This window comes from Zonotrichia leucophrys, chromosome 2, assembly GCF_028769735.1.
Source record: "Zonotrichia leucophrys gambelii isolate GWCS_2022_RI chromosome 2, RI_Zleu_2.0, whole genome shotgun sequence".
NCBI lineage: Eukaryota > Metazoa > Chordata > Aves > Passeriformes > Passerellidae > Zonotrichia > Zonotrichia leucophrys.
Genome location: NC_088171.1, coordinates 87,121,195 through 87,265,373, shown reverse-complemented (window position 1 = coordinate 87,265,373; position 144,179 = coordinate 87,121,195). Strand labels below are relative to the sequence as shown.

Genomic DNA, 144,179 nt, shown 5'->3' with positions numbered 1-144,179 from the left:
TTTCATACTGTAGAATTTAGAAGTCCAGATCACTTGCATTTTCTTTGAGCCTAGATCTGAGAGACCAGCAGATTGTTCAGAGGTGCTCTGTATTTAGTTACCAATAAATTGTTCTGTGAAAAGGAGAAAATTTAGGAAGGACAGAGGCTGACAGAGGCTGGCAACCCAGCAGACAAACAAAGCATTTATGAGGAACTTTTTTTTCTTTTTAGAGCAGGCAAGGTATTCTGTGTCTCTTGACCATTTCTGGTATGTTAGAAGTCCGCTGTATAAAAGTCATGAAGGTGGATTTCTGGTAAACAGTCTTGTTTTTTCTTTTCCTTTTTTTTTTTTTAGTTTTTTACATACTTTCACTGAGCACTCAGAAAGAAAGAAACTTCTGTTTTTTGTTTTGCTGGGAACTACATGTGCCCATTGATAAGTGTATCACTAAACCCAGAATGCTGTATTCAGGAAATCAGCCTTGTAAGGGAAGAAACAGCAGTGCCAGTCTGATGTTTGCTATTGTATATGTTGAAATGGAGTAGTGCTGAGAAAAATGTACCTGGAGTTTCTACCCTCTCTCTGAGAATCTGATCTTTTCAGTAAATGAACTGCATGAGAATGAACTGGGAAAGGCACAATGGGTCTCCCACAGAGGGAGAAGAAACAATTTTTTAGGATTCTTCATTGCAGGGGAACAGGAGACGGGAAACAGGAATTTGCAGTTTAATTGTCTTTTTCAGTACAACTTTTAAGCTGTGTATATTTTAAACAATAGATCAGCATGCTATTCAAATCCCAGTCTAAACCAGAACTTGTGGAGGATTTGAGGCAAAGTCCAAAGCTGTGGCAACAAAGAGTGGGGGAGGAGCCTTTACCCCCTCTGTGTCTCTGAACTATGAATTCCTGCTGTCATGCTATATGAGACAGTCATCACACATATAGGCCTATTTAGAGTAAATATAGCTAACAATCTATTGCACTGTAGTGTAATAGTGCAACATGTACTGGTGTGGTTGCCAAGCTGATAAAGTTAGGAGTGATTAGTTCCACCCCCTGAAAAGTCACATGAAAATGAGCACATAATGTCTCTGCTCAGCAGAAACAAGATGAGATGTAAATTGACTTGTCAAATTCAGAGAAGTAACCATGCTAACAAAAAAGTAACCACGCTAACACAAAGCAGAGAGTGATAGCAGGTCCACTACTTTATCACACTTCCATCTTCCTGACTCCTCAGGAGCCAGTGAATGACAAGTACAGATGATCGTGGGTTGGGGGATTGGAGCAGAAAGGAGAAGCGGAAAATGTCAAAAAGTTCTACCTCTTCATCTTTTTTTCTTTAGCTCCATAAATAATCTACTTTATGCATATGTTTTAAAAATGACCTGGTTGTTTGTTCCATTGCGTATTTAGGGTACCTTACTCTGTTTGCAAGTGGCCTGGTGCTGTTACCTGGGCTATGACACAATGCCTGTAAATGATATTATCTGACCAACATGTTTGGTGCTAAGCTGTGCACACTCTGATGTGTCAGCCTTGTTCTTTACATGGCTTTAATGCCCAAGTATAGAAGTGCCACCTTCTATGCTAAATGGAGAGAGCTGAATGTATTAACTGGCAGACAACTTATTTAAGTCACCTAGATAACTACTTAAATTATTAGTTTTTCCAAGTTTTTAATTATTTTTTAAAATTCAGTTATAACCTCAATATTTTCAACATTGCATTAGAGAGCAACCACCTAAGAACTCTTGCAATGCTATGCAGAAAAAAAATTTGTCATTAAGTATGATCAGCACCTGACTTTTTAGTTGTTAATGCCACTGATAACATTGAAGAGTTAAGCTCTTACAGAACTTGCTGGAATTTTTTAGTGTTTTCTGAAAACAGTGTGTTTATACTGTAGAAAGCAAGACAAATAGTTGTCCTCCCATGTGCATTCCAGCTTATTTTGGCATCATCTCGGCTGATTCCAGGTGATTAAGGCGGATATCCAAAAGAAGAGGAATGAGAGAACTGAAGAAAAAAGACAAGAAAAAGGAAATTGAACTTTCACCATAACTGGGGCCTGTGGAAAATTCAGGTCTTCATCTCTGTCCCGTCTCGGCTGTTTTAATGGCCTGGAAAGGCTCGGGATGGCCTTGGGGCAGCCCGTGCTCCAAAGGACGAAAGGAGTCTTCAGGTTTTTCGGTCTTCAGTGTTGTTTATTAATTCTTATCTACAATATTTTCTCCCGGCCCGACAGAGGTCCGCACAGCAAGCCAGCCATGAGCACACTGACTGCCCTTGGGGCGGTCACTTATCTTTATACCAAAAACTACGTACAAGATATTTACCTTTTCTCCCCAATACCTTTTACCCTTATTGACAAGTGCACTTGTCAACAAGGGTAAAAGGTATTGCACACAACTCTCTTTCAAGTTATATTCTGCTTTTCACTTGCAAGGAAGCTTGTCATGGGTTTGAATATTTTCCTAGCTGTCATCTCACTGTATGCACTGCCCTAAAGATTGTGTGTGGATGTGGATGTTGCTGGAAATGTACTGTGCTTTCCCCACATCCACTGCAGCGTGCAGTTTACTTGCTTGGTTTGTGTGTGTGTGATTAAGGTAGGCACTCCAAATGTTAGCAAACTAGAACCATTATGTGTCTGAAAGTTGCTCTTCCCTCTCTTCTCTTCCAGGCTTGTGACATATGGCCTTTCCCTTGCTAGAATTCTGCAATTCTTCATGGTCTTAGCTCTGAAAAGCCATTTGTTTGACATTGTTGGATGCTATTATGCAAATTAAGACCCTGGTGAAACAGTTTAGTCACAGTCTTGTCTAGCCCACAAAGAATTTTAAAATAATTAAGGCTAAATTATAAGGATTTTTATGGTTTCTTTCATATTTTATCTCCAATATGTACCTCTTAAATTTTCCATACCTTTATCCAGTCCCACTGGACCATCATTTTTTCTCTTTTGGAGTTTTTTTCCCAATACCTTGGATTTGATCCGGTCTCTCACAGCCACAAATTTAACCATAGCACCACTATGTAAGAAAACAGCCCTCTAATTTACCTTGCATTCATGAGGGTCTCTTGTCTTTGTGGTCCGGTTTAAACCTGAGATTTTTCCAACACCATATTCTTTCAAAACACAGTGAAATTTCTTTTCATGTCATATCTTGGGGGGATTATGGAGTGTGGATAAGTGAGAGTGAGGAATAAGGACAGTAATAGAAGAGATATTTTTTTCTCTAGTTTTCCTGTGTGGATTTCAAAGCAGCAAGGCTAGTTCAGGGTAGCTGGTGAATTTTTTTAATATTCTGGCTGGAAATAAAGAGAAGGAAGGTGGTGAGATTTCCCTCTCTCAGTTTTGTTTAACTCCACCTATGGTTTTGGTTGCAATAAGGTACAGGTATGTGAGTGTTCAAATAAATAATTTTTGGGCATATTACCTGACTCTGGATAGGCATGGAATTGGAAAGCAGGTAGAGCCCCCCTTTCTGTTTGTATGGTGGCCAAGATGGGTCCTGCTTGACCTCTGGAGTGCTTGAGACTGAAAGGTGCAATGGTACATGTGTCGGGCACTTTTGCTTCTGTAGTTATTGCAGTAATTGCCGATATAGCTCAATGCTCTTGCTTACTGACATGTAAATTATGAAATTCTGTTTCTGGTCCAATCTCAATTCTGTCCTCTGAAAGGATTTCCCACAGCTGTTGGGCAGGTGAACCTCTCGTGCTGACCAGAGATTTTTTTTCCTGGTCCCTAGAACAGAGGATCTGTTCAGAATATCTGGTATTCAGGCATTCCTCTGCCTGAGGAATTTATTACTTGACTGAACTCCTGGTCCACAATCGTTCAACAGCATGAATTGGAAAACAGATCTGGGTATCTCAGTTCACCTGGTCAGCAATACAAAGGAAGTTCAGACATCTAATAGGCAGGAAAAGATAAGAAGCTAGCCAAAGACAGCAGAGAATGCTGGATATATTAACTCTTCCTAGACACAGTGACTCCTGAAGCTGTGATCCATTATCTAATTTACAACAAAAGGTTGATAAGAAGTTGATGTACTGAAGTATTTTTATTACTCTTTCCTATGGAAAGAGGAAATTAGCTACAACGTCTAACAGGCTTCAGAGAGAAATAAATAAAAAGCCAGAGGGTATACCGGAAATTTTGTGGGCTTTTCACTGGAAACATTGAAAAATAGGTATATGAAGTCTTTAATGGTTAAATGTTCCTTTGGATTTGTTATGGTTTAACCCCCACCAGGCACCAAGCCCTACCCAGCCACTCACACACTCCCCCAACAGCAGGATAGTGGAGAGAATTTGAAGGATGAAAGCTAAAAAACTTGTGGATTGAGATAATGACATTTTAATAAGGAAAGCAAAAGCTGCACATGGAAGCAAAGAAAACCAAGGAATTAATTCACTGTTTCCCATGGGCAGGCAGGTGTTCAGCCACCTCCAGGAGAGCAAAGACCCATCATGCATAACAGCTTGTGGGAAGACCAGCACCATCACTCCAAATGTCACCTCCTTCCTCCTTCTTCCCTTTCACTTTATATACTGAGCATGATTTCATATGGTCTGGAATATCTCCGTGGTCACTTGGGGTCACCTGCCCTGGCTGTGTCTCCTCCCATGCATCCCCAGCCCTCTCACCAGTGTAGTAGCACAGAAAGCAGCAAATGCCTTGGCTCTGTGTGAGCCCTGCTCAGCAATAACAAAAACATCTCTGCATTATCAACCCTGTGTCCAGCACAAACACAAAACACAACACCATACCAGACACTGTGAAGAAAATTAACTGTTTCCCAGCCAAAATCAGCAGAGGATCCCAGGAGCTTTTGACTAAAACAGTTTCTTTGACAGTTTCAGTGCTGCTTTCTCTAAATCTCAGAGGCAGCATAGGACTGATACAGCTGTGATGGCAGCAATGGGACTCAGAATTATCCTGAGTTCAGACATATGGATTTTTCTTTGGAAAAAAAACCCCACCACCTTCTGTAATTACAAAAGGAAATTACTATCCTAGTGATCTTTCAGAGAATTGTTTCTTGTTCTGAGGGTTTTTTGTATTTGCCTGTTCACATTCTTCAGTAACAATTTGATTTTTATTTTCATTTAAGACTATTACAGTATGGACATTTGGTTTATGGAGTAGTTTATGAAAGCTTTGCTTTCCCTGAAGGAATGATGTGATCAGACTGGTTTATGTGAGTAGTGAAGTGCAAACAATCATGTTCAGGAGAGGCCTTACAAACCATTTTGGGAAATGTAGCTGTGTCTGAAGACTCCTCTGAGGGAGCAGAAGTGGAGGGAGTACTGTATTTACAGGCACAATTTGTTGTTGTGCAAAGAGAAGTGTCTTTACTTAATAAATACTCCGGTGAGGACAGCTGGTACTGTTTAGTTTCATTTCCAGACTGCTCTGCCTTGTGCTGGTGCAGTGGCCAGAGAATTGAGGAGTATAAGCCTGACATTCCTGAATAACTTTTTAGGAAGCTGACACGTGCTATCTACAGCAAGGTAACAGAATATTACAAGGTAGTTTTAAGGGTGGCAGCTTAGAAAATGTGAATGATATTTTAGATAGCATATAGCCTGTGACTGAGGCAACTTTGCATTAGGGGTAATTTAAAATAATTTTTAAAATATCTTGTTTCTTTGATAGTTTAATTATATTTTTACAGTTGTTTCCACCTGTAGATGTCTTAAACCTTTCTTCAGTTTTAAACTAAAAGCTTAAACTAACAGTCTCGAATTGAAGAACTTGAGATCTAAATTTAGGAAGACTTTTCCCTTAGCTACCTGCTAATACTCTTCAAATAAATGTATTTGCTTAAAAATAGAAATCCATTTTCTGCAATACATTTTTCCCCTCGTCTGAAAATCACAAATTTGTGCATTCACTGTTCCTGTGATACATTATTCTCTTGCTATTTTTTTTTATTTGCATGGTTTTACTCATTGTATTGTTCTGTGTTGTATGTTAAATTTTTAATTAACATTCTCTTTCCTCTAAAGTGAGAGGCTTTTCTCTGGGGCTGATTCCATGAACACTCTCTGCAGGTCCCTACTTGAACCTGGGCAGGGGAGAAATGATCCATAATTAACCCATGACCAAATTTATGCTCTTCTGCTCAGTTTAACTGCACATAAATTGCACTTTACTTGGTAATCTTCTACCCATCTTGTGACAGTGTATATCTTTCCAGATGAAACTAGTTATAGGTATTATGGTCTGTAGAGGGGCTAAGAAGAGAAATGTATGGTCTTACCATGCAGAAGGTTCCTGGGAAGCATACTTTCTTATCATAAGGGTTTATTTTGCCATCCTTGTGGAGTGTCTGAAGTTTGATGGTAAAGCAGTTTTTTACACAGTGACCCCAGCAGTATTGTATCAGGTGTGTGATGCCATCCGTTACATAACAGGGTGAGAGTGTCTTTCAGACCACATTTTGCTGAGCTCCTTTTTTACATCTTCAGGTAAAGAGAACTGTGTCTGCCTGGCTGCTTCTTCCCTGGCTAGACTAGTGGAAATAACCAGGCAGGGCCAGCTGGTCATCCTCGCTGACAGGCCTGTGCCTGGGGACTCCTCCTTTGCTGGGTCAGGCTGTGTAATTCCACAGCAGATCCCTCCATGCAAATGCAGCTTCCTGCTGCTCCATCTGCCATTTGTGCAGCCTTTTGTTTCTGGTTACTTAGGCAACAAGTGCTGCACTCCAGCAGGAAAGTGTTCTGTCCACCACTCACAGCAGGCACTCCGTGCATGTACTGCACTCCGAAATACCCATGTGCTGGAGTCCCTTCCGTTTCCCCAGCTGCTTGCTGAGATGTTGCTGGGTGAGCAGCTCTGCCCGTCTCTGCATTTGGCTTGCCCCAGAGCCCAAGAACCCTCTCACCTTCAAGACTGCAGCTTTCTGTGGCTCTCAGGCAGTGTGAGGGCCCCTCATCGTGGCCATCCTCTGCTCATACCACAGGATGAGATCTAGGTACCCATCACTCCCTTGCATGCCCATATCTATTTTTGAAACAAAAGAGAGCAGGAGGGGGTAGCCACAGCACACACAACCTCTGTCCTTACTGTCCTGCTTTGGCAGATTGTCAAAGCAGGCCTTCAAGGTGCACCCCAAAGCTTAGCTGCTTTCAGAGTGACCTTGTCCCTCTGTTGGACTTCCTTTTTGCACTGTGAGAGAAAGAATGCCACCCTTTCCAGATAATGTTCCTGGGACCTGCAAGGGAAAGATGCTGCAGGACACATTGTGAAGCATAATATACAAAGGAAATTAATTTGGCCTTGGAGAGACCTTGTACTAACCAAGAGATGGCAGAGATCTGCTCCTGCTCTCTACTGCTTCCATTTTCCAGTAGCTCCTTCTACTGTCCAGCTTCATTGGAAGCAATTGAGTCACTGCAAGTTGCTGCTGCTTATCACCCAGTGCTGACATAGCTGGGCTAGCTCAGCGTGGAGCTAGGGTGAGTCCAGCACAGCTTGCTAACTCTCCACCCCTGCCATGAGGAAGGTGCTGTACTGCTTCTCACCAAAGCTGGTGCCAAGGGTAATGTTGGTGAGTGAAGTCACTGGGAGGATTACAGGAACACTGTCAGTATATGCAGGGATGTGATGAGGAAGCCCAAAGGCCACTTGGAATTGAGTCTGGCAGGGGATATCTAGGACAACAAGAAAGGCTTCTACAAGTGCATCAGCAGCAAAAGGAAGCTTAGGGAAAATATGGGCTCACTGTTGAATCAGATGGATGTCCTGGTGGCAGAAGACAGAGAGAAGGAAGAATTACTGGATGCCTTCTTTGCCTCACTCTCAACTGCTGAGATCAGCCCTCAGGGAAAACCCTGCCTAGTCCAAGCCATCCATACAGCTGGCTCACTGCTGAAGAATTATTTATTCTGAGCAGGCACCTTGTCCTATCACTGTGTGTTGGGCTGAGTTCAGCCTGTCACATTGTAGATCACATCAGTTACAGTCAGTGAGAGACAGTTTTAAAGTTACTATACCACAAGGATGCCATCTGAGAGCCCAAGTGAGAGGTTTGAGCACCATAACCTGAGATAACTGTTGTACTTATTGCCTTCAGCTGCCTTTACTACCCTGGAGAAGTTCCTGCTTGCATAAGATGGTTTCTATAGTTGTGTATAAGCCCTGATAATTTTCTGTAGTTCAGGGTTCTTTGAAAATGAACTGAAACACAAGAAAAGTTACCTAAATATGCTCAGTTGTAAATTGCCGTTTAGCGACAACACAGGTAGCTTGGGGTGTTCCTTAATGGGAGATGGAAAACTAAGAGAGAGGTGAAATAGGAAGATGACAAGATCCCTTGCAGCCACACAATTGTGATTCCAACTTCCATCCTGTTCATTTCAATCTGATTTGTGAGTGTGGAGATATATTTTCCCCCAGTACTTGTTTTTCAAGGTAGTTGCAGCCCCCAGGAGGTGATTCTGACAATTCTGAGCTTAGCTGCAGTAGTGCCTATCTACACTACCTTCCCTGGAATCTGTGGCAGTCAGTTCTCCCTAATGATGAAGAGGATATCCAGTTGTATGCCACTCCTGAAAAGTTTTTAGGCAATGATAGCCTATTTCAGTTGTGAATTACAGGGATAACTTGCTGTATCCCCAGAAAGTGTCTGGGGATAGATAGAAAGTCTTTGACAGCTGTGTGCAGACACTGGAAACTTGCTACAGCACATTCAGATCTTAGTGTAAGCCTGGGACACTGATTGCTGGGACCTGTCTTGCCCTTATCCCATGGAGTCCTTTGTCTCTGGCAGGTTTCCTGCAGTCAAGGGAGCTGCTGCTTTGCCCTAGCTAAATAAAAGTCATTGCCAGCTCCAGTTGTATCAACCTAAGCAAGTTCATGGTAAAGAGTGAGAAATTGCTTACACAGCGAGCAGTTCTCTCTCAGTGTTACTGACAGCTGATTTTACTGGGACTAAGGCTGTAAGTTCTTATTACCATTGTTAAATTGCTACTTCAAAATGAAATTTGTCCCATTACGCAGATAAATAATATACTTGAGCAGAGACACATCCAGGAAAAATGTTGGTCATCTTGCCAGTTCATCCCGTTACAGTCTGTCACTTTATTTTCACTGGCTAAAGGAGATGTGTGGTGGTGGGTAATTTGTAACTTAGTTTTCAACTTTGCAAATTCCCTATGTAACTGATGTCAGTGTCAATCCTTATTACGGGCCCACCAAACAAACCCCTTAAGTTTCCTGGTATACTTAGCTTTTAAGAATATTTTACTTGCTTTTAAATGTCTATAGATAGTGAATAAATTCCTTAACTATTGTGAGTAACTAGTTCCTTTATTCATCTACAGTAAACTGTATGCTTAAATAAAGATAAGTGTAAAGAAATTTTTACAAATACAGTTTTGAAACTAATAGCAAATCCTATCACCAGTGTGAACAGAGAACATCTTGGCAGAAATTCCTTGCTAGGAGGCATTTTTGAGTTGTATGTCCTCATATAAACTGAGTATGTCATTAGATTCATGTGGTTTTGGCACTAGGGCAGGGATCCTTCGTATCTTCAGCCAGGCTTAATGAGCATTCCCTGCAACTGCTTTCAATCTTGGCCTCATCAGTTTTTTAGCTGCTTTCCCATAGTGTACTGGAGTGATAATTTTTTGCTCAGTATGCTGACAGTTATTGATGTGAAGTTCTTAGAGCCCATAAGCCCACTTATTCCAATAACTTTCTTCTTCCTTGGTCTCTCTCACTGGCCATCTTCTTTTCCGTGTCAATTTGAGCTATTAATTTTATCTTAGTTTTTTTTAAAAATTAAGTAGATATATGATGAACAGAAGCAAACAAAGGAGTGCGCAGAACATATTTGGTAAAAGTTTGGGGTTATGTTGCTTTGTTCACATAAAAGTAATTACCAATACAGCTGCTTTATTTAGCCGCTGCATCTGTTTCTGCTTGAATTGTTCTTTTACAAACTTGGCAATGCATGAGAGGGAAAAAAACCCACATATCAGCTATTTTTCACTTGTGTGGTAGGATTAATTTCTATTTGCCTAGTCATAATACCTGCTATTTGTGGGAACTCATGGGCCTTAAATTAGGTGTGATGGCTTCTTCTTGCTCCAAAGCTGTAATAGATTTTAATGTTAAACTTTGCAAAGAATGAAACAAAGACATCAAGAACAAATAAGAGTGATTTCAAGTTCATAATGCCTTCCATGTGTCTGCCAAATTGCTTGAAGATTAACTGTCAGCTCAACCTTCCTTTTCATTTTGAGACATATATAATGGAAGTGGTTGTAAATTACTGTTGCTAGTCTAACTGTGTGAAGAATTTTCATCTGGGGCCGTGTCTGACCCAAAGTTCCTGGAAAAGACAGAGTGCACTGCAGGGTGGAAGAGAACAGTCTTACTGCTACAGAAAAAAAGGGTTTACAGATTTTATGTCATTATGCTGTTTATGTTGTTTCTGATAAGAATCATCTTGATCTGTAAAAGGACCCCCAGACTGAGAAGTGACCACACTTGCCAGAAAGACACTAGAACACCTCTGGGAGTTTTTAAAAATGGTTTTTGTAATTTATCTCTTTTGTGCAGACAAATGGCAAGTATTTTTTGGTTTGTTGTTGTTGGAGTTTGGTTTGGGTTTGTCCATTTTTGGTGGTGGTGATGCTTTTAAGCAGAAGTAGGTTGTTCTGCCTTCTCAGAGCTTTTGGTAGGAGTATATGCATGCTTCTTTGGACACACATTTTTGGGCTGGAATTTGAAGGTTTAGGGAAGATGTAGTGATGGTATTTTTGGTAGCTTCTCTTTTCTATAGAAGGTTTCCATGAAACAGGAAACAAAAGCTGAACAAGCTGGTGGACTGAGATTGTGTTTTGCCTGCTTGATTTTAATGTTTGTTCTCCCTTTTTAGTTCATTCAGTTTTTATTACTCTCTACAGTATGTCCCCTGGGCTCTGGATTGTTTTAGGAACTCTTACACTGTATTTCCCAGTAGCAACCAGTGTTTTATGTAAGTTAGGATTTAGCTAAGTGCTTTGGACACTATCTCTTTCTCCTGCAAAAATGGAGGCAGTCCTGGCACACCTAAATCCCATAGGTTTACTACTGGTCCAATTTTGGGATGGCAGAATTATGCCCTTTTCTTAACTGTCTTTAAACACCAAATTTTCTGATTCTTGGGAAGAAAGTGTTGGGATGGAACCTAGTTTGCAGGTTCTCGTAAATGCTTAAACTTCTGTGGTGGTATAAAACTCTCAGCTGAGGAACCAAGTCCTCATAACCCCTAAACTTGCAATGAATCCTACCACACCTCTGATGATAGGTGGCTAAAAGTTTTTGAAGGGGTAAAAAAAGTACTTGAGCCTGCCAAGGAGAGAATAAACTGGTAATGAGTGGCAGCAGTAGGAGTTATTTCAGAAGGGGACTTGAGGTCAGGGTGACCAGAGAGCCTGGATAGAGGGTAGCAGAGATGATTTGAGGGCATGATGAAAATGGCATTTACAACCCAAAACCTACCACTGGGATCTGCTAACAGTGTGTGTGTGTTGTGGTCTACCATACAACTGTTAGATAACACTTTTTGGAGTGAATATTGCAGTTCTGGTAGATTTTTACGTGGATGATAATTTCTGCATTCTGGCCAGAGTGCAGGTACAATAGAAGGAAGTCTGTGCGCCTGGAAACTTGATTCCCATTCCAGTTTCAAAAAGCAACTAAATACGGAGAGAAAGACATGTCCAATTAATAAAAATTTCAAGGCTGTTTATAAACATTGACCTAAGCAACAACTTCTGCACAGGAAGCTGAAATTAAGTCTTATTCTGTCATGCTTGGTTTTCTTCTTTCCTTAGGGAGAAAAAAAAAAGAAAGACTTCAACTCCTCTACTGTTTCTGATAAATTCACCTAGTTATTTCAAAGTCTTAAATGAAGTTAGAAGATTGGGATTAGTTCCTTAACAGTAGGTTCTTTTGCCTTCTGAAATAAGTATGAAATCACCTAACATTTCCCAGGAACTTCATTGGCATGATAAGCCCTAGGATACTGACTATCTGGAAGGTATACGGGAAGGTAATGCCCACCATATTCTTCAGATTTTAGGTTTGGGGGGCTTCTGTCAGATACTTAGCTACTCTGCCTTATTCCTCTCAATAGGAGATCCACCTCAGGGCATTGTATTTGATCATCTACCTATTGAAGTTCATTCAGAAAATCAGCCTTGAAACTCTTTGCAACCTTTTGAGCACGTTTCTTTCTGTCTTGTTTTGCTTCTTTCCTACTTTGCTTCTTTCATACAATATACTACCTTTGTCTTTTTGATTTCCTGCTATACTCAAACTCCTATCCAACTATTTACCCTATGCAGTCCCAGTGAGAACTCTGATTGTCTGTATTATGTTCTCTTGGGTTTTTCTCCATGTTCCTGCTATTTGTGGGAAGTCTTTAAGGACTTTCATCAGATTGACTGCTTAGTCTCCTGCATACTTCCTTTGCTTGATTGTAATTTATCTTTTTCTTCACTCTAACCTAGGATTCTAGTGTGTTATCAAGATTACATTATCCCTTTGTCTTCTCTGTAGGCTTTTGTTCCTGACCCTCAACACGTATTCAAGTTAATTCTTGTGCTAACCACAGAGGAAATAGATGCAACAAATCAAAAAAAAAAAAAAAAAGGAGATTCTTGGGGGGCTAACATTTTACTGAGAAAGGAATGGGGTGAGAGTTACACAAGTACATTTCTGAAATAAGTTTCTTAAAACAGAAGGGAATTTGCCAGGGGAAGATGTATACATGTTAATGTATAATCAATCAATGAATGCAAACAGGATTTTTTGGTTTTAATTTCACATACTTGAAATGTGAGCAGTAGATTTCAGCTAGCTAAGACAGATTGCTTTGATAAATCTTTGGGAATTTTTTGGGTTTTTTTGTCTCAGTTGCATTCTCTGGCAAGCACACAAAAGAGATGTCCCCTCTAACACAGCTCTCAGTTTGCCTTTTGTATGTGGATATGAGTCTCCTTTCTGAATCTGCAAAACCTCTAAAATCTCCATTAAAATGCACTGTAAACCTCCTCTCTTTGGGAGTACCATGGATCTATGAAAAGACGACTATAAAAGCAAAGCCAGGATAAATAAACCTTATTCCAAATGAGTGTGGATTGGCAAGATTAAGAATCATTAATTTTGCCTTAGTGAAAAAAGAGGAAGATGGAAATCCACAGGAGAGAATTAGGTTGGTTCAAGCAATACACCAGTGCTGTAACCCTACTCTAGACTTGTGTGCAATACACCCACAGGGAAATAAGGCTTTACAGCATGAAGATTTTATCAGCTTGCATTTCTGTGACAGCCAGAGTGCTTGTGAGTGGATGAAGGCAGAAAGGATTACTTGTGGTGTTCCAAATGAGTGTCACTAAGATCTTTGTGCCCTATCTGTCTGGCCTCTATGTGCCACATATAACAAATGTATACCAATGAAAGAGGTATCTGTATTTTGGGTTGAAAACTTCTGCTAGCAAAGAGAGGCTCTAGGGCATCCTGGCTCCTGTCACAAGCTCCTGTGATGAGAACAAAAATTAAAAGCTAGGTTTGACCCTTTTCACCCCAGCCATAAAAAGAAAGTGAAGATCTGCTGTCTTAATGCCTTCTCATACTGTCAGTGCTGCTTGGTCTTGATGCAGGAAGGTGAGATGAGGTCAGAACTCCAGGGATTTTTATTTACGTGATTAGTTTACTTAGCATTCAACTGAAATATCTATTTGGTGGACTGGAGCAGCATTAGATGAGGATATTGTTCAGTTTGGAAAGAACTGAGAACCTTTTGGTTAATAAGCGCTACCCAAAAAAAGTCCTAAGGCCATGCCTATTGGTAGGCAAGAGATAAGTGTGTTAAGATTTACACTCCATAGCCTTTCACAAAGGACACTGCTCCTCCACACCTGCAGCAACAGCTCAGAGCTGGGCAGGACAGGTTGTGTTCCTGCAAGGCAGAAAAACCAGCTTTTCATGAGAGTATAGTCATGTTTCGTTATGTCTATCTCATAGACAAACAGGTTTATAAATTTCAAATGTGATTGCCTCTGCAACAACAAAGAGACCTTGAATTAGAGACTCTTAGGACTCTCCTTAGCTGAAACCATGTTTCGCTTGTCCTGGAGAGAGCTGAAATTTTCTGTTTCCCATTACATTGAGATTCCACTTTCACTCTTGAATTAAGTTGAAATTCAAGACTGTGGGTTGTTGCAAGTCCAGGAAACACTGTTTTCTGGTCATGGCTTCCGGCAAGGGGAGCAGTTTATTTGCTTGTTTAATCACATTGGGAGTGGATTCACTGGCAAGATTTGTATTAACTCCTAAGTTTTTGATTAATGGATCTTCTAATGTGTTCCTGGAGGACAGCAATTTATATTCAGCTGCATGAGGGACACAGATTTTCTGCTTTAGTCTCCTCTGTCTCAGGTTCACTTTTCTGTGATGTGTCTGGCACTGTTAGTTTCTCATTGTTTGCAAGAGTCAGTTTTTGACAGACCTTTATTTACCAGCCTCTAAAAACCAAATTCAGTCAACAGATCACTCTGGGATCTCATCTTGCATACAACTCGACAAATTACCCTAATGACCCTACTTGTGTGTCTGTAGAACAGGGGTTAAAGGAAGAGCCAAATTAGAAACAGGCTTGAGACTCTGGGGAAGCAGCAGAATCCTAGGATCTCTCTCCTAATGATGTTTCTTTGTTTGACTCTCACTGACTTTAATGAAACATTACTTCTTATCTTTCAGTCTGCAGTTTCTCACCTATCTATGTACTGGGGATATAGGAATTCTATTCTCATGTGAATTTAAATATATTATCTAAAAATTTTAACAGAATTTTTTTTTTCTTAATCCAGTGCAGCTGAGAAATTAAAATCCTCAAGCATTTCACTTTGCATATTTTTCTTACAATTTTTATTTTAACATACCAGCTCTAAGGACCAGGAAAAAAATATTTCTTCTCAATCTGACAACTCTTAATTCTGTTTGGTTTCTTAAAAGTTATTATTTAAAAACCTAATAGTTTGCTTTTCTGTCATTCTGTAATCAAGTGTCTGAAGTCTGACATTAATGAAAAATAATGGTTTCTTTCCTGTATTTGTGTTCAATATTTAATATTGCATTACTTCTAGTAGTAGTAGTAGTAGTAGTAGTAATAATAATTTTAGAGAGTTTAGTCTGGTTTTATCATTTATGAATTACACCAGTTGTATTTTATCACTCGTGAAAAAAGTGAGCTGTATTGGTTTCCCACACATTATTATGAAGCACATAATTTCTCTCATCTCTGATGGCAGCTGGAATGGATGTGTGCATGACCTGAATGGAACGCCACCTGGGCACAGCCCCAGGCAAGCTGCTGCCACTCTGCTAAACTCAGCCTGAAGGCACCAAAGGTGGTTTCCAGCTCTGCTGGGTGATGTCTCTGGGGGGCTGTTTGCACCATGATCTCACAGTGTTGACGTGCTGGGGTCTGTGTCATGCTTAAGAAATAGCCCTTAAACTCAGGTACCTATGGCAGGCCCTCAAGAAGAAAACTAGCTGTGTCATATAAAACACCAAGACTGGTTTTTGTAGCTGCTGATACAGGTGCAGGCTGATCTGCACCTTACCCTTACCAGGGTGATCACAGAAGCTGCCTCGAGACATCCCAGGTGCCAGGAGTACAGGGAGCATTGTGCAAGTGTGGAGTGGGCTGTCACAGCAGGCCATTAGTCACAGAATCACAGAATAAGTTGTGTGGGAAGGGACTCCTTAGGATCACTGAGCCTTATTCTTGGCCCTGCATGGCACCATCCCCAAGAATCACACCATGTGCCTGAGGGCACTGTCCAAATGCTTCTGGGACTCTGCCAGCCTTGGTGCTGTGACCACTTCCCTGTGGAGCCTGTTCCAGTGCCTATCCACTCTGTGTGAGGAATCTTTACCTGGTAATCATTCTAAACCTGCCCTGACACAGCTTCAGGCCATTCCCTCAAGTTCTGCCACTGGTCACCAGAGGAGAGATCAGTGCCTGGCCCTTTGCTTCCCCTCACAAGGCAGCTGCAGACTGCACTGAGGTCTCCTCTCCTCACTCCCCTCCAGGCTGAACATACCTCAGCTGCTCCTCACACGGTTTCCCCTCCAGCCCCTTCACCATCTTTGCTGCCTTCCTTTGGATATAGTCTAATATTTCAATGCCCTTTTTATACTGTGGCACCCAAAACTGCCCCCAGCATTGGAGGTGAGGCCACCCCAGTGCAGAGCAGAGCAGGACAATCCCCTCCCTTGCCTGGCTGGCCATGCTGTGCCTGACACACTCCAGGAAGGGTTGATGGGCTAACCAGAAGCAGGAATTGTGTTTGGCCCACTCTCACAGCAGGCTGTGGTGCCAAAAGCTACTGTTGCTGGCCAGCACTGAGGAGCACCAAGGCAGCAATTCACAAAGATAACACTCAAATATGTGCATAGGGGAAGCTGATCAACTAAGGCTCAGTCTGATGACCCTTCCTGCAGTCTTTTACCAGGTCAGCAGTTTCTAGATGTGTATTTTGTTTGAGGCCTACACCATTTGGCAGTCTTTATTTCTGCTTAATTAGCTTCATGATTTAAAACTACATGTAGCCCCCTAATGAACTGGGAAAAACCCAGCAGTTGTTAGCAGCTGGCTGGGATTTTAGCAGCAGCCATGTGCCTTTAGCAGAACAGCAATAAAATAGTGAGAAGAAAAGTCTGGCAGCACTGGCAGGGGTCAGGACTTGTGAGGGTTATCCTCAGCTCTGTTAATGATCACCATGAGCACAGAACAGAATTTCAGCTAAACAGCCTTGTTAAGTGACAGTGACAGCAAAGGCTTTGACAGAAGGCCCTGCACCCTGTGAGAGGATCTGAACTAAGATGCTGGATGTGCACAAGAGCTGCTGAGGGTGTGTTCCAGTCATATTTTCAACAATTCCCTAGCCCTGACAACATTTTTGAGGGAAAATCTGTCAAAAGCCTTAGGCATTAATTGCCCAGCAATATTATACAGCCCTGTGGAGTTCCTCTGAGAGGTGGACATGACTGCTGCTGGGAGGTAAATCTGCTTGCTCAGGTTGGGCCTGTGCCTCACAGCTCAGCCCTCTGAACATGTTTTGCTCATCACCACTTCAGTGTTTTCCCAGACAAAGTGACTGAGCCCCTATCCTGATTTCCCCTTGTTATGGAGAAGGTGTCTGCCAATCTTTATGAATATGTAGCGATACAGGTGATGATCTCCCACAGCTTTATTCTGTTCCCTTGGATATTCCTCCTTCATATAGTGGTTCTCAGTTATTTCTGTGATAAGGATTTTCACAGAATTATTTTGTCCCTTTCTGAAACACCAGACACAAGTCTGCTCCATCTCTCATGAAGTTTTTTGGCACTAGTCTTGTCAAAAGATAATATATCCTTACAATTAAGACAGGTATATTGAAATGAAGTCTATAAAACTTAATGCTCCATTTTAGCCAATCTGCAATTTAACAAAACTAAACACAGACCACAGCTTCAGCCTGCCTACTTTTTGTAGCCAACTTTCCTGTTTGGATTGTATATGCCTAAGTTTAGAGGTAATGGAAAACAGTTACAATACTGCTGAATTTGTGCTTCAGTGATGACTACTTCAGGAAAAAAAGCACCATGTAGGAAAGAAACTATATGTAGTCTAGTGAAAATGTTGTTTAGATGCATAAAAGACCTGACTAGTTGAGGTATCTGTAGGAAGGCTGATGACAGGGGCTAAGAGCATTCCTGTAGATCATTCTAGCTCTTTAGGAAGCCCACCCCATCTCTGCTCTGGAGAAAGATATTTTCCCATATCACAAACATGAATTATTTTGTGAGAGTCATACATACTTTGGATGTATGATAAAAGTAAAGAGTTGACTTACTGACTGTCAGTGCAACTTTGAGGCCAATATGAAGTACATCTGACTCTAGGTTTAGGTTTTTCAATCTATAAATGATCCTCACTTGTCCTTTTAACCCATATTTGTAGGACATTTTGGTGCCTTTGAACAAAATTGGCTCTGGAGACCTGTGCACGCTTCCTTTTTCTATCTCAGGTGCTAATTATATTATGCAGAGCCTCCTCCCAGGATGCTTTATTTTTGGGGGTAGATAGATTTCTTATGTTTTGTTTTAATCAGGTCAATATGCACATAATACAGTGACTTTTACTTTACTGTAGTTTTGTAATTTTTCATAGCATTTTTTCAAATGCTCTGAAAATTCTCTCTGCAGCCACTATATAATACCCTGGTGTGGTTTTGTTATGAAAATGGTACTTAAAGGAAACAGAAATAGCAAAGAATAACTGCATCACTGTGGGAATTTAAATGTGTCTCTTCTGAGGAGGTTTTCATAGTTCAAGCCAGGGTTTCTTAGGTCTCTTTCCTTGAATAATTTTCTGGGATTTGACAGCAGCAGAGCCCCTTGCTAAGCCAAAGAAAGCATAATAATCAATAATAAAGCAAAAATAAAGCCATGCATAGGGTTTTTAACATGCAAGCTTCTTCAAGAAAAGATTTGAAAATTTAGAACTTATCAGTCCCTTTGGGTTTCCTGCCAATGTGATTGGGGATGCACCTCTCACCCGCAGGAATGGCAGTCTCTCAGGTAAGGGAGATGTAGTGTTCTCTGCAAAACTGAGACTGCTTCTTCTGAGTGCCTTCTCTTTCCAAACACAGTTTGCTGTTCCTGCAGGATGACTGCCCCCATGATCTCCAGGTGTGACAGCAGCTGCTGCTGTTTTGGTGTGGGAATAACAGAGAATTTGCATTTTAATATCAAAATGAAGACACTAGTAACCTGCTTTGTCCTCACTGTAACCAGGAATATCCTTCCCTGATGTTGTCTGTCTGCCAGTCATCAGGGGTCTGTGAGTCTTGAGGAAAGGAAAGCTGACCTGAAACTGAAACTGCCCATTTTGTATTATAAATAACCCTGCTAGAAGGATTGACAAATTTTTCATGCATTTCAGGATTTTTCTCCTCTTCTGCTGCCACAGTTTGTATCCTTCCCCATTTATTTATCTCACTGGTTTGGTAACAGGTTTCTTTAATGAGTGGCAAACTTCACCATCAGAGGACCTCTGCTTTACTTCTCCACCTTTAACTGATTGTGGTTTTGTTTTTCCTTTTTCTGCCTTCTCCCATGCTTGGTATAAAACTTTCTGACAGTTCTTGACATGGATACCTACATTTTGAAAGTAAGTTGAACTTTAAGATTTGTCTTTTGGCTTTCAGTGAGAATACTCTAACCAACCTTGACTGCAGTTTTAGCCACTGTCCCTTCAAGTTAGTTGCGCTGTCTTTATCTTTGTGTTCATGATGCATACTTCTGGTTTTTGCAACCTGTACATCCTCTTCAGAATAGTGGCAACTGCAACCAATTTGACCAAGCTGCTTCTGGGAGAGACAGCATCAATGAAGAGGATATCTTATGGAAGCAGCTTTTCACAACCACTTCTGTTGAAGTTGGATAAACCACCTCCAGAAAAAACTTTGCTTTCTGTCATTTAAGTATCTTCTTCAGCTCTTTCTGGAGCTCTTCCTTTGGGAAATAGTTCTTTGGCCTGTCTTTGGTCAAAGGGGTACCTCAATTCTTCTCCCCCCCCCCCACCGTTTTTTTTTTCCTATTTTTCTTCTAGAGGGAACTAGTATAAAAAGGAAATCTCTGGCAGTATACAAAGTGAAAAGTTCCTCAGCTTTCTGGAATGCAACTTCTTAGTCAGTCTTTGAAGAAACCGAAAGTTTTAAAAGTCCTCCTACAAGCTGTCAAAAATTACTTTACCTTCAAGCAACATTTTGTGTGTGCTTGTATCATTCCTTACAAATCCAACATGTCTGTTTTAAATCCCTATTTCCCCACTCTGAGAGTATTTCAGCTCTGTTGGAGCTTTGAACCACTCTGGGTTTTTTAAGTTCACTTTAGTCTAACTAATTTGTGGCAGTCTGTAATCTCTCAAAGTCTAAAAGAGACCAGTTTCATTTCTGCAAAGTAGAGCAGCTCACTCCGACTGAAAATTATATCAGCCATCAAAAACACACACCCTCACAAATGTTACTTTTTGCTCTTTTATTTTTACTTGCCTGACAGGAAAGTCACAGTAGCAACTCTTCTTTCCTGAAAATTACAGACAGAAGTGGGATTTTAAAACTTGGTTAATATTTATCCTGAAAGTATCTTTCACCTATGGTTGACCCTTCATGTATTGCTGATGTACTTTCATAGCTCTCAAGTCTGGGGGACCATTATGATTCTGGAATGTGACTTAATAATTCCTATATTAGTCTCAGTAATTTATGGTGGGATGCAGAAATATTACTGTAGGTCAGCTTAAGCCTTTTTGTAACTAGTAGGTGAACTGATATCCTTTTGTGATACTCAAAATTGTAATGAATGGTGGGTCTTCCTCACTGAACAAAACTGTTGAAATTGTAACAGCTTTGATTGAAAGCTCAAGCGTGTATCTTTGCTTGCAGAAATGTTTATGTGTGTATAGACTGGGCAATGAGATGCTGGTGAGAAGTGCCATGGAAAGGGACTTGGGGATCCTGGTCTCTGTGTCAAGTTGAACATGAGTCTCCCTGGCAGCCAGGAGGGGCAGCCTGGGGAGCATCAGACGCAGCATCACCAGCCAGGCAAGGGAGGGGATTGTCCCACTCTGCTCTGCACTGGGGAGACTTCACCTCGAGTGCTGGGGGCACTTTTGGGTGCCACAATATAAAAATTAAGGTATTGGAGAGCATCCAAAGAACAGCCAGGAGGATGATGAAGTCTCTGAAGGGAAGCCATGTGAGGAGCAGCTGAGGTCTGTTTAGCCTGAAGGAAACTGAGGCAAGACTCCATCACGGTTACAAATTCCTCGTGAGGAATTTGCTTCCGCAAAGGGCCGGGCACTGATGTCTCCTCTGTGGTGACCAGTGACAGGACCAAAGGGAATGGCCTGAAGCTGTGTCTGGGGAGGTTTAGGTTGGATATTAGGAAAAGGTTCTTCAGCCCAAGGGTGGTTGGGACTACAATGGACTCCCCAGGGAAGTGGTCCCAGCTCCAGCCTGACAGAGTTTAGGAAGTGTTGGGACACTGCCCTCAGGGACATGGTGTGACTCTTGGGGTGTCCTGTGCAGGGCCAGGAGCTGGACTCAATGATCTCGATTGGTTCCTTCCAACTCAGCAGATTCTGTGATTCTATGATTATACTTTTTGTGTTGCCATGAAAAAAGCAATTATAACTGCAGACCAGTGGACAGAGGAGAAGCAAGAAGTCAAGCAAAACAAGCATTAAGTGAAAATCCTGAGGGATGAAAGGGAACTTATAAAGAGAGGGGGTTGAGTTCATTGTCAGCTAGATGGAAGCTGAGCACAGTGAGCAAATAAGCTATCTCCTACTGTGTCCAGGGAAATAGATTTTCTAGTTCTCTCTTAGTAAATAACAAGGCCATGTAAGAGATGCGCGTCCTCTATATCAACTTCTTTTTTAGAATAAAATGACATTTTGACCCTGAATTTCTGCTAACTTCTTGGATAAGAAGCGAGTAACAATATTTATGCCTAAACAATCTGGTCCTGATTTTAAATATATTTACTGCTGGAAAAACTGACACCTTGTGATAAACTGTTTAAATCATTATATGTTCCCACTGTTTAAAAATATGTACTGTAGTTAAAAGAAATTCAAAGAAAATTGAAAATGGCCTGAGGGAAGAATTGATGAGAAATCTGTATTTGCATTTAGAAACAGATGAATATTTGGAAGCCTTTTTTGGTTACTATTTGTCTTTTATGCTTGTATCTTTTTTTTTTTTTCAGGTTGTAATTTTTTTTCTTGGAAAACATCATCCCTTTATTTGACAGGCTGCCACTCACACACCTTCCTCCAAAAAATCAACCACTGACACTTTTTTCTTCATTCTTATTTCCAGCCAAAAATGTTTGGATTAAGCTTTTGACAGTAGTCAAGAAATTCTGAAGATGGTAGACACTCTCTCTGAAAGCAGTTATTTCTGTAAGCCTGTTTATTTCTGTCTGAGCCTTGCTGAATAGTATCAGAATTCATTTTCATCACTGCCAAAATCTGAATTCTGGAGGTGTCACTAAGCAGATCTCTGATTGGAGTTTTATTTCCATGCTATTTGATTTCTGAAGTAATTCCAAACACATTAAGATGGGAAAAGAACAAGTTGAAAGATATAAACAGAGTAAAGAGAGCAAAATTGACTGAGAAAGGAAAAATGGGAAAGAATGCTTCTGTAAAATAGTAGAAACAAAGTGGATCTTTTTATCTGCAGAAGATAGATGGGCTCTGGTTAGTGGTTGGTAAAAGACTGCTCCTATCTCTTTTTTCTTAATAATTTTTGTATTTTTAAGTTATTGAAATTCCCTTTATGTCCTGTTTGCTTACTTTTCAGTCCCTGTGCCTCCTTTTTTGGGCAGGTAATTTTAGACAAAACTCTTCACTGCTCATTTGTCAGACTCTTAGCCTTTTGACAAGTTTTTCAAATTTAAATATATATTTATAGTAGGCATATATATAGATTTATATATAAGTCTATATGCATATAGACATATAAAAATATATAAGTATATATTTATATATACACTAAGACAATGCTGCTTTTTAGGATGGTTATGCTGGCTTTTTTTGAGCTTGTAAATTACAGGTGCAGTTCATGCCTGTACTTTCCAGACTCACATTTGTGGTTATAAATGAGTATTAGTTGATTTGGGCTACTTATTTATCTATTCATGTTCCACTCTCTACAAAATTGAAGTTAGAAATAGCTGCCCCAAGTGTTCACCTTGGCTAGTGGAGTCTCTCATTGTCAATGAGAAGCTGAAGTGTTCCATCAGAACTTTGTTACATGTTTATGACAGGACATGCTGTTATGGTTTAACCTCAGACATCAACTAAGCCCCATGTAGCCACTAGCTCACTCTCCTCCCAGTGGGATGGTGGAGAGAATTGGAAGGGTAAAAGTGAGAAAAAACTTGTAGGTGAATGATATAGGTAAAGGAAAACAAGGTATTCCTTCACCATTACCTATGGGAAGGCCGGTGTTCGGCCATCCACAGGAAAGCAGGGCTCCCTGATTTTGGAGGACATTTGCCATTCCTCTGAATGTTTCCTCTTTCCTCCCTTCTTCCCCCAGTTCTAGAGGCTGAGCATGATGTCATAGAGGCATGGAATGTGCCTTGGGTCAGTTGGGATCAGCCATCCTGGCTGTGCCCCTCCCAACTTCTTGTGCACGTCCAGCCTCTTTGCTGGTGGGATGGGTGAGGAGCTGAAGAGCCCTTGACTCAGCCCCAACCAAATCAGCAATGTGTCATGAGCGCTATTCTCATCCTGAGTCCAAAACATAGCGCTGTACTGGGAAGTGAAATTACTCTATCCCAGCTGAAACCTGGGTATGTGCTGATGCCTTTCTGTGCAGTGGAAGTAGTTCACACATTTCCTAGGCCACACTCACATCAGTACCAGGGGTTTATTTCTTTTGTTGTTTCTCTCAGTTTACTGTCCGTTTCTCACTCATTTTGTCTTTTCCTTGGGCTGTCTGCCATCCCCCAGTTTGTTCCAGAATCTCTCTATTATCATGTCATCATGGTTGCTAATCTTTTTTTCTCAGCCATCTGGAAGATAGGAGTTCTTTTGCTGAGTATCTAAACAAAACAGTCTCCTCCTTCTGCTGTCCCATCAGTGACATCTGAAATGAAATACTTCATTGGTTTATATTGGGCCTCATCCTCCAGAGTAATTTTAGTTAAGAATTAGGCCAATGCACTGAGGTTTGTGTGATAATTTCCTTTATTAAAAGAAAACATAAAACAAAACAAAAAAGGCAGAGTAGCACAAACTCCTTCCAAGGGAGATATGATAGGAGATTACTTGCCCCTTTCCAGTGAGGTCCTGATTGTAGTACTGTGCTTAACCTTTTCCCAGCAGTATGACAAAATTTAGGGTAAATCAGAGAAGGTTCAGAATGCAACAATAGGAATGACAAGAGATTTAGAAGTGACCTATAAGTAAAACATGAGGAACTTTCCTTTTTTTTACTCCTTTCCCATCCAAAAAAGAGAAGTTGAGCATACACTTATGGCTTCCAGTATGGCAAGGTCTGTCATAAAGAGGTCAGCAGCTACTTGTTCTGCAGGTTTGTGATCACAGGGGAAATAAACTCTGAGTTTGCAACAGAGATTAGCTCCTATATTAGAAAAACTGTATTTATATATATATGTAGCAAAGTGGTGAAACAGACCGACTAGGAAGATTGTGAACTTGCCTCAGGAAGAATTGGTGTAAGGCAGTGCTGTCACAGATGCTCTAGGAAGTGTTTTGCTTGCTTTGTGTCAGGGGACCTCCTCCATCTCTGCATTTCTGTGGGGCAAGAGTGGTTATGCTGGAGGCACCACACCAATGGTTGCCATCAGCCAGTTCTTTGACCTGCAGGCAATTCCTCTCCTGGCTGAAGCTGATGGCAATTCAGACAAGTTGCCATGAGCTCAGAGTGGTCTCATTTCCCACACCAACATTAACAAGCTGCTGATCTCTCCTGCCTGGACTATTCCCTTACATTCTGTGCTCTTCAAGGGGTGCTGGGTTACTGCTAGGCAGACAAAAAAGTGCTGCTAGAGCAAAGAGCAGGCTTGATTTTGTTCCCCCATCAGTCATTAGCAGTCATCATCATTACCACAAGGCTGGGTGTCAACATGCAGCTCCAGCTAAAGAAGAGCACTGAAATATGTCCTGGCTCAGATTCAAGTGGAAGAAATCCTACCTTGGTCCCAGAGCCAGCCATTAGGACAGAAGGACAATGGTGGCATTCAGGCTGTCTGACACCGTGTTCCTGTGCCTCTGCCAAAGACATCCTGGTACCATGGCTTTAGCAAACCTTGTCAAGTCCTGGGATCACTGATTGACTAATCTTTCTCTATGAATAAAACTCCCTGTTTCTCCCCAGGATTCATCTCTTTCTTTCTAATTTTTTTTTCCTGTCTCTGGTTGAAGGATAGAAGGATGGTATTGCAGAAAGATTTTCACTGGAGGAGGGGCTAAATCGAGCACCCTTTTGTGGTGGCTGTTGTTTGTGTTTTGTTTTGGTTGTGGGTTTTTTTGTAATAAGCAGTGAGTGCTCAGGAACTCATACCCCACCGCTGTGGTAAATATTAGCTCTCCAGTATTGAACGTTGGCTCTCTACTCAGTAACACTGCTTTGCTTTGGAATGGCACTGTTTGGATCCTGCTCCCCCTTGCTTTGCTACTCTTAAAACTATGCTTCTAATGAAAGCAGGATTTTGTTATCTGCAGGCCTGAGGTGCTAATGTTTTACTTCTCTCTTTTTCTCAGGAGGGGATGAATGTGCATATTTTAGTTCCTAGCATCCATTACAAATTCTGAACCTTTACTTTTCTCTGCTTCTCTGCTACTTATTTGGGCAGGATTGCTTTCCCTCAATGGATTCCATCCTCCAGAATGGGAAAGTGTAGGAAATGATCCATCACCTTACCTAGGTGATGGATCATTTCAGATCAAGAGACAGCCTGCTGGTAACTTACTCAGTGCCTGCATTACTGTGCATGTGATGGATCATACCTTTCTGGCTGGCTTACAGATGGACTGATCCATTTACCTTGTCTGTAGGCATGAGTGAGAGCTTCCTGCCGTCGACTCTCCCAAAAATCCTCCCTGTCACATCATTCAGGGAAGCATTTTTCATTGGGGGAAGCAGTGAAATCACGTGCCCTGCGTGAAGAACCTGCTGCCTGTAGAGCGTGACTTCCATCACTGATGGCATGAGGAGACAGTCCCAGCTCTGCTTTATACGTCAAAAATACAGGCACCAGAGGGAGACAAAGTGAGGGAGAAAGTAAGGTCAACAGCCAGGACAAGCGATTTAGGAGAGTGGAAGTGTTGTAAATGTCTGTGAGAAGGGGAATGTGGCAGAGATGCTTGAAAGAGGAAGAGAACTAAGAGAAGAACATGGGTGAAAGCCAGTGAGATGAGGAGTAAAAAAGCCAAGGGACTGGCTGACACCTAGCAGCTGGATACATGGTATGCTTCCAGCTAAATTTAGATAATAACTTACTATTTAAATCCTGTGTTGCTGTTTTCCCTATCCTGATATTTTCTTGGTGTAAACTCAAATTTTAGGACTCTTCTTCAGGAAAAAGAGTAAAATATAAAACAAATAATTAAGAGATGTTATTAGAAGGAAAAAACTGTCAGAGTTTCAAAGGTTCTTTCACAGGTGAAAATGTTTAGAACGAAGTATATTTTTCATCTGTCACTTAGATGCCTTGTTCACCTTAGGCTACTTCCTTGAAAGTGGATCTCCAGCCAACCATTCATCACCTGCTTTCCTAGCATTCTTTCCAACATTTCTAAGCCTTGGCATTTTTCCATTTCTGTACTCTCATTTTAAAAATTACTTCTGTTGTTACACACCCAGAATAGTAATCTTTCTGATACCAAACAGCAATATATTTTCAGGAATGGCTGTTTAACTTCTTAAAAAGCAACAGTTCATGTTTCACTATTGCTTTAAAAAATGTTTCATTTGCTGGTCTTCAAGATTATTATTTTTGGAACACTCTAGAACATAATATTTTGGGTGTTTGTCTTTTTCTTTGATGATTCTGTGAGTAGTTATAGAGTCTGCAAAACCCACATTAAAAACCAATAATTTAATGGGGAAAAACAAGAGAGAGGGTAAAGAGCAGAGCAGGTGAGCTGAGAGGCCAAGAAACTGGGTGGTTTGGCAAAGCAGCCTTTGGCTGGAAATGTCAAGACAAATTAGGAGGAGGTCTGGGATCTAGACATGCAGTCTGCACTAAATATCTTTGTCTCCTGTTCTCCCACCCTACAGATGAGTAATCTCCAGTGATGTCAGTGGGCGTTACCCTCATGTCCTTAGGGCAATAGATTGGGCCCCCATAGTGTAAGTAATGCCTCATTTTCTCTTAAGCTGGAAAATCATCTGAGTTTCCCCTAAATGTTCCACAAGGGAGCTGAGAGGGAGGAAGAAAGGTTTAATATTCCTTTCTAGTTGCATCATTTGCGTGTTTCGTAGTTGAGCTGCAGAGTACAAACGCAGATTTGGAATTGTTCAAATGACAAGAGTGATTGCTTAGCTTCTCAAATATTTTGGCTGTTTAGATACTCAGCCAAGCCACAGTTCTTCCCCCAACAAATGCACTCATGGGAGAGCAAATGGTAAAGAACACGAACAGCCTGAAGTTGAGTGACTGCGCTTTTGGCAGCGAGGTGCCAGCTGTCAATGGAAACAAGTCCAGAATTTGTTGTGAGGATCTTCCTAAGGAAAGTGGATTGTCAAAAAAGTTATAAAAGGAATGCAGCAATTCAGCAGTGTTTGCTAATGATGTTTATGCTACTTTATATTAGAAAAATGGCTAGTTCATAAACCACTTTTGACAATGAAACTCCTTGTTCTATACAAAAACATACACACACAATATTTAGGGGGGGAAGGTGTCCTGATTCTTTAGGTTCATGAGTCTTGAGTAAATTTAATTTTGAAAAAAGGAAATAAAACCCGAAGTGTGCGCTCAGAGAACATGAAAGCCTACCCATGTGAAATTTTTATGAATTATGAAAATGAGCACTGTGCTGTAGGAAACATCCAAGGAAATTCAGTAGCTTTCTGGAGGAAGCCTAGCAAGGAGCTAGATGATTTTCAGATGTTTAAGGGTCCATCCTTCATGTAAATGCTTAGTTACACTTAACAATGAAGAAAGGGGAGGTTGGGAAAAATGGGAAGAAATTACTAGAACAAATGTTAATTTTGCAGATCCCAAGTGGAAGCAACGCAGAGTGAGAGTAATTTCAGACCTGACCCCTCCAGAAGCTGAAGGTGGCTAAACATCAGTCCTAGCCCATGGAGAGTGACATGCCACATAAAAATGAAATTAGGGAGGGCTCAGAGCAGCACATTGCTCCATTTTTTTCATTGAATGATCTTCTTAGCTGTCCCGCAGTTTTGGCTTGAGTTTACCAGAGCTCACTCAAAGTAAGAGTATTTCTCTTTGATGTGAGTAAAGCAGATCCACAGCCCATGCATACTGCAGTTTAATAAAATATATCCTTTATTCATAACTGCCTTTCCAGCATTGCTGCAGCAATTCAGATTTAATTTGTGGGTAGGAATGATTTACATGCAAAGAACAAGTACTTCAAAGTATGTGAAGATAAGAGACTTATGTAAAAATTAAGCGGTCTATGGTCTGCAGGATAACTGCAGTAGCTTTTGCATCCCAGCCAGAGACCTCAGAGAAGTACCAGACTGAGAGAGCACTCCAACTGGAACAGCACAAAACAGACCTTTAATGAAAGCAATTGAAATAACACTAAATAAACTGTTTTAATGGAGTTCCAAAAAGATGTGTAAAAGCTGCTAGTAAAGTCAATTGAAGGCCTGTCACAGTGCCTCAAAAGTCCCTTCACAGCTCTCCTGCTGGCAGCAGTTCAAGTCTCTTTACAGCACATTAGAGGTAAGTGCAGCAGTATTATACCAGGCCCTTTGAAAAACTAATAAAAATATTCTCCCTGTGAGAGAAACCCACTGCTGCTAGGAGAGGGACTGTGTGCCCTTTGGTCTGGGAGTCATTTGTTTTTTCACCTAGGATAAACAATAGTCTGTGATAATTTGCAAATCTATTGTTAATAGTTGTATTCTCTGAGCTTGCCTCTTAATAGCAAGAGACGTCCATTAAAATGTGCTGCTCCAAATCAGGCCTAAACAGTAAAGTTCAGTGGCCCAAAAGTCCTTTTTCAAATTGTAGCCTGCAATGGATAGGTTAAACTGCAGCTTATGCTGAGTAACACTAACCTGCTGTGAGACCATGCTCAGAAGTTCTCATGCAGAAACCTCCTTTGCTTGGCCAATGATTTGTGCTGTGTGAGGATGTGAACATGGGGGCAGTTTGTGAGGTGAAGTTCTGGGTTCTTTTTTTTGTCAGTACTGACCTGTGCCATAGGGAGGCTTCTGTGGAAACACAATGCAGCGAGATGCAGGGAGCAGTGCCTTTCCCCCGTGGTGATGGCTCACCTGGGAGAGCACAGTTTCTGCAGCATCTGGAATGGGTGCCCACCTTAAAAATTAACACTAGATTGCCTCTGCTATGGAAACTGCTTTTTTCCCTTGCCACGTACCTAGACCTATAAAAAAACTTATCAAATAGGATTTTTTGTCCAAGCCCATAAAACCAACATGGCAGCATTAAATCTTCTGTCTCATGGGAGTGCTGGAAGCAGGTTCTGTGACTGCTGAGAAGATGACCCCACAGTAGGCATGAATGCAAAAGCTGTTGAAGGTGCATCTGTGTTACTGATATTGCGTATGTATTGCTACATTGAATGCAGACAATGTCCATGGTGTCAAATGAAAGATTTTCAACTAACAACTGGAGTTTGAACAGAGGACCAAGAGGCCAATTTGCACAATATTTTAAACAAAAGATTCTGAAAAAGAGTGTTTGTTTTAATTTAATTTCATCATCTGTATTTTAACTTTCATTTTTAAATTTCTATTCTGATATGTGATAGCACAAATTATTTTTACCAATCATAAAACAAATGTTGAATAATTTCATTTCAAAACCAAATAAGCTCATTTTCTGCTAAATGTTTTAATTCTTATCAGGGCAATAATTCTTTTATACATGGAGTAGTTCAGATGGCAAGATTTCAGGTGGCCCTTTTGACAGTAATTTGGAACAGGTCCAAAAAGTGAAAGAGCCTTGGAAAAGCTCTTCTTAAATAAGGGCCAAAAAAATCCTTTCTGCCATAATCACTGCATTCTGTACAATTCATGTATTTTCTAAAGAAATTATTCAAATTGTAGTACAGAAGCATTTTAAAGAATGGCTTTTAAATCTCTCCTTGTGAACCTATGTTCTGCTTAGTACCATAAGCAGGGCTGCATGGCCTTAGCAGGAAGAAAGACATTAAACAATCTAATATTAAGCTTGTCAAAGTTGAACTGTTTTCAGCAGGAAAGAAATTTGAAGCCACTAGACATTAGGCCAAGCTAAAAGAAAGGATAGCTAGATATGTTATGAGATTTGGGGCATGAGAAGAGGATGCTGGTTTGTAGTTTGCACTTTTCAGATGTAACATCTGACCTGTGTCTGGTGGCAGGGGATCAGTGTTTGGGATTGGTAAAAAGGCTTATCTTTTGATGGGGAAAAGAGAGGCAATGTGGTGGCCAAAGGGATGGCAGGCATTGGGGTGTCCAGAGCCCTGCATGGCCACAGAATAACTTCCTCATGGGCACTGGCTTAGCAGGTTTGCACAGAGAAGAGTAAAATAACCAGTGGTTATAGTAAATGCATTCATCTCATGGCTGCTGCTGTTTTAGTTCCAAATTTGTATGCACACATGATTCTGTTTAGATCTAGACAGATGGAGAAAACTTTTAGCTGTCATTTTTGTTGCATTTTAGACAATCAAAGTATTTCCCTGTGGCCTCTTCTGCTGCACCCAGCCTAGGATATGGATCACTAGTGGCACATAAAGATACATGCCTATTCTGTGTGATTCTGTATCTTTGTTTTTACTATCTGCCATAACCAGTAACAAAGAGATTTGTGCAGATGACTATCAACAATCGCTGGAAAGACACTGAAGCCCCAAGGTCCTAGTAAACCTGGTATCTCCCCTAGCAGGCTGGGGGAATTTGAGCTGGTTTTCTCAACTCCAAGGGCACAACACATAAGCTGATTAATGGAGTGGATGGCATTGCCACAGCCTCCCAAGGCCTCCATGTTTTACATACACAACAGCTCCCCTCGATAGAAATAGGGGGTAAGAAAAGACCAACAGACATCTGTTGTTTGTGTTTCGCAATGCCTTAGGTGGGCAAATTGTGTTCCCTTCGCTTTTGCAGTGATGTACAATTGTCCCTTTGATTGTGTTATGATAAACTGCATCAGAGAAAAGAGGCATGAGACATCTGCACATTTGGAAAATGGGGAATTAAATCATGGGAGTAGTTTTAAAACCTCGGTGTATGTACCTGCTGATGCTGTATACTGCTTTTGGGCTGCATGTGGTGTCATCTGGATCTATCATTCATTGTGATCTTAAAAAGGGCAAGGGGATCTTAAAAACAGTATGTGTTGAAGTAAATATCCTCTAGTAGTGATGCAACAGTTCAGAAAAGGCACCAGAAGACTTTTTTGTCTGTTTATCTCCACATTCAAGATGAAAGCGAGAGAGCATTGAGCTAAAAATTGGCAAAGGGACTGGAAGAGAGCAGATTTGGGCAAGGCTTTGGATGTCCTCCTTTGGCTTTTTGCTGCTGGGGTGTAGGATGCCACCACTGTGCAGCCTGGCACCGGGGCGTGGCACGTGTGTGGCAGGTGGGAACAAGCACACTGTTCCCCTGCCCCAGTGAGTGCTCGGTGCCTCTCCCCTGCGCCACTGCAAACGCCCTGTGCTCTGGCAACCACTCTTCTGTGCAAAATGCTCCTGAGCTTCTCAGAATAATTGGATGGGAGGATTACATGTTTAGGATGAACTTGGATTTGTTACATTTGAACTGTAAATGCAGGGTTTATTTAAATGTCCTATGCTGAAAAGACCTATTACCTTGTAGCTATTGTACAAGCAAGTCCATATATTATAAAAACCAAGAAAACTGAAGGAAAGCTGAGATTATTTGTAGGCTCAGGTGATAAATAAGCTGAATAATTAAAAAAAATTTTGGAAACTCATTCTCAAATGCACCCTTTGTATGTCTGTTCCTGGCAAAGTAGGTGAGAGGGTAGTTCTTCCTTCTGTACTTCTTTCTTCCCTTTGAATTTTTTCCAGCCTCCTTTTCCTTGCAAAGTCTTTAAAGGATAAAGGCTGACGTCCTTCCTGCTTGATTCTTTTGATGTAGGTTTCCCTTACACCTTTGCTTTGGTCATTTCAAACTTGAATCGCTCCTAAAGAAATGCCAGATGCCATGGAAACAAACTCAGCCCTCATGTAATGGGCTTGACCATTAGCCTCCTGTCTTACTGGCTTCTCAGCAGAAGAAATTGAGAACTTGAGCCATGGCAAAGCTCCAAAAGCAGAAAAGGACAAATATTGAGGGCATTTTTAAATGCTATGAGGCTGACAACAAACACAGTAAGTAATAGAGGCGAAAGGTCTTCTATGACCTCAATTGAGGAGACACCGGAAATGCCAGGTTAAATGAATCCTGCCTGCTGCTTTCAAAACATTTTTTTACCCTAAGGAAAGGGTTTTTATTCCTCCACAAATGCTCTAAGCTTTTTTTTTCCTTTTTCTTTTCTGTTTACTTTTATTTTATTCTGGGCCCTCTGATATGCATGAGCAACCACAACAGTTTTCATGGAATCCCACTGACTCCTTGTCAACAACTGAGTACATGCTCATTTTGGCCCTACACCAGTACTGAATGAAATCCTCCCAAATAAAGTTTAAAAACTTATTTGTTAGCGTACTGTAGGCAAAAAAAAAATCGTCTGTATGTAGCACACATAGTTAAGCTGTAAGTGCCTGAAAGTTGATAACAAACAATCATTAAAGAATGGGGGGGGGGATGACACTGATGATCTAAGGTTTACAATCCACGATAAAGACCATAGGTGTTGAATGGGAACTTGCACTGTATTTGTATAAACATTATTCTTTTCTTAAACTTCTTGCAAGAATTTTTATCAAGTTGATCAACAAAGACTAGCACCCTTTTGGATTACAAGTTAGATCATGAATCCATCTTTCAGAGACCAAAGTTCTGTTCTTTGTCTCTGCATTGCTTCCCACCATTTGTTTCAGTCTTCACCTAATATTTCTTCCCTTTTTTATGTATTTACTTTGTGAGTGTATTCCAGATGCTCTCATTTTGAGCCCCTGTCTTGTTCTTTGTGCAGGAACATGAATTTAGTTATCTTTTCAGGAAAAAAATTATTTGAAGGCAGAAACATCTTCTGCTTCTGCAGGAGTCAGAAAAATCTTGCAGAAGATAGATTCTGTCCATCCAGTTCAGAAGTGATTTCCTGTCTAAAAACTGATTTAGAAAAAAACCCAAACCCGATGTACTGAATTTTCATTAGAAATGACACACATGTCTTTGTGTAGCTCAAATCAGTAGTGCAGTGGAGTAAGTTGTTTAAATAAACATCTCAAAGGAGAAGAAAGGCAAATGTATTGTCTGCTTTCCCAACTGCTTGAAGTCTGGGGCTTGTGCAGCTAGGTGATTGCTGGATGTGTTCTCTAACTAGACGTACATGAGAGCTTGCTCAGTAGGTCACACAAATCTCTGTGGTGCAACTCCTTTCTCTTGTTTAAAGTGGTTTGATTGGCATCATTGCATGTTTAACACTGGAGACCAGAATGCAAAAAACATCTTTTGGATCATGTTAGGAGACTTCAGCCTCTCCCAGGCTCTTATTTCATCCTACTAATGAAACTGTGAGTTTTGAGGCCACTCTTCTAAATAGCTTTTCCACTTCCCAGAGTAGTATCTGACCTAGTCTACAGCATGGGGCCCTTATCCTGTATTTTCATCAGGGCTTCATGATCACTAAACATTGACTCAACAGAGAGACTGGTAAAAAACAGTTCTTCTATCTCTCGGTTGAATATCTTGATTCAAAAATGATATAAAAGTCTATGTATTTTATTGCCTGATATGGCTTTTCTGGAAATACTTAGATTTCTAGAGAAATGTCATTCAGGGGTATAAAATCTCTAATTTTGATAATTTAGCATTTTGCTCAGTTGTGAGCCACATTTTGATGAAGTGGCTATTGTTTCCCACTGTTGCAACAGAAAGGTAGCTGAGGATTTCTACCAGGTGTCATACAATCAAAATCACTGTCTTGTCTTTTGTCAGCAAGATAAAAAGAATAAACATAGGCAATAAGTTTATTCACTTAAGTAAATCCAATATTAAGCACAAGAACAACATATCATTAAATGGTTCTACTTTATTGAAATGAATACTGGTTAAAAAATTTTTGTGATAGCAAGTACATAAATGTCGCACAAGGAATTACTATTTGGACCTTACAGAGCTTTTTGCACTGGTATCTGACTTCACACCTTCCAACAAATACTGCTTCAACATACAGGTGGGAAACAGAAAGGTAGAATTAAGGCTTATTACACATCCTTTAAAATATGTCCTGAGAAGAGATACTTCCTTAAAAAAACATGTGAACTTTCAGCTTCCTCTAGGAGCAAAAAGAGAAGCACTCTGCCACTTCACTTTGTCTAGTGTTAGATTAGTTTGATGTACACCTTGGTGCTGTCATAACTCACTCTTTCAGACCCCCATCTCATTGCTGTTCATACTGGGAAAAACCCTTGGTTGTTTTCTTGTCCTAGATCTACTCTAATGGAAATAGTGTGATGTGGGAAGATGAGAAGCAGAAGCATCCTCTGCTTTCTGTACAGCATCTTTGAGAGGAAAGAAGAACATGTCTGGAAAGGTACAGAATGAAGAAGTGCTACAAATCTGACAAATAGTGTAAAAACCCAGCATTTAAAAATGCATTTAAAGTAAGTTCTCGTTAATGTAGCATATAATCAACTTTTGGAGTTTTATGTCAGATGTTACTTAGCCAAATAGCAAGATTTTAAAAAATAATAAAATTAGGAACTTCTATAAAAAGTAGGAGCAGTTGAGACTTTATTGGGTAGATCAAAAACTTATATGGGTCCTGGCAAGTCTTTCTTTTCATGGCATAAACTGAAAAGAAAAGCTTTTCTTCAATAGGTTTTAGATTTAGTCAGAGGCTCAGGAATTTGGCCTAGTCCAGAGATCCAGACCCTAAAGCACCAGTAGAGATCACTCTCACAAACTGGTAGGGATAGTTGCTTGTTTAAACGTGTTGTTTCCTATTTTTCCCTAAGTGGTTTTGTGGCAGAGGGCCATGGGATGGATTGAAATTGTAGAAGTTGGTAGAGGATCACTGAGAATTTCTGTCATTCAATGTTTTAAAATTGACTGCAGCTTTTACTGGCTCACTTTTTGTTGGTGACCATCTTAATGCCTACCAAGCCAGCAGCAGTTACTGGGTGAATGAGCTGGGTCAAGATGATCTACTACAAACACATCATGAACTTAAACTCTGTTTTCAATGCCACTTTCTAGATTCCAGAAACTTCCAAAGCCTGATCAGGTTTTAGACAGGCTAATTTCATTCTGAAAATTTATTTTCTGATTCAGAAAATTTATTTTCTGATTTGAGCCAGAGTGTGTACCTATCAGTGGTAAAAAATCTGTGAAGTGGATCTGCTTTTACCTCTTCTCACCAAGGACCAAAAAAGTTAAGTTCATCAAGTTAATCTCACCAAGGACCAAAAACAAAAAAAAAAAAAAGAGAAACAGGCTTTTGTGAGAATGTCTGTTTCAGGAAGAACTTAAAACTTCTCAGAATTTTTCAAACTCAGAGTAACAAAGTCAGTGTAGAAATTAGAAACACAATTTCCAAAGAACATTCTTACCTACTGTGATTTTGCAGCTGGTCTCAGCTCCCAGCATTTATTTTAATCAATACAGTGACTTTTTCTAGTTGCTTCAAATTATGCCAAGATTGTTCTGATGTGTAGGAAGGTTGTACCATTGCTCCTGAGGCCTGTCTTCTTTGCCTCTCCCAGGGGTTTCGCAGTATCCTCTATAACTGCAGGCTCCCAGTTTGATGCTGCAGCTCTCTCCTTCCAAGTCCCCCTGCTATTTGCAGTCTTCTCTCCCCTTTGCACACTCAGTTACTCTCCAAGGAGCAAGTAATCCTATGTCCTTTCAGCAGTCTGCTGCTCTGAAGTGAAAAACATACTCAAAGATGAGGGAAAACCCCCAAAAATTAAGCAGACAATAACTTTCATTAATACGTAGCAGATTCTTAATTTTTTTTTGTTTTTCTCTGAATCTCACTGTAGCATTGGTGGGTTTTGAGAACACATAGGACTTCTAGGTAGTGAGATACAGAAAAGAGATGCCTCATCTGTGTGGTCTTGCCCAGGCTTGGGAGTGGAGACAGAAGAGGCATAAAGAGCTCAGGCCTTTGTCTTGTTAAGGGGCAAAGCTTAGTGCAGCACAGAAGTCATTGCAAGTCATCACAGGTAAGCCTGGGATGTGTCAGCATCACACCCAATGTTCAAACAAACTGATTCAGACAATTTTACTGAGCAGGAGGGTGTCTCTGTATCCCTGCCTTCTGTGGTCTGGATTAAAATAGGAGTGCATGAATCTTAACCCAGGTTGCATTTTCAGACATGTAAAAATAATGTGTATAGCTCATACTTATAGCATTTACAAGGAAGACATGAATTCTTTTTGGTGTAGTAAACTAGGCTAGAAGTAAAAGTAGTGGCTGGATCATGACCAATTAGAATTTTCCGTGGTGTTTCCTGTATTAGCCAACATTTCATAGCAAGATACCTTTAATTTAGACCAGTGTTCACTTATTATATTGCTGTATGTGTTGACTCTAAGATTTACAGAGAGCTTAAAGTGGTCTCTAGAAAATGTCACACATTAACTACCTGATAATAAAAATGAAGATTTTTTTCTTAAGGAGCATATTCAGGCCAGCACAGCTCCTTTTAAATGCATTAATATTGGCATTCCTTTATTTGAGAAGAACAGAAACATGCAACTGGTGAAGTAATGGAGATGAAGTGTTTGGAAACTTTGTGTGATTTGGGGCACACATGAAACAAGGATGGCATGTTGCACCTTAACATAGTCACATCCTTCTATGGCCAAATGAATGGTACCTTCAGCAGAGTCTTTTGCAAAAGATTAGTTTGGCAGTGCCATGACAAATAAATGCAAAGTAACTTTAGATTTATTAAAATAAAAACAAATAGGACAAGCTTTGTGTGCTTGCCTGTAGGACAGAAATTCTGATTTCACTCCTTCATCACCTTGTCTTCATCACTTCTTCAAAGTTAATTTGGAGTTGCTGGATAAAAGGAGGGATGATCCATTCTTTAATTACTCATTTAGTTTGCTATAAATTTGTGCTTATCGATAACTAGAGGATTATATCTAAATATGAACCTGGCTGGTGCACAGCTTTCCTTTGTTTCTCTTTGTAAGCAGAGGTGAGCTTACAGGGTGCCATAGTTGTTCTGAGATAAGGTGCTTGTCTCCTCAGTGCTCTTCCACCTACTTCTAGAAAGATTGAATTGATGAGTATTTGAAGAATTGCTTAACTGAATACTTTAATCTGAATGTCAGGGTCCTTAAGGTATGACAATCATGTCAACTATTCCTGGTAACAGAGAGCCATGATCCTGGTGGGCAGGGGAGAAAAGCTTGGAAAGGTGTCGAGGTACAGCTAAAAGTCACCTCCTCAGACTGCAGGCATAATCTGCTGCAAATGTGTGAAAAAGCAAACATAAATCATTCCTGTTGTTCTTGTCTCAGAGAAACGTGAGTGCTGTACAAAGAATAAAGCACATTCTCTTAAATGAATTCCTTATAGTGTGGATACTCTTATCTAATATACCCACAGTATTCTGTATATAACATTATACAGATGTTTATATAATTATTTGTGAGAAATCTGCATTTTTAGAGAACTGCTATGATTTTATTGTGATGTGTTGTGGTAAATTCAAAAAGAAAATATTATTTATGTCATGGTAATACTAATTTTGTTGTTGTTCATTTGCAACAACTATTCATTATATAGTTCTGTGGACATGTATAAACTGGAACAAACCCATCTGCAAATTCACAGCAAATTTGAATTAAATTAGATGAAAGATTTGCATTTTATGAAAGTTTGAAAATTACATTATTTTTTTCAATGTTTCCCTAACTTTCTATTTGGCTCATTATAACTACGGAATGGCTTGCCCTAGAAATTTTAATTTATTTAATCTGTTAGTTTTGGCAAAGACTGATGTCTTGACTAGTTGCAGAGGCCTTGTTGGCAGAATTAATTAGCACTAATAACATTAATAACATGGTTTCTTGCATGCCTCAAGGGCATCACAGTGCTGATGAATTCCACATGGTCCTAAAAAGGAATAAAGCAGTGGAGCAAATCTAAAGGGGATATACAGACTCATTCTTGCTTATCATTGACATACATTCTTGAAAGCCAAAATCATAAACTATGTATTCTGGAGCATAGCTCATTGGGAAATTTATGCTGACAAAATAGCTTTAGTGCATTCAAGGTGGCTACAGTGTATGGGCTATTTAGTTATGATGAATGGATGAACTGAGGATTAGTGTTAAAGCAGCAGAGTCAAGGATGTGGAAAAAAACTTAATCATGTCTCTTCTTGACTCATAGTATTTGAGTTCATGAGTAAGTGTGCAGATGAATGTTCATTTATAAGATTGCTTCATTTTTCTAAATATTTTTCCCTTCAACAATATTTAAATTGACTGACAATTTTAGTAGTTTTTTTTCTCTGCATTTATTCACATACAGGTGAAACAGAAATGTATTAGCTCTCAGGGTGCAATTCTGTCCCATTCTGTGACCCCGGGCATGCCCACTTGCTTTTCTGTGCATCCGTTTGTTCCTTTTCTATCTTACTTTACAATTTGGTTATGAAGATTTATTCACCCACATCTAGATACCCTGAACACCAGGGAAGTGTAGCAAAGCAGATACATGAGGCATTTTAAATATATTTTGTGAAGTGTTTCTGTGACAGGGCTTTAAGTTAATGCAATGCTATGAAGCCCTTAACAAGGATAATGAATTGGTGGTGGTGCCAGGCAAATCAGGTAGTAAGTCTGAAGTGTGACATGAGCAATTAGATGATGCAAAAACAAGTAGGGTGTCTCTGGTTTACAGAAGGATTATTAAGGGTCTGCTCAAGGTGCCAGTAGAGTTGTATAGATTTGGAACATCTAAGAGCAGTCTTGAAAGGAAAACCTGGGAACTAATTGGTATTGCTAAAGATTGTGTGCTCAGCATGTAGGTAAAGTCTCCTCTCAATTAGAAAGCTCATAGCAGAAGATAACTGCTGCGCAATGTGTGGTGTAAGTAAGCAATGAAATATTTATAAAGGATAGTCAGAGATGGAAATACTGGACTTCTAGTTACAGGACCATTAGACCCTACAGTGTGCAGTTTGGTTGTAGTCATGCATGGCTGATCCAGCGTTGACCCTAGCTGCATGTTGGGGTGAGCTGACTGAGATTGCTTCTTAAAGGCAGGAGGACTGGGAAGAGGCTCTGGAGAAGCCAGTTAGGGTGTGTGGATCAGCTGTACTCTGACATGGGTTATGGAAATCATAATCCTCATATGGGTTAGGGGAAAGGTCAAAGAAAGGCCCTGGAAGATGCAGTGAGTGATAAGGATTGGAAGAACATGTCTAATTTACATGTTTTTGCAGTATCATCCATGTTTGGGTAAGCGTGAGAGAAAGAATCGTCTCCTGATGTGCTTCAATATGTGCTTTGTATTAAAGGAAGAAGAATCACTGCTCTCCTGCAAGTGTCTGGCCAGCTCAGATGTGAACTGGCCTGTGGGCTAGAAGGGCTAACCTTTAAGTTCCAAAAAGAGAGTTCCTAGGTTTAATGAGCTCCAGAGCTTCACTTGTGCAAAATCAGATCTGAAATAAAAATTATTAAATTTCACATGCACAAATATCTTCATTTTTCTGATGCTAATTGAAGCATTTCAGACAGAAGCTTCTAAATGTATATACACAATGTATAATCTGATCTGTGTTCAAGAAAGTTTTGCAAGTGTGGGCTTTGCATCTTATTTTGAGCCCAAATGTAAAACTTAAAATGCCAAGTGTACAGTAACTCACCTTGGCAATAAGCTGTCTTTTAATTATGAGATGTAGTGCTGTCCTGATGAAGCATGGGGAAAAAAATTCATAGAAGGCCTCCAAAATATGATGATTTAGCATGTGGATCACTAAGCTAATGGCTATGCTCAGTGGGAGGAAATTAATAGTCTTCTTTATGAAAAGAACTCAAGTCTGTTTAGGCTATTTATTGGTGCTTTGTGGGGATGCATGTTTATTATCTGGCACTGGTCCTAGCTCTTGCTCAACTCACTCTGCTAATCGTGTTTTTCCTACCTGCCCGTGCGGTGAACTCAGTGCTAGACTCAGTCAGTAGAACTCTTTCTACCCCATGCATCATCCTGAGAAGCAAAGGAGAGGGCTTCTAGCAAAGCCAAGTGCCATCAGCTAGGAGAGTGATATACAAAATATCTCCGCAGTACAGAGTCTATAACTGTCTAACCATCCCTGCATGAGCATCACAGAAAGAGTATTGTGGGAAAGCAATGAGGCAGAGAGTGGCCTTCTCACTCCAGCTGAGAGCTGCGCCCACAGGCTTTCTTTGTCATAACATTGTCAGCCGCACAGTTCAGTGCCTTTCATCATGATTGATTAATCAGGTTCTAAGAAAAATTATATTAAGCCAGAAGTGGTTTTTTTGTTGTTGGTTTTGGTCTTGGCAGGGATTTTTTAATATTATTGTTTTAATCTATGTCCTCTGCAGGCTTTCATTGATGGAAACAGCCTTCATACAGTGGTGAAAATATAAGCACATCATAAGAATATTTGAAAGTATCAAATGAGCAGCACATTTCCTCTGACAGCCTCTTGAGAAGCTCTTAATCCATGCTGCCTGCTGTTCTGCATACCAGCTGTTACCTGGCAGGAGGGACCAGCCCCTGTTCCAAAGCACTGTGAGTGCTGTCCCCAGCCACAGCTGCCACTGGACAGTGCCTGGGCAGCCCTGCTGGGGTGTCAGGTGGGGCTGTATCCTTCCTGTTCAAAATTCATCCCTGCTGAGGGATGTGCCACACCTCTGGAAGGAGTAGAGTCCCCTGGCATTATCTCTGGCTTGGTTCTGTTTAGGATTTTCCCTCTTTGTATGAGCACCTTTGAATGGAATGACTTTTGGCGTATTGGATGGGCCTAGGGATCCATGATTTATGCAAGCATAGCAGACCCATGCCATTGTTCTCAGTAGGATTCTGAGGGAGCTGGTGAGGGAAGAGTCAACAGTGTTCTTTGTTATCCTTGAAATACTCTCTGCTTTTTGGCATTTTTATAAAGATGTGTTTTGCAAGGGTTAATTATCATCTTAAGTCACAGATCTGTCACTAAGGTGGGATCTTCCACTTGTAAAGAAAAGGGATGAGACTGCTGGGAATTAATAAAAAAGCAGAGAAAAATTTCAGACATCTGAATGCAGTCAGACCTCTTACATCTGGTGATGATCTTGAAAATCTTTTATTTCAACAAGATGACATATCCAAAGAAGACAAAGTTATTCTTTTTTTCTAAACAGTTATATCTGTTTTCCTAAGTTTTTTCTTTTTCACCCTATGATTCCTCTCCTTGTCCCCCACCACTGGCATGTATCATTTACCAGGAAATCAGCAAGCCAGGAAATGAGACAATGGTGTAGTTTCTGGAAATAGATTAGAAGTTGAGGATGAGGGTACAATGTTAGCAAGCTTTTGTGAAAACCTACAGCCTTCATGACTGATTTGGTGGTTTTTTTAATTTTCAGAATTATTTCTAAGGAGAAAGTCTAGTAACACTTTATTTTTAAAAAACAGGGGTTATCCTTTAAATTTTGTCTAAAGTAGGCTGACCCATCACCTGCTAGCTCTTGGTGTTTACCTGTCTGTTCCCACAAATCTGTCACCAACAACTCTGAAGGAACACTTTTCCTGCTTGAGGATTCTGGAGGTCTTCCTGCTGCACTTTGGCCTTCAACGCTCTTGCTAAATTATTCACATTGGTCTGAAGCCTACTGGTTTTGTTGTACTTCACATCAAGGGCTGCAAGAAAAATCTAGTACTAAATTTCTACATATTTTTGCTGCATTGCCAGTCTTTGGCATGCTGAGGTTTATGAAAGATTTCTTAGCAAAACCTGTGAGCCTCTCCATGTGCTGAGAGGGAGGTGCAAGTGCTATAAATCCCTTGGGGCAGCTTTGTTGTGAGATCCAGTGTGGTTCTCTTGACCTCTTTACAGATGGATGATGTTCTCTGGTACCAGAGCACAAATCATGTCACTCACAATGATGTCCTTTTGTAGGATCTCCTGCACCAACTCTTATGCTTTAAGTTAAATAGTAGCCATTTATTACTGTGTGGTGCTCTTCCAACAGTTCTGATCCATATGGATAAGAAATCCAGAAGAAAAAGTGCTTTCAGACATGCTATTAATGGCTGTAGCATTTACTCTCCATCAGACCCTTAATTTAGTTTGACAAAACTGCTCTTGGTTTATTGATGACTCAGTTCTGTGCTGGTTTTGTGGCTTCTTGTAGCAGCTGGTGTATCAACTGGTTAAGGCAGGAGAGAGACACAAACTACAAGTGCCAGGTCATGTGGGGGCAGGCTCTAAAGGTTTCCATCTATTTGACTAGGAGCCAGACACCTAAGTACTTATAAAAAAATATCTGGGCTTTGCTTCTTAGTGTACCTATCATGTATAGCAAACACTCATTTTCCCTAAATCTTGAAGGAACAAGACAAAATCTGTGAATAAACAAATACTAATGATGTGCTTGCAACAAAATTAAATTATGACTGGCAATGGTCATCTAATTTAAGGGACCTCATTTGTTACACAAGCCACACAGGAGCTCATTGCAAAAAACTGTAAACTAATTGCTACCCTTGTGTAAAAATTAGGGGAATCATTCAGGCTTTGTTTTATTTGGACAGATGTACTTTTGTGTACCAAATTTGAGAGGAACTACCATGAGAAGGTCAAAATATCAAGGGAGAAGCAGAAACTTGCATGGAGAAATCCATACTCTGAATTATGCATGTGCTGGTGTAAGAAGATCTTGCCAAAGCCTGAAATAATATAAGCAGGATTCCATGGTTGTATGGTCAGATTTTTTTTCTTTTTGTGCTGAGCACTCTCTCTGTTACCTTTAAAGTGTATTATGCCTTTAAAATAATGGTTGGGGATCCCTGCATAAAAGAAGGAAGCGTGGGTGGATGAGCCTTGCAGATTGCGTGTATGGTTAGTTTTTTTGGTTCTTGACCTAGAACTGAAATTCCCTCTCAGGAAGGAAAAGAGTCACAGCCCAAAACCACAGCAAACCAGACCAGACATATTCAAACCAGAGCACAAATAAGTACAAGGTCTCAACTCCCTCTATCTCATGACAGGTGGCTTGATGCAAGTATGTCTTCATGAAGACAGCAATTGCCCCTGCTGCCACATTCACCTGAGTCTCCTGTTTAAATACCTTCTGGACAGTTGTTTTGCCAAGAGGAAATTCTGTTCTTTATACTTGGATAAAATCTTGAAACTTTTCTTCAAGATTCATTTTTTTTACATAAATGGCATGCCTGGCCAAGACAGTTGTTTTACTGAGTAAAAGGGAGGAAGAAGACAACAAACTTGGAGGTACCAGTCACTCTCCAGGAAAAAAAGGTGATCCTGCTGCAGGCTGGATTTTTCATTCAGATTTTCTCCAGCCCCCTCAGAGCTGGAATCACCTCAATTCAGCAGTGCTGCTGTCATTTTAGTTGCTGCTGCTCAGTGCTGAGTTGCATCTCACAAATTTGTACTTTTGCCCCTTGGAAGGTCTGCAAATGCTGATCAAGGTGATGAAAGTTTATATCAAGCCTGGGACAGACCAATTAAATTTTGAAGCCTGTTTCAAATATGTGTTTCTGTTTTTCAATGGAGTTGCTTTGGTACTGAGGAACTGAACTTCCTTTCTGAGTACTTCTCATGGGCACTGCAGTGATCAAATTATATAGCTCTGTCTTTTGATCTGGAATCAAAGTGCTTCACAGCCTCTTAGTGTTCTGGATATGAGAATAGATCGAGGGAGTGTTGCTCTGGTCATTACATAACCAACAGTTGGCAAAGATGGCATTTATTTCTAGTGATTACACAGTAATTGCATTTAGCTGATTCCAAATAAAAAAAAATTTAATAGTTCTTTGCAACACTAATGAAAAAGTTAATAGTAATACTGTGTAATTTGCTTGTGATGAGAGTGTACACTGAGGGTCAGTTAGTGCTGCTGCTCACTTGGGTTTAGGCTCATAAAAATGAAATTATATGACTATATTAAGTTTCATCTGGCTTTTAGGATTCATTGAGCTGGAATCTAGTTTCGTTTCCCTTAAAATAATTACTGAGAATTGCATAGTTTTGTGACATTCGTCAGGACTGATGCTGATGTAACTGAGATCAGTTCCAACCTCAAAGGTTTGCAGTTGCAGTGGGAAAGGATGGAGGAGTATTTGTGGGTGATTACTTACTGCATGGGTTGTTACTGGTCTCTCTTTTTGAGCCGACAGTGACAGATTGCTCTGTCACACCAGCTCGAGACTGAGTAAGTCAAAGAGCCTGGGCTTGCAGTGCTGGATTTCCCAAGGAAAAGGCTGGGTGGCAAGGTTACTGCTCACTATTTCAATATCCATTCCTATCAGGGAGGGGACACAGAGATACACTGTGGTACAAGCCACACTGAACACATGAAGCTTCTTTCACCCTGACTTTGTCTAATTTTGCATACGATGGAACATTTTGAGGACACTTTTTGTTTGCTTTGCAACTAGTGAGAGCCTTGACAGGAATTATATTCTCCTTGTGTATAGTTCTAAACAAAGATGTGGCAGAATGTTAGCATCCCAACAGGATACTATCTGAGCACAACAGAAAAGCAGAGTCTGGAAGGGATTCTGAGGACAAAAAGAGAGTGAATGCAATTAAATTATAATAGGATGGTGATTAAAATTCCCCTGGGTTCTGAAATGAATATATAACGTGGTCCTAACCAAAGGCAAGTGCCCAATTTCTAAGACAATAGTTAAGACAGCTGAGTGGAAATGGGCCATTCATGTCTCTGACTAGCTGTGCAGACATGCATACCTGAGTGCTAGTGAATCTTCCATCACCTTCCATTTTGGAAAAAAAAGTAAAAACAACAAACACAGAATACTAGCCTTATTATTAGTCCAGAATTTCAGTGTTTTCTTTCTTCTTGATGTAAATCCATAAAGTAAAAGTAAGTGGAGATGTCAATGTATAACAAAAGAGAAATCTAACTCCCTGAAGAAGAATTAAACTGTAAGGTATCACAGGAATTTCTAAGTCTTTCAACACAGTAGAGCTGCATTTCTTCTCCAATTCATTATTTTATATTAGTTTTATTGGGAGAACAATTAGTTAAAAATAAGGCATTCTATTCCATGCAGTAAAGCTGGTGAGAAAAGGTTTCACAGTGCTACAGCAATTTCTGATACAAAATCCATAATGCTGTGAGACATCTGGATACTTTTTTCCCTCTAAATAGGTTGACCCTTCTGCAGTTCTCTTGAGTGAAATTCTGGCTTCATTAAAATCAAAAGCAAAATTCTTACTGACTTCTGTGGGCCAGGATTTTGTCTTGGCACACTTTCCTTAAGAACATTTCGTCTTTCAGACCATGGCTCTGTGGAGCACTTAAACATATGGTTACCTCTCAGAATGTCTATTTGTTAGCAGAAAAATGCTCTTGAAAATATGTTCATCATCAAGATAGGTAATACTAGCACCACTCAGAGACATCAGCTGGGAGAAAATACATTTTCAGGGAAATGTTCCTATTTTATTTATTTTATCCTGTGTACATTTAGTCTGCCTGTAAGAATCCAATGGGTGCACTTTTTTTTAAGATTTGCCTGGTAACTTTTCATCCCTGGCTTCCATAGAAGCAGTAGTGCTTTGATGAATATTGCTGTGGAGATAATTAATTCCAGTATTTCATCAGCTGTATATTACAAGTAGTAAAAAGAAGGGAGGCTAAAGAATCAGAAAGTTAAGTAGCCAGATTACACGAATGTGGCTTGTAAAAAGATTATGCTGCTGCTGTAGTTCTTACAAGGAAGAATCTAATTAGTTGCCTGTTCACTATATGCTTTATTATGCTGCTCAGATTTATGAGACTAAAAGGTGAAAATTTATCTATTTTCTGCTTCTTTCCACATTCTGCCAAAAAAAAAGGGAACATTTAGGTCAAAAGTTACTGTTCTGCTGAAGAAAGGGAATTGCAGATTGCTGAGGGCATCTCATTAGCATCAGTATCTGCTTCTCTGCATGAGCTGCAATAAGTGGATGTCACAGCTGAAGAACAAATGAGAACATACTGCACCAAATATCATCTTCCCTGATGCAGCTTTTTACCTCTGGTGAAAGCCCAGTGATTTGTGGAACCTCCTCTCTGGCAGGCTTTGGGCTGTTGCTCTGCAGTCCTTGCAATGGGGTGCTCAGGAGAGCTCAGTGTGACGCAGAGCCAAGGGCAGTGACAGGCCTTGCTGCAAGAGACTCAGAGTGGGACAGTGCTCAGCCTTGCAAGCAGCAGGAGCTGCTCACACAGCCAGGCACTGCAGGTCAGCAATGGTCAGTGACAAGCACTGCCTCAAGAACACAGCCAGAGCTGACCCCAAGGAGCTGCTCTGAAGAAAGCCACATAATGCCACCAAAGGTCCACCACTGGTCCCTAAATTTTTAATTTAAAAATATCTATATGTAAGTATAGCCAAACAGGCAAATTTCAAATTGTGTATCCCTTGTAAGAAATGTGAATATTTTATTTAAATCAGCAAAAACTGTAGTTCTAATTTGGAAACATAGTGCCATGTATTCCTTCTGCACACACAGGCCTTTGCATGGAGCTGTCTGTAGTAGAAGAAATGGCTGCTGTAATTTGCATTCATCTCATTAGTTTGTTTATGGAATGCCCTGAAGAGAGACTTTTTGTGGGAGTCAGTATGAGCAGATGGAAATAAGAGACCTAATAATAAAATGCATGCTTAAGAATGACATAAAATTTTACACTAAGGCAGAGAAAATTGAACATGGATCCCAACTACTTTTAAGACAGAAACAGTTGTACCAGTGTGAAGGGAAGAATTTGGCCCAGTGGATATTGCTAATTTGATTTTATGTACAAATACAGAGATGCTAGGAGCATACAGTATTGATAATTAGGGCTTCAGGGTACTGGAAATACTGCATAACTCCTCTGAGCTATGGAGTGCATACATGCTGGAGCCAAAAGTTAAAACAATACAAGCAGTGAGAGAATTTGGGCAATCTGCTTTTTCCCCAATTCCATGTGAGAACATGCCACTTAAATTCTCAGAAGACACTCCCCTGATATTTCCATTAACTGAAGCCAGTCTCCCAGGAGGAGGTGAATGGGAGGAGAAGGGTGTTCACTTTTCCTGTCTACAGTGAAGCATTTTCTCATACCTATGACTAAGGAGGGAATTTTGCAGCTGAGGCTAGTTTTCCTCTCTGTCTACTGTATTTGTTAATACAGTGGTAGGAGCAAATCCTGCTTAACTTTGGTCATTTGCCCTGGGGAGAGAAAGGGGAAGGGAAGCTGTGCATGTTGGCCCAGTGTCTGGTGCAGGTATGAAGTGGCTCTGCAAAATTTTTACAAAAAGATTCAACCTGGATTTGAGTTTTCTGTATTCACTCTGACTTTTAGCTTCCCCTCAGTTCAGTGATTGTGCAAGGGATTTGTTGTGTCTTGGTCTCCTGGTCATCTTTTTTCTTTAGTCCTGAGTTAATGCAGTCTTTGCCAAGTTGCTGTTGACTATTTCAGTGCCTCCTTGGCTCCTACACTTTTCCTGGACCCTTCCTAGGCTCTTCCCATGCCTTTCTTACTGCCTGTACTCCCTGTACCGGCATGCAGATCCCTGGAGATGGGAAAGTATGGACCCTCTAAATATTCAGAAGCTTTTGAGGCTCTTAGCATTTGTTCAGGGCATCTTTGGTCTCTTTTGATGCCAAAAGTCATGGACCTCAACTGTCTCAATCCAGTGTATAGCTCAGATAGCCTTGGTTTATCCTAACTAAGTGGTAAAGTTACACCAGTAAGCTCCAGATCAGATACAAACTGAACACAAACTTGAAGGATGTATAAGAAGGCAAACAGAAGAAAGCATGTTCTTAAAATGTGTTAAACATCACCATATAATGGCCTCTGGCCATATTTAGATCTTGAGCTTTTGAATCTGAACTGGGGCAGGGTGCCCAGCATGGTGAAGTGCCTGCCCTTTGGCATGAGCAGATTAGCTGATACACAGCCTGACAGAAAAGGGAACACGGTCTATTCTTAGGGGTGGCATTCCCCTGAAGAGTAAGAAAGATCCTTAATGGTTCATAAACAGCCAAACAAGATCTGCTCATGTGTGGCTCTCAGCACAGCTCATATCTTAACGGACAAATTGTCTCCTGGATACTTCACAACCCATTCAAGGGTATTTATATCCTCTCCCACATGAGATTACCACATTTCCCTGATGGCAATGACAGCAAGGGCCTACCTGGAACTGCAGTATGAAAGAGCCTGATCCTTCATTTCACAGGCAGAAGCCAGAGACCAGGAGCAGAGCCAGCTAGCTGGTCTGGGGGATCTGTCTCCCCTTGGTCCCCAGCGCCTGCTTTGAGTGGTTCTGTTTTTCAAAGTGGTTTTCTGACCTGCGCACACAAGCATGAGGGAGGCAAATCTGTCTGCTGCCAGTCCTTGAGAACAGGGAAATGGGAAGACTTTTAAGAAATTGTGCCTCTAATGAATTTAAGTAATATACATATTGCATAAACCTGTTGGCTACCTTAGTTATTTATGAACTCAAAGGAGTTTAATTCCTGAAGCAGGAAGACCTCAAAGCTTTCTGCTCCTGAGCCCTCTGACTCGAGGTCATTGAATAATGGCCTATCAATATTTCCTTTGGCTGCAGAATGTACATGCAAAGATCTGGAAGCCTTACCAGGGAGGACTTGTAGATATAACATATGTGACTGGGTATTAAGCACACCTTTAAGTACAGCTGCTGTCAGGCAAGCTTTATATATATGAATTGTAGTTCAATGTCAGCTACAAATTTTGTCTGAACAACTAGGAATGTCAATCAGTTTCTGACAGTACTTTCTGTAACAGCTAAACTGTAAAAGTACCCTTTAGGCCATTAAAGCTTTGTTTTGAACTTTCCACTTCCTCAGACATCTCAGAGCTGGGAATTTTACATCGTCTGCTCCAGCTATGGTTAGTCTTGAATAAAAATAAAAAGTGTTTAAGATTCTGTAACTCAGAGTCAGTAATGGTGAAGCAGGCAAAGTAAAATTATTTGAAAATCTACCAAGACCCATGTCAGGCATAAAACTGAATCTCAGATTGAAGAACCTTGTTTAACCATAAGACCAGTTCTCCCATATGTTTTAAATAATTCTGAAAGCTGCTTTTTAAAAACTAACTTCAGAGTATTCTGCTTACTCTCTGGAATTCTTTATATGAATTTTGTTTCAAAAATATTGCTGTTTACAGAGAGAACCATATGGAAAGAGTTTCACACATTTTTTTTTTCCTGCATCTTAGCTGGGATTGATTAGTGTGAATTGTGTTTTCAAAAAGAATCCAACAAAAAACAGACAAAACCCCAGCTCCTTTACATTAGTAGCTGCTTCCAAATGAATGGATCTGATTTCCTTTCTAATATTTGCAGGGAAAGAAATGACTGTTCAGTTTGTCTTTCCTTCTGTTGAAGTTTATTAAGTTTAGTCATTCCAAAAGCAGTATTTCTCATTCCTTGAGCTACAAATCCTTACTGAACTTTCCAGTAGGGGTAATAGAATTTTATTCTTCATTCCACACTCTGCTTTCATCAGCTCTCAGTTTGGAGCTGTGACTTCTGTTTGGCAAGGTCTTGCCCTTTTTTAGCCTTCAAGGAGGCACAAGGAGCAGGAGCATGACCACCTAAGCCCTCAGCTTATGTCTCCCAGCATTGTAACCCATGACTCCGTTATTCTTCCACAGCCTCTGCACAGCTGGCATCAGAGCCTGACCTCAGGTTGACTTTCAGGTTTACAATGTTTATATCTAAAGAAGCTGAATCAAAGTAAGATCACAACATAAAAGTAGACAGGCTGCCCTAACCTAGAATAACTTCTAAATATGCTGACTCACCAGGCACCCCATTAAGAACAATGACTGAATGGATTTTTCGTTTTCTTAATTCTGCCTTACAAAACCTTTTCAGAGGTTGTTTTTCTTAAATTCTGTCTTCACAGTCAAGCTCTGTACTGTACTGACTTTAAAAAAGGCCCCACCTCCAAACTTGGCCAAAAGAAAGATAAAGGTATCCTTTTTTTTTCTTTTCTTAAAATAAATACATATCTACAAAGCTTTGGAATATAACAAAGCTAACATTTTAAGCAGCAGGCAATGCCACTTGTAAAATAGTTTAGGCCTTGTTATAAATCTGTTCTTAAAAGAATATTTTTAAAAGTTTAAAAATACATAAACAAACTCAAACACCAAATCACTTTATCATTGTTCTGTGCCCTTTTCCCCCTATCCTGCTTGTCTGTGAAGTGTTTTTGTTGTGCTGTGGGAATTTGATGGGCTGGTACCTGTGCAAGACTGTGATCCTCTCCATCTTTGCTCCAGTGCCATGACTACACAGGCTCTGGTTCAGAACCCTAAGGGAGGTGCCCAGCACTGACTTGTTCACATGCACCAGTGAAGAGATTCAGTTCACTGTTTTGGGTCATTTGTTTTCAGTGCCTTGTTTTTGGGAAGCAAAGGTGTAGGAGGTGAGGCTAAGCTGACTGACAGAGACAATGGAGATCTTAACACAGCCCTGGGATATGGAAAAGGAAGGTGGTTAAACTCCTGAACTACTGCACAAAGTGTGCCTGTGCTTTGTGCCCAGCAAGGCCTGTGTCCCCTGAGATTGTTCACAAGCTTTGATCTATGGCCTAGGCTGAGCTCATCTTAAGAAGCATTTGGAAAATCAATGACTATTCTAACCAAATGATCTGTTGGAATCCACAGGGATACCAGGCTGTATCTTATGAGATCAGCACAGACTCAGAAACCTGGTAATGGCAGCCTTAGTTTAGAAAATGTAGCTATTTATTTCTTGCCACATTCCTGAGATGTCCTCTAAGGAAGAATATTTTTTGACAACAGGTATCAGAACTTCACTGTGGTCAGAGGATCAGTTAGGAATGGGGAAGTCTGAGCTTAATGTAACACTCAGCCTATCTATCTCTATTAGCTGAGCAGTTCTTAACTCATATTACACTGAGCATCTAGACAGATTTCCTGGCTCTTGATGAGATTTCATTCTTCAATTTAGGTGATGCAGGAGATGTCCGAGATGTAACTATTGAACTCATAAGAAAACAATTTTTAAAATTGAAATCATTTAAGTCAAACGGAGTTAGTGATATGAAAAATGTGATAAAAATGATATGAGAAATGAAAGGCAGTATCCTGCCAAAACCATATTGGTGACTGAGGATTTCAACCTCTGCTTAAAAATCATAGTCCTGGTGCTTAGCCTTTAAGTGTATATAGAGTGTGTGTGCATAGAGTAATATATACTTAGAAGCAGGATTTAAGTACTTCAGTAAAGCAGAGTGAAAATGTGCCATTTGAAACTGCTTCACTTGTCCTCCCTGGGTTGATCTATGCTTCTGTAATAGGAAGCACATACAAAGAGGTTCAGCATACAGCTTACCCTGTAGTCCAAGCTTGGATGCTGACTACAGATTATATTTTTCAGAAAAGTAGAAGAAAAGTTGGGGCTTAAGTACAGGAACATCAGGAAATATCTAACTCATGAGTATGACTTAAAACACTTCAGCCAGCAGCGGAGAAGGAAAACAGTTCGGAAGGAAATTCAAAATGAATGAGCTGCCAAAATGGAGAGGGAGGCTAAGGAGGGAAGCAATTTAAATAGATCAGGAGGATTATGCCAGAGTGAGGGAGGTATCTTTTAGACAGCAAAATAGGGTTTTTTCCCTCCATTAGTCTTCTGCATTACAGTATCTCTTGTCAGGTAGTGAGGGAAGGAGGAGGATGAGGAAATGAAAATAGCTATTTTAGATTTCTGTTTTCCCTTTAGGTGTTTGATTCCTGCAGCATTGCCTGGCTCATGGAAATTGGTGTTGACAGGCTGAGCAGCAATGAGAGAACAGGAGTTAATCTCTTGACTGACCTCTTAACTCAGGCGTTGCCAATATAGAAATTAATTAGAGGTCTTTCAAGTAATTGAGATCCATTACTATTACTTAACAGACCAGAGTGCATTGAAATCTTTCATTCTTTCTTGAACTAATAAGATGTGTGTTCTGATAAATCATTTAAATGGCACCATAACTATAGGCTGTGTGTGCCAAATGACGCTGGCTGAGGTGCCAGAGCTGTGCTCCCCGGGAGGCAATGGGAGCCTCCAGGGACCCAGTGTAGGCACAGGCAGCGTGGCACTGGGGCTCTGGGCAGCCTTTTCAGGGGCATGGCTTTCATTAAAGCCTGTGTAGCCATAAAAATGTGGGTTGTTGTGCCCCTGCCTTTGGCTGTGTTAGGTAGCCACCATGGCTGCCCCCATACAAATGCCCTTCAGTTTCGTGTGCTAGAAAACAGGCACTGCAAGCTGCTTCCTCTACTTGTGCTTCCCACCTTGGAGACTTTCGGAATGGTATAAATGACAACATTTAGTAGTTAGACAGCACTTTTTACATTCCAAGCTTCATGTGAACATTAAGTAGTAAACATGTTGCCGTAAATATGACAAATGAAGGTGGAAATAGCATAGCTTGGGTGAAATTCATAAGTGACTTAGCTAGAAACTTTCGTGATCAGAGAGATGATCCAAGTTCATGCTGCACTGAGTGAGAGATATGCAAAATGGAATCCATAAAAAATAGGAGACTGCTCCTCTGCAGCTGGATGGTTTCTAATTCAGTGTCAGACTTTGCTACCAAGTATGCTACTGGTAACTGGGGAGGACAGGACAGGAATTTAGATCTTTCTTGCTCATTCAGTGCTTGCACATCACTCACACTCCTTGTTATGTCAGTGTGGGACTTCCACCACTATGAACCGTGTCCCAGTAGGAAATCTGTGATTCTTTACCAGTTTTAAGCAGGAGTAAGCTGTGGGAGACAAGAGATGTATTTGCAGTCAGTAGAACCGTAGAGTGGAGCCCACAGACCTGAGGAGGTGGACCTGCAAAAACTGACTGGGAAAGCTCTATAAATAATCAAATGGTCAGCTTAGGCTGTGCCTGAATTTCTGTCAGCAGCTACTCTAGGGGGTTTAGAACTGGCTTTACTGTGTTTGCTTTGCATTGCATTTCCCTCTCAGGGAAGTGATTCACAGCAGACCTGGAGAATTTGATGAAGGTTGCAAATGCACGGTTTCCATGTGTTTCAAGTGAACTTGGTGAATATTTGGAAGAGTATTCTACCGTAAACCTTTGGGGTTTGAGAAGCTGGCAGACCACCGGAAATCTTCTGAACTAGCAAGAGCTGAAATTTGGGAAAACACCCAGGAAAATGAATGTGTATGCCTGCTCTGTTCTTTTCCTTCCCTTGATGGTCACTCATGGCCATAAGTGTCAGGGTTAGGGTGCTGATTTATACAAAACTCTTGGCCTGAACTCTTAGGGCCATTCTTTTGTTTTGGCGCCAAGGTATCCCCCTAGCAGTGAAATTACCTGTGAGAGCCTGGCTAGTGCTCAGGCGACAGCAACTGAGCTGTTGGGGGCTTCTCAGCCATTCTCACTTGCCAGAGGTGAGGAATGACCCAAACCTAGCAACTTTCATTCCCCAAGGAGTCCCCTCTGAAAGAGCATTAAAAATGTTGCTTGCAAACAATTTGTAAGGCCTTTGCCTACTGCTGGCTTCTGTACATGTCTGGTACCATTGCTTACATGGCTCTTGAACAATTAAACTGTAATCCACAAGAGTGGGATTCAAAAAGATTTTTTTTTAGAAGATGAACTGGTGCATCTGAGGGACCAGAACTGGGCTGAGTGTAAATTTCAGTTCCAGCTTTCCAGAATTTGACTGAAATATTGATTGTGTCCTTAAAATTATAGAGGGATGGGGATCCAGTAGGTGGTCTTTCTGGAAATGATTTAGTGACTGTTAACAGGTAGTATGCAGCCAGATTCAGGGTTTTGTTGGGATTTTTTTCCTACAGATAACATTCACATGTTTCTCCAGATCATTCATAAAATGTATTAAGAGCCATGCATCCAAGAGGGAAGCTGCACCCCCTCTGACACATCTCTGGCTCATGGTTGTGTTTCCAGCTGGCTCTTGAGAACTTTTCTTACTTGGGCTTTAACTAAAGTAGTGTCTTAATGGTTTTTTCTTTGTCCTTCAGAGAGCTAAGTTCAGCTGAGAAACTTAGTGAGGAAAGACCATTAGGGTTGGATTGATCGGATTTTAAGGTTTGTCACTGGGATCCCGGAGCTCAGGAAGTTTACCTGGTGAAGATAGAAATTTTTGGATCAAAGGCATATTTTGCCACAGGCAAAGTAGATTTATATTTGTCTCCTATGTCTTAATAACAAGTCCTTAATAATCAGGAAATAAGCACTTTGGGACTTCCTTCCTACAATCTCTATTGATGGAGCTGGGCTGTACTATTTTGTTTTGTATGGAATTTCTAAATAGTCATGGAGACAGAAAGCAGCTGAGCAGAGATTATTTTATAGGCTGGAGTTAAGATATTCCCCTGAGAAAGAAAGGATGTGGGTTGAAGTTCTTCACAGCAAAGGGGAATTATTCCCAAACTAGTTGGTATTTTAAAAAAGAGTTAACAACAGCTAATACATTTATATCACCAGAAAAATCTTTTCAAGATTGAAAGCATTTGGCAGTGTCAACCCAAAGACAACTTCAAAACGGCAGGATTTTTTTCCCTCAGCAAATTTTCTAGGTTTATTACTTTTTTACATAGTTCTAATGTGGAAACTGATGTAAGTGCTGAGAGAGTGGGAAATTCTTGTTACTATCCATTCGCATTTGATTTGTACATTTCTAAATAAGTCCTGTACTCTTACAAACGATTCAGACTAATTAGTAGACAGGGAGTTTGAAAAGCAGATGTTATTTACAAAAAGCAATAGACAGGAACTTATGGAGAATAGTTTGGAACCAAAGAATAGAGGCAGAGAGACCAGCAAACAATCTGGTGGGGTTTTTTTCCTCTTCTACTAAATTTAGAAGGGAAAGCTGCATTTTTTTTTCCAGTGCTGTCAAAAGTGAAGTGCCTTATAAAATGGAAGAGATTTAAAGTAACTCACAAATAAATAGCTGCTGTAGCTAGAGGGAAGGAATTGCTTAGAAAAGGAAGAAAAAGAAATCCTGCAGTCTGAAAGAGACTTAGCTGAGTCTAAATATGAACTTTAGGGTCACTGAGACTTTTTGCTGAAATTGAACATCCAAACCTGTGGAAACCAGAAGAGGGAAATATACTTCAAATCCACAATGTAGTTAAGGTGGCATTTTAATGGAGTCTTGATCACCATGAGTAGCAAATCAAAATCAATAAATCATATTTTTGCCATAAACAGAAGCATTGAGTGATAATCCTCACTCTTTCTGATTACAAATTAAAACTTTGAAAGATCTTTGCAGGACAACATGTGGATTGGATTTTGGAGTTGTTCTTTCTTTATCTGTCACAATTATACTTTATTTAGGCATTTTTAATTTTGAATTTTTACATTACAGATTTTATTTCCCACATCTTCTCAAGGTCTCAAAATTAGAAAGATGGAAGGGTAGCAGAATAGTCATTATATGGATGTATCTGTCATAATGAAGCCGCAACAGAACCAAAAATTTGTGAGTCTTTATGAGTAAGGAACTGGGCAGATTCCTGACGAGACAGAGCTTGACTAGCTTAGAATTCACTAGGTAGGAGAAAAAAAACATAGCTATTGCAGTGGACCAAAATTATGGATTTCTTTATATTATGAAAAAAACACTGCTCAAGTCTTACAGAGACATAAAAATCTCCTTGAACCATTAAATTACATTTCCTTCTGTCTTTCTCTCCACATAAGTCAAAGTTTAAACTTATCAAGGTGGAAGCCAGCCTGCATTTTTGCCTCTTGATTGAAATGGAAGCATGAGTGCACCTTCACCTTGAAATTCAGACAAGTCTCAACTAATTGAAGCTACAGACATGTATATTTATAGCAAAGGTCAGAAGCTGAATTGTTAATACTCACCCATAATTAAAGAACCTGAGTTAAATTTGGTGAGGAAATATCATCTCTTGCCTTGCTGCAGCAGCTAAGCTTTGTTGAAATGCCTAATGCATTTCACTGAAAATTGTAGCTTGAAGCTTTGATTCATGTCCCAAGCTTAGCTTGCAATTAGCAGTCGTCAGATAATGTACTGCAAATCTTTAAAAGATTAAAGCCACAGAGCTTGTTTTTTGTGGAAGGCATTGGGTTGATAGAAGGCTGTTTTCCTCACTGCTGGTGCTTTTACAAGCTGCGTATGCCGAAAACATGTTGTTAATGGGACAAAATTGTTTATTTGCTCATTAAGGAGCCTCACACTAATGACTGGGAGAAGCAGCGGTGTTACAGCTGAGTCAATAACAAGGGCTTGGGATGTGAGAGCACTCAGCTTACAGTGCATTGGCCCAGAGACTGGCCACCATGCACATCACCAGACATTGGGAAAGACTTCTTTCATGGATTCCTGTACTAAGTGGCCAGTTAGGACACAAGGAGCATGGCCAAGCACTGCAGGTGCAGGCTTGTGGGTCTATACAAAGCTACTGGAAGGAGAGGTGTCTGGTAATTTTGTGGTTCTTTTACAGGGACGTTGAAGCACAAACAAAGCTGACTTGGAAGACCCAAGATTATTTTTAGGATCTCAGATCCTTCCCTTTATGAGAAGGAAAGCTTGTTTAGGCACTGGTAGCTAACATGGTGGAGATGGCAACTTCTTTTGTCTCCTTAAGAAAACCTGTGCATCTGTCCCACATCTCTGCCTCTCTGTGGCAGGAGAGTTTGCCCTCAGATTGCAGAAGTAGCATTGTGAAATTTGGTTTGATATTAAGGTTGTGCCCTTGAAATCTCACCTCCTATTCTCAACTAAATCACTGTCTAGTAAGGTACTGACTCTCCTTGTAAACCTTCCTTCTGTGAAATCCAGGTCATAGTCATTATCCTAATAAATACTGAAGGGAGAAATGCTCCAGTGAGCAAATTATCAGAAAGATACAGAATCTGATTTGGCAAGTCTTCTTTGAATTTGTGAATTCCTTAAACTGGCCCTGGCAAGTGTATTTGAAGTAAATACTGCCCAATGGGGGGGAAAAAATTACCTCTATTTTATCATTCTGTAATAATTCCAGCCAGCTTCTGTGACAGAATAATACTGAAAGTGATTAACATTTCACAATCTACCACACAAAACCATAAATCCCTCTGTCTGGAAAGAATAGTACCAGAACAGTGGGGAAATGGTTCTGTTGCTTTTGTAGAATTTTAGGTGACCTGAAAAATGACAGTACACACAGTGTTTACTAGGGCATCAATACAAAGCTATCAGAAAAGGATCACTTTGGACAAGGCCAACTACATGAGATTCAACAAGGCCAATTGCCAGGTTCTACACTTGGGTCACAACAACCCTATGTAATGCTACAGGCTGGGGGCAAGAGAGGCTGGAAAGCAGCAGAAAAGGACCTGTGGGTGCTGGTCAAGCAGCTGAAGGTGAGCCAGTGTGTGCCCAGGTGGCCAAGAAGGACAATGGGATCCTGGCTGGTATCAAATACAGTGTGGCCAAAAGGAGTAGGAAAGTGATCATCCCCCTGTGCATGGCACTAGTGAGGGCACATCTCAAACAATGCATCCCTTCTGAGCCTCTCACTTCAAAAAGCTCCCTGAGGTTCTAGGCTGTGTCTAGAGAAGGACAATGGAGCTGGTAAAGCATTTGCAGAGTAGGTCATATGAGTAGCGGCTGAGAGAGCTGGAGTTGTTTAGCTTGAATTAAAGGAGACAGGTTGGACATCAGGAAGAATTTCTTCACTAAAAGGCACTGAAGCATTGGAGCTGACTTCCCAGGGAGGTGGTGGTGTCACTATCCCTGGAAGCGGTCAAGAAATGACTGGTTGTCAGACTCAGTGCCAGGGTCTAGTTCACAAGGGGGTGACTGGTCAAAGACTCGACTTGATTATTTTGGAGATCTTTTTCAACTTAAATCGTTCTGTGATTCTGTGATTTCCTGGGCCCTTGAAAACAAAACAATCTTTTGCAGTCACTGACATTTGGTCAAAGTGCCTCACCATTCTGCTTTCATAGTGTTTCATACTGTTTTTACACTTTTGCAAGTTCTCACTTTAAGGAAGCCCTTTTTTCCAGTGATTTGCCCTACTGATTTTCCCTCAGATCCTACCAGGAAAGAAAGTGGGAGGTTTTCACATGTCCCCCTGGCAGTAGGGGACAGTCACTAACACAATGTCAGTCCCATACAGACACCTGCTCAGGCCACAGGGACATCAGCTGAGCCAGTACTTGGCCTGTGACAGAAGTGCATAGGTTGTAATGCTACAGACAGCACAACCCAGATGTTTGGCCCCTTAACGACACTCAGCTATGCTCTCATAACAGGGGAATGTCAGACACAGCAGTAATCCCTCTTTCTGCTATCTCCACGAAGCTTGACGTCCCATAGATTTGTGTCCTAGGTAATATGTAACCCTCTGCCCTCTGGAGTAACATCTGCTCCCTCTTGGGGCCTCAAGGCCATCTCTCATTTCTAAAATTTGTAACCTTCCGCAGTCCTAAATACCACTTTCCTCAATATGTGATTTTTTTGTCTCTACCCATTAATCTCTCTTTTTCTCCAGACGTTCTGTATAGGTACATGCACAAACAATAACTCTTCCCCATGTTCCCTACATGTTTTATTGCATGTACATGTGTACACTGATTAAGTCTGTAGAGTGCTGGATTTTATCTGTCGTACTGGGGACACAAATTCATCTGGATTTCACAGAACTTGTAGAATTTTCACATCTTTAGGAGCTCACCTGTCTTCCCAATCTGATGGAGATTCACCAGTGGTATAAAAACAGTATCAGAAGCAGGGTTTTACAAACAGTGTGATTGAAGAAACCTTCTTTTTCCTCAAGAAAGCAGGCAAAAAATCAGATACGCAAAAGGCTTTGAGGTGGCTTATGAATAACAAAAACGCACACGCCATTCTGAGATAGACATCAAAAAAGCATAAGGACCATCTGATATATTTCACTATCTAAAAAAATATATTAAATAAATATGAAAAAAATTAGAAAACATTTTCCTTTTCCATTTACCTGTCAGTTTTGTAAGCAAACAGTGCTAGTAAGGCCCCACAGGCCTGAGTGCACCTGCGTGACTCAAATAGTATCAATTACACCCTGGATCTTAAAAATACAAGGTTCTGTGCATTTGTAGATTGATGGACCTGAGAGTAGGGAGTAGTGGAATGTTGGCACTGGGGATTCTTTTTCCTCTCCCATGAGCTTATGATTTGACTTTAAGCTTGAGAATGAAGAGGAAAAGAGCAAAGACAGAAAAGTCAATCCTTTCAAGGCAGTCAAGTCTCAGCTACAATCACAGAATGAATTAATAATCTGTGCTCCTGAGAGGATTTCCCACTCATGGGAATGGATGTAGGGATACCAAAAAAGCTAGGAAAATTTCTGAGACATAAGTATTCCCTGCCAGCAAGACTCCAGGGGTGGTGAGGCCCATTGATTTTGATGTCCATCACAACAAAAAAAAAAATTGTTTCATCCTTTTTGAGGAAGAAGCATAAAACTCCCAGAAAAAAAATAAAGCAACATTAATAGGACTTTATTATGCACTGGATGTGAAAATTTGGCATACCAAATAAGTAGCAAATATTAGACGAGGTAAAGAATGGAGCCACACTTCCAAGAAGTCCCAGGTTATGTGCTCTTTGAAGCTTTTAATATCAAAGAGAGAAAGAATGCTTTTTTTAAAAGTTTTACACTTTTCTGTTTTCATGAAGCCAAATTGAGATAAATCTGGAAATTTATATAACTTTTAAAAAGCACTTATTAAATGTTCCTGCCATTCACAGTAATATGGAGTAAGTCAACTTGTTCCATAAAGTGACCTTAACTTTTCCCACATTCCAGCAGATTCTGTACACTCCCAGGAGTGTAGGTACAGTCCTGTACATCACTGCTATTCTGCCCCAGCACTCTGGTTCCTGGGAAAGCATTACTTGCTGAATACTATGTCTGTTAATTCTTTGTGTAGGAGCTAGAGGCACACACTGTGTAGCCTCTTGTAAAGAACCACTGAAGTATGGGGTTTTTTTATTTGTATTTGCAGAGACAACAAAATCAAAGATAGCAACTCGGTGGCTCCAACTGAGATAGTAATTAAGATAAAATGATGATGTTACTAGCATATCTTAAGAAGCCTGAAGGAATTAGCATATCTTCCAGGAAATGCAAGTGGAAAAGAGACATCCTTTAAGAGTAAACATGAAAATATTGTATTTTTACCAAGTATGGTGGAGAACTGATACATCTCTCCTGTGTTTGGGTAGATAAGTGGGGTGAATGAGTTAAGAGGAGCTGAGAAGAGTGTTTGCAGGGCAACTGGGAAACTAATTAATTCATTTAACCCATTTTCCTAACAAGCTTTTTATAAAAATTGAGTGTTTCTGTTGTTGTCCAAAATTTTTAGTACACCTCTCCATTTTAAGCCATTCTATTTTATGGACAGGAGCTAACTACAAGAAGAAATAATTGTCTGAATTGTCCTTGGACCCAGTAACTGTACCTTTCTGTCTATTCCCTAAGAAGATGTCCTGGATTCAAAGACTATGTATTAGCACAAGTAATAGAAAAAACAGCTTATTTTCTGACACTGACAGTCCTTTCCTTCAACTCATCCAGAAGGCTGACAGCCCATCTCATTCCCATCACTGTTATCCCACCAGCTTCCCTGGGAGTTCAACACTGCATTTGGCCTGGTCTGCCTGTCTTTCTGAGCTGCAACATCACCATCCACAACAATTCAGGTAGGGATTGAAATAATTTGACACTGCTGAAGTTTCAAATTGTGACTTTTAGCCATTTGTCTTCATATGTGTTTTGCTGGATGCTGGTTTAACTTTTGGTTTTGCAACATGGTCTTTGGAGAGTTTATTTTAAGCTTTCAGTGAAATAAAAGAACAGGAGGGAGCAGACCTGCTGAGGAACAGGCACTTTGTAGCTAAGAAGCAATTTCCTTGTTATTTGAAAAAGTCTGCTTGGAATGGCTGTGGGAGAGCTTACAGACAAAATATTTGTGCCCATTTTCTATGTGATAATTGCTGGTGAGGAGGCCTTGGGGTCAGGGATCAGTTTTCCTCCTGTCTACATGGTTGTTTCACAGGTGGTCTGTGAGATGCCCACAGAAACCTGCCCCAGCAGCATTTTAGGCTTTTAGATGTGCTTAACTTTATGACACTGGAAATGCTCTGGAGAGAAGAGCCAGAGGGAACATGCTGCAGGCTCACTAGACGGGAAGAGACCAGAAAGGCACAAGACACCATCAGTGGGTTGATTCCTTTCCTTATCCTACTTCCCACCTCCTTGTCCCAGTCTGATACCAGTTTGACCCAGAGAACACTTCTGTGACTGTAAAAAGCTGACAAAAATGTTTTATTTGGAAAGATTAATATATTCTGAGACTGCGAAAGAAAAACAATACCTCATCAACAGAAGCCAAGGACATGGCATCCTTTGGTGGGTTGAACCTGACTGGATGCCAGGTGCCCATCATTCCCCCTCCAACTGGACAGGGAAGAGAAAATATGGTGAAAGGTTTATGAGTTAAGGGCAGGGAGAGATCACTCATCAAATACCATCACAAGCCAAACAGACTGAACTTAGGGATATCAAGCGAATTTATTACTACTAAAACCAGAGCAGGATAATGAGAAATAAAATAAATCCTAAGATCACCTTGCCCCCATCAGTCCCTCCCTCCTGAACTCTATTTCCTCCCCCTCAGCAGTGCAGGGAGACAGGGAATGTTGGCTGTGGCCAGTTCGTTACAGGTTGTTTTTGATGCTGTTTCCTTCTCAGGCAGAAGAGTCAGTCCCTGCTCTAGCACGGGGTCCCTCTCATGAACTTCATCAATATGAGTCCTTCCCACAGACCACTGCCCTTCACAAACTGCTGAAGCATGGGTCACTCTTCCATGGGCTGCAATCATTTAAGGACAACCTGCTTCTCCACAGGGTGACAAGTCCTACCAGGACACCTGCTCTCTCCATGGGTTTGTCGGTCCTTGACAGGAGCCTGCTCCACCATGGGCCTCCCCCTGTGCAAGAGCCTCCTCTCAGCACCCTCTTGCTCTAGTGTGGGTCTCTTCCATGGGCTGTGGGTGGATCTCTGCATCCCTCCATGGGTTACAGGGGCAGAGCTGCTTCCCCATGGTCTCCACCACGGGTTGCAGGGGCATCTCCTCTCTGGCTCTGAAGCACCTCCTCCCCCTCCTTCTCCACTGATCTTGGTGTCTGCAGAGTTGTCTCTCACATGTTCTCACCCTGCTCTTCTCTGGCTGCAATTACAACTCTGTAATAACTTTTTCCCTCTCCTTAAATATGTTATCACAGAGGTGTTACCACTACCTCTGAGTGGCACAGCCACGGCCAGTGGTGGGTCCATGTTGGAGCTACCAGGGATGGGCTCTGCTAGACATGGAGGAAGCTTTGGCAGCTTCTCACAGAAGTCACCCCTGTAGCTCCCCACTGCCAAAACCTGGCCATGCACACCCAACACACGTCCATTTCTGCTCTAGGTTTGATTCCTGAGTCTCTCACAGATGATTCATTTCCTTTTACTGGCAGTTACACTTTCCAGTCTGAATCATAGATTTGCACCTCTGAGGTCTCACTGGGCAGTCAGATTGAAAAGCACTGATGCCTTAGCAACAATAGAAGATCATGGGACTGAAAAACTCTGACCCATTTAGAGAAAATGAACTGCTTATAGCTCAAATAGGCCACCCTGAAAAAAATAAAAAGTGAAACCAAACTTCAAGAATAAGGGGTATGCTTCAAACTATTTATTCAAACACTCCCAGCAAGTTCTCCAGCTCCCATCCATGTTAACTTGCTTTTAATATGATCCTTTAGCTCTCTACACCTTCCTGAGGAGAAGTACCCTTCCCACATGACCTGTCATTGGGTACTTCTCTCCAGTACCTAATGACAAGTCATGTTGGAATGGATCAAGGCTGTGACAAGACAAGATTTAGATTGGATATTAGGAAGCATTTCTTTACTGAAAGAGTGTTCAAGCACTGGAGCAGTTTTCCAAGAGAGGTTGTCAATGTCCTAAGCCTGTGAATGTTTAAGAGACAGTGAGACTGAATGATGATCTTTAACTCTGGTCAGCCCTGAAGCTGTCAGACAGTTGAACAAGATGATAATTTGAGGTCACTTTCAACTGAAACAGTCTATTCTGGCCTAGTCTACTCTATTCCTTACCAGTTAGCCATAACACAGTTTTACGTGGAAATGGGCACAAAGCAGGAGTTTGGATGTGAGTATTGTTGGGTCATTAGATCATTCAAAAGAGATGTGGAAAACACTTTTCTGCTTGCCCCAGAAGAGAGGGCATCAAGTCCCTTTGGCTCTGAGCACTCTAATGCAAAAGTTGGTGCAGACCTTCAATCTGGACTTTGTGACCTATTCAAGAGCACTCAAGGGTGCAAGAAACTATATCACTCAGAAGAAGGGATCATCCTTTTTTCTACCTATCTAAACTGCAGACAAGAAGTACCATTTATCCACTGAGGAAAGCGTTTTCTGAGCTGATGAAAATCTTTTGCCACCCAGCTTTCCAGCTGAAAATATCCAGTTGCCAGGAAGCTTATAGTGAGGTGTTGAGAGCGTACATAAAGGAGGCAGTTTGTTACCTGTAATCTGCAATAATCCAGAGCCCTGGAACTGGACAGCAGCAATGCTGAAAGAGTTGTGGTAAAGTCTCCTAAGTACTGAGAAGAGGCTAAGTCAGCCAAAGTAACAAATCTCCATGGATTGGAGTGGAGAGGAGTGGCAACAATAAGAAGGTCATGATGACAACCCCTGAAGCATGCTGCAGCACAGAGGAGCTGTGTCAGAGAGGCTGTTGCTATGACATTTCTTTGGATAAACATCTGGAGTCCTTAGGCTCACTGACGTGGTGCTGCTCCAAGAACCAAAAACTCTCTTGCTACTTTAATTGAAACCCTATTGCTTAAAGAGCACTCAGCCTCATCTCAGCTGTGAAACCACTGCCTTGAATGAGTGTAGCATCTCTGAGAGGAGGCATCCTTCAAAGTCACACTTAAAAAAGAAAATTTGTCTTGGGGTTTAATCTGAAATGAGGATCCTTGTCCTCAGCTTCTAGAGACCATAATTTTGTCCTCTGGCAGGTCACTTTGGAACAGTCTGGTTTTGGTGACACATGAGCCAAACAACTGCCTTGGCCCCTAGACTGTGGGTGTGGGTGAGAAGCAGAACATGTTATGCAGCACACAGAGGGAAGGGCACAAGACTGGCTCCATGAACCTGCCTTTTATTTTGCTTTGCACACTAAGTTAAAAACAAAAACAAGAAAACAAGGCATCCATTGATTTCAGCTCCAACCTCCAGAAGTGTACAACCTTTTTTTCTGTGCTGTTTATCTTTTGCAACATCAGCTCTAAAATGACCTGTCCCAACTTTAGAAGTGCAAGATGACTCTGAAAACTGCCTTCTGGGGAGCAGGACTATGACCAGTTTGTTACAGGTTGTACATTACAGCTGTAATTGTTGTACAATGTTACAGTAATGCATATTTTATAGGAGGCACCTAGTCTTGATCTCACATGAGATTATGAGACCAAATTAATAGCTGCTACTTGGAGTCCATTAATGGCCTTAGTGGTGTGTGCTATACTAGTTTTAATAGGGTTTTCTGGGAAGGACATGGCTCTGTCAGTGCCACATGTGAACTGCAATTCAGAGCTGCCTGTAGCTTTGTCCCACTGGTGTTCAAGCAAGAGGGAAGCTTTTAAGTGGATTTAATTCTGGTGTATTGGAAAAAACCTGAAGAGTAGAAAAGACCATCTACCATTAGAAGAGCAGTGCTCCTAAATACTTTCTTTATTCAAAAGTACTTTCACACAGGGAGTTCTGTGTTTCCATTACACCTTTGGTATGTGTGTTTGATTTTATCAGCTTGTGTCTAATTTCTCTGTCAGAGTTTGGTAAGCTGTTGACTGTTCATTTAAGTCAACAGCTTTGAAAACAATTTTATATATTGTGTATGAGTCACTGTATTGAAGGGAAGAGGATGACAAGGAATAAGTGTGGAGAAAAAAGGAGCTGTTAAGTGTGAAAAGGGAGACAGATACACATGCAGCAACCCAGTGGCTTCTCCTGGAATAGTGCTCAGGGGTCTGCACAGACAGAGATCAGTAGAGTGTGCTTTGTCACGTCCATGTCTAACAAGACCATTTATGGGAGCATCTGGATTTGGCAGCAGTCTTCTCGTCATTAAAGAAAATTGGCCTGATGCATGATATAATTTTCAAGAAGAGGAAGAAGACAGATTAACCAATGGTCATCAAGTCTTGCTCACAAATTCTCACAACTGCAGTTTTCCAAAAACTGGGACCCCAGTAGGGCCAAGCTATGAGTATTCATATTCCTGAGAGAAGATAACCTAGAGTACTCCAAATTTCCTTTTGCTAGAGCAAAGTAAGGGTTTCCTCATCTTAGAAGAAGATGTAGTGTATTCTGTGTGAAGGTGGTTAACCACTGGTTGGTTATCTCTCATTCTGATCTATCTGGCCAAAATATGTTTCTGCCTTTCTTCCCTGCTTCACATGTCCTAAGACTAAATCCAGTTCCTAACCCTGCTTCAATTAACCTCCACCACACCAGTTCCTTTCCTTCTGGCTTGGTCACCAAGCTTTTTGTCTTTAATCTTAAGTATATTTTTACATGTATTCATTGGTCAGCCATGTTCTTCTCCTTGCAATGCTGGCTCCCTTCAGAGTCTGCCTCTCCTTCATTCCTTTTCCATTTGCTGTGCTACTAGATGTAGATGAGAAATAGTTATCTTCTGTATTACTGCTTACATTGTTGAAAGCCACCCCTTTATTCTAAGGTGTAAAGTCTGTGGGATAAAAGGGAGCAAACTCTGGGTCAGTTTCCTGGACATTGTTATCACAACAAAAGCATGGATTTAGAAACTTGGGTAGCAGAAAGCAGATCAGGCTTGTGCTGTAATTTAAATCAGCTGATCACAGTGACCCTTTTAAGTTCCTTTAGGCTCTTGGATTTTGTTTATCTGTACAAGCTGCATCAAAGTGTTTTTCCAGTTGCAAAATATCTCCTACCTCCAAACATGATGAAAAATTCCACTGTAACTTCTAAGCTCATAAGTAAAGATTTCTTCCTTAACTGCAGAAGAGGTAAAGAGATGGCTACTGCTACCAAGCAAGAAGTATCAATGTGTGTCAGAGACAGAAGGATTGCGCTGGTTTCCACGGACCTTGAGGGATCAATTGGAAAAAGAAGTTTAAAGACAGATGACAAGCCTGAAAAAAAGCTAGTTGCCTGAAGCAGTTAAACTAGGCTAAAGATGTCCACTGTTGAAATTTTCATCCCAAGGAAATTTCACCCCAGGGAAACCTTAGCCCTTAGTATGTTTTTAAGAAGGGGAGAAACCTCCAGGGAGGAATTCACGGAGCAATTTGGGAATCTTAATTCTAGTGAACTGCTAGGACCAGATGGTGACATCTCAAGCTGTGAGGGATCTCAGCTCCAAAACTGGAAATCTTCTGACAAACACATGCAATATATTCCCTAAAATAGGAGTTCTTCCTGGTTGCTGTGAAAGTGTCACCAGGGAGCATCACTTTCAAAATGCACTGAAGGGTGACCTCAGGATTTGCAGGTGAATGTGCAATAACCTACATAGAGGGGAAGCATTTCAGGTCAGACAAAACGGAAACATATGCTTAGAAAAACAGAATTACATCATCTGAATAACAATATGGTTTCTGGTGAAAGTCCTCAGCTGGTCTTTGAAGTTATTTGAAGATTTTATTTAAAATATTAGGAAGAAAAAATCTGGTGTATATCATCCAGGTTTCTAGGAGGTTTTGGTGATGTTTTTAACATAAAGTCCTTTCTTCTTGTTAGACAGATAATTTTTTTTCTGAATTAAATATTGGCTAGGCATCAAATGTTTTAAGTCCTGGCTGTTTTTTGAAAGGTAGGTCACCTAGCAGCACCATGCAAAGATCTGTGCTGGGATTACTCTTGACCAATTTTGTTGGTGATTTTAAGACTGAGTTGAAGGTGTGGTCATTACATATCACTATCCATGTTAGAAAAACTAGAGGAGCTTAAAAAATGTAGAAAACTTCATACCTGTTTCAAAACTTCATTCCTATTCCATTTTTTCACTTCAGTGAACAAAATAATAGGTAAATTTTAACTTGTACACATACAGAATTAGGTACAATAGGAAGATTTTTTTTTTACAGAAATGGCAATAAAAAACAAGGAAGCTTTTCTTCAGAAGCAGAGATTTAGGAGTGGTTATTGACAGCAGTTCAGTCTGCTACACCCAGGTAAGAAAGAGCAATGAGAAAGTCTTGCTTCAGGTCCCCAGGAAATGAAAGCTATAGTCACAAGGAGCAGCAAGTTGAATATCCTTAAAATGAATGAAAGGAAATAATTCTGCAGAATTCAGTGCTAACAGCATATAATAAAAATTAAGATCTCCAAGACCTAAACTATTAGAGCATTCTGTTACCATTAACAGTTTTGCAGCAGACAAATTATATGACCAATGTCAGATATCAGATCCTGGGTTATAAACTGCACTTCTGTGAAGTGAAATGAAGAAAACTACCTTCCATAGAATTGTACAAAAAGAGAGGCATAATTTTAGTTGGACAGAGGCTATCTTCCTCTGATACAGAAGACTGACCTGAACTGGTGAGTTAATACACAACTTTGCAGTTGAATTCTGATGACCCATCTCAGACTTTTATATTTCTGAGGAAGCAATGCCTGCCTTTGGACGTGCATTGCTTGCATGTGTTTCCTCATTAGACACTGGTATTTTATGGAGAATGGAACTTCAAATAAAGTCAAATGAAATTGATGGCAATTTGAAATGTTGCCTGCCTTCTTTGCCCTTTTTATATTATGTATAATGTAAAAAAAGTAATTGCATTTTATGTTTTATGGCAATGATTTACAAAGTAAATGTAGCCCACTCTGGTAAGTGTTTTCATTGGGATCCCAAAAGTAAGCTGTAGCTACTTCAGAGTCTGAAGGTCAATTTTAGCTTCATAATTTCAAGACATGGAATTATATTTTAATATGTAATAGAAAATGTAAAAGTAAAGAAATTGCTTTTTTAAATGAAGCTTTAAAAAAAGAATAATTTATTTCAAACACAAAAGTCACCAATGTAATTGCTGTTTGCTATTGGGAGTCTAATTGTCCTTTTACTCAGGGTAGTCCTACTTCCCACTAGACTTCAAGAAATAGATCTTTTATTGTTTTTCCTTTATTTCTTGAGAGAGAATTTTCATACCAGAATAGACCATTGATGTAGTAACACATGTAGTGCTTAGTTAACACATGATAACAGACGTGCAACAATTACTATCATTTTTCTGGTATTAAATTATAACTGCTGAGATCAGATAAAGACCTACTGAAACCAAATCTTTACACAGCAGAAATAACTGCTGAAAGCACTTAAGGGGTATGTAAACATGTGATGTATTATTATACAAACATTGTTTGATATTTAGTCTTAAAGTCCTTGAAACCTCTGAAAACTCAGCAACATCTCTGTGTGATTTTATAAACATATATATGATGGAAATAAATTTTATATACACATGTATATGACAAACACACATTGTAAATACCACCACACATGGTTTAAAGAAGGGACTAGCAGGGGGGCTGACCTTTGAGATTTTAGGACTGAAAGAGTCACACTTTGAAGGAGAAATTCAAGCAAAATTCTTTGTGTTGGTGACATGTATAGTCTGAACATATGCACACAGTCTGTTCCTTCTCTCAAGAAGTGCAATTTCTCAAAAAAAAGCAGCTGAGAATAAAAAAACCTTACAAACAATTAGTTACAAATTAGGTGCTTATATGTGAGCAGCTCCTGGATTGTTCTGTCTGGATAGGTAAGAACACAGTGGTCTGAAGCAGCAGGAGTCCCTGATGTGATTGTGCCAGTCTCTTGACATCTGGAAAGAATATCTAAGTAGTGACCAGAGACATAATTGTACCTGATATTATCTTTTTTCCCCAAAAGCTTTACCTTCTAGAAATGAAAATCGCTTTCTCTACTCTGACCTAATGCAGTAAGAAATCTTTAATATTCAGTCTAAGCAACTAACCTGTCTCAGTGGCTAAATTAGAAAGCTCTGGGAATAAATCATGCACTATGTTTAGAGCACTTCTGTCTGTCATGATCAAATGTGTTGTGATAAAGGTAATGGATTGCTCCTCTCCAGTTGCTGTAATCACTGGGAGCATCAGCAGCCACAGGACCTGATGTGACCAGTACAAATGCAAGCCCTGATGCAGTCCTGACTCCACAAGGCTGATTTTCAGGCTTTGAGAAATAATCTGTGTGGAGCAGTTGGTCTGAGGTCTTTGTTTTGTTTTGAAATCCACTCTGAAGTGCTGAGCATAGCTGACAAACAAGCTCACACAAACTGGGTGTGGTTTTCCAGTGTGTTTGGGAAGAACAACTGCAAAGTTCTCAGAGAAAAGTTTTTTGGAGTGCTGAGTATCTACGAGCCAGTAAATTATTTTGGCTAGTTCGTTGGTGCCAAGGGTGCAGTAATGTGCAGCCAGAGTCAAGAAGACCTTACTTGCTATAAATGAAAATGCCATGACAGGTTTTTTTCCCTAAGGTTTGCTCTGGAAGGCAGTGGGGGATTGTTGCTCCACTTTACCCTTTCCTCTTGATCTCAGTCATTTTGGAGGCAGAGAACAAGAAAAATAATGAGAAAGGATAAGCAGAATGCAAGGAACAAGTCAGGTATTTAACACATGGCCAGGTTTATACCAGGAAAAGGGAGAGAGTTAAGTCATACATGTATGGCTCTGGATTCCTTCCAAAGGTTTCTGAAGACCAGGAATGCTGTTGCTCACTGACACAGCTAGGCCTCTGCCAGGGAAGGGGGCAGGCAGAGGAGGGTGTGAGTGTGTTTGTCTTTCCCTCCTCAGTATGAAATATGTCTCCTTTCCTCTGCCATTGGCACTGCTTGCAACCGCGTCTGTTTGCAAAATGACCATCTCCCCTGTGGAATGATGAGGTTGTTTGAATACCAAGTTTGAAGGGATGGGCTGCTGCACAACATTTTGTTTTGCTTGGTGTTTTGATAAGGTTTGGCTTTTTGGTGCCTGTTAGTAAATGTTCTAAAATACGTCTTTTGTTCCTGTAATGACAATGACTGAAATGTTCCCTACTAATTTTCATTTGCATTTGACTGTAGACTATTTTGTACTTCCTTTATTTAGCCTTTAGAATGGTCTGATGTGATCTCAAGCTTTTCAAAAATGTTGTGTCATCCTACAAATAGTCCCTAATAACTCTAGTGACTATTTAAAACATAATAGTTTACAGTACATGTAATAACTTATGAAGAGTCACAGGTTCCTTTTGATTTGCCACTGCTGTGCCCACAGGCAGGTTTTCTAAGGTTAAACATGTGTGTATAAATATATATATAATAGCTACATACAAATACAAATTTCAGCAACAATTTTAGAAAAATGAAACATTCATAGCATTTAAGAAAAAAAAACCCAGGCTTTTTGACACATAAAGCCTTCTTCAGACAAGCTGGTATTTTTGAAAGTACTTTGTCATTGCTTCCCGGGGGTCTTTAAGTCCTCTCAGTGTTGAGGGCATGGGAGTAGGGGTGTTGAAACAGTGGGATAAGGCCAGGAAGTCTTGCATCTGTCACTGTTTCAATGAGCACTTGGGTATCACACTTTATGCCAAATCAGTTGGCAGAGGGACAATTTTTGCTTGCAGCAATTGGCTGTGTGCAGTTCAAACAGCTCATCTGCTGCTGCTGTCCTGTGCTAGATGAGCTCACATGTGCACCATGGCTCACCTTATCTCCAACCCACACATGTGCTCTTCCCAGCCTCCTATGGCCTGGATGAAGCCACTAAAGACAGGCATGGGCAGGCAGCAGTGTGCTGACTGGCTGGGCTCCAGGGGCTGTTCCCCATGGAAAGCAGTGCTTCATCAGGCTCCTCTGTGCCTTTTGGGAGCACACTCATTGTGGTGCTTGTTGAGTCAACGTGTGGCTTCATGGTGAGTCTATTCCTGTCTCCACTCCCAATCCCCTATGTGACTCTGTGGTGAGGAAGGTGACACGCCTTTCCTTCTGCCTTTGCTCAGGTAACAACCCAATGCTCAGAAAATGGGAGCAAATACTCCCATTAATGTCTCTATGGGACTGCATCTTCCCTCAGGCAGAAATGTCTTGCCTTCAGGTATGGGCTAGGACAGCCTGGAGAAATTCAAGGTTGCCTAGATATTAGTCACTTCAGGGAAATCAGAATCTATTAACTATGTTGTCCCTTTAAAATGGACAAAAATATAATTAGGGTCTGTCTGAACAGTGTCTCTTTGTAAGAAAATCAGTCTGGGTGAAGCAGCATCGTTACCCCTGCCCAGACACAATCAGGAGGGCTCAGAGAGGTTGGATTGTTGCTTTTCTATCTGCTTTTACACCCAATAAGAAAATCACTTCCTCTATTAATAGCAGTTTCCAACAAGGCTAGTGTGTACAATGTTCCTGTTCAGTAGTAATGAAGTGGAATAGGCCATATCTGGATGTTCTTAATACATACATGCACACTAAAAGCAAACCCAAACCTAATGTTAATGAGAACACTGTGTTGGAGATCTGAGCTGCTCTAGGCCCTCTGATCAAATGAAAGCTGAACTTAATGTGACGAAATCTGCCCCAAAATCTCTGCAGAAACCCTTGTAGAGTCTTTGTTTTAGCAAATGGGGGAGAGATGGCTGAGATTACTAATGCCACTGTGGCCAGAAAATTTTTTCTGTCCAGACTGCACTGCAGAAACTTTTCTCATTCCTTGCTGCCCAAGTAAGTGATTTGACATTCAACAACTCTTTGGAAGGAGGCAAGCTTAGAAATGGTGATTCCTGACATGAGCTAAGCAGGATGATGAACAGCACTAGCAGATATATGAAAAACAGCAGGAAAATGGTTTTCGTGACTGTTCAGAGTTTTGAGAAGTAATCCCATACCCACGCTCCGTTGCCTGTGTTTACCTTCCTAGATGTAATTTTGGAGGCACACCTGCTCGCATCAGCTCCATGGCATGGGTCCCGCTGTGGCATGGAAGCCGTGCTTCTCTGTGAGCAAGGACAGCTGCTCCTGCCATCAGCCACACCTAGTCATTAGTGAGCAATTTTGCAGCCGTAACCATAAGGCACAGATATTTACTCAGTGACAGCTATGTTTAATTTTAAGTAGGATTGCTTCAGAGTAGGAACTTATGCGATGCTTACTAGAACAGAGGTGATAAATTGTATTCTTATGTTTCCAGAGAGGAACACCTAGTATGACACTGGAGTGTTAAAAGGCATAGAAGAAAGGGGAATTAGGAGAAGAAAGAAGGGGAATGAAGAAAAGCAGTTTGAGTTTATTCCCTGTATTACAGGCAAAGTTCATAAAATATTCAGCACTTGAACTCTGAGTATGTGGTCAGAATTTCCTCTCACTTCTGAATGACCTGCTGCACAAACATTGGCTTGTTGACATATAATAGCTGCCTTCAAACAGGATATTATTCAGCACTCTAAAATAATCTAAAACTCATTTGAAATAGCCAGGTTAATCCCCATCACCTGCAAGCGAGGAATAAAAAATAAATTATTCACAACCCATTACTTCCCAAGTAAAGCACCACAGATTTTTTGCAACTGTTAATGTGGCTGGAATCAATTAAACTGCTGTGCACTCTTTTAGAGTTTTAAAGTATTTTTGAGTTTGGTTTTAAACATGGACAGTGGCATACTTTCCCAAATGTGAATTCACAGCATGTGTTTTAAGGTGTTTTGGACCAATTAAGACTTGTTTAGAAAATAAACCCATTAAAGGCAGAAAGGAGAAATACTTCCATTTAAAGAAGAGGGTTTGGCTACAAGGTGTTTGCTTTTAGCTTAAATCATGCCAAGTGAGCTGGTAGGAATGATGAGATGGGGATAGAATCACAAAGCTTATTGGAAAAAAAAGCAATTGCATCTGGTTAGTTTATATGAGATAAAAGCAACATGGGTCATAGCTGTAGAGTACCAAAATCTTTCTCTTGTGAAGAAATATTGATTGGACATATTTCATTTACATCCTAATTATTTATCCTTAAAGAAATGGCAAACAGAAATGTGCTATGGTACAAACAAGTTATTCCCCTGTATTTTCCCAGCATTGTCATCATGGCTGGATCACCCACAATCAATTTTTCCACCTGCCAACAATTCAGAGCCTCTTCCTGTAACCTACCTGAACCCTTTAAAAGATACGTCCTCCCAACCTGTTTTTCTGTGTTTTTACAGTCTGTTGGAGGTAGAGAGAGCACAGAAGCGTGCTGGAAAAAACATCTTCCTGAATAGGGAAGGCTGAAGGGTCAATTATTTGTGCCCTCTCCCACCCCACCCCCCTCCCAAAAAAAAAAGATGAAGAGATGGTGGTAAACAGCTTGCTTTATAGTGAGGGGCAATAGAAGTTCACATTTTTATTTACTTTGCATTTTCCCCCTATTTACAGAGGTGACCGCACAAGCTAGCTGACCTCTCTGAAGGCCTCAGTTTCAAGCCTTTTTTGGGGGCACATTCCCTAGTAAGGTGGATTTCACAGTTATTGAGGTCTCAGTGAAATCATCCTTTTGTCATGAGGGGAAAGTATTTCCTAGCAGCCCTCTGAGGCTACCAGGACTACTACTGACTTTTCTCCTCCATTCCCAACGTTTCTGCTTCCATCTGTTCTCTGAAATGTGCTTTTGAGAGGTGAAAGGAGATACTTTTGTCTGTGTATTTTGCTGACAGTGATCACAGTAACAGCTAATACCACAGCATTTAAAGCATGATGATTCCAGTTGTACATTTAACAGCCTTCAAAGACAATATTAGAATGTTTCTTTTGCCAATCAAAAGAATATAAATTCTTGTCAGCTTTGGAAGCAGGTGTGTAATATGCTGGATCTGAAAATAAAGCATTTCATTTTCAGCCCAGTCAGCCAACAAAGCTGTGCTGAGCTTTTCCAGCTTCATATCCCAAAAGGATATTACACTGAGCTAGCAATTGGCCTTGGAGAAGAAAGGACTAAAACCCAAGAGCAGACACTGACACTTTTTGCCTGACCCTGACTCAGAGGAGCAGCTAGCATTGGCTAACCAATATCTGCAAATGGGCTCCTCTGGAACCATCTTCTTGTTCCATGTATCTTGTAAGATTATAACCATACCTAACCTAAACATCAGCAACTTAGGGTTTTTGGAAACACTTTTGATCCACTTTTTTATCCTACAAAACCCTCTTGCTGTTAATACTGGAGTGATGTCAGCAGTCATCTGAGTGAGAGGTCTTGCTTATTTTCTTATTTATTCCTAATCATCTTGGCTTCCTTTGGTTTGTTTTGAGAGGGCAGAGGAAAGTAATGCTCACATGCACCAAAGCAGCTCAGTTTGTGGGAGGCCAAATTATTTCCATGACTTGGAGGAGCACAAATGAGGAGGATTGCTATGGGGAGAGAGGTTCTGGCCAGGTTGCCCATGTGCTACCAGAACAGGCTACAGATAGCTAGGAGACAGGAGAGAGCAGTGGTCAGTGCCATGAACATTGGCTTTGATGAGGGAGAGTAGTGAATGGACTGAAAGGGTAAAGCAGAATTTTTTGTGATGGTGGGAGAGGGAGAGTGCGGGTGAGCATAGAGATAGTGGCAAGATGAGACCTTGGGGTAAGGGAAAGAGATGCAAGGCAGAACTGTTTGATCAAGAATAGGTGGCTTTCATAGAAATTCATTGTCTTTTAGATCTGTTAGAGACAAGCCTCCCTAGTGGATTTTATCCTCAAAATTTCAAACCTTTTCCATTAGAATTCCCTAACTAAGCTATCTCACAGAGACACCAAGGCTTCCTGAATAGTGACACTCACCTGCCAGAGCTCCTACCTTCTGCACTTTCCCTCAGTGTGCAGGGAAGCTTATGCCATGGTCCTTACTTCAGAAAGACTTGATCCTTTTAAATGTGCCAGACAAACAATCCTAGATCTGACAATCATTGGTCAATTCAACATCCACAATGTTTTTCTGCAATACATTGTGGTGTTGACCATAATATAGAACTGAAAGTGAGTGTTGGTCTCTCAGTGTCTTGGCTCAGTCGCTTTACCCCAAATAGTCCCTCTTGCATCAGTCTGTGCTGATGGCTTCCATGCAGGTGAAGTCCCTCCAACAGATGCAGCAACTTGGGAAGCTGAGTTTCAGCTCCTGTCTCCTACTAACAGACCATGGCTAGAAGAAAGGCATGGTGTGTTGGGTCTGGGCACAGCTGGATTTAAAAGCAGCATAAATGATAAATTGTACAGATGGATTACAGTGAAGTTTGCCCTCATCTTATGGCACAGTGCTCAAACACAGCTTATCTAGATCTTTTGGTGCCTGTTTGCATTCTCACAGCTTCTGCTTCAGGATTCTCTAGAACCTCAGTGCTGTTTGTGCCTCTTCTGTCTGGGTGTTATAAATAACACTGTGACCTCTTAGGTTTTGGAACGTTTTAGAAATTTTCTTTTAATTTTATATCCTTAACAGATTAGTGTTGCCATTAACAATGTTTCCTGAAGGTAAAAACTGTGCTTTTGTTAGGGCAGCTATCAGGATGACAACATCTTGACAACTTAAAAGCTCTTCTGTTTGTTAAGAGTTCTTCTAGCAGAAACTCATTTTAAAGAGCCAGGACCATGGAGAGAATAGCAGCTGCAGAATTTTCTGTCAGCTGCAGAATCTCATTGCAAAGACATGGTATGAGATAAGGGTAGCAAGGGTGGGAAGTCCTGGATGGAGTTTTAACTCTTTCCAGACACCTTATTAGTGACAATTCCAAATGGCAGCAAATACATTAAGTGACATGTATGATGTGTCTGTGATGAATTAAAGCAGATGAATCTGATCATAAAGCCATGTATCTGCTCCAGGAGGGTGACCAGAAACAGTAGGACTCATTTCTAAGCATGTTAGACTAGAAACAGAGATTTAGTAAGGGTTTGGTGGTTTGGGGCTTTTTTTACTTAATTCAAAGCCTGGCAGCTTTATTATCAGTTATCAGTTGGCAGCTATTTTAAGAGACTTGATTTAGGTGTTCCTTTTTTATTTCAACCTGTTTCTTCTATGCCTATGTAACTTCAGGGAAGGATGCAATGGAATTGACTTTCTAGAATTTTTTAGGCTGAGAAACACAGTGGCTAGAAGAAGCACTTGTGTACTTGCTTATACCAGGACACTAGATAAGCCATTTTTCAGCTGGATCTGAGTAATAATTAAACCTATTGAATGATAGAGACTGGAGTTTATTGTGAACAACCTCCTCCTGACTACAGGTCACTTTCTGTTCTGATGGCACCAAATCTCTACTGTAAGGACACTGGAATTCAAGGAATGAACCAAGGAATGAACCTGTTTAATTTAATAAAATAGGCATGCTTTTAAAACTACACATGACGTGCTTCTGAATGCTGCCACTAAGCCTACAGACTGGGAATCAGGGAACATCTGATAGCTCATTAAAATGTCAGGAAAGGAAGAGGAGGGATGATAAAACAGGAAAAAGCAGGTCCACAGTTGTTTTGGTTAGACCTTGGGTTGCGAACAATTCATTGTGTTGTTCTGAAAAATTTCAAGGGAAGAATTGACCTCATTTGTGAACTCTGTGACCCTCAGTGATAATCACAGGGCTGTTGTATGAGACAAAACTGTTTGGTTTCTTTTTTTACAAAACAACAAAAATGGTGATGTGTTGCTCCCTGAAGGATGAAGTGTTGATAGAAGTACCTACCTACATCACTGGTTAATGGACTGGTGAAGGAATTGATATAATATTGTGTTTAAAACAATTCATGTGTGGATCTAAAACAATTCATGTGTGGATCTAAAACTATACATTTTACCTTCCACGGTTCTTTGGTCTTAAAAGTAAGCATGGCCTGCAATTTATAATTTCTGGCCATGTTCCAATAAACAGTTTGTATTATTTATTCTAAACCCCAGGTATTAAAAAAAGAATATTAAAAGGGAGGAGGAAGGCTCACAATTATTTTTATTTCAGTGTTAACTTTCATTAAAGTAACACAGGTAGAGTTACAGTATTAGTAACAATGAAATAGGGAAGGAATTAAAAAAGAGCTATGCCTTGTCTATCCTGAGGCTATAGAAATATATGTGTGTGTGTGTGTGTATGTATGTGTGTGTATATATATTTCTCTGTGTGTGTGTGTGTGTGTATGCATGCTTTCAGTGGGTTGACCTTAATTCTATTTTTGATTTTAAAATTTGCTCATCCTGATATCCCCCAAAGGCCAGGATTTCCAAAAAGTTAAAGCTACACTTTTTCTGACTGACTGCAGCTGACTCTGCCTGCATTGAGGAGGAGCAAAAGTAATCGATAGCAAGACACCTACAAGCTCCATGTACCTGCTGCACAAAAAGCTCCATGAGCTGGGAGAAGGCCCTGCAGTGTCTTTTTTTGCTCTCACAATCTGGAGGGTGCTCTCAATTTCACAGAGTGAGAGCCATAACCAACACATCTGCTCCTTAGGCTGGCCTCTGTAAAACTAAGTTTTTATAAAGGAAAATTAAAGTGGTCCCATTGTCCTGAATATAGTGCACCCCTCTTTTGCTTCTACTCCATTGCAATTATGTGGGTGAGACTTCTCTACTGTAAACTGCAGCTACTATGCTTCCCATAGTCTGAGGACAATTTAATCATTTATTGGTGTAATGGATCTTAAACAGAGGATTCAGTCTTTTCTTGAAGCTTGTAACACTGAGCACTTTCATTTTCTGCTTTCAAATATATGATTACTGCTCAAGTGCTTTTTTTGTGAGAAATTCTTCATCCTTTTTTATGTGATCATAGTACAAAGATCCTGGCCTATCATCAAGTTAATATATGAGAGATGTGATTTCAGGTATATAATTTGCATGCCTGAAGGAAATAATTTTCCCTGGAGTACCGGAGATAGTTCTAGGCAGCCAGACCTTAAAGCTTACCTGCACTTTCTAATTTAAAGATAAAGAAAGATGGCAATTCACCCCTTAAAGCTGGTACTTCAAAGGACAGGGTGAAACCTTCAGTGTCAAAAGTCTCTCAGGTCTCATCTCTTTGTGTAATATTATGAGTTTTTTCTTGAAATATGCTTTACTTTATATGTATAAATATATGCAAGTTTGTATACATATATTTGCAACAAAAGGTGTTGAGAAGGATGAAAGTCTATGGATTTCAGATAATGAAACTATAAAGAGAACATATCACACAGCAGTCATATCATTATCATTACCTCAAAGTCAAAAATATCTAAAAGAAACCAAAGCAAAATGTTGCTAGTATCTCTTGGTTTTGACTTAAAACCTAGCTCTGGACTTTTTCAAAGGCTCCTATTAATAAAAACTTGTAGCTTTTTATTCATCTAGTAAGTTCTAATCTCTTAATGGTTCATCTCAAGAGGTAACTTTTAGAGAGCCTCCACCATGCTCATCCTCTGGGAAAAGAGATCACTGCAACCTGAGCTTCCAGCCTCGTCCTGTTCCGATCTGCTGAGTGTTGTGAAATGTGATGAGTACATTTATAGTGCTTTTGGAGGGTGTGCAAATGAAAGGAAGAAATAAATGAAGTAGCTGAATGAGTTCAGAGAAGCAGCCTTGCTAAAATGAACCCCTGCCCCAGTCTTGATTCAGTCCTGCTGATGGTTGGGTCAGGGACAGGGGGAGTCTGGGCCAGGCAGGACCCCATCACTGCACGGGGCTGTTGCTGCTCTTCTGGGACAAAAGTGCCCAAGTATGGAGTGGGATAGAATATAAGAAAATAAAGATAGTGTAGAAAGTAATCTCACCCCCAAGGAGTTGCAGTTGGGCCAATTATCAAAGATTAGGAACAGGCCTGACTTTAACAGCCACAGCTATATTCAATGAGGAGAAGAGTGCTATAAAAGAGTGGGGTGGCTGGATGAGAAGTGGTCTGCAGTCAGTTGGCTGCTTTGTGAAGAAGAAAGGGTCAGTGCTCTGAGGAGCTGCTCATGAGAAACACCAAGAAGGTATGAAACTTTAGTGATAAGGAGACAACAGTATGGAACCCCCGCAGTAAAATGACAACACAAGTATCCATTCCCAGAATGCAAAGCACACAGTTTGGGCTTAACCTACCCAGCCTAGGATCTGCAGCAGTCTAGCCATTCAAACTTGGCTGCAGAGGCTCCACAAGGAATTAGCTAGGTTGGGTGTGATGCCTGAGCTGGCCTGCCTGCATATGACCCATATAAACTGCAGTCTCAGCATTCCTGAAGCACACAAAGCTGGAAATCACTGTATCTGCTTCTAATGAATGTAAGCTCTGTCCACACTTGGCAGATTTCTTCAGCTCTGGTGGTTAGACTAATAAAAGATATTATCTCTCTCTGTGAGTTTTACCTCACTTATATCCTGAGATTATCACAGCTCTGCCACTTGGAGGTCAGACAGACTAACTTTTTGAGATTAGGAAAAGCTACAGTGACACCAGAAGAAATAACCTGAGAATTATGTTCTTAAAACAATGCAATGCTGAAGGCCAGGGAGTGGGCAATTGACAGGGCTTTGCTGTCCTTCAGGGTGTTCTGGTTTCATTTAGTGATACAGTGCACTGCCAGAGGCTTTCTACCACTGAGCTCCTTTGGCATCAGGCTAGGCAGTGTTTCTTCCTGAGGTGTGTGCTGTGCCTGGTCTTGGGCAGAAGCTGTTGTTATTTTTATGAAAACCTGCCTATTTTTGCTGGACTTTGAAGCAAGCTGGTCTTAGAACAATACTAGCATGATCTCTTGAAAGAATTTCTGTGGATTGAGGGGAATTTTGAAAGCTCTTGTGTGCATTTGTTGCATGGATTTTACCTCCCTCTGCTTCCTACTTGCTAAATAACAAATAGAGGATTGTGTTTCGTATTCTTCACTGACTCGGTCATATTTTCAAGCGTTATTTATTTTCAATATAAACAAATGCAACAACCTGCCTTGCCTTTTCATATCTACAATCCCCCCTCTTTCCATGTTTGCAAAACACTGCAGCAGCCTAACAAAATACCATGTGTGGTGTTTCCTGCTGTGACCCAAAATTCCCAGTCGTGCTGTAGCCCAGCCATGCAGGTTTGCTGCTTTTGGCCACAAGCAGTGAATGCTTTATGGCACTTAACTATTATATTCCATAGACACACATTATCCTATCCACATTCCCTGCCAAGGCAGTTTCCTCTTGCAAAACTTCCTTTGTCATTTTCCCACATCTTTCCCATAAGTTTTTTTTGTTTCCTCTTATCCAGCACAATTATCTGCTGTTTTGAAATGAAAAACAGTCCATTCCTTGTAAACATTTCTTTCTTTTTCTCCTCTGGTGCACCTCTGTTGGATTTGATATTTGCAAGTTCTCCTTTCACACATTTTATTTGTCTTACTTAATTTCTGACACACCTGTAGTTCTTGTGTCTTCCAGAGCCATGAGCTATTTGTGCTATTGTATTGCAGCCTTGTTCAATACTCCTTTCATTTCTATCTTTGTCCACTTGATCTTTAGTAAAAAACAGTGGTTTGCAAGCATTACAGTAATGATTGGGCTTAAATGCACAGTATTATCTGACTTGGAAATGGCTGCATTTCCAGGCATGGTCTTTTGCCAGGATGTATGTCTCAATATTCTGGTAAAAGTCCTTAGAGTACAATGTGTCATATAAACAGCATCCTGCTTTTCCATCCCATGCCAATATTTGTTGTCTATTATTTAAAAAAAAAGGAAGAAAAACCAAAATAACAACACAACAACACAAAAAAAAAATACCTCCAAAGAAAATCAAAACCAGCTGTCAGTGCTTGCTTAATGCAAGTTAGCAGTAGTCAAACCTCATACAGAGCAACAACTTGCAATTTCTGCTATAGATAGGAAGGATATGAAGTTTTTAGCAGGCATGATTTCCTTTGAATTGAGTTAGGTAATTGAATGGGAATTGGTGACAAAATAAAGTAATTTTTCCTATTATGGTGAGTTGCAGAGGTCTAAGACATGTTCAGTCCTCTGCCTGGGGAGGAGCGTGGGACGTGGGAGGACTGGCCCTAGACAGGAGAGCTGGAAGTTGTCTATGTGGAGTAGTGACACACTTTCTTGAGGTAGTCAGACAGCAGGTTTCACTGGTTTTTCCCCAGTCCTCTAAATTGTTTTTAATATAAATATATATCTTCAAGTTACTAAAACAAAACCCATGTCTCAAACTTCTTATGTCTTACAAAGCTGCGGCAGTAGAGAGAATACCAAGCATGTGTAGTAAGTAAGGGGAAAGAAGAGTGAGAGAGGCATAATCACAAGTACAATTCCAAGTTTGCATTTTGAATAATATTTTTGTTAATACATTACATATTCTGAAATATTTATAATAAGCATGCAGATTGAAAAGTCAAACCAACTCATTAAAAAATCTGGAATATTTTGTGAAACATGAGGTTGAGTTTGCAAGTGGTGGAAACGTTAATTTCATACCAATTTCATACCAATTCATACCAAGAATCTGAATTGATTGCAGAGCAATGGTGTTACAAAGTCTGTAGATGCAAGTAAAAAAAAATTAAATGGACGTTGCACAGGTCAGAACTGTTTTACTCCTGAATTCTGAGCAGAAAACTGATCAGATTGTAACACAAAAGCCCTCCACAGCTTCAGTGAGGCAGTAAAACCAGAGATCAACAACAGGAATGCCTGAGTCCTGGCTATCTTACATCCTGTGTCATTTGCACTGGTGCTAAATCAGAATGAAAATGTGTCAGTTTGGATTATTCTGTCCATTTCTCTGAGCTGCAGCAAGTAACACCTTGGTCTTACACACCAGCAGTTTCTACACCAGACTTTCAGATTCAGTGCACCTTGCCTGTGAATTGTGCTTAATCTTAGAAATGGGATGGATCCTGGATTCTGGATCCCTGTTTCCAGAGTGGTGAAGTGCCCAAGGAAATAAAAATTAGAACTCCCTGCTCATCAGTTTTGTCCCATTCAGTTACAGAGGCCAAGAGCAGGCAAAGTGAAGTGGGGTTTTTTTGGTGGGGGTTGCAAAGCCCAACCAGACATGCAAGGAAATCCAAGCCCTGAACTAGCAAAATCCTTGCTGATTTTACTGGCGGGAGAAGCACGCCAGCCATGCCACGCCAGCAACATTGTGCTGTAGGACCTCAGCAAGATCTGGGGTCACTGAGAAATTTGCAGAACTGAAAGTCAGCACGTCTTCCCTCCCGCACTGTGGTGTTTATGTGTGGTGGGAATGACAGTGTCTGTACATACAGGCTGATATACTGAGTATGCTTGCCAGATATCTCAAGATTTTGTGCTTCAAGACTTTAAGGGTTTCATTCCAAATTACCATCCATGTACCTCAGGTCACAATTTGCATTTATTGACAGACTTCTTGGGAGAGCTGAGTAGAAACTGTAGGAGTCTTGTGAGGACAAGAGTAGTTTCTCCTCACCAGACCTCAGGTCACGGGCAAGGCACAGGAGCAGATGCAGGCAGGTGCAGCCTGATCAGCCCTGCCTGCTCCTGAGTGACCAGACAACCAGCCTCCAGCTCCCTCCACTTATTCCTTTCATCACCCTGTGCTTCCATGGAAAAATAATTTCATACAAATTTTAGAGGAACATCCAGTTAATCAAAACACAGCAGGCTGCCAGTGCAGCCTGAGCAGAATGGTGCTATCACACACCACGGCACTTTCAATTCTGCTGCTTCATTCACTTGACAGAGATATTAACAAAAAGAGGAAACAGGCTATTACCGTGACAAAGGCTTTGACAGCACAGGGAAAATGGCATGTTAACTCAGCATCAGGCAGGCTGAAGCTGCCTGGTAATAACCATGCTCCACTCATGCACTCAAATCCTTTCTCACCGCTGTGTGGGTGGGTTTGTCTGTTGTGGAGTAGGGCACGTATTTCCATGCACTTTTGCCCACATTTTACCCACCTGAGTAATCAGACATTGTATCCAAGATCCCCACTTCCAATAGAATGGGATATTAAAAGATCATCTTTAGCCTCTTTTGTTTCAGATCTCAAACCCTCCAAGTTACATCCACTGGTATCTGGAGGAAGCAAGTCAGAAGTTACACTCTATTTAATGGATGGGAGGGCTCCTATTTAAAGGAGTGGGCATCTTCCGCTGAATGTGTAGAAGCACTGTCATCTGATTTTATTGCAAGCAGATGTTGCAGTGTGCTTGACTTGGAAAAACCCATGAGGCTCAGAATTAGCTACACTAATTGAGGTCATTTGGTAAACTGGGTGTACTTTAGTTGCTTCAAGATCTAATTCAAGGTTGCAACAAAAAAGGATCAGTTTTTTCTGGGTCTCTAAGAAAGCTCTGGCCATTGCTCCACTAATTTCTCCCAGTTTGAGACCCATTAATGATCAGTGTTGGGGAGACTGCTTTCTTTGGGTTAGGATTAGGTTTAGGGTGCTTTCTCTCTGCCAGTCCCATGCCATGGGTCACTGCAGCAGCAGTAGCAAACCTTAGGTAGCCCTGACATAGTGATCTTCTGTCAAACTAAACGACATTAAATTTAATGACATCTCCCTGTCTTTAAATTGGTTAAAAGATGATCCATTACAGTTTTGGATGGTACTCTGGCAATTTTTGGGCTATGACTTCAATTGCAGTTGCTGTTCTCTGGAATCTGATATTCAAAATAATTTTCCTGACCTCCTCCCTAAGAGTTTGTTTAGGTCCTGAATTCCTTAAGCCAGGAACTGCCACTCTGCCTACAGAAATAAGTGGGCTCATTGTGTTCTTGATCAGTGTGAATACTAACACAGAGACCAGCTTTGCATAAAGGTATAGCCTCTTCTTTTACATCCAGTAAAATAAAAGGGAAAGATAGGCAAGCCTTGGGATGTTTATCAGGTCTGACAAAGCGACAGTAAAAAAAAAAAGAAAAGATTTACAAGGTCATGATCATTGGAGGGTGTCCAGCTACCCAATTTTTTAAGTGATTTTCCTAGAAAATAGAATAAATGTAAGCAACTGGTCTCTTCTTTTTCTTTTCCCTTAGTAATTGAAGTTGGTTTAATTAAATCAATCCAAGACCAAGTTCCTGCCAGACTCCTCTTCCTCTGCCCCTTATTCCTGCTTCTTCCACTGGGCAGGCACTGATGCAGGGATATACATCTTGAGATCTGGTTAAAGGAGCTGATCTGTCTTGAAACATATCCCTGACCCCCAGCTGCTTGCTCCTGACCCCATAGTAGCCCTATGCTCAGGCTAGAAGAAGTATTTCTGTGTCCATCCAGTGGACCACATTGGGAAACGGATCCAGCTGGAGAATAAACAGGGGAACATAATGCATTTTTCTCCCAGGTGAACCAGATTCTGAATTTGATCTGCTGAGCTGCTGAGAAAGTACAGTTAGAGGCAGAGCACAGGGCAGGGGCAAGAATGAGATCATTAGAGAAGAGGACAAAGTGAACCTGAAGACATGTGGGTTGAGCTGATGTAGGCTGCAGGGGAAAGTAGGGCATTGTGACATCTCTAGCTCATCCCAGGACGAGCGAGGACCCTCCTGCAGCAGCTCTGTGAGCAGACACAGATCTCTTTGAGAGACCAATAATAAATAGTTACGTGCTCAGACACCAGGTCTTCAGAGCAGCTCTGGATGCAAACAGGGAGGTGGTGATGTCAATTAAGAGCTCTAAATACCCTCTCCTTGTCTCCCTGTTACGTCATGGGAATTGCAGCTGTGGGATTGGGGAATTGGGTGTATTAGGACTCCTGCAAGGGGGGAGGCCACACTGTGGCTCCCAGCTGTGTTCACACAGTGGCTTTCCTGCTGTCCCCAGGATGTGATGGGCAGCTGCTATTTCTTGCTTGAGCACACAGCTGTTGGTTTCAGTGTGATTTCTTATGCTGCAAAACAGATGGGAAAGAGAAAGAAGGTGATCAGATAAAGGTTTAGAAAACATATGGAGGGTATAGGAAGAATCCTTACTAGAGACGGGAGCAAATGGTTTGACTGAAAGAGGAGTTTGTATCTGGCATGAAGGTCTGATGTGGTTCCACAACCTCCCCTCTGCCCCCGGGCTCTGTGGGGCAGCACTGGACTGCAGTGTGGGTCTCCTCACAGTCTTGATTCCCCAAGGACATTCCAAGGTTTCCATCGGCCCTAGCTTAGAACTTGGGCTTGCAGAATTTTTGAAAAAGGAACCAATTGTCTTCTTTTGATAGCTGTGCTGGGTGCTGGTGTTGTCCTTTTAGTATCAGCCTACTCCACCCCAGCACAACATCCACCCTAACAATCAGGAAGCTCCAGCTCCATGTTTTGTAAAAAACCAAACCCACCAACCAAACGAAACTTTTGAAGTTTTTTTTGAATGTCACTCCTAAGAAAAAGAAGTTTACCTCAGAGGTAGATAATGTTAATGACTGTAAAATGACAAGAATAAAAATGTAGGAGTCCATAAGAGGTATTTTAATGTGAATGTTTACCTGGAAAGTGAGTCAGGGTATTTTGCCAGACTGGTAAATTCAAGAGAAAACTAATAGCATTTTCATTTTATCTAGTGTTTACCACAAAAATAAAAAATAGCACAGGCAATATTGACTGTTCAGAAATATAGATGCAGCCATCAATGTAAGAAGAAAGATGGGTAGGACACTTCTCCTCTCTTGAAAGTAAACTTTAGGCGGCTGCAAAATTTTTAATGATGTTGACACTTAGATGGTCACAGTGAAGCTTCAGCACAAATGTCTTCTGGAGATGAATGAAGCTGCTTATGATTCAGAAATACTATTTCAGCATATGATAGGTGCTGTTTGCAGACACCACATCAATTACACCTTTTTTCATGATAAAGATTTTCCTCACTAGCAAAGCAGAAAGGTTATACAAACCATCAACCAAAAAAAGTCTTTATATTCTGAAAAAGAAATCATAGTGTCAAATGAAGGGAAAAAAAAGGTTACTGAGGAATTTTGTTTTACTCTGGATGAAAGTTTTGGTTAGCTATAATAATTTCTCTGCTAGCAAATATATTCTTTCTGCTTTACTGCTGACATAGCCTCCCTTCTTTTACTTCTTTGACCTTCAATTTCAGACTTTGTCTGTATAGTTTTGCTTTCTTCTGCTCAAGGTTGTTGCAGAAATTGTGTGTCTGCTTTTTTCTGGTTAGTAATCTTGTGCCATCTGGAGCATGTTTCATTTTTTGTTTTATGTCGCTTATTTTCTGTTTCTTTATAAAAAAGACAATTTTCAAATTATTCATACAAAACATAAACTCTGAATGAGTCCAGAGGAGGGCCAAGATGATGATCATAGTGAGGGAACTCGTGTCCTATGCAGACAGGCTGAGAGAGCTGAGGTTGTTTAGGCAGGAGAAAAGAAGGTTCTGTCAAGACCCCATGGCATCTTCAGTACCTAGAGGGAGTATAAAGAGAGATGGAGAGGAATTTTTAGCAAGGTCATGCAGTGCTAGGACAAGGGAGAATGGCTTCAAACTGAAAGAGATTTGGTTTAGATTGGATGTTAGGAAGAAATTCTTTACTGTGAGCATGGTTAGACACTAGAACAGGTTTCCTAGACAAGCTGTTGATGCACCATCCCTGAAAGTGCTCAAGGCCAAGCTGGGTGGGACTTTGAGAAACCTGCTCCGTTGGGTGGCATCCCTACCTTTGGCAGAGGGGTTGGAACTAGTTAATCTTTAAGGTCCTTTCTATGATTCTGTGACTGTGATTTTAAAGTTGTTGAAAGGAATTGCTCTGACAGCAGCAAGTATCCATTGTCCTGCACTGCTGACTCAGGGTTACCAGTGCAGGAGGCTCCCAGAAGAAAAGGGGACACGCTGCCTGCAGCCTCCACCCCAGACAGAGGGTTTTGAGATGCTCACTGGAGATGTGTGCAGTAAAGCCAGTCTGACCTGATTTCTCCTCACCTCCAAGAAACGCCGTGCATGTAACATGTGTCAATATGGCCATGTTACAGTGGGAAAATGTCTCTCCTTAGGATACTTTGCCAAGATGCAAAGAGGGGGACAAAATTGCCAGAGCTGGCATCCATGAGAAATCTCACTTTGAGATATGCCATGAAAACCTGCACTGAGCAGCCAGCCTATATGCATTCCAGAGAATAAGCAATCAGGGTGCATTTTGGTTTAATTTGTCTTTTTCTGGATATTCTGTTTGGGACTTTTTTACACAATCAGAGCATCTAAAACAGGGATTGTAAGCTGATGGTTAGGGAAGCCATCATTTACATGATTACTGAAATGATTTATTCAACAGTTACTTATCTCACCAATTCATCATTGTTTAAATTTTAATTCAGTGACAATGTAACCTCTGGAAAACACTACTTGCATCTATAATTAATAGATTGTTATGCTCTGCAGTTTAAAATTTGATATACTCCCCTCAAACTCCATGAAGAAATGTTTCATGTGATCTCTTTCTGAATTCACAACAGATGAAAATGGCCTGCTAGGTTTCATACAAGGAGGTTCATTTGTAGGGAGATGCAGATCCAGTTTGCTGTTTGCTGTCTAACACAATTTAGTGGGAACAGCACAGCCCTCCCCTTTTCTCCTGACAGCAATTCTCCCTCCAAAATGAGGTTCTGGCAGTCTGCTTTTGTACAAAGTAGACTCAAATGTAATTATGCTGCTATGACAACTTAGTCTTAAAGCAACTCACAGTCCTTTTTCTTCTCATCTTTGTAGTGCTGCTACGAGAAGAGAGTGATTCTGTTTTTTCTTCTTCCAGTATAAATAGAGATACACATCAGTAAAGTCCAAGTTGTACCTGGTGTAAGGTCAGGGTCAGTCCCAGTACATTAAACACTTGTCTATTAAAAATAATGTAATGAAAAGAGGGAGAAAATGTAAACTTTTCAGTCCTCCAGCCCTGTCTAAATGAAAGCCGTGTTAACCACCCTGTCTGCACATCTGCATAGGGAAGGAAACTTTCTCTATTTGAATATCCACATGGAAAGAGAGCAGCCATGGCCACATCTCTCCCTGCCTCACCTTTCCTCAGGAATAAGCCACATGAATTCTTCAGAGCCCTTGGCTGCAGCGTTTAGTCTTGGCTGTGCTTCCATGTGGGCGCTGGGATGGCTTTCACCCTGAGTCACTGCCAGTGGGGGTGCCAGCAAGGGAAGAAAACTTCCCAAAGAACTTCTCTGAAGGAAGGCAGATGAAGGAGCTGGGCTCTTCATGGGAAGAGCCAATGAGGAGAAACTGGCTGGAAGGACCACACTGGTCACCCAGCTTACTGGAGGGATTGGCTGTTGTGGTGGGAGGACATCAAGGGAAGTGTTAGATAGCTGAGGAGTGTTTTATAGAGAGCGGGCACACACTTTCTGTTCCCTCCTGCCTGTGTCCTTGTAGGGCTCTGGACCTGACATCTGCTCTGAAAGCAGAATCTCAGCTGTAACAGGTTTCAGCCTCCCCTTAGACCTTCTCATCCAGCCTTTGAGGCAGGCAGTAGAAGACGTCTTTCAAGGGTCACCTCAAAATTTGGAGCAAGGTGCAGGCACACTAAGGCAGAATGCCTCAGGCCAGGCCTGAGGGAAGAACATGTGGTTTTGCCATCAAGATGTCTCCATTAATTACTACCAAAGTCAGAGGTTTTTTCCATGTGTTTACCTTTGATGAGTTATGTCCTGCAAAAAATTGTAGGTGTAGCCAACATAACTTAATTCACAGTGACACCCAGGGAGCTGTGGAGAGGTGCCAGAGGTGTGATGGAGAGCATTTTAGTTTCATGTGGCTTCCTGAAGCTCCCTAGAGCACTCTGAAAACAGTCCAGCCATTTTTTTCTTTTTATTTAAGGTAAAAAAATATTCCCTTTCCAGCTGTGAAAGCAACTGCAAAGGCCAGAACAGAAGGTGTTTGCGGTAAAAAGACACACAGGCTTAGCCAGACTATTTTGATCTTTTTTTCTCTCCCTGAATTCTCCAGGGAGGAGAGGTGCCAGCATCAGAGGACAGAAGAGACACCCAGGGATTCTAATTTCTTTTTTCTTTCTGAGCCAAACTCTGGAAGAAATAGAAACTTCTATCACTTGTTCTCTCTGTCACACAGGCTGAGACCTGTGGTCAGAAAAAGAGAGTTCCCAGCAGGTGTGGCTGAGAGAGTGCCCAGAGCCAGTGAAGGGCAGGAGGGAGGTCATGTCACTGCTTCTGAAACAGGCTCTTCTCTAGAAGCAGTGACCCAAACCATACAAGCTTCAGAGTCCCTGAAGTCCCATGACTCTCACCCCCATGTGCTTCTTCCTCTCCACCATGCAGTCACCTTGCAGTGGAGATGGAATTCCCCAGCCTCTCCCTCCCCAAAGCTCCCACCCAGAAGCTGCCATGTCAGAACTGGGGTTAGACAGGGTGAGCACCAGGGCCTTAGAGGAAGTCACCCCTCCAGCCACTTAGGGTGCCGCAATACAGCCTCATTACAGGCTAAGGAATAGCAAGTGTTAATTTTTAGCCCTATATAAACTGTGGCTTGTCCCCCTGCCTGTGCAGGACTGCGACCCTCCATAGCCCTGGAGCACAGGTGGGACCCAATTCCCTAGACAAGGGATCTCTGACAGTCACAGTGGGTCTGGACTTCTGTCATGCTCACCCACCCTGAGCGATTCATTCTGGGTGATTCTGGGTGCTGCAGAGCCTGTGCCTCCATCCCTGGCTTCACCCTTGGGCAATGTCTGTCAGCATCACCTACACCCATGGGTGGCCTGGTAACTCAGACACAGAAAAGCTGCTTTCAAAATGGCATCATCTGTCAGCCCTCTCTCCTCTCTCTCCTGCCTCAGAAACAGAGAACAGACACCACTGCAGGTGTTTTCCCTGTCTCATTCTGACATCTTTGTGAAGTGACACTGTCAGAGTGATATCTTTCCTATGAAGGAACTTCATCTTTTCCACTTGCTCCTTGACATTTCAGTGGGTGAACTAAGAAGATTCTGGCCTGTATTTTAATCAAGTAAGACAGATTTCATGTATAGGCTGGTCGCCCTAGAGCTAGCTACAGCATATGAGAGGTGTCTTGTCTGAAACACAGACCTAAATCCAGCACTCACAGTACAAACACTGTTTCTGTCTCAAGCCCCATGTTTGCTTCTGCAGGTTTTCTGACCTGTCATGAAGTTCCCTGCTAAGCACCTCCTGTGAAGCCCAGACCTCACACTTGCTCTGGTGGGTGGCTCTTTCTCTGTCTTGCTGCCTAGACTTCCTGTGTTTTGCAGAGTAAGAATTTGTCTGAGACACTCATGAAAGCCAAGACTGATCCTTGACAAAGTCATGCTGATCATGGCTGAGTGAGGTGAATCTGGGAGGAGAACTTCTGTGATTCCATTGACCTGCTGGTCAGATGGTTGACTGCTGCAGCCTGTCTGTTGCTGGGATTCCTGGAGAATCTTTCCTAGGGGAAATCTTAATGCATCTCCATATGCATGGCAGCTGTTCTTCTCTAGGCAATCAGTGTTCCCAGGCTGAATTTACATGTCCATTTTACTCCCAACCTCCCTTTCCTCTGGCACATACTGCTCCCTACATCTTGCTGTTGCCAAAGGGACACCACCACCCCACGTCACCTCTCATCCACTTTGTTCTCAGCTCTGAGGGTACTTTCCACACAATCCCTGTGTAGTTCCACTCTCTGCAGCAGTTCTGCTGTGCTGCAGGTGCAGAGCTGCACCTCAGCCCCACACATTGGCTGCTTCATCCTGTTCGCATGAATGATTCCTCAGAAGTAAAACTCCTGGTTTTGTCTGAGATTAGAAAACCCGAGCATGTTCATTACTAAAGTGCACCACATTCACAAGAGAAAGGGGCATATGAAAGCTTTATCTGCTCACAGTCTTGATTCTTCCACAGTCTTGTACCATCAATCATATCCCTGCAGAGTACAAAACAATGCCCAATGCTGTCTCGTGTATTTACTTTCTGAAGATGTTAATGACTGTGGGAGCAAAATGAAGTGGTCCTTCCCTGAGGAGATAATACCATTTTGTTCTGAGAGGCAGGTCATAACAGATGGGATGTACGTGCACTTACTTTCTTGTGTGCACTTCTCATTTCTCCTTCCCTGTGTTTTTTCAGAAGAAAAGTTAGGAGTGACTCATAACAATTGATGGTCGACAGCAAGACAAATATTCTCTGTTTTGAGGGGTTTTTAAGAGAAGAAATGGGAATCACACTCTTCCCTCCTTCTCTGTAAAATGAGGTCTCACTAAATGGTGACTTTCTTCCAGATGATTCTTATACCTAATCTTAACAATAGCAATTTGTGATCAATGAAGTAAAAGTCAACTGATCCAGCATCATAAAAAGAGCTCAGAGCTCATTGGAATTCTAGTTGAGTTTCCTTTGTTGACTTATATAGTAGTTGGACAAACAATGTTTCCTGGTTCTGATTCCATAATAGATTCTATGGCTCTGTATTTCACAGCTAACATAAAAGCAGGTGCTGCAGTGATGGGAGCCATATAAGAACCTGGATAGATGATAAAAATATTGTTGCTGAGCACTTCAGGGTGTCCTTTGTGTGAGGAGACACTTAATCTAAAGAATAAGGGATTGTTAAATTTTACTATATAGCACATGCAATACTAGAATTTATTAGTCTATTGTTCAATACAGGAACTGATGTGCTGTTTCAAGTATTTTTTTAATCTGTGACACAAAAGAAGTTCCCAAACTTCCTGACTCAATTTTCCTGTTTGCAATAAGTGAACAGTGTTGATACTAAGTGAAAGTGCAGTAAATTAAACAGTAGGACAGGTATACGGCCCACAGGTGGAACATGATTCATGTGTGTCCATGAAAAGATTTGGGCTTTCCCCAGACTAATAAAGGACTGATTTCTAGTAAGGCACTGCTTACTCCCCACATGTTTGAGAGTGTGCAGGAAAGCTGGCCAGGGTTATCTGTACTGTGGCACTCTTCCAGCTGCCTGTAACCAATGGTGAATAACACACTGTTGTGTGGATGTCCAAAGTTGAGACAATTCAGTAACTCAGTCTCAGAGGGCTGAGCACTCATTACCTTCCATGTACAATAATAATTAGTAGAAATTATTGACAACATTTTTTAATATATGCATGCCATCCAACAAATTTTTGGATTCTTGCATTTACATTCAGTTTCTGTTTTAAATTGACAGGTTTAGCCCATAGCTGCTTTCAGCACACTAGGAGAGGAGAGTGCCATTTCTTTACCTCCCTGCTGTTTGAGGGAAAAGCAGTTGTTCTTTACACAAAATCTCTATCAGTGGCAGCTTTTAAAGACTTCCTTGTGTGATGTCTGAATTTTTAAAATTTAAAAGTGCCAGGTTTTTCTGCATAAAAGCTGCTTATCCCTCAATAGCAAGAACTTCAAACAGTTTGCTGACAGCACGTAGACAGCCCCTACTTAAATAACTTGAGTTGGTTGTAGCTTCTCTTGGCAAGGGGGGGAGATTAAGGGCAAAATCCTACAATGAGGAAGATCATTATGCAGAAGTCCCTCTCTGCTCTTGATCTCGCCTCATCTCCAGGTCTGATCAGCATTTCCCTGCCTTGCAATGAGTGTGCACCTCCATTGTGCAGATCCATCTGCAGCAGCAGCCTGTCCCTCTGTGCTCTCTGCATGCTGGAATTTGACTCAGGCAGGAGCCAGTGATGGGTGCTTACACATGGCTGGTGGTTGTCTCACACTGCTTTGTGCTGCAGAGCTGAAGTGGCTACTTCACCCATTTTGGTGTCTGGCACTACTTCATCCCTCCTCCATGGCCTCAGAGTAGTAGAAGAGCACAGTCCATTTATGCTTTGTTAAATTTGCACAGGAGGCAGAGACATGCATTTTAAATATTTTCATCTGGGTATGTGCAGCACAGAGGGAAAGTGTATTGATCTTTCTGTTTATTTTTTCTATCTCAAAATGAATAAAGCTTTTTTTTCCCAGCAGCTGTATGCTTATAATCTCAGGGTCACAATTATTTGTAATTTCAATTGACTCTTCCCTCCAATTTTCACCACCCTGTTCATACCTTGAGAACCTACCTTTACTGTAAATGATACTCAGGGTAAGATACACATTGATATCCACTCCCTGAGTTTTGGGATCTGAAAGGACAAAGCCCCTATGGGAATAGGGACATGTAGCAGATGGGAAGCTGACCCCAGTGGCTGTGGTGTGTACAAGATGCCTGAGTACCTTAGGGAATACAGACCCTGATGTCTGTGTTTATAGTCTGCTGTAAAACCAGCACCAAGGTCTGTGGCATCTCTGTCTGTCTATCCACACCCAGTTTGTACCAGAATAAGCAGAGACAACACAGGTCAGTAGTTATGGGAGAGGAATTTCTTACTGAGAGCTTTTTGGATGCTGTTCTAACACAATTCCCAGCAGCAGGTGCTGGTAAGACACAAGTGATCCTCCTGTGTCTTACCATTCTGCCAGCATCAAGTCTGGATGCACACCCAGCCAGTGGGTGTCAAGCAAGCACTGTGGCCTCACAGCAAGCTGTTTGTATCTTGTTTTAGCTAGTGCAAACTCTGGATGTCCAAGGAAATGGAAAATCCTCTCAACAACAGGCTTAGTCTCAAAATGCTCTTCGTATGGATCCGCATTTTAGAAACCATATTTTCACCTGACTCACAGGGAAGTCTGCTGCATTTTTTTTACTGTAGATGGAATCAAGATAGGCAGCTTCACAAACCTCATGGAAGTTTTACTTAGCAGGCAGACCAAGGCTATCACTGAACACAGAAAGCACTTTTGGAAAGGAGTAAAAACCCTGTGAGGCACAGCACTAGAACAGGTTGCCCAGAGGAGCTGTAGATGTCCCGTCTTTGGAAGTGTTCAAGGCCAGGCTGATGAAGCCCTGAACAACCTGATCTAATGGAAGGTGTTTCTGCCTGGGGTTAGGGAGTTGGAACTAGATGATGTTTAAGGTCCTTTCTGACCCAAACCGTTCTATATCTTCTGGCTTTTTTGCTTGTGCTGATATTTCACACTGAAAATAGCTGATGATCCCTGCCTGGCTCTTTGGCCCCCTGCAAAGCTCCAGCAGCCTTCCTGCAAGCTGTTGCTTTAAACCTAGAGAAAAATGAGCAGCTGCAGCCTTTTGGGCTTATTTGGTAACAGCTGTTGCTTGCCAGTGTGCTCTCTCTCTCATCTTGCAAGTATTCCTGTCCTTTTTTTACCTTTGAGCTCCTTTCTTCTTTCCTTTTAATGCCCTCTGTGATTTAAGATAATTGGTCACGAGAAAAATTTGGTAGAGGACACAGAAACTTTCTTTCTGGTACCCATATGTGGCAGTATGCTGGGAAACCTTCATGAAGCCCTTCAGCCCTGTGGAAATTTGTAAAGAACCAAGTTCCACAGTGCTTCTCTGCTTTATCTTTCTCCACCCTGTGCGTGCATGGAATCACTGGTATGAAGGTGATGAGCAAAACCTTCCTCCCTCTGAACAGCCTGGTCCAGTGGAAGGCGTCTCTGTCCATGGCAAGGGAATGGAACTAGATAATCCTTAAGGTCCTTTCCTTCTATGATTTCTCCCCTCTTTCCTGGCAGCCCCATGTGTAGACAACCCCCAGCACAGTCATGCCAGTGCCAGCTCAGGGGAAATCTCTGCACTGGCAGAAGGTTGTTCAATAGTTCCTTTCTTTGCCAAGCCCCTAAGTGTGCCAGTCACTGGTGGAAGCTAAGATTTGAAATGCTTTTCCTCTCTTTCTGCCAACACAACATATGAGATGGTTGTACTCTTTGTGATATTTTAGTAGTTAACAAACATGTGCATGCTGTAAGAAAAATCCTGCATGGAAATGAGATGGTGTGCCTCCCTTTACAACAACTTTTAAATTATTTTTCTTTTCTTTATTATTTTTAAGAAGTCTGTAGAACTGGAGCATAACAGAGAAAGACAGGACAAGCTGAGAAGAACCAACTGAAAGGAAAATCTTCAAGTTTGTGGCTATCAGAGCAAAAGGCAAAAAGGTAGGATTGCATCCATGTGGTTGTTTGTCTTTCACCCACTCCCATTGACTGTAATGGGATTGCTGGCTCTGTACCCCTGCCTGTGGGACCCTCACTTTATAAAGGAGGAAGGGGACATTAAAACTCCAGAAGTTCAGGGAGATGGAAGCCAGACCAAGGCAGACTTTAGCAGGCTTGTGCTCCAGATGGTTTGGCTCCAGGAAAGCAAGGGAGGGATTGTAGGCTCTGCATACGAGTTGGCCCTCTCCCACCCTGTGTCACTGTCTCTTTAAAAGCAGCCCAACCTCACCACCACCTCACACACAAATACATGGAAAAGAGCAAACCCTGCATTTTTTTGCTGAAGCAGCTACCTGCTTAGTGTTCAAAAGAGTGGCTTTATTTCCATGGTGTTAGATGGCAGCATCATAACCTCTAACAGCACATGAATCAAAAGTTGTCAGCTTTTCCTCTTCTGCCTGAGCCTTGTGATTCTTGCCATGTACTTTATTTTCTTGTGGTTAGTCCAAGCCTGCATGCAAATTTTTCCGGTTTAGAAATGTCCATCATTTCCTGTGGTCTTTAACAAGGCAGGAATGGCAGCCAAGGCAGGCAGCCTCTCCACACAGCTCAGTTGCTCATACGCACTGAGGTTGCTCTCGGTAAACAAGGTCACTGCCTCTCCCTCTCTAGAAGCAAATTGCAACAAGACTCTGCTTTGTGCCCTTGTCCTGGCAGGAGCGGGGAACTGGGAGGCTGGAGGGAAAAACCTGCTTGAAAACGTCAAAAAACAAACCAACCCCAATCCCCAAACAACCAAAAAGAATCCACAACCTTTTTCACCAGTCATTGAAAAAAAAGTCTTGTATACTTATGTGGAAATTTTCCTATTACTGTTATTATTTCAGCTTGTAGCTGGCCATGGGAACATTTCCAAAGAAACCAGTACTCTGGGAAACCTTTTGTTATCCAGAAAGGCTGTTATTCAAAAGCAATTAACAAAAAACATTAAAATTGTCTAACTTCAGAGAGAGAAAAATGGAGGAAGGAAATGTGAGAGTGTGTGTGTGCATGCAGGAGGGGATACCGCAGTCTGGGGTAATGTAAGAGGCAGAAGGAGGAGACAAGAGCACTTGGGCCAGCATGGGATCAGTGCAATTGCCAAGGAGGCTTGGGATGGTGAGACCCCACACATATGGGGTGATGCAGGAGCTGTGAGGTCAGCTGGGGGCTGCTGTGGCCTTGGAGGGCAGCACAAGGCAAGGAGAGATGTGGGGCCTGGGCCAGCAGAGGTACCAGGAGTGACAGTAGAGATGCTCAAATGTCTCTCCATTCTTCAGGCCTGGTATGAAATGCGTATTGTGTGTTTTGGCAGCTCTGAGTGCCTGCTGTCATGAGGTGCGAGCTGTGGCTTTGATACCAGGCTTGTGCTCAGCAGCTCAGGACAGTGCTCCCAAATCCCCTCGCTCCCCACTGCCAATGCTTGGTGAAGGCACTGACAGCAGCAGTGTTGAGGGTTTTATTTTACATTTGTACTGTGCAAGTTTTCTCCACCATTTCTCCAGCAGGTTTTGAACCAGCTGGCTGATTTCAGCCTCACTTGAGAGGGCAGAGGGTCACCAGATATTAAAGTACTGTCTGCTTGTGTGGAAATGGAGTTCGATCAGAGGGAGGTTCCAGATGCCCCAAGGCAGATCTCCCTGCCTTTTTCAAAAGAGCACAACTATTTTAAAGTGTGAACTGTGCCATATGCAACCTGAAGGTGTTTTCTCTTACAAGGGGGTGCCATAGCTGTAAATGTATAGGTCATCTTTTTAGGCCTTTTGATGTTTCTATCAATTTTCCTCCTCCTGTGTTATCTCATCCCTGACCCTGCTCATGTCCACATGTGTTGGTCTCAGCCAGACTGAAATGTGAGATCTCAGTCCTCCTCAAGGGGGACCCAGGGGACTTGGGAGACAGCCAGAGGTAACAGATCAGGGAGGAGACCCATGGAAAGGAGAAGTGGCAGTATTGTTGGGAAGGTTGAGTTCACCGTGACTGGGAAACATGAACTGGAGTTGCAGGAGTAGATGAAATATCCCAGACTAGCGAGGATTCCCGAGATCAGTGACGCTCAGAGGAGCCTACCTGCATCCCAGAAGCACATTTGAAACAGAAATCTACAAAGACCTTTGATAAATAAAAGTCTGAAATGCAAAAGCTTGTTCTAAACTAGACAATGGTCTCACACTCTGAAAAACCCAGGGAAGTGGATAAAAAGGCAAAAAAAGGCAAAAGGCATGTGAACAACAGGGCCTGCAGAGCAAAAGCTTGTTTCAAAAAAGGCTCAGGGTAGCATGTAGTGCCAGTGGAAATGGTCGATGCAACTGGGACTGTCCTTCTGTCACAGAGGGAGGTTTTGCAGGTTTTCAGGGCAGTGTTTTAGTGCTGGTGTGTTCCTGTAAGCCTTCCATTCAAATGGCAGAAAAAACTTTTAATAGATCATCAGTAGCTGCTACAACAGTGTCCCCCTACTTCCATCCTTCTGTCTGTTTCAAGATCAAATTTTAATTGAAACAAGATGTTGTAGACAGGATGAGTGTCTATAAACAGGCTCTAAACTGTCACCTTAAGAGGAATGTATGTGACCCAGTTCAAACACCAATATGAAGAAAGAAAAATTGTTAAACACATAGTCCCATTAGACACAGGAAGGTCCTCTTGTAGATTGTTTTAATCTTTGGAAGATATTTATTTACACTGCTTCCAGCAAATGATAACACATTTTCTGCTTTGGTGCCCAGGAAATGCATTTTGATAATAGATTCCATTCATACCACATGTTGTATTGTCACTGAATTTATGGCACAGATAATATGCATGCTTCCTAGTTTCTCCTTCTTTCATGATTTTCAAAGAGTTTAATTTATGTGCTCTGTTATCTGATATACAGAAGAGATTTTGTTTGGGTTTTTAACCAAATCTTTGTTTGGAATATGTAATTTTTGATGATATAATATTCTAGCTTGACCAAATGATTTATCTGAGAAAGCATTAAAAATATTGTAGAGGTTGTGAAAGTCATGTAGGGCGTTTAAACTTCCAGTTTCATTTATATAACACAGTATTTAAGTAGACTGAGCTCCCCAGAAGATTACCTGTATAAGTAGCAAAGGCAGACAGGATTCAGGTTTTGTTATTCAATCTCTTTTCAACATATGATATGCTTTCCCAACAGCTGGTTATGTAAAGCAAGGTTTATTGAGGTTATTTTTCAGTACTTGACTCTCAGCACTGCATATTTCTCATTTGTTATTTGCTTCACTTTTTGAGGGCTTGTATGTATAATCCTTACAGCTGATGTTCTGCAGCAGCCTGTGTATCTTGAGGAAAATATTTATTTGAAGCCTAAATATGCTTCAAGATAAAAAATACAAAGCTAGGGATGGCTTATATTTTAAGTATGCTTATGCAAGTTTAAATAAATGAAACATGGACTTTTAAACTTTATCCATATTCACTGAGCTTGATGCAGTGTTGCTATAGATAGTCAGCACTCAGAGCCAGCTACCATTTAAAGACCAGTAACGACAATACCATGTTTCTAGAGGCTTTATCAAAATGAACTGCTCCTTATCTGTTCTGTGAAGCTACAGAAAACTATCCAATACAGCAATGCTGGCTGCTGCACACACACTGCAGAAATTTGCAAATCTTTTTATACCACACAATGGTCTGGTTGGAGAAAATTTCCTCACTGAAAGAGTGGCTAAGTATTGGAACAGGCTCCCCAGGGAAATGGTGGAGTCCCTGGAGGTATTCAGGAAACAAGGAGATGTGGCACTTTGTGATATAGTTTATGTGGTGCTCAGTCAAAGGTTGGACTTTATCATCTTGGAGATCTTTTCCAGCCTTAATGATTTTATGAAATTGCTTGAAAGCAAAGTAGTTACTGCTTTGAGCTTAATAAACAACATATTCACCAGTCATAGATCCAGACTACAGGCTTTAACAATCAAAATATAGGTGTATTTTTGTTTTCCTTTGGATTTATTTGTTTTTTCATTTGTTTTTTGGGATTGTTTTTTGTTTTGTTTTGCCTTTGTTAATTGACTGGTAGATTTAGAAATAACACCCGACTGGAAGCGGGGAGTTATCCAGGCAGTCTCTAGAAGAAGTCACAGAGCTTGCATTACAAGATTAAATATAAAGTTGCCTCCAGCCACAGACAGCAAACAGTTTGTTTTGATAAGGTTTTTGGGACAGGCTGACAGCTTAGTTCATTGACTTTGCTACTGCTTGAATTTGGGTGTTAATCTTGTTATCTAATGGATACATCTTAGGATGTGTTTTAAAACTTGTTAGCCTGAGTATCAGGGTGCACAAAAGCAGGATAAAGAGATGGGTGATAGAGGAGAAAGAGAGGTTCTCTGCCTACAAGCTTTAAACACACATTCTTTGGCAGAAAAACACAGAAGACAGAAACCTCTGACAGGACACAACAGTCTGCCCCTGTTTGACTTTTTTCACCAGTTTGGAGACTTCTGTCTGGACACCACATCAAAGGGGCTCAGTTGCTTCCATCTCATCGTTGTTCTTTGTGGTAGCAAAAAGTCAAGGAGAGAACTTTGAGCTAGGTGAGGTCTGAAGTTCCCAGCAACCAAGAAGGCTCCTGGACCCTCTTGTGCCCCTTACACACCTGAAATGCTGTACTTAGCCAGCCACACCATGATATAAAGCAGACAACCCCATTCAGAGAACCAGTAAATGTGTAAAGCAGTTTGAAGTATGTGCCATATGAAAGTAAGCATCTCTGTGAACCTTCAAGTTGGCATTTATATCTCAAAGCAGTAAATTCACCTGTTTGCACATTTTGCAATAAAAAATTCAAGGTATACATGTACAAGGAAGGACTTGGAGTAGATGTCTTTAATAAAACATCATCTTGGAAGGTGTATCTGCAAGCACAGGAAGAAGGTGGGTATTTTCAAGTCTGAACTGCACATGTCCAGGTTTATATGAGGCACTTTTTTTTGCAAGAGGAGGGAAGCGTGCTGAATTTTCTAAAGTTTACTCTCTCCCTCCTTTCAGAGGCTTTTAATATTTTCCAGATAGTCCTGGCCTCTGTAAGAATCTGGGTAGGGAATAGAAACCATATTGTTTAACAGCAGCGACCAGTCACACAGCATTTTTGAATCCTGAACAAAAACTCTTGGAGATGTTGGTACCATTCAGCAAGCCGTAGGCAAAAAAATTATTTTATTGAACCTCTTCACCACATGGTCATCAGAAAAGACTGTAAGAAATGTTATCCATTTGTGGTCAGAAGTATCAAGCACAACAAATTACCCGTACTGAAGACTTCAGTTACTGTACTTGGCAGTGGATTTGCTTTAACTCCAGGAGGGCATTACAAATGAAATATTTAGAAAATATGTGAACCAATTGTGCAATACTGGATTTTTTGTTCCTCAGGCCATAATCCTCTCCCAGTCTCAGATTCACTGTGCCTATCAAGAGATGTATTCCACTAAGAAAACAGAAAATGAGAGCAGTTCCTAGCTACAGAAGGTAGCATAGCAGCTAAGATACTTGGGATGAAACCACCATGAGACAACTGCAGTTCCAGCAGGATTTGGCTCAAGGATCATGTGGGAAGCCTTTCCCCTGCCAGACCAGTGATGAAAAAGAGGCAGGGGGTGAGGGGACACAAGCTCCAAGTTGTGAATCACCCTCGTGTTGGCCAAAGAGCCTGCAGATGGAAACAGGAGGGAAACGACCACTGAGGCTGAGCTCTGCAGCCTTGCTTCACTTGGTCCCCACTTGGAAGAACTGTGCTTTATTTCCCTGTCTGAAATTTGCCTTTTCATACAGCATTTGCCACCATTAATTGGAGCACCTCCTTCCTGCATCTTAACCAAAAAGTGCTGGCAAAGAAGAATCATTATTACGAGCGGTGTCAGACATGTGGTGGCCAATTCAAGCCATGAATTGCTTGCCTCAGGCCTGGCAGGTAGGGGTCTCCATTTAATTTTATTCAGAATAAAATTACTAAAAGCAATGAAGCATGTGTAGACCATCCAGAAAAGGAAAGAGCCCCTGTTACTGAGAGAGCTCAGTTTCTGTTTTCCCTCAAGTATTTTTAAAACATTGATACTTTCTCCCACAGGTGGAAAATACCAGCAAGTAAAAGATGGCAGCAAACACGTTAAAAATGGTGCCACACCAAAAATCAAGACATAAAAACAGCTGGGAAACAGTTCACAGTCAAAACTGCACACATCCAGAGGTGCCCTACATCTTGGCAAGCATATCTTTCAGTCAGGGAGCTCCTACTTCAGGGCACAGGTACTCTGTTAGCCACAAAGTGACTTCCAAGTCTGGGCTGTAATGTACCCCAAATGTAGTACAGAAATGGAATTTTGCTACCAGAAAATGTTTAGGGGGGCCTGGGGTGGTTTATCAAGAAACACCAGGGAGCTGCACCCACAGAGTGAACTTCACGAGAATGCAATTCCAACAAGGAGTGTGCTTTTCACCCCGTTTCCTGATCCCTAGAGGAACAACTGCGGAAAGCAGGAGCCTTTGCAGCAAGCCTGACCCTGTGTCGCAAGAGATGGAGCCACCTGCGTGTATGTGTGTGCGTGTGTGTGTGTCACTGTGCCCGTGTCCAAAACAGCTCGCTTCCTGGAGTGCCCTGCCGGCGGGGAATGTCGCGGTGTGTCAGTGCCTGGAGCGGGAAGCGGGGCGCTCGCTGTGCCAGGCCGGGATGCGGGCAATGCCCGGGGGCTCGGTGCTGTGCGGACAATGCTGCTCCGGGGCTCGGGGCTGTGCGGGCAATGCCCTGGGGCTCGGCGCTGCCGAGGGCTCCGAACTGCGCTCCACGGCAGCCGGGAAGCACGGAAGCGGGGGGAAGGGACGGGTTTTCCCCGGAAACTTATCTGTGTGGCAGATAGCAAGCCCAGCATCCGTGTGTTCTGGGAGGTTCCGATAGACGCGTTGCAGCACTGAATCAGCCCCGCAGCCTCTTGGCTCGGGGTGGGTTTGGCGGGCAGTCCTGCGTGAGCCTGCTGGAAAAGTTCAAAGGGTATTTTCTCGGTTCTTCCCCCTTCCACTGCCCCTGCCAAGGCAGCAAACCTCTGCTTCCTTTCTCAGAAACGAACTAAAGCTTTGCTCCACTAAACTTAGCCACCATGAAGAAAATAAAGAAGGAAAGAAGGAAATCAAATATAATGGTTAATATATTTTAAAAATGGCTTTTCTCTAGAGAAATATGTTGCAGATTGGATGACAGTCATGTTTCTTTCCTTTTTCTGCTTCTCTCCCTCTTAGCCATGCACATACATTTTTTCTGTGGTAGGGTTCCTGTCACTGAAGTTTTGGGCAACTTCCATCACACATTGCTGTAGTGGGACTGGGCTAGGACAGCAGGCATCAGGCCAGCTTTCTGCAATAGAAGCATTCCCCCTGTATGGAGAAGGAGGAGAGGGGGACAACATGCCTCTCTACTTTTCTTGTCAGCATATGGTGGTTTAGATAATGATAAGGCACGCTGAAGAGGAGTGTATGGCTTTTAATCTAAGCTCATCAGTATGGTGTGTGTGAAACACTGGCTTCAGTGAGCTGCTGTGCTGGCTCTGGATGGAGGGGAGAAGATTTTGCAGCGCTTCTGTCTAGCCTCAGTTCACCCAGCCTGGCTCCCTGCAGGAAAACTTATTTTAAGGTGGATTTATGAACCAAGATGCCACCCCCTTCTTGCAAAGCTCGGTGGCTGCTTGATTGCTTTTTAGCGTGAGAGTTCAGAAAAACATTCTTAAACTATGATGTCTCCAGAGGTTTGTGGTAAGAAAACAATGTTAATTTGCCCAGTCTAGAAGCAGAAAGATTAAAAAAGAGTAAAGTACACTGTGTTCTTTGTTCCAATTACCTGAAATTAGTGTCTTTGTTGGAGATAAGTGCCATAAATGGCTTTAACATTTCCAGGTTTTTCTCTCATTTTGGAGCAGTGTTGTATTGCTGCCACAGCACTGCTGCACCCCACAGCACAATCCACCTATTTGCACTTTTTAATGAGCAGTGACTCTACTGTAGCTATTGCATTAGTTGTGCATCCATGATTTGATTTCCAAAGGAGAGTGTGTTGTAATAAGCTTCTAGAAAAGTTCAAGACAGCTGCCTGTGTCATGGAAAAAATAAGACTTGATTAACAGAGGATGTAGGAAGCCAAAGTAAATAGTAGAAATGTGTAAAGCAGTTATGGTGGTGTAGATTAGTACATATGAAGGGATGTGTAAATCTGAGTGCTTGACATGATTGATTCTTACGTCGAAAGGGAAGTCATTGTGTTATTATGTCTTTATTGGAAGTCCCTGCTGACAGCGTTGGAGCTGTTTCAATGTCCCACTCAATTAAAAATCTCAAATATTGTGAAGAGTTGGGCCTGCTTTCCCATTTTTCCTGAATTTCAAATGTAGAAGGACAAGTAACAAGAGAGGAAATGCTAAACTTTGAAGACTGTGCCCGACAGCAAAAACCATCAGGTACTGGTGTGTACATGCAGCACCTCTTTGTTGAACCACATAACTCGTGTTTAAAAAGTATCCCACCATGAGAGGTAGATGTGATGGTAGCTGGGTGACAGGAGCATCTAGAAGGCAGGAGGAGAGCTTTGTGAGCCCGTGAGTCTTGCAAAGCCTTTCAGATATTCTCCCCTCTCTCACACATTGCAGGCAAGTGGGCAGAAAGCTGAAAGTTACTTAAATCACTGTGACACATCCAGTTAGCTTGGTTATGAAGAGAGCATGAATTATGATATTCTGCTCTGTCATTTAAAGACAAATGTTTTACAGCACAAATCCCATTATTATGTGTACATTTTTAAAAGAAAAATTGTGTTTTGTTTTGGGTCTTTTAGTTTGCTTGGTTGGGGTTATTTGGTGGGATATTTTGTTGGTGGTGTTTTTTAATAGCAGTTTTAAGACTTCTAGTCTTGCTAAGAGGTAGGTCCAAGTTGTGGTTAAATCCTGCAGACGATAGTCTTGCTGATCTCAGGATTTTCCAAATATTAAAATACATGTCTGGATTTCTCAAAACCCCACAAAGCTTCAAGAACATTAGACCCGTTTCACCTTTCAGCAGATTAATGAGATGGCCATAAACTGCTTGAGTGTCCTGGTCCTAGCAACATTTCTTGTAATAGGCAGTCTCTTGAATAGCTCTTAGTGACTTATTAGCAACTTCAGGTATTATATTTTAGCAAACAAAATCAAAGTTTGTCCCCTAGCTTTTGCTTAACTACAATAAATTATTTATAAGGTGCAACCCTATGTCATGCAGATGCTTTTTCCAGTCGTGTTGTTTTATATGACACATACCATTAAAAATGTCATTTGGTGGAGGGGCGGGTTCTGTATGGAGATGTGAATGAAGTTGGAGCAAAGAAAAATTAATCTTCCAGTAAACCCTGTCACTCTTGTGACTATGATCACAGTGCCACCCCCAGAACTGCCTCCTACAGGAGCCTGAGGCCAAGGCTGGAGGTTGGTGCGTGCACGGCTCCGGATGTGGGCTGGTCTAGATGAGAAGTAGTTTTAGCAGATCAAATGGAAGTCCTTACGTAGAGATAAGCTGAAGTGCTCATGCACTATTAAGTTCCTGGCAAAGTCTTTACAATGTATGTATTTACACTCAAGATTTGTACATACATTTACACTCAGGCTTTGTAGATATAGTTACAGTGTGACAAATATCCCTATCTAGACAAGTTGGCAGGAAAATAATAGAATAAGTACAGGAACACTAAAAGAACAGAATAAGTGTCCATGTGCCTTCTTGAGTGAAGCCTGGAGGGTTTTAGTGAGCCTGGAGTGTGTGCATGTGTCTTTTTCTTCATTTACTTAAGAAGGTTTAAGTTTCTCAAGTGGTAACTGCAAGCCTTGGGCAGGAGAATTACACTTGCTGAAGTGTGCTTGTCCTGCATTAGGACAGCTGGCTGGCCCCATGGCAAACCACTTTTTATTTTCAGGTGGAGCTTCTGGCTTTGTCCCACCATTTTGTTTATCCTCTGTAGAAGTCTGTATTTTTTGGCAACATGGGCCATTAGCTTTCCCCTTGTGGTTTCAGCTTTTCTTCTTGCTTTTCACTTGGGAGTTTTCTTCTTCCAGTGGTTCTTTTCTCTTTTCAGCAAGCAGTTTCTGCAGATCTGCAGGTGAATTCAAGGCACTCTGTATAAACTCTTTCCTTTTTTGAAATCAGTAATGTATTTTTCAGTCCTCATTCTCAAGATGAACATCACAGAGTTGTGGTTTGTGAAGAGTTTTGGTTGATTGCTTATTGGGTTTGTTGGTGCAGGGAGGGGAAGTGAGATATAGAAGGAATCACATCTCCCAGGGAAGGTGCTGTTACTAATTATGCCTTGGAGATTATTACTTCATGGCCTCGGATATAATTAGTACTTGATCAAACTCCTATGTGCTATTTAGGACAAAAGAAAGCCTCTCTTTCTGTATGACCCAAAAAGCCAGCTGTTACTTCAAAAATTCATTTTTAGGGGTACAGGGAACTGCAATTCTGTAATTCTTATGAGTCCTAACAGCCCCTGAGCCCCTCCCAACATCTGCCATGCCTGCAGCCCTCCTCTTGCCAAAACTTTGCCACCTATAGTGGTACAGAGGTGCAGAGGAATTCTTTTAGGACACCTCTTACTGCTGGATTCTGGTTGTCTTTTGAGAACTCCTTAGAAATGTATGTTGTAGGACAGGATTTTTAAACTTGTCCATGTCTTATCTTGGCAAAGGCTGGAGGTAGAGGGTAGTGCAGCACAGATCATGAAGGTAATGGGGATGTGGCCTCAGAGGCAAAGAAGTTCTGGGAGAATGATAAGAGGACCCTTGTCTGACCTCATTTATTTTCTTGGTTTCTCTAATGCTCATGTTTCACCACTTCAGATTCAGTGCTGGGAGCAACACTATGTGCCTTCTGGTGACCAGAAGTGTGTGTTGTGTGAGCTGGTCAGATGATAAAGGTGTTGAGTCAAAATTCACTGACTTGGTAAGACTCATTCCCAAATCTTCAGAGAGCTGCAGATCCCAAAAAGAATCCGGGCTGGAGTTTATACAGCCTATGCCCAGATCTGCATTCCTCTATGCTCACAGCGCTGCTGACTGGATGAATTGGTGTTACCAGGCTAGCTGAAGCTCCTGCCTTTGAGCATGCCCAGAGGCATGTCAGCCTCAGCAGAACTGAGCAGCTCAGTGCCAGGTCTGTCCCACAGCAGCAGAGACAACTCTTCCAGACTGCATCTGCAAAAAAGGCTGTTGTAGGCTACTGCCTTTGTTAGAAGTACAGCAGGGATGCTGCTGCAGCTCCTGTTCTCCTTACCCCACCACCCAGGGTGAGGATGCTTCCCTGCACCCAGCCTGGTCCTCTCATCTTTCAGCTTCTTTCTTTCAGTTAACAGATTCAAAGAAGCTCTCCCATTCTCTGGGGCATGTCTGAACTTCCAGGGTTGTGTATAACTGTTTTGCAGTCAGTGCAATCCTGGTTTGTAGAGTTGGAAGGATTAATCAAGAATCTGTGAAGTGCAGGGAGCAAGGCATGTGTGTGAAAGGTGGAAGAGCAGGATTCCACTGCTTCTGCCAGAAATCATCCCTGTTGCTTATGCCTACTTTTCGTGAAGGATATAAACAGACCTTGGGGTGACAGTTACTGCCTAAAGGCTCTGGAGAAGTCTGTGTGTCCCAGTGGCATTGTATACAGGAAATGTACAGGAAGAATGGCATTTGCACTCCCTGTCCCAGTGTGATGCTTCAGAAGGACATTTCAAGGTCCACAGAGAATTTGGCTTCCAATTCATTATTAGGTAAATTACACCCATGTGCAGAAGGCTGTTTCTTTATTATCATTATTAGGTAAATTATACCCATGTGTTTCAGGGCTGTTTCACAGTGGGGGTTAATGTGCTATTTCCCAAGGGTTCAGGAGGCATGGGCCAAACCCATGGACACAGAACACCTTGTACCTCACGAAAATGGTGATGGTAATTCTCAGTTTGCATAGGTCATGGGAAGGGCTCACATAACATGGGAAAGGAGTTGCTGGTATTTATTTCTTAGCTTTCTGATTTTGTACAGCCTGGTAGAAGAGATGAAGCATAACAAATTAATTCTTGGTTGTTAGAGGCCAGAAATGTTTGGTTGATTGTGCTTTACCACCATTTCAGTAACACAAGCCACTTTATTTGGAGGAGAATAAGGTTTGTGCCTATTAGCTGCTGCCACTTGTGCACATGAGACTGATGTCAGCCATCGACTTCACATCACCAGCTATGACATATATAGACCTTCTTGAAAGGCACAGTTTGAAGTGGTCATTTAAGCTCTATTTATATTCTTTATTTCAAATATTAAGGCCACCATAATGCTGTATGTATTACTTCAGAGGATTACAGATCACACCACAGAGTGTTTTATAAATGATTTCTCTTCAACACAGCTTTATATTGTCAGGGCAATTGCTTCTACAGTCTTACTTCCAGTCCTTCCACCTTAGTCTATGTCCAAATCTTGCTGAAATTCCTGAGATTCTTCTTTATTAAGGTTATTATCAGATTCCACACTGCCTCTGCTGCAAGAACAAAATTTGGGCCCACAGACAATTTATTTAAAGATCCTTAATTCTGTCCCCTTTGCATTGTCTTTATCCATAAGTCATGGAACTAATGACCAGACATACAGTATGTAGGCAATGTATGTGTATTTATGGTGTCCTTTTAAAGGCATTTCTTCCTCCTGGGAGAAGAGAATTGAGAGAAGCTGCTGTTCCCCAGGATATAAGTGGGATTTCAGCAAAAGTTCAAAACCTCCCTATTACCCTTGCTTGCTCAGTGCCCAACTCACACCAGGCATCAGCCAAGCAGACCAGGCCTGCCTCTCTCAATAAACCCTCTCTCACAAGGGTTTATTGCTGTACATTTATCAGCTCTGTACAGCAGCACTGAATGCACACAAACCCCATCCATTTCAATATGATGAGGCAGGAAACACTTTCTTCCCATGCACGAGTAGGCAGCTGTCTTCTCCTTTACCAAACTGTGTTTTGGATTCAAGACTTGCTGAGAAAAGGGACACTGTTCACATGGGCTCTGACTTGTAAATGATTTCTGCACTTGAGAGATGGGCAGTGTTTGCATCCCAGACTGGGGACATTGGAGAAGGCATCAGGCAGGCCGTGAGGCAGATGCAGTTTCCTGGGCTGCAATGCTGGCTGCAATGCTGCAGTCAAGTAGCAGAGCCACAGCAGTCAGCATGCAATAGCTGCTTGCACACAGGAGAACATACTGGTAAACAGAAACCACAGCCAGCCCCAGCTTACTGTCTAGGCCATTAGTTCTATGCTTTTTGTGTAGAGATTATTGATTTTAGACTACAGTGTCAAGAGACAGCAGTGGTCTGTACAAGTGACCTCATAAATCATAAACCATGTGCAATTACACAGGCAGCACTAAACTACTACAGTAGTTCAAACAGTGTTTGTTAGTTGTTGTTATTACCTCTCCCAAGAGCTTAGTGCTATTGCTGTCTGTAGGCTGTGATTTACAGTAGTGTAATCACCTGAAAATACTGGGTTTGTTAAGCTTCTCAGGTAATACAAAAACCAGCCAAGCAATACTTACAGATACCAAATGGACATAAAATGTTTTTCTTGCCTGAAGATGTATTATTTTATTATGTTCCACCCATCCACTCGCCAACAGACAAAATGGTCTTTCATTGGGGAACACTTATATAAAAAGAGAATTATGAAGGAATTTCTTGACTTGTAATATTAGTGGTATGACCACCATAGTGTGACTGAGTGTTCAGTAACAATACAGATACCACTTGACTCTTATTTAAATGAGCACTAAGTCAGGGTCTTCCTCCTGAAACATGACATCAAGTCTGTGAAACTCTCCTTTCTTGAAGTGATTCAGGAAGAAAAACTATGTGCTATTTGAGAATGTAAGCCACACACATTGTTAGAGATTATGAGACCTTAAAATCCATTGGTTAGTTTTCTAGTAATAAATTACTGTTGCATGAATTTATTAAAGATTACTTAGCCCTTCAGGAAAATGATTGCAATTACTTTTCAAGCTTTTTCTCTGAACAGGGTGGACTTGGAAAAACCTTTTTAAGCTTACACTGGTTAATTTTCAGTTTGATATTTTGTATTAGTAAAAAGCCCTCCCCTTTGCTTACTTTCATTTTCCTTTGTAGAGGAGATTAAGGCACATCTTGAGTGTGACTGCTCCTCCTGTCCTCCATGGAAGCCCATATATAGCAATTCCATAGGGATCTAGAACACTATGATGGGAGAAAGCCAAGAAATACAGGACAGTGAAATGGAGGGGCTCCAAAATGAGCTGGCCCAAGGCCTCTCTCAATTGAATTTTGCAGCTTTCTAGGATGTGAGGCCAAGGTCATTCTTACTTCAGATGCAGCAGAGGGAAGTGCTGGGGCAGGAAGTTTCCATGGGCACACACCTGCTGTTTGAAACAGCAGTGAATAATCAAGGGAAGAGCTGTGGAGCTCCAGCACCCTGTTTTCCCTTCCTCTGAAGAGCCCGGAGGCAGCAGCTGTGGCTGTGATTGCTTCATTCCTGTCACAGCTCCCAGCAGATCCCTTCCCTTGGGAGCAGCTGGCTCTGCAGTCCCTGGCCCCACTGGCCCAGCCCCTGCCCCAGCTCAGCACCGGGGCCACACCAGGCAGTTCAGCTACGGTGGTTCTGCTGCCCTGGGGCAACAGCTGCCTGCTTTGTCTTGGCCTTGGGGCAAGCACATCCACTCAAAGCTACTGCAGTCCTGAACAAAAGCAGAAAACCCCACAGCAGGCTGGAGACAACTCCCATCTCCAGTGCTTACTGGGCCAGTGGTGTGTGCTGGGCAGGAAGCTGCACAGGAAAACAGGAGCTTGGCTCTGGGATAGGGTAAATGAGGCATGGAAAACGTGTCTTCCACCTGCCAAAAAGACTGAGGCTAAAGCTCTGCCAGTTGGACTGCACCTTGAGAGGTGCTGGACAAGCTCACCTCTCATTAATGGCAGTGGGATTTCTGTGGGCACCTAGCAACTGGTGTGCTGCAGGCCCTTACAGGGGGATGACAGGGAACATCACCATGCAGATGTGTGTGAGGCTGAACCATCCAGGGTCTGTGTGAAGTAATGCACTCAGGTGATACTTCCCACTCAGTAATGGTTGTACTCTAACAGATTGCTCCTCACCCTGACTGCTGGCTTTTGCTTCAGTGATATGGCAGTGCTATTAGCCAAAACACATTCTCCCCAAGTCTCAAATGGTATTCATTGCTGTTTCTCTTTTAAAAGCTTCCCTTTTGTCCTCTTCTCAATTTTAATTCAACTCATGTATGATTATCTAGATAATATCCTGTAAGTACTTTTACACATAAATGTATTTCTCCCATTTTTACTTCTTCTAAAACTGTCAATAAAACACTTTAAAACTGCTCTGTGGCACAGATAAGCTTTTCACTCGTACATATTTTCTCTTAAATAAAGCAAGGGAGGTACTGCTCAGTTCTCTCATAGAAGGCACTGATGAGAGCAGCATTCAAAAGGAACCCAGCAGGACTGAATGCCATTACACATGTTGGCCACGAGATCTGTTGTGTCCTCAGTTTCCTGCTAAATGAAACCTGGTTTGATTGTCCCACATAGTAAGCTGTTGTTGATTGATGTAATGCTGAATGGTGCTGGTGGCTGACTCATCACTCTTGGCTTGAGCATTGCACAACCTAACGAGTAAAAGGGAGGTACTACTGACTAGGAACAAAAAGCCAACAAGGGAAGAAATCTGGGAGGGAAGAAAAGGGAATCTCATAGCCATCATATGGACACAGAGCACTGAGAGAAGAGTCACTAAGTTTTTTGCCAAATGTAAGACGTATTTGATTTTCTGATGCTGATTCATTCAGCGAGACACAGATTTTGAAAACAGAATGTATAAACACTGCATGGGAGAAATTAGCTGAGAAGCAACATCTGAATATAGAGTACAGGAGTGCAAGGAACACTTCTGACAGTGGAGGAGCCTGGGCTCCTACACAGTCATTCCCAAAGAATGTTAAAAATATTTGTGGGAGAGAACAAGCTTGTGAAATCGATTTTCTGAGCTGCTGTCTGCTTATTTAAAACAAAAATGATCTTACAGCAGTTCTATGTGTTTCCTTTTCATATCAGTGTTAAGCTTATCATATGAACACATGTTCGGTATGTAATGTAAGTTTAAAATATGCATTATAAAACTCAATGCAAAGAGAATGTGGCTTGGATGCTTGTTGGCATGCAGAGAGATATCCTGTCTTATTCTTTTTTGTACTGCAATGCACTTGTAGCATTATAGATATCTAGGCTTTGAAGGATCTATTGTAAGCATGTCAAAGACTTCTAGAATTTGGTTTTGGCAATATTAGATCACAAAAACTGAGGAATGAGTCCCACAAGCTTTCATTAAACAATGAAAGTTATTGGTTTTCCTGTTTTGGAGTTGAAATTAATACACTCTCCATATTTATTCTTTCAATCAGAAAAAAAAAATAACTATTATCATGTCTATAGAAAAATGCATTCAAGACACAGCTTAGACACTGAAAGGTCACCACTGTGTGCTGCTTGTGCAGGCAAAGAGAAGAGTGTGCCTTGCACATGATGTCCATGGTGGAGTTTGCTGAGTCAGGAGTGCTGTGTCCTGACCAGCACCTCACCTCCCCAGGGACCTGGGGAGTCCAGCACTAACTATGGCACCGGTGTTCCACTGGGCAGTTTTGCACATGGGAAAAGAGCATTCCCACAGCAAGTGGGAACTTGTGTAGCAGCCAGTTCTAGTGCCCCCACTCCAGGACTGTTGATGGAGTGTGGGAGTGAAGGCTGTGTAACTGGGGGCTGGGAATAGCTGAGACTGAAGGCTGGGACAAAGACTCAGAAGTGGGAAGACAGTACTTGTCATAAGAAAGAGGACAGAAAGAAAGAATGGGCAGAAAACCCTCTGCCCCTTTGCCCCCAGACTTAGTTTCAGGAGGTCATGGTCATTCTTATGCTGGTGTGTTGGCATGTACCTGTCAGCCATCCCCCCAGCAAGAGTCCAAACTTTCTTTTAGTCTCCTTCTTCTAAAGTATGACAATGTTCTTTTGCTCTCAAGTATTCTTTTGGTGTCTCATGGTGCTAAGTTCAGTGTTCTAATGTAGAACACTGTTGAAGGCCCTCTGGGTGTTGGAATGCCAATGGAGACTGGAACTCCTGCTTCTTACCTTTTTTTTTTAAACACTGGGAAATTAGTACTTTCTTCATACTGATTAATATAAATACTGTAATCACTAGGAAAGGTAGAAGAATATTTAGGCTGTGAAATGAAGCATTCAAAAACTGCAAAGTGTCATGATTAAGAGTTACACAGTGATTTGACTGAATCCTGTTACACATGTTCACAGATGAACATGTAACAAGCAATGTATTTTACAAGCAAGTTTGAGTCCAACTTTATTTATGTTGGCAGTTAATTAAATACAAACATTTGTGTCTTCATTTCCACAGTGCCACAGAACCCTGAAAAGTCATCACAACAGCAGCACTTGCTGGGTATTTCAGCTTCATTTTACAGATGGGACAACTTTATAGCCAAGTGGCAAACACATCTGGTAAGGCAGGTTTAGACATTTGGATATCTTGTTACCTTTTCCTTAAATCAAATGACAGTTTCTTCTGTGCCAAGGTAGTACATAAAATATACAGGGTGGAGATGAAATCCTGTCTTTACAGAAATTAATATAAATTATAGTACATGAGACATTTTAGTACAGATACATATCCTTATGGTCTAAGCTATTCTGTTCACCAAACTAAATTGCTAACAAATTGGCAAACTAACAAATATCAGCATTTGTGCAAATTAAGTCCATATGTTCTTCAAATGCCTGTATCATCAACTACTTCCAGATGTAAAAATCCATGGGTAGTTTTAAAGAATCTCAGTCCTACGGTCAGTTTCCACCAAATGAGCACTGTTCACAAGCAATATACAAGAATATTTAGTCTGTTCAGGAAACAATACTTGTTGCTTTCCTTAGAGCCAGGTATCCTGTAACCACATCTGAAGGGAGCATCCGAATATAGGCAAATTCTTCGATAGTACTAAATCTCAGCTTGCTCTGTGGGTCTGTGTAATTTGCCTGAAAAATAAACAATGGTGGAGATATGATTCAAATAAAATTTCTAATCATAATAGCAAAATAAGTATCTTAATTACAATACCACAAAGCAGTGAGTTTCTCTTCCTAACAACAGCACTGCTGTTCTACCATGTGGCCACAAGTCTGTGTTTTTTTCTTTCTTCTCATGTGAGGACTTATGAGAAGTTAACAGACCCCCTATAAAATCAGATTAGAAATGCATTAAACATAACAGAGGGCTGAAGTAAGCTTCCTATAAAACACAGTGCAAAAAAAATTCCTCAACTCTCTAAACTCACCCTAGCAACTCTGTGCCTTGTGCAGTCTCTCTCAAGGCAGCTCTCCAAAGAGTCAGGCTGTTGCCAATAAATTACCCACAAAGAGGCTGAATTATGGGTGCTCTGATAGCTTTGGACTGCCTTTCTCTTGCTGCATACAACTTAGCTTTTAATTTACTTTAAAGTGGTTGTTAAAGCTAGGGAGTCTCAGCTTATGGTTCTGTGACTGAACTGATAAGAGATTTGAACCCAGCACTGTGGTTTGCTCCAGATGCCTGCTTTCAGGAGAGCAGCCTGGCCAGCTCACCCTGGGCTACGCTCCTATCCTCTGCTATATTTGGAGCCTGGGTGCCTGGGAGCGGTGCCAGTTTCCTTCTATCCCCTCCCCTTCCTTGTTGCTACAGAAACCTGGAGCTTGGCTGAGCTCAGGGTAGGCCAGGAGGCTGCACTGGGGGAAGGCAGGCATCAGGGCATTGCCTCTGCACACTCAGCCTCCAGGACAATCCCTGCCCCTTCAGCATTGAATTACCAAGTTCCTGCCAAGGCTCTAAAAGTGTCTTCTGTGCCTTTCTTTAGCACGAGAGGGTGGCAGGCTGCAAGGCAAAGGCAGTTGAGATCCCTCGAGGCATTGATACTAAAAACAGGAAAGGCCAGGAAGAGCTGGAGTAGTCCCCCATGCCATACAGTTATAGTGCAGAGCTCTCCACATTTTTATGTTGAAAAGCACCTGTTGACCATGGTAACAATCCAGCCAATCATTTGGTTTGATATGACTTGGAAAATTTAGTGTTATTTGTAGCTTTGTTTTCTTTACAAAGAAATGCTGCCAGGTTAATTAAATGTAGTCAGCTAACAGTTCAAGCCATCAATTAAGTTTCAAACAAATGGCAAAGTTAGAACATTAGGAGGTATAAATTTATACAGCAGTTATAAATTTACTTTTATTTCACTCTTTACACCTGGCCTCATGTAAGAAAAAGCTAAGCAATTAGACTGCTTTTCAAGTGTGCATAATTCTGTAATAGAGTAACCAAGCAATATCTGCAATTTGTATTGTGCACTGATCTAGGTTAAAAATATTATGGCAGCTCTTGACTGTTCTGGTATTATGTATTGGGCTGTACTGTTTGCAGACACTCATGTATCATAACCAGCCATTCATGCCATGGCTTCAGCTTGAAAACAAACTTTACCAATACTCCAGCAATAATTAGAGATTAGAATATTAAATTAAGATGAATTTGCAAAGAAAAAACTCTGTCATGTTTAAAAACTAAATCAAAGGCCATGGAGACATGCTCTTAAAATACAATAAACTAGGTATCTCAATCTGTTTCTATAGTAACAGGTCTGATCCATTTTCAGAAAAGGAAGAGAAATGGTAACATTTGAAGGTTTGGGTTTCTTATTTGTTGTTTTTTTTTAATCTGCTTTACAATAAATTACTCTGGTTTGAATGTTAAAATATCTAAATATTCATTTTGCAAGTTGGAAATAATAGGTTTATTTTGCAGTGTCAATACAGTATATAATAGCTTTAGAATTCTAGGCTGCCTTACAAATATAAATTGGCTGCTCTGCTGAGACCATTGGTAAATTTAATTCTATTTGTGCTACACACAGAAAGAGAAGGGGATCAGTAGAATTTAATTGTGGCATCTAATATGAGAGCAAGTATGCTGATTGAGAATGTTTTAATATACTTCTCTTTTTGTACCTAGTAGACAATTTAATTCTTCCCTAAATGGGTAATGCTAAGGAATACTTTTCCCCCCCACAAGGGGAATCTAGCATTCCCACAGAAAATATATTCTTACACAAATGCTTTTATATTTTACACAGAAAATACAGGGGCATTTTTATAATACTACATTTCTACAATATTCTATTGTCCCACATATGCTCCTACTAGGACATGATCTTGAAAGCATATTTAGTGCTTCTTATGAAACATTTCTAGCCTAGCAATTTAAAGGGCACACTGTCTCAGCTATTTTAATAACAAAGGGGTTTTTTAAATGTGGCAATTTTATCATAGTCTGGAGAAACCTTGCAGGCCAGGTAAAATAGGAAACTCGACTCACAATCAATTAGAGGACAGAAAATTAAGGGGGAAAAAGTGGAAAGAGAAGAAAAGAAAACAAAAGCAGCCCTGAATGGATTTGTATAGAGAGTATCTGTACTAAGCTAGAATAGTTACAGTACTTAAAACACTGATGGAAAAAAGGTGCTGGTAAAGAGAAGCTGAGGAACTGAGAGAATTTCCTAAGGTTTAACTGACCTTTAACTGGTAGGGATGTGGTCTCCACTCCCATCTATACCCTGCACCATCAGCTCACTATAGGTGCAATGACTGATTAGTTTTGAAGTACATCAAAGGTTAGTGCTGGAAAGCATTATCTGGTTCCTTGGAGATGGGGCAGGAGTCTGCCTGGCTGGAGGGAATTACCTTCCCTGGGTTTGTGAGCATTCTCTTCCATTTTCTGTCTGCCAGTTCATCTGTGAGGGAGATGTTGCTTTTCCACTGCCTCTTGAACACCAAGGGCTACCAGCCTTTATCTGAGCAACCCACTCCCTTTCCAAACCACATGCAGAGGCACAGGCTGAACACATGCCACCTCATAGGTGCCTCATCTAAATGTGTTACTTAAAAAATAAAGTCTAAGAAAATATATGCTACCAAATCAAGATCAAATGCTTGGATGTGCAGGATTACAGTTGGAGCTAAAGCTAATTTTTGATGCCTTACACTATGTATTCACTATAAGGCAGCCCTTAGTTAAGTGCTCACCCATTTTCTGTCCTAATGAGGACTTTTTGCCTAATTCAGTGCACAGAATGCAAGGTGGTATGCTAACCTGCATAACAAATATGTACCTTTAAGGACATCTCCAGGAGGTGATATTATGTCTGTGAATGTGTGCTAGTGTCCTATGAGTGAGAAGCAGTTTAAACTTAAAGGGAAGCAGTTAAACTTAAAGGGAAGTGACACAGAAATTCTGTGCAAGGCTCTTTGATATTACAAAGTTTTCATGAGTGTATCTATTTAGTGTAGCATTTTTTTCCAAAATACAAGCATTTTTTTCCAAAATACAACATTCCCATTAATTTCAATTGTAAGAAATGAACAGACTTCTGCAAAATAAATCACTGGCATTTTAAGGTGAAAAGTGAAAAGATATGCTGTTACTAATACCTGTTTTGTTGTAAGTAAAATTATTCATGTAACACAGGAACAGTTTCAACAGGAGATAGAAAATTTTTGTTGGGCAGAATTCAATGACTTTACTCCTGTTTTGTGTCAACAGCAACTTCGGGGAATTCAGGCACCAAATTGTAACTACCAAGACTTTCTGGAGCATGTGCAAACTGTATCTAAGTCAATTGTGGTTTGTTGTTTTTTTTTTCCCTTCTCTTTCTTTAACAGAAACATGTAAAAGAGCCTATCTGTGACACACAGGCTATACACCTGCCAAACTCCAACTTCCAGCTCTGAAGCATAGGGGTATCCGAAATTCTAAACACTTTATTCCAAGTGTGTTTCAGGCTGATTAGTTTGAGGCAAAGTTTGAGAGCAATGATAACAAGGCTGGGGTTTTTTTTAACCTGGTGGAAAAGAGAAAAAACAATAAAATTTTGCCTAATCACATTACTGAAAATTGCTGAGCCATCTTTTTAAAACTTCCTCTACAAGATACAATGAAATAAATCCACATCAGGTAAACAGCATGGATAGTTTCAGTCAGTGTGGGTACACCTTGGCAAAGTCAACAGTAATGGAGACTGTGGACTACCAGCTTTCCCTGCAGCTATCTTAAGAATTAGAAATCATGGGCACCAATGTAGATTCTACAGGTGAGAAAGAGGTGTCATAGGAGTTACTTGACAGGACAAGGTATTTAGTCTGTCCTGACATCTATTACCAAACTAAGGATTTTGTGATGTAGTGACAAGTATTTGGGGTTTGGTCACAAATCACTGGGTAATTATTAAGCCCAATTCTGAATAGGAACTTCAGCATATACATCTTTTACAAAACAAGGCACCAGCACTATTTCATTGCGGAAGGTGAGATATCATTTTTGAGGGGAAAAAAATACTTACCGGAAGTCCTGAGATGTCTGAGTATTTCTTAGCAGGTTTAAAAGAAGGAGGAGCATCAATATTAAAATCTAGAGAGAAACAAAGGCATAAACTCAGTATCTCACATATATATATATTCTATAACATAAACCTACTGTCTGAGGTCTCTATTAACTAGCAAAGAAATATGAAGCAGAACCACCTCTAAAACATTTACCCTGCTAGTATGTAAATCACAGTCTGATCCTGCTCATCTGTTAATAGAGTTCAGCAAGCAGAACTGCCCTCCCCAGAAGGAAAATGCCAGACATTTGAAATGTGTCCATTTCTTCCAAGCCTTAATGAATTCCCTTGCAGTCAGTCACATGCAAAGAATAACCATTATCAAATGCATACTGTATGTTAAGACCGTGAAACGTTGCTCAAGATTGCAGCTCTGAAATACTATAATCCAGAAAAGCAAAGTAATCTTTTAAATCAGTTAAATCTTTGAGCATGTACCACTTTAAGCCCAGTCAATGACCTAGAAAATTGTCTGAATGTTTAAACTGAGGGTTGGAAATTGCTGTTCTTTGGTGCCCTTTAGATAGCAATTATCATTCATAAACATTTTAAAGATACAGTTGGTATGCTTAAGTAGTTAAATCCTCAATTTTGGATGTTTACAAAAATACCTTGTACCTGAATGATTTCTGTCCTCTTTCCCGATCCCCCTTGCAATTCATTCAGATGCTATGCTCAATTCAAACACTCCATCCATATCAAATTTCTAACCCATTATCTCATAATTCAAAAGACCCTAATGCCACAGACAACTGGTTTTAAATAGGAAACTGAATTTCTTTTCCCTCCTTCCTATAGAAAATACTGCAAATTTCTGGTTGCAAACAGAGCACAGTAGAAATAGCAACATCAGCAGATTGTCAGTTACAATGCCCAGGAACGCACAGTAGTCTGCATTTTTCTGTAACAGTTGCGTCTAAAACACTTCAGAAAACGGCAAGCTATTTTTGGATAAAGCACCAAGTCTGACAAAAAGTGAATGCATATTCTCAGTTTTGAAATGTCTCTACTTGCCCAAATAAAATCTGAGGATTGCATTCTGCTGGTAGCTACATTCAATAGTATCCTGCTTTACAAGCAGACTTGAAGAGTATCTAGATTAAGACCACTGCTGTAACTCTGTGGATGTAACCAGCTAGGACTGCTAATCAGCACTGCTAATAGTGGAGTTTCAGCTGTGATGCACTAAAGAGAGGATGTAGAATTTAAATCTCCCAAGAATCTAGGATAAGGAGCTAGATAGGAAGCTTGGGCTGAGGTCTAAGCTACTGCAGGTATGTGGTTTAGCAGAAACTATTTGAAAAGTACTCAAATATAGCTAATCAAGTAGCAGCCACCCACCAAAAGACCTCTGGACTGTACAGAGGAAGAGGTGCCCAACCAGTGAAAAGGTGACAAAAATCTCTTGGGAATAAGAGTTTCTGACTTGGTTTGGATAAATATTTTTTCCTTATTAAACTCTCCCCTCAGATGTATTTGAACTTTGCCGTGATACTCCAAATTATTTGCTTCCCCCCACTTTCCACTTAGGGCTGATGAGTGCAATTGGAGAAATCTTAAATGTACCACTGGACCCTGTCCAAGCAGGATACTGCATGCACTGATGAAATAATTTAGGTTAGTTTTAAAGAAAGTTATTTGTGTGGATTCTATTATTTATAAATACATGCAAAGCGTCTAAGCAGCTTACAGCTAGGATCATTTAGTTGCCATGGCAATGCCCTTTCAGAAGCAAGAATTTGTTTTAGGTTCTTCCATGTTCTGTTCTTCTTGCCAGCTGCTGCTCCACCAATGCCGGAGTGCTAGAATTAAAAATATGGTGTTTAGAGAAAAAAATAAATAAAGAATACTCTTTCAGAGCATGACACTTCTATTTCATAGTCTTTCTGATATGTCTCATCTTGTTGTGAACCATTTGTTATTCTCACTTATTTCATCAGCAGACTACTATAGTGTACACTCTAATCTTGGTTGCAAGCAAAAACAAAGCTTTTTGGACTGTGTCAAAGCTTCTATGTTTCCCATTAACTGAAGGAAATTAAAATCTGTTTTTTACATGGAAATAGAAAATCAATGTGGTTTGGCTTAGCCTGAGATTACAGGATTCTGTATGTACTTCCTATCGTATTAGAAGTTATTACTATGAAGTTGTTTCTAAAATTGTGATTATACAGCTAAATTTTCTCTCTCCTTTTTATGGCATATTACAGGTGCAGCTCTTTTACAAATTATCCATGACTGCAGAAAACACAACTGATCTTGCAAAATGTAATGAATACTGAGAAACTTTCTGGAAATTTTATTTTTCTTTCAAAGGCTAGAAGACAGAATAATAGAAAAAGAATAATAAACAAAATGTTGGCTGCCAAGACAATTTTGCATTTTGAAAGGAGCACTAATGGAAGGCTTACCACAGGTACTATAATGGCAGCTGCAGTTATCAAATGCGATTGCTACAGAGTAATTTATTTATGTCCCTCCAGAGACAGAAGCTGCACAACATACTGTACTACTTCTAAATGATCAAAGGACACAGATTTACAGCTCAACTTCAGAAAAAGAAAATGTTCTTACAACTGAGAAGTTGCTATTTCTGTTAATAATTACTACTTGCCCCATGAGTCTCATTGAAACTCAGCGAAGTTCCGTAAACACACTTTTGCTTTGAATTTTTATAAATTAACCACTTAAATTGATGAGGATGACAGGAGGAAGAACTCAATGAGAAAGCTTTTTTTTTTTTTTGTAGACATAAGATATATTCAGAAAAGAAGCTCACAAGCTGATGATATACTGAGTTTTGGTGATAGATATCTGATTTAAAAGACAGAAGCAAATATTTGCTCTTAGGGTAACACCTTAGTCATCTAAAGATCATTGCCTAATAGAGACTGCTACAGCATGAGATGAAACTACATGTACTTCCACACCACTGATTCAAATTCAATGCATGAATTTTCCCCCAAATCACTGCAAAATGATTTTTTTGTTCAGTACTCTCAAAACCAACCTATTTTTATATGAACTTATGCCACATAAAAATGGGGCTGAGCATCACCTCACACACCTACAATGAAAAGGCAACAACTGCCAAGCACATATGAACCAAATAAAGTTCAGAGAAAGCTGGAGCTAGGACAGGTGGAGCTACTGCTTTACAGCAGCTATTGCTCTACACAAGTGTCAGAAAGTCTTTTTCCCCTCACCAATTGCCAATGGATGTAAATTCCAATCAGAAAGTTAAGGAAAAAGTAATTTCTCCCTCCTTCTCTTCTCTTAAGTCTGTCCTCTGCAGCGAGCTAATGGTTCAAACTTGGGCATACATATGAGAGAGAGAGACACTGTTTGATTTATTTTCTTCCTTTTAAGGCAAATTAGGCTGGAAAGATGCAAAAATCCATCCAAATTGTTACTGCCAGGTCATACCAATGAAATGCTGATTAACACGCAATGCATTTCTTCTCAAATTAGTTACTGTATTGGAGGGGACAATTTCATGGTTTTTATTATAACTGCCTATTATTTCTGCAGCAGCTGCCAAAGACCCTGTACATTCATCATTATTTCAAGCATGCAGACATTAGTATTGCCTCTTTGGAAATGGTGACATCCCTCTAAGAACTGAAGGATCAGCTCAGGGCTTCACAGATATTTAAATCCTATGTGGAAGCTACATGGGATGCCTCTGGGCACAAAAGGAGCTTTTGCAGTAAGCCCCATTTCTCAAAGATGCTGGTGCTTGCTGGAGGATTAGTGAGCAAAGTATAGGGTCGTTTGAACGCCCCTCTCATGACTGAAGTTGTCTGCAAAGCAGATGTAGAGCAACTCACATGTCAGAGATTAATTTCATAGCCCCTGCCAAACCTGTGCTTAGCGAGCTGTGCGTTGCCCGATTACTCGTTATGTGCTGGGGGATATCGTATCTTGTTCATGCAGAGTGAAATCTGGGATAAAATCCTTCTTTCTAAGTACTGGCTTAGGACCAGAAGTCTGAGAGGTTTGCTTGTCTAGAAAGCATTTGTACAGTGTGCCAATGAGTTGGCCTTGGCACAGCAAGATAAAAAGATATCAAAAACAAACCCAGCATTACTAATTTAATCTCCTTCACCTTCTCTCCTAGTTTAACCTCAGAGTGATATGAGCCTGCATTTCATCAGCTGTCAGTGTTTACATGACTGAATGCTGGCAGGCCAGATTTCTAGGGGGCACAGAGCATTTTGCTTCTAAATCTAGCCATGATTGGAAGAAGACACCACAAATCTGTTAAGAGTTTCAGGGACCAGAAGAAGAGCAAAATGCCATTTGCTAATGACTCTCTGGCTAATTTCTAGCTCAACTGCTTTGCAGCCTGCCTTGAGTTGGAACTGGAACATGGGATTCATACATTCGTAGTATTAATTGTTCCTCTCTAGCTGTGGTAGTTTGTGAGATACTATATCATAAAACTTCCATACTTACCTGCACCTAACAGGTTTCCTCACCTTGTTCCAGAATTTAATAGAACAGTTCTGCCTCTGGACCAATGCCATTCTCATGCTATAATACAGTGTACACTTTAGACCATGGTGTTACATGGATTGAGGTGAATTTCTTAAAAATTGTCAACCTTTTATTTGGCTATTAAGCTTATTTTCTTAATATTTACACTAGGAAATAGAATCCTAGTAAGCCTTTTATGGGAAAAGTTTGAAATTTCAAATTGTTCAAATAATATACTTACAACAAAGTTTGGGTCTTTGAATGGTAATGGCTTGGCAGTAGTTTCCACTGATCCTGTGCTGGAGTCTGTGTTCAGAAGTTTATTTTCACTCACAGCCTCTCCACCTGCACTCTGCAGAAAAAATACAGTCTTAGTGCTTGTTACTCTGAGCAAGTTTATCTGGAGATGTAGGCATCTGCTGTACTACCTACCTGTTGCCTTTTTGCTCTCCTATCTCTTTTGCATCTAAAGATGTTGTACGCCAAGAGTGGGGAAGCATGAAACAGAGTATTTCTCAATCAATTTACAACTGACACACAAAAGGGAGGACAGGAATAGAGTGGCCAAAGCCCACTGAGTAAAAACTGCATGGGGTTTACTGCAGTATTAATAAAAGCCACCTCATCTCACTTGATAAAGTGCAAGACAGTATGTGCAACCCAAAACAGCAGAAATGTACACTCTTTTACAATGTTCTGTATAAAGTATTAACAGGAATATATAAAATTTATGAAAAGGTTTTTCATCAACTTTCTAAAGAAAAATGGATTGATCATTTTATTCTTCATCCTTGGTGCCAGCTGCGCTTGAATGAGGACTGAGAAAAAGTATTTTATTATATATTATTTTTATATGCAAGCTTCACAAAATCTACATGGGTGCTAGTTAGTATTTCTAGGTTTTCTTCATGGTTTGTTTATTTATTTAGCAGGAAGAGCAATCAGAAAAGATGTGTGTGACTGGAAAGCTAAAAAAGTTGTGTGGCAGTCTAAGCAATTTCTGATAATTCTGCATGGCTGAGTTTATGGGTTTTTAAAAATTTGTTAGTGACCTATAAGGCTCCACATTACCAGAACTAGCCCACGCTACACACATAAATATTTATTTGAAATCCTCATCTACCCCAAAGTCAGTGCAAATTTTGCCACTGAGTTTGGTAGTTTAGTCAATAGGAACCATATCTTGATTTTTATTTTTTTTTTACTTGGAGTAAAAGCTTGGCTAAAAGCTAAGTCAGTATTTACTGCGTGGATGGTTAAAATGTTTTTTCATGTTATGTTCAGAGAGATAATACTTAGGGGGAAAAGTGTTTTCCTGTAAAAACCTTTTGTGTTGATACAACACTCATTTAAATATGGAAAAAAAAGCACTGCTATTATTTGTGGCTTATTGGGAGTACCTCTACAAACTGGGCTATAGAGCAAAGGCCATGATTCAGCATATCTTTCTCCATGTGACTACAGGGGAAGTGTTTTTACTCTTAATACATGCAAAAGTAATTACAGGATTAGGGACTAGGCAAGTTGAACTCTTCTTAGGGGAAATACTCCAGTCATTCTACAGTGCCTGTTTTCAACATAGCAAAAAGAGGTCTCAAATATTGGAAGTATAAAGTAAAAAAAGCAATGTTTCTAGTGCCTTACTAAAATAAAAATATGAATAGAAATAATCTGTTTTCAAAACAAGACAGTTCTCTGTAAGTTCATGTTACAGGAGATAAGGCAATAATAACATCAGCAGAAGCAACACTGAAGCCTGTAGCTTAAACTTGATTCTTCCATTGAGGACAGAAAACATTAAAAGGCAGTGACTGTCAGTGAAACAGAACAAATGCAGATGGATGTTTAGAAACATGTACATTATGTGGCAGTGAGCAGAGAAAATATCTTCATCAATCCTGAGTAAAGTGGCTTTATACACTGAGTTCCTAGGTTTCAAAGTATATTCTTGTACATGCATGCTTCCAGCACTTCAGATTTCAGCAGCAAACATTAGTCAGCCTTGAGAAAGACAAAACTTGAAATACAAGATTATTTTTCATGAATTCATTATCTCTGATACTGCTCATTATCAGTGTAAATTCTCTTAAGTAGAAGAATCAGCACTCAGATTTATTCTTCAAAGCATTCTTGCCTTTTCTTTGGTACCATCTGGTTGGTTTTAAACCCAGTTCTACAGATAATTACTTTATCGCTTTTGCCCCTTCAGTGATCTTCTCATAAGTATTCTGGTTTCTATGAAACAGGCTTTGAGTAGTATTTCAACAATAACTCAAAATAGTAACTAGTACTTTGAGACTCAGCAAATAAAAATAGTTAAATAGTAAAGGGGAAGAAACTTCCTTATACATATAGTCTGTAATTTCTGCAGCTGGATATACTTACATACTACCCTCACCGTCTTCAGTGGTTTCTTCTGTGCGGATTCAGTGCTAATCTTGCTGTTGCAGTGGGAAAGAAGGTAAGGAATTGCTCCTGGCAGGACAATTCCTGAATGTAAATATTATATGTAATTTCTTTTCCATACCAGCTCCTAAGGGATTTCAGGTGTTAGAGCTGCTAAGAGTCAGGCTAGTTTTCATTCAGGACAAATGTTGATTTTGTTGGTGCCAGTATCCCTTGCATGGTGGCAGAGGCAGCATGATCTAGAGCAGCAACTGCTGCTCTTTGGGTTTGCTGCCCATCAAGGCATCAGGTTCATGGGATCACCCAAGTGATCCTCCAGTGCCAGTGAGACACAATGCCAGCAGTTGCCTCTGGATCTGTCATGGACAGTTTGAGAGCAGCCGTTTCCTGTCCAAGGCAAAGGGTGCAGGGCTGTAAAGCAGTTTTCATATCACTGAGGCATGCAGCTGATACCATGATCTCAGAGCCCTGTCACAGACTGGGAAGCAAATAAGACTGAGCATTATGATTCCAGTTAAATGCTGGGAACTGAGATAAAGACATAGTGCAGAGGCATGCCAGTTCCCTCACTCAGCACTGCTTGTATAAAAACTCTGATTTTTAGCAACGGGACCATGGCAGAGAGATGCTCAGCTAATGTGCTTCTCTTTCTGGAAAAACATTAAAGAGTTGAGCAGAAGCACTGCTTCCTGAATAATGTGCTATTGCACAGAGGCATGAACTCTGGCAGTACAGAGCTTTGAAAAGCTCTTCCCGTGCAGCCTGCAGAAGTCTCAGCTGATATCCTTTGCAGCTTTATAGCCACAAACTGCAAGTGCCAATAAAATCTACAAATCTCTCTGGCCTATGTTTTAAACATTAGGATTTAAAGCACAGGAAACTTCATGTAATTTTTCAGGTTTGTTTTGTGAAAGTTTTTTAATGGCAGGGGATATGGATCTACCTTTGTTCTGCAAAACACATATTTCCTGAAAGTGAATAATACAGTGATAATACAAACTGTTATTTACAGCCTGAAAAGAGACTCCTCAGTGAACAATTACTGCACAGTAAAGGTAATATTTAACTTTTAATATCAGTTGAACAAATCTCTCCCAAATGTGCTTGTTCGCTTGGTCGTTTAGATTGGAAGACAGTTCATCCTTCACTGTCATGTGCTGGGACAAACAAACAGGAAGAATTCAAATGCCCTTTGTAGTCCTGCAGAGTGACGGTGGTGGCGTGAGCACAGTGAGGAAGTGTCTGTCACCAGGGAACACGCTCTGCTCAATGTGTGCTGTAACCCCCAGTCACGTGTGGGGCAGCTTCCCCTTCCTGCCCAGTCCACAGCACATCCCCAGCACATTTTCCCTACCGAGCCACTCTCAGCTAACTCCCTCACCACCAGACTCCTGGGATAATCTCAAATGCTTTGCTGTGGGGCTGAAAAGGTGAAACCATGGGCTGAAATGCTCAAAAGCTTCTTTAAAGTTTCTTTTTAACTGATCTTGTAAACAATCTTTATGGGAAATTCAATATACACTTCAAGGAGAGAGCAGCTTTTACCGTGCACTTTATAACTAAATTGTGTCTTTTAAATGGTAGTTTATGTAACTAGGGCTACAGGGAATTTGTGCTACATTAGTCACTAAGCAGTATGTTTTTCTCCATAGTCTGTTGAAGATCATAGCAACAAAGATTCTGGGGTGGCTTTACATTTACAGGCTACACCTGCATGGAAAAATGAAAATGTGATGTCAGTACAGCTGAACATGCTTATGCTAGTTTTACCTCAAATAAGGATAAAACCACTGCAGTAAAGACTGCAGCTAAGTCATCAGTAACTATCAGTAACTCATCCTCTCCCAGCACCTCCTTCTGTGGCTATTAATCCCCACTGAAGTCCATGTTGCCTCTTCTCATGTTATCCCTCTCTGTTCTTCTCCTCCTCCTCCCAGTATCCCCAGGCATTGAACAACCTTGACTGGAATGGCATGTATTAAAAGTCATAAGCAGCAGGTCAAATACTTCTTACAGGAGCACTTGTGCAATTTTATTCCCTCTGTAAAGTTGTGTTTATGTGCTGCAGCTGAATTTTAACTACAACCACAGTATGGCAAGTTGGCAATCTCTATCCTTCCTGGGATAGATGAGAGAAATAGTGAGGGGATGAGCTTCTAGTTTGCAGTTCTTTTCACAGGACCATCTATTGAGAATTCAGAGCATCCCTGCTAGGTGGGACAATGCCCTCCCTGTTATGTCCCAAGACTGGGTGACAGCTGCCCAAGGGACGAAGATGGCACAGGACTTGGTAGCAAAAATTTGAGAGAGACTGAAAACCTGCAGCAAACACTTGGGAGTGTTAATAAGTTTGTTTTATGAGCAGCCAAGTCTGGGGAAGAGACCTGAGCTAAGCTTTACTACCTTTCCACTGGTTTCTTTAGAGTGCAGCCAAACCCCAGGAATGAGCCTAGCCTGGACCCTGCTGTATACACTGTCTGTACTGGGAGGAAACACACTGGGAGGCTGCCTATTCACACACTACTTTCAGTATTAGGCTTTGGTAGATCTATTAATGTTTTGTATATATTTTGCTCCAAATTCCCTACCGCAGATGTTTTCACATGATTTCCAAAGACTGAGCCATCTGTCTGGTTTTATTTAGAGAGGACAAGCAAAGCTTGTAGACCATGGAAGCTGATTTCTTTGTTTTGGCTATTTCTAGGTGGAATCAGCATTGTGGGGTTTGGGATGGGTGTCTGCAATGACACTAAATACCAGGTGAAATTAGCTTATTATGAAAGTTCTTGTTTCACACATAATTTCTTTTTTTTTTTTAATTCCCCCAGCAAGGATTAAAATTGCACAACATCAGTATATATCAGAATAGCTGATGTATACTGAAGTAAAATTTCTTACCTATTTACTTTCAGATTATATTCTGTAACATATTTTTATTACTTTAGACTAATAGGGTTTTACTATGTATTAAAAACCCCATGAAAATATGAAACATAAAGTCAAGATGTAAATACATGCATTTCTGGCATCCTGTCACTGCATACCATGCATGTCATGGCTTAGAAAAAAAAAATGGATTTGTACATCACTGAAGGTACACTATGACCATCAGTTGCCAGTTTCACTAGGTGCTAACAGTTTTACATGCTAAAAAAAAATTAAAACCAGAAGGTAACTGAACAATGTGTTGGTAAATCAAAACTTTAATGCACAACTAAATTCTGTGAGAACTGGAAAGGAAGTTACTAATTTAAGGATGCAAAAACAATACTGAAAACATTGATTCTTTCTGTTTTCTGCAAATCATTAATTTGTTAGCTTTGACAATATATTGAGTACATGAATTGTAGATGAAGGTGATTGCAGAGGTTGGATTTTGGTTTGGTTTTTTTTCCGCATTCACTATTTCTGAAATGCTGCCTTTGTCTCATAGTGATGATGAGAGTGTTGCATGTCACCATTGAAAATGAAGTAATTAGAGGGGTCTGGCCCCAAGCACCCAGTTTACTGAGGAGCCCACTTGTCTTCAACCTTTCTATGTGAAATTCAATAGTTTCAATTACCTTCACCTTCTTTTGGCAGCTGATTTTCATAATCACAATACTACTACAATGTTTCTTTAACTCAGCTTCAAAAGTGGTGCATGTCTAATTACTCCTCTAGTAGGTTACTTCCAAAGCAGCGATATCCAGCTTGTGGCAACTTACTTGGCTTTTAGTTGTGTGTAAGTTCTGTGATATCCTGACAAGAGCTGTGGCATGCAGCCAGGGAAGAAAATGGTAATTTATAAAATCGATGGATAATACCTGTATTTTCACTAGCAGACAATTACAGTGAGTGAGAATGCCATGTGGAAACAGAGCACGAATGTCACTAGATGACAGCAGCAATGATATGAGCAGACTTTTTAAAATTGGGAGTAGAACCTGAATGTCAGCTATTTAACGGAGTGCCAGCTAATACTGCTCATACTGGAACATATATTAAGCTGTTTGATTAATATATTAGCTCTCACTATAACAAGGCTGGCCCGGGCTCTTGCACATTCTGAATATTTAAATCATTTAACTTTGCATGATGACATGACAGGGGCCATTAAAACTGGAACACGTACCCTCTGGCAGACAAAAATGCAGCTCTTTACATTGCTGGGAATAATTCACTGAGAAAGGTGTCAGAATTAGATGTGTTTAAGCTCAAGTTAAAATGATGGTTAAAAAATTTCTCATTGCCAACATTATAACCATGCTACATTTTCTGAAGCAGACTTACTGAAGACTCAGTAACAATGCAGGACTGTCTAGAACAAGATTAACTCTATCCACATCTGTGACAGAAGGGTTTGCTGCAAAGACCTTTTCAGTAAGACGTATAAACATGTCTTCCTCATCTGGTTGCATTTTACTAGTTCTTGGATTCAGCAGGAAAAACTTTTTCCCTCTTCCTTTCTACTCACTAAAATGAAGCCCAGTGCAACATCCCCATCCTTTTCTCTCTCAGCATTCGGGTACATGGTAGTATTTTAGCAACGTTCTCCCTTCACAGAAGGTCCTACCTTATTTTGGACATAGGACAAAAACCAGTTGAGCTCGAAAATGTTAAAATGCCAAGAAAAAAAAAAAAACAACAAACCCTAATCTTGCACATTCACAGCAAATTCTGTTCCACGGGCCACTGAAAAACTGAATTTACTTAAAAAACCCTGAAATTCTGAGTGGTATCCAGCTAATAAGTACTGTGCAGATCCTTGTCCTCGATTTCAAGCAGCTACTATGGTTGGCAAGTCATTTGTGTATCCAGTTTAAATTGGGAGTAAATCCATATAAGTCAGTGGGTTTCATCAGTGTCAACTCATCTTAAAAGACAAAGGTCCTGGCATAGGTTTTTGCTTCCACTGACATCACAAGTAAATATCCCAAAGGCCTGACAACAAAAATATTTTTGCTTAAATTACCACATTGTCCTCAGATGCTACTGCTGTTTTCACTTATAAAGAAAGCTGAAAGAGGGCTGTTAAAAACAAACACAACAGCACAAAGTTTGAAATGAGATTGTTGGACTATTATAATAGTTTACAATTCCAAGTACATGTATCACTAAATGCACTTCTTCTAACCATTTCCCAGAGGATTTTTGAATCACATACTACTTACCTGTACAAGACTTACAAAACCTGCCTTTCCTAAAGCAGTGGTTCTTTCCCTCTGACTTGCTGAGTATTTCCACTGAGCATCAAGAGTTAATCAACTGTGCAAATTAACTCAAATATGTGACTAAAATTTAGATATAATCTCTGCTGATATAAGAGTATGGGGGAAGGTGTTTAAAGCAGGACATGGAAAACACTTCAACTGCAATTTAAATAAATAAAGATAATACACAAAGCCACATAAGCTGCCCAGATAGCAATCTCGACATTATGCTTTTGAACTTCTGCTGTTCAGAGGCGAGTTAAACATCTCACATTCCAACTGCCTCAGAAAGGCTGAATAAAATTTTACTCATGCACTAAAAGATTGGACTGTCACAAAGTGATGGATGGCTTTTCTATGCTCTCTGTAGGGCATTTCAATACCATAGGCTCCAAGTGCTCTTGATTAAAAGGCGACATTCTCATTTAGGGTGCTGTCAGTGCCTGAGCATAAAACCATTATCATTCACCTGCACTGGTGGTTCCAGTGACAAAATACTTACCAAAATGTATAAAATACTAATTACTTTAGTCACTTTGATAGAGGTATAAAACACCCTAATGCAAAGCTCTATTATTATGTGCGAGGGTTAGAATTCAAAATTAAAAATGCAACCAAAGGGAGAATAAGATTTTAATTACATCCCCCACCTCTCAAGCATTTCTTAAAAACCTGGGGGAAAAAGACATAGCAATTTCATGACACAAGATCTCCTTTCATAATGGTACTGCTCACTTAAAAAAAACCCAAACAAACAACAAACAAACCTAGAAAAACTCAAGTTCAATTTCTTCTCTTCAAAATTATTAAGCAGTCAAACACAGAATAAGATGACAAGCCTCAGTAAAAAGCTTGGATTTAGTCTCAAGAGATTTCAAATGCCAAATATGTTTTCCTATTTAAAGACATTTAAGTACCGTGATAGGCAAATTTTTATAACTTACAGATATTTAAAGGAAAAAAATTACTATTTCCTGTGGGGAAAAGTCTCAAATAAAATGTAATTGGGACACAACTGTGAATAGCTTCACGCTATCCCAGAAAAACTTGGTTTAATTTGCATTTGCCACAAAGCTCCCTTTGGCTTAAATAATAGCAAGAGATCTCTCACTTTTAGATTTGGTGGATTGGGACTACTCCTTGTTTATAAAGTTTGACAGTTTTCTTTATTAAGAAAATTATAGCTTGGACAAATTCATAATCATAAGCTGAATGGCATTGCCAAAGTGGCCCTAGAGCTAAAACCTTCAGTGTATGTAGAATCCAAAAGCACGTGTTGAGTCATACTTGTATCAAGGGTAAAAGTGAGCTCAGCTAACAGAATATTTTGATCCCTCTAAATAGAAAAAGTCTCCTAAATTGATGGACTTTAAGACTGAAAATGGATGGAAGCATACTAGCAAAAAAGACTACACTAAATCACAATTGAATTTTTATAAAAAAACTGCCAGTATGTTCCTTTCTCTATGAGAAAAAATCAGTCAAGGACTTTCTCTAAACTGCATCTTAAAGTTTAAAACACATCATTTGATATGGAACAGCTAAGGTCAAAGTACTTCTGGAGAAAAGAGTGGAAGATTACAATGTTCCAATATGCTCATGTGCCATTAACATTGTAATGCTGCTCAGGGAGCATCCCAGAATCCCTGTGCCGAGTAACAGCTTTCAGCCAAGGTAGGAGAAGGATCCAAGTCCATTCATCTACACGTGACTGAATCAAGGACAAGGAAAGTGAAAAGTTATCTGCTCCTATGATTGATGGGAGACTAATTTCATTCTGAAAAAAACAACAACAAAAAAAACACCCTTCAGTTTCCACACTGTAGTTTATTCTGTAGAACATCATCCATTCTGATGGGAAATAACACTTGAGTAACAAAGAAAAACAAAACAACATTTCTTCAAGGAAAGGCAATTAAATAGTTTCAACTGAAAACAGGGGGTATCTTGCAGAGCTCCTACTCTATCTATTTTGCTAAGGAAAAAACACACCCGGATTAGAACAGTTAAATTTTACCTTTAAAATGTTATGGACTATTGGATAAACCAGTACAGGAAACAAATATTCACATTTGCATTTTCCCTATTTTTTGCACATTTTAGCACTTGATTCTGTTTTTCTTGTCACTTTAGGGATATTAAAATTGTAGTTTTATTTCACTTCTGCTAACCACACTACTTCTGCCATGGTGCATTGCAGTCTAAAGTTACTTAGGAGAAGGTTTTTCCATTTGTGCACAGGTATTTAAGATTGCCACACTGAAACACCATGTCAGAAACACAAAGCTTAGGTACGCTGATCTGTGAAACATTGCAATGCTACAGGAACAGAGAACAAATACATACTTTCTAAAGACCTTCAAAAAGTTATCAAAGGTATAATGTATGAGAGAGCAGTAATTTTATCAGATGCTCCAAAGGTCTTTTAAAGAAAACAAGAAAATAAACTATACCTCAGACTTTAAACTTCTTCAAGCTAAATCTGTCATCTTTATTGTTTGCCTCATATTATGGGACAAAAAAAATCTGGTTGCACATGCCCTGGATACTCCATTCACTTTCCTTTCTCTAGTAAACTTACTACCCACCATTCCAACTTTGAATAGTGCACCAGTTTCCTGTACTCAGCAGAACTGCATTATCCAATGGATACCTACATTTAACTGGATAATGAAAAAAAAACCAACCTGACAACTGAACTAAAATAAACATATGGCAAATTCTAATTTAGATGAAAATAAGGTGATATAAGTATCTCTTGTAGACTATTTTGAGGCAGCTCAGGAGAAAAAAGGAAGACAGAGTTGTATGGTAGAGCTAATTTGAAAGCAAATTTCTGACATATTTCTGCAGAAACATTTGTACAAGTAGGTGGTTGTTTACTCAGCTATGCAAGTTCTGTGGCACTTCACCCTGATACCATATATTGAAGTTGAGGAACTGCAGCAAATCTCAAAAGTGCCAGACAGTTCATGTTTTCAAATAAACTTCTATCCCAACTGCCTTTTTTGCTTGAAATAAAACAGAACTATTAAAAGACTTGACTTGCCACTACATTAGAGTCAGTGAAGTTTTGGTATCACATCCACAATTGTAGGTGAGAGGGGAAGCATAGTATTTAACATTTTGTGCTGCGTTTAACAGGATCCGGTTTTAAGACATTTCCCACAATGAATTATTCAGCAAATAAAAAAAATACCTTTTCGTCAGATAAAAAAAGGACAAGCATAAAAATGGCAAGTCTGTATCTGTAAAAAAGGGCAATTCTGGCTGCAACAAGTAGGTTTAACAAAAAGTCAGATGAAAGCAGAATTTCTGACTGGAGGAAATTCAAGGTCATTAATGTGAGACCTAAACTAACACTTCTAGTTCTAGACTATGTAAATATAGATAATCAACTTAAAGAATAAGACCTTTCCAGATTACTACTTTGGTTTGAGAAGCCTGAGTACACTGTGCATACATCAAGGAAAAATGGCCTTTATTAAAGTTTGCTGACTTTACCAGCTAATTTTGCTGTCAGAACATTGTCCTGTCCTTTCAAGGGAAGAGCAGTTCTACTGAAACATAACCATTGTTACATTATAGAGAAACTTTACTCTGTCTAAACGGAGTAGTTGATTTTTGTGGTAGCTTTCACGTTTGAATGTGCCCATGACAGGAGCGCAGGACTGTTTGTTCAGGGAGAGGACACACCCATCTCAGTCACACAGCCAGACAGCTGCAAGGGGGCACAGCAACACTGAATCACCGGGGCTGGAAGGGGTCTCAGGAGGTCACCAGCTCACCTCCTGCTCAAAGCAGGGTCAAAACGGACCTTTGACTAGATTCTTGGGGCTGTGCCCCAGCAGGCCCCAAACACTTCCAAGAGCAGGGATTGCACAACTCTCCGTGCAGCTCTCAGTCTCCCTGGCTAGAAATCAATTTCTTCTAAAATAGAAAACACTGGTTTTACTAACAAAAAGCTCTTTTGGTCTTAAGCAGTCACATAATTCACATCAATTACTGCTCTAATTTCTGCATGGTCCAATTCAGCAGTATTTTGCTGTAGTCCTGATGGTTTCAGGGCATAAATGTAACAAAGTTTTTAAGCAGAGGAGTCATCTTTTATTAAAGGTACCAGTTTATCTGGAAAATTAGGACAAGTTTTTGGATGGACTGCATACCAATACACCACAGATTCAAGAGAAAGACTTTTTATGGCACATAACTTTCACACAGCTTCCTAGAAGGTTTTAACTCCCTCCACCTTTATCCTAAATAATGAGTGCTTTCACAATACTTTCTCCCTTACCTGATGAACATCGCTTATACTCCTGAGATGCCAACAACCTTTGCTGCAAATACGGTCTCCCTGATTCATATCTAACCAAACTCTAAGCAGTACTTCTGTATTTAGCTTGGGAAATTGCTGTTTCACTTTCAAATATGAGAAAAAACTTAAATGCCTGAAATTTGATTTGAGCTTTCCATCTGTACTGCTTAAGTGACACTAGCCACACTTGTAAACCTTGTCTAATTTATGCAGAAACTATCAGGTGTCTCAGCCTTTCCTGCCCTTCTTCTTGTTCTTTCATTAACTCAGAAAAGTAAAAGTCTGAGGAAGCAATAAATAAGGCCATCATTAAAATTACACTACATCCTTATGACCATTAGGGTAAGTAAAGCTAAAAGCATGTCAACACTCCAAGGGCACGAACTCAAAAACCTAAAAGTTGCTTAAAACTGTGTAGGTTTTACCTCTAGGCCTGTGGATGACTGCAAAATCAGCTATCTTTTTTAATTACATCAGGTTTTATGTAGCACACATATTAGGTAGGTTGTACACAGAAACATGGAATTTTGTATGTTTATTGAGAATTGATTAATTACACAACAAATCATACTTCTCTGTTTAATAAATGATAAAAAGGCAAATATGATACTAAGAGTCTCTTTTCATGTGGTATCTGAGCAATGGCCTAAAATGCTTTATAAAAGGAATTTCATGTTTTAATTCTCAAAAACACTCCTTATCCACATCAGGGTCTTTTAATCAGCAAGGTCAGGTTTTCTTCCTGAGTCAGCCAGTACTTATATCATGGGACAGGACAATTACAAGACCTGTAGCCACAGATACTAACCCCTTCCAAAATGATGGCTCTGCCACAGTGTAAGTATGTATTACTCACAAAACAGTTTCCTTCTATCCATTTCAAATTTGTTTCTTGAATTAACAGTATTGTATTTTACTACAGCATAAACATATCTTATTAAATGGCATGACTATTTCCCTTTTTTAGTAGAGTTTAGAAAGGAAATTAGTTCTGATATTTGCAGAACTGTGTTTTTTGTATTACAATTATCTTAAGACAAAATATGAAACAGAAATAAAGACCTAAAATGCATAAGCAGGCTATAAATACATAAGCAGACCATTCTGATAACCATGTTCATTACCAAACTACGGATTTGTTCTCTTTGGAACAGAGAGAAAACCTCCATCCTTGGCTGTAGAGGAGAACATCTTTCCACACTCCCACACCAGACCTGCTTTTAGCCCAGTGGTTAGGGTGTGCTTGGGAACAAAGGGTTTGGATCCCTTCAGGGAGTGGCAGGTCACATCAAGTGGAGGGCAGATTAGGGAGTTGTAAGGACAGATGATATAAAAAGCAAGTATCAGTGCATAAGTGTGCTTCTACTTTTGAAAGAAAGGATATAATACCTGCTTTCAAAAAGGCAGATGTTCATGGTTCTGAATCCCAAGTAGAATGAGTTTCCTAAATCTTCAGGGAGAAGTATAATTAGGACCAGTACATATTTCTTGATAACTTATTTTGGTGGCATCTCACAGTTAGCAGAATCAGCTGAGGGACTTAGGGGCTGACAGACAAGCAGTATGACAGCTGAAGCTGTTACTTTCCAGGCCTTCCTGCAGGCAGGGACACAGGATCAAGCATTTCATTTAGTCTGTTACACTCAACTCATGAAATCTGGGATTAAGAGTATACAAGCTCATGAAGTAGGTTGCTTGTAGTGGACAAGTGTCTTCCTTGCCCCTCGGTCGTGCCTCTTCCTTGTGCTACAACCCCACAGCTGATAGAGTTCCCTGTGAATCAGTCCAGTTCACCAGGGCAGCGGCAATGCAGCTTCCAGGGGAGCGGGAATGATTGGCAAATCCTGACAGCAGACCTCTGTCAGTGGGAACAGGTCTGGGGAGAGCCAACGCTGGCATGATGCACACAGCTGGAGCATGCAGCTGAGACTTGTGGAGGTGGATAAGAGGGAAGATAGGAGGAGACTGGGGCTCCAGTAATGAGAAACTGATCCATTAGCCTAATTGAGCCTCCTAAAGTTGCAGGTGTGCTTTGCAGTGAGGCAACACACGCTGTTTATGGATATGAATTCTTGTGTCAGGGCCAGGCATACTTCCCAACAGTGTGTCACAGCTTTTATGGCTTTCTGCAGGTTTAAATAAACAGCCAATCTCTCCATTCTGTTTTCTTGGAATGTCTGAAAAATGTGTTCACAACCCTCCCTGGCTAATAAATTAATACTAGCCTTTCTAAACCAAAATGAACACATTGAATAAACAGATATAATATATAATTGATATAACTACAAACGCTTTGCTACAGCAAGAATTGAAGTTACTACCAAACACAATTATTGCACTTTAGAAAAATGTGAAAAATAGTCTAACACCACATCAAATCTGCAATATCTAGGCAGTTAAGTTACTCCAAATTTTCTTTTGGTAATCTGAATATTTTACAGCACTAACTGGATTCTGAGATCACTTTTTAGGGGTACTACATCTCCAGAGAAAATTTCATGCTAAATTAAATGTATGAGGTGTTTTAGATTACACTTTCTCCTTCAAAAAAATAACCTATCCTATTTTGTCTCCTTATGATAGAAGCAGTGAACCATCTTTATTAAGTCTCCCAAATTTCCTGCATGTTTATTGTGAATCCTGAAACTAAGTGTGATCATAGTAAGACTCCATTTTTATGTTAGCTAAAGGAGAGATGAAAACTGTCTGCTAGGACAAGTGAAGAAGGGTAAAATACCCATGACACCAGCATACTGATGCTCATAGTAAAAGGCAACACACATATGCTTTTGCCTTTCTACAACATAACACATCTGTGTTTACTGTAAAACTAAAACCTATTCACATTTGGTTGGGGGAGGTAGGTAATTCTTTGAGATTGGCATTGTCTGGTTTAGAAATTCACATACTTTTATTATTATAGATCATCTGAAGCCTTCAAAATGTGATAAATGTCAAGCAAAGTTAATTCTTAGCTCTGTTTTGACAGTTTCCATTTTAACCTAGATTGCTCTGGAAAAGCAATTCCCTTTTTAAAATACAGCTAAGCTTAAAACACACATAAATTTTGCCAGATTTCTGTAGAAAATCTGCTTTTTGTCTTTTAATTACCATTTTTCCTCATCAGGGACTGGAGGGATTCTCGTTCTTTAACAGATTTAACTTTAAATGCGCAAGTGACAAAAAATGGTGCTTTGGGATAATCCCATTTCTCCTTAGCGAACTGCCTGAAAATAAGATGTATTTTGGGAAGAGTATTGCAGCTACTCACTATCAGCTTTGTTGCAGCAAGTATCTTTGTGGTGCAGACTCTGAAAGGATTAGATATAAGCAGTGACCCTCTGAGAGCTGCAAGTCTGGGGGGTTCTCTGTGGTCTGGTGACATGCACTGTGAGGCCAGGGCACGTTAATACGTGTGGGATGGCTCTGCCAATTGAAATGCTACCTGCTAAATCTCTTGTTAAGACACAGCAATTTGTTTTGGATTGGCTGCCAGTTCTGTAAGAGCCAAAACCCTTGGGTAGGGTTTGGTACAATTGTGCAAGTGGCTGAACTCGAAGAGCTCACCTTAGCAGTTTTTATCAGTAACTAGCAATCACCTGCAATCTATCATGGTATCTGTATTTTATCCAATGGAAGCGTCATTTAAATCAATTTCATTAGCTTTGAATTAACATCCCATGGGAACACATTGTATCTTTTAAAGATGCCATTCCAGGCAAGCAGTAGCCTCAGACTGGAACTGCTTCACTGGTTAAATTCGTGTATTTTTGGTTACTGTTACAATCTTACAGGATGAGAGAGGTTTTAAAACAAAAAGTGTAGTCTAGAGCATAATGACATGATAGCTTTTTCATAAACTAGCAAATAATATGTACTTATATCTCCTACTAGTATGCTGTGTCAGGTTCCTTCTGTCTTTTAGGGCAGGTGGATTGGTGAGAAATGCTACTTGTTTATTAAACTCCCAACTCTAAAGAAGAATCATGCTTTTCTGTAGCAGAAAGTTAATATGGTCTAGCAGAAAGTCTGTAAGTCTAATAAGCCTAATAGTAAAATAATTAGAATAAGTTTGCTATCACACTGATTGCAGTAAGCAAGGTCTGAAGTGGTAAGTAGGTGATTTTTAATTTTCACTCAGAAAGTTGTCATACTGTGCACACTGAAGGAGGCCCCTAGGAGATTGTCCCAGAACATGGTGACAGCAGCAGCTCAGCTCAGTAGCTCTAGTGGTATTTGCCAATTCTGTTAATGAGTTAAACTCATTCACTCTAACCTTGATTTTCAGGAACTAACAGCCAAATCAAATGGGCTCTTTAAAAAAAAGTTATTTTAAAATTTATTTGATGGTTTCCTACTAAGAGTGCTAGGCTTGGTAAAACAGCATGGCAGGAAAATTGATTAAATTTACTGAAATTTAGGGTCAAATTCTGTGCTGTTTATGTACTAGGATAAATTCCCTGCCTTTGGTGGGCAGCTTTTGAGTACATAACAGTAACCATGTTAATATGTATATATTTAAGTCCACTTATTGAACTTACAGCTGTCTGTCTATCAGAACTGTGAAATCTGATGATCTTCAGTTTACGAGATAAAAGCATCATAATCCAGATACATCTAAAATAAAAATAGAGTTCTAATTGTGTCAGAGTCACTCCATTTATTTTTGTGTGGTGCGTTAGATGAGCTTATTTAACAGGACAGTAACAAAACCATTTTGATTTTATTTTCTAACATTGTTGTTGCTTTTGCTTTTAAGCACAGAATGAGAAATACAGAAAGCATTAAGCAGACATATCAGTAGTACTGCTCCAATAATAATAATTATAGATAAAATCAATATAAATACCTCACCAGTTTAAGTCTGAAGTTATTTCACAAATAATGTAAGCAAATTTAATTTACCACATTATTTAGCATAATTTCTCTCTTTAATTTTTCCTATGATAAAATCAGAAACTTTTTTTTCATTCTCCTATCTTACTGCAAATTCTATCTTTAAAGATTGTCAGCTGTCACAGAAAAGCATTTTTCTTTATTACTTACATCTTGATCTAGAATATACTCTTTTAAAAGCTTCCTGTTGCAGTATAATTTATAAAAATAATGGTGTGAACATTAAGGTAGAGCAACTGGTGGCATTTTAAGATCAGTATCAAAGTTTCTATCCCAGGTTAAGTGATAGTAATTGATGAGACAGGAGACCTAGAAACAAGTCTGAACAAGAGCCAGGGATGGAGGTGAATCAGCAGTTACTGGGAACAACTGGGCAGGGATATCTAAGGGAATGGTGCTGTATAAATCACTACACAGCACTGGTTTTGACACATTAATGTTACCATTTAATATACATAATAATCCTCAACAGGGCTGCAGCAAAGACTGAGGTATTTTGAAGTGGCACAACAACATGGGAGGAATAATTGTGTAATGCTGATGAAAGTGAAGTAATCAATTTGCAATCATGCTTTCCTGTAAACTTACTTTTAATATTACATTTGGTAAATACAGGCATTATGTCCAAAAAGCATGTGTCTCCTTCTGCAGACATGACTGACAAGCCCTATGAGCAATGTGCTTCCAAAACAAATATGACTCAATACCTTTGGGTCGGTAACTCACACAAATCACACAGAATGTTCTGAGTTGGAAGGGACCAACAAGGATCATCAATTCCAGCTCTCAAGTGAATGGCCCATATGGGAATTGAACCCAGAACCTTGGTGTTACTAGCACAACACTCTAAAACAAAGATGAAGGATGTTTTTTGGTAATGTTCCTAAGGTGTATCTTAGAGAAAGTAGCAATTCACATGTTGGAGAAACAAAATCAAAATGTGGTTTATAAAAATCTGCATGCTGTGTGATAATTGTGCCTTCTTGTAGGATACACACAGTCACTCAAACTAGTTGATTACACTGCTCTTCTTAAGTAAATTTGTTATATTAAAAAATGAACACATTCTTAAAATGTGCAGTTTTACCAGACCTGAGTGTCTTTCAGGGTGAGCATTGTGACAGCTGCTTGTGACAGAGAGCACATGAGAAAAAATCTAAGTATACAATTTGCAGAACTAACAAAAATCCCTTTTTGTTTAATTTCACAAAGAATCAGAGACACGGGGATGTTCACAGTTGGCACAATGGGAAGTGAAGGTTCTCAGCAGAAGCTGTTACTTGATAAAACAGGGGGTCCCCAGATCTAAGTTGATCCCTGCAGGTAGTTTTAAAGCTTCCAGTAGGGATTATCTTACCTGCAGTCTGCTAGCTAACCAAGGAAATAATGTCAGTTTACTTAAAAAACAAACCATTTAATGCTGAGCTATGGCATCACATATTTTGGTGAGCTATGGCATAATCAACATTTTTAACTCAAAACATGCAGAGCCCCCATTTCATTTCTGTTTGGAGCTAGCCAGCAACATTGAATGAGGTTGCTAGAATGAGCTGTTTCTTGTCCCATTCCTGAGGTTACACATTTTCTGTGGCATTTTTTTATTTTCCTTGTGGGATTGATCTGCACTGCTGAAGTCAATGAATGCGTACGATGACTTGGATGTTGTGTTGAGAAATTACTTCTTTCTCCACTGAAATGACTTGTGAGAAGAATTACAAAAACTGTTTGTCACACAGTATTGAAACCCAGCATGAGTAAGAAATCATGGATTGTCTCATAACACAGGAAGCTGTCCACAAGATTAAGTTTGGTGTGAACTTTGGAAAACAGTTTTGGAGGCTGAAGGGTGTGGGGAAGTCTTAAGCACAAATTCCTTTATACACATTTAAGTTATATATCAGTATATAATGCTTTATATCTGCATACACACACACATGCACAGAACAGACTGCTCCACATTGGAAAATTCAGATCATCATCTCTATCACACCTTGAAAAAGTTGTCAAACGTGATCATGTCAGGCAGTAATTTTTCACAGTTGTGGTGCAGTTTGTTAGTGACATTAAGCACTGTGGTGTGTACTCCCTGTCCAAGGATAAGCCCACCAGAAAAGAAACCATGTAACTGCCAGGGGGTGAAAACAAGAGCATCATTCCAAGGAGGAAGAGTTTGTGTCTGTGCTCTCGTGCATGCACAATGGCTTCTATTTGCCTGGAGAGAAGATTGCTGAAAAATGCATGAACATTTTTCCTGATGTGAAAACAAGCAACCTAACTGGCAGTAGGGCAGACTTTGTAACTATGCTACTGTTATAGCTCATGAAATATTACTGACAAGAATAATTTCTTGGGGGAAGAAAGGAGTCTGCCATTTTTTCCAACCCTCTTTTGACCACTGTGGCTACCAAAATCTTTCTGGAAGTAATCCAAGACATAACAGCATCTCAAGTCTGTAGAGATGTCATATACATGCTGACTCTGAACATCTTCTAGGACTTCATTTTGGAGCATGAGATGCCACCTCACCATCAAAAGGTAGATGAAGAACAGACTTTTTTGAGTGACTGCTTATTTCTATAATGGTGTGATCTACACCTCATCATCAAGAGGCAGATGACGTCAGCTGGGGATAGGTGCTGGTGTGACACAATGCAGAAAATGAGGCTGCACCACACGCTGGGGATTGAGGTTTGGAGTTTAGGACAAACTGACATTAATATCCCTTCTCCCTCCCTGACTGACCCTGTTCCCCAAAACTCAGGCTCTGAGGTTACAGATTCATTTCACATGTAGATAAATCTTCTACCCACTCAGTCCAACTGAGAGAAGGCCATGTGCGCTGCACACAGCAGACCCAGCGGCTCCTGGATTGTGCTCTGTCCAGCGCTACTCCCTCCTCCGCCACAGCCCGGCTGCCTCACACTCAAATCAGCATCACGCAGGGTCAGAGATCTGTGAATCTGGGGTACGCAGGGAGCTCGGGCACGGCACAACCCCGCGTACGGAGCCGGCACAGCCCCGCGTACAGAGCTGGCACAGCCCCGCGTACGGAGCCGGCACAGCCCCGCGTACAGAGCCGGCATAGCCCCGCGTACAGAGCCGGCACAACCCCGCGTACGGAGCCGGCACAGCCCCGCGTACGGAGCCGGCACAGCCCCGCGTACGGAGCTGCTGCTGCTGGAGGCGAGCGCAGGGAGGGAACAGCGAGCTGCGGGGCGGCTGCTCGGGACGTGTCACCCACCACACGTGTGTGTCACCACACGCGGTATCTCGCTGCTCACACACGCAGCCTCCTTCCACGGCATCCCGCTTAAGCTTTGCCTCATCGGGCCGCACACCCGCCCGGGAAAGAGGGGACCGCCGCCACCGGCCCAGCTGCGCCCATGGCGGGGAGGGGACACAACCTGCACGCTACGGCGGCACGAAGGAAGGCCCGGCACTCGGCGTCCCGACCTCGCAAGGGACCCGCCGGCCCGGGGGGACGGGACGAGAGAGGAGGAGGCAGGGGTGCAGGGAAGGCGGGCGTGTCCCGGGATACCCGCGGCACTGGGAGCGGGGACAGCCGGGGGGGGAAGGGGCTGCGGGACTCGCTCCCAGCACGGCGGGAAAGGGCGGGGAAAGGCAGCTCGCTACCGCGCATGCGCGCCGGCCGCCCCCCTCTCACCATTACCTGTGAGCTGCCAGGCGCTGTCGGCTTCTTCTTCTTAGCGGGGCCGCCGCCGGTACCCGGGCTCGCCGGGCGCTTCTTGCTGCGGGACGCGGCTCCGGCGGGAGAGGAGGCGGCGGCGGGGACCAGGCTCGCCATGCCGCTCCGCTCCGCGCCCGGGTCGGGAGCGCTGCCGTTCCCCGGCAGCTGTGGCCGTGCTGCCGCCGCGCATGCGCAGTGATGGCGCGTCTCCGCCGCTCCGGGCCGGGCCTGGTCGGGGAGGCCGATGGCGAACGGGCTTGGCCGGCGTTTGTGAGGCGTAGCGCTTTGAAGGAAGCAGCTCTGCCGCCTCCTCGTTGCCCTGCAGTGTCACGGGCCCCTTCTCAGAGACCTGGCTGCGGTGGCAGCCTCGGGCCGGGGTAGCCCGTGTGCGTGGGAGGTAGCAAAGTGAGCTGAGGTGAGGGGTTCCTCCCCGTAAAGCGTGAGCGGGACTGCGAAAGGCTCTGGGTCTGAGTCAGTTATAGCACAGAGGCCTTTGCAGATGGACTTAAAGATATTAAAGATCTCTTCTGACCTTGACAATTCTATGGTTCTAACTGTGTAACCTTTGAAAATGCCAGTTATTACAGTTAACATTAAAAATGTCTGCAGCTGGCTGATACTGATTGCCTGTGGGTAATTCATACTGCATAAGATTTGGTTGCTTCTACAATGTTTTGGCGTGGTCAGTGGCCTGGTCTATAGGTTTTTCTTCTTCTTGGAATCTGGAATAGTTTTGCACTGGAGAAGCATAGCAGAATAGATTTGAGGGGATTTGGACTGTGCTCTAAAGAGTTTTCATGGTCCTCTTATTGTCTGTGTTGTTTTACGCCATGCCCAGAGAACTGGTTGGTGGCGAGGTGATGTTGCACAGTTCTTAAACTGCTCAGTGACTGAGACAACTTGTGAGCTTTGTGCTTGCATGCACCTGCATTCAACATGCTGGTCAGCTTACTGCCATGCCTGTTTGAGCTGCTTCTCTGCAGTGCCAGTCTGCCAGGTTTCCAGCTGCACGCGATCCTGTCCCAGCACATGCCTTGCGGAGAGGCAGAGGTCCAGGAAGTTGATATTCAGGCATAAAAATTAGGTCACGTTTATAGACGGTGCTGTAATGAGGGCTGAGCTTGGGCACAGTAGGGGTGCCAGGCAGTGCTGTGTAAAACAAAAACTTTGAAGGTGGCCTGAAAAAGAGTTGGAAGACAAAAGCTTGGACTTCCAGGCTGTGTTCCAGGCACCTGTGTATGTAGCAGAAAAGCAGGACAAGATTTGCTTTCCAGGGGCATAAGCAGGTCCTTGTACAAACATCCAAGTCCCATATTCTCCTTTCTAACTGTACTTGCTGTCTTTCTGTCAGAGGACACAGGCTGCCAGCAGCACCACAAAGCCAACTGGTAAACTGGATTGCATTTGCCCTTAGTGAGTGTTTCAGGCTTGTGTGTGCTCTACAGTTCATCTTTCTTCTCGCTTCAGTGAACAGCACA

General features: G+C 41.0%; 1 protein-coding gene and 1 long non-coding RNA gene across 2 annotated transcripts; one reads left to right on the top strand and one right to left on the bottom strand.

Annotated features, from left to right (window-relative positions):
* The first annotated feature begins 60,722 nt into the window (after positions 1–60,722).
* LOC135444240 (uncharacterized) lies at positions 60,723–101,727 on the top strand. Its single transcript, XR_010439186.1, has 4 exons — positions 60,723–60,841; positions 95,014–95,119; positions 100,955–101,093; positions 101,250–101,727. It is a non-coding gene; the product is annotated as an uncharacterized LOC135444240 (long non-coding RNA).
* A 10,868-nt stretch (positions 101,728–112,595) lies between these two features.
* INO80C (INO80 complex subunit C) lies at positions 112,596–142,995 on the bottom strand. Its single transcript, XM_064703448.1, has 5 exons — positions 142,684–142,995; positions 122,446–122,556; positions 119,416–119,527; positions 117,684–117,751; positions 112,596–113,301 (listed from the first exon to the last, which is right to left on the bottom strand). Exons 1-5 carry the CDS (start codon positions 142,816–142,818, stop codon positions 113,170–113,172), a joined length of 558 nt encoding a protein of 185 aa, XP_064559518.1. The 5' UTR covers positions 142,819–142,995; the 3' UTR covers positions 112,596–113,169.
* Between the last annotated feature and the right edge of the window lie 1,184 nt (positions 142,996–144,179).

Excerpts from the sequence above, each read along its gene's own strand:
- INO80C (XM_064703448.1), bottom strand. The coding sequence starts at position 142,818 with ATGGCGAGCCTGGTCCCCGCCGCCGCCTCCTCTCCCGCCGGAGCCGCG. Across the intron at positions 122,557-142,683 it reads CAGCGCCTGGCAGCTCACAG|AGTGCAGGTGGAGAGGCTGT; the intron begins GTAATGGTGAGA and ends TTTTTTCTGCAG. Across the intron at positions 119,528-122,445 it reads TCAAAGACCCAAACTTTGTT|CACTCCGGCATTGGTGGAGC; the intron begins GTAAGTATATTA and ends TTTTAATTCTAG.